The sequence below is a fragment of the Drosophila ficusphila genome, unplaced genomic scaffold (genome assembly GCF_018152265.1).
Source record: "Drosophila ficusphila isolate 14025-0441.05 unplaced genomic scaffold, ASM1815226v1 contig_791, whole genome shotgun sequence".
In the NCBI taxonomy this organism is placed as follows: domain Eukaryota; kingdom Metazoa; phylum Arthropoda; class Insecta; order Diptera; family Drosophilidae; genus Drosophila; species Drosophila ficusphila.
In genome coordinates, this window is record NW_025064737.1 from 363616 (window position 1) to 503607 (window position 139992).

Genomic DNA, 139992 nt, shown 5'->3' on the forward strand with positions numbered 1-139992 from the left:
ACACACAGACTGAGTCCACACTACTACATTTACAGTTGTTAACCAAATATTCGCAGAGCTGCTGCAGCAAGGATAAAGGAAAAATACAACCATGGGGGGGATAGTTGGGTTGCGGGCTGACTGAAGTATAATAATGGTTCTATTGATACCAAAATAGAAGGCGCAAAGGCAAGCTCGTCGAAGATAAGTTTCTTTAACGAAAAACCAGACAGATAAGAAGAGGAAAATCCATTGAAAATAGATTTATTATGCAAATTTGGCGAGCGTAAGTGAGTTCGCTATTACTCCATCTGTGTCTCTTGCAGCTTAATTTATAAAATGGAATAATAGCACTCTGCGTCTGCTCACGAAAAGCCATATATGCTTAGTGCTATAATTGAATCAAAACAATTTCAAACTAGCTCGCGTTCGCTTTGCTTCCTCCTTTGGCTTAAGATTCGACTGATTTTTATTACCAGTGACGAAATCCAATTGAAAGTCAGAAAACAATGGGGCAAAAAAGGAGAGTCTTGGCACCTAATCCGCTCCGAAAAAGTTTCGTTTTCGTAGTTTAGCTTGTGGAATAAATTTTGCATACGACGTACGTGTTGTGTCTCGTCCGTTTCACTTAAAATCAGGATGAAAGGGGTGGGACTTGGGTGGGCGTTAGTCAAGCTGTGTTTAATTTATTACCCCGAGCCGGGCGAAATTAAATAATAAAAGTCTTCGAAGTAGCTTCCCCTGCTTTGGATTCCCCTATGTGTGAGTGAAAATTATCACTCCTAATGCTGCCAAAAAGGTCACGAGTCAGGGGGCGGGACGGGCGGAGGTCGTTCGACCCTTTGATGGGCGTGAGGCCAAAAGCAAATGGCTGGCGAGCTGAACATCCGACCTCCCTGTTTGCCTAAGTCCCTACAAGTTGATAATTTATGTTGCGAAATCTGCTGGAAATTGCTTTATACGCTAATAAAAGTATTTTCAAAGGGGTACCAAACAATTTAATTTAAGGTGATCCAGATTTTCGGAGGAACTACGAAGAGGAACACTTAACGTTGATAACTTAAGTGCAACTCTAATAGAAGGAAATGGCTGTAATATTCAAAACGTATTTCATGCGCCACAAATGTTAATTAATGTTCATCGCAAAGTCAAGATTCAGGATTTTCTTTACCATAAATCCACAGCCCCATTTTTACTACTATATCTTTCTGTTTTTTTCTGCTTAACTTTGTGCATATAAAGAAAATTATTAATTCCCACAAATATTTTAAGAACTTTATTCTTAAAAATATTTTTTCGTTCTTATGCTTGGCCAAATCTATTATACGTTAAGACTTGGGAAGTAAAAAGTTTTACTTTTAGCACTTTTATAGCACATCAACGTTAATCCTAACCAAAATTGAGTTTGGAATTGCTGAATAAAAATTGGTTGACGGACCAAAAAACTCCCACCATTTGCGAAAAGTTCGTTACCGTTTTTTCCCAGAAGCTGTTAAAAAAGTTTAAGCGAAATCGAAGAAAAGCTGAGTAAAAAATGGTATACACATTATAGCAGTTTTTCGTTGGATAAACTTTATTTGGCTGGCAATTAGTTTGTATTATTTTCAGTTTGCTTTGCCATTTATATTTGTTCTTTCTGTTCGTTGAAACAAGTGCATTTTTCAACTTTTAAAATATTTATACAGCATGCGTTTTTTAGCTTTCACTGGCATTTTTTTTACTTTTTTAGCAGTCAGGTGAAAACAGGATTCCATGCTGTACGTTTTTTGAATGCCACAGAAAGTTTTATTAGTTGTTGACCAATATCTTTTTCTCTGCTTCCCGCCTTTGGATTTCGTTACATTTTTCGTGCCACAAAAACCAGAAATAACAAAGTTTGTCCATTGTCTTTCTGTCATTGTTGAGTAAAAACTTTTCGCTGTTCTGCACCCAACGGATAAACTCAAATCCAATCCGCAACAGCAATGAATAACGTTTCAGATAGACCTTAAAACCTTTTAAACCGCTAATTAGTCAGGCAGGGATTCCCTCGTCAAAGCACATTTGCTGGCTGAGCAGAAAGGGAAATGGAATATTATTGCTGCGATATTTTCGGTCCACTTTTCAAACCGCATCACACACTTAGTCGATACAATCTGCAACTAACCCAGATTCCACGCTGCACGTACATAGAGATGGGAGCATAATCTACCCATTCAGCCAAATCAAATCGAATCACAAATGCAGCAATGAGAGGCCGGAGGAGCGAGCTCCGAAGGAGCTTACATCCGATGCAGCGCCAGTGAAACACGGGGAGTGCAGAATGAAGACTAGGTCAGCACTCTATCTATCTATCTATCTATCTATATCAGTTTCCCGCCCGATCCACCTCTATATAGCCACCCCCTCGAGGACCACACTCGATGGCTGTCAATGATGGCTTCAGCTGCGAGGAGCGGATTCGGAGGGCACCAACTGCCCGACAAGTGTCGGATGTCGTCCTGTCTAATGTTAAGCTACTTTTCATGTATGCCCCAACATCCGATCCCCGTCCTTTAAGTTGTGGCCACTTCGAACTTGCGCACGAACGCTCGCAGGACAAAAACAAACAAATAGGACGACGAATCGACTAATAGATACCCGGTAGAGAGGCTATATCCCAAACATAAAATACCTAAAGAATAATTTTATTTTTTTTTTTTGGTATCAGTGAATACGTATTGTTTACGAAATAATAATTATTGAAATGTACGATAAAAAATATTATATTACTTAATCAAAACTACAAAAAGGGTTATTTTCAAAATTCAAACTAAGTATTTAATACTCTTTTTATGTATTTATAAAATTAAACTTTTTCGTTATTTAAGATGCATATCAGAGTACGAAAGTAAGACTTCTTTTTCATGAATGGGTGTAACAACAAAGAAGTGGAAATGGAAACCTTCCTTCATCTGAGGTCTCCCGAGCTTTCAACGCCCGTTAAGCAACGCAATTATTCATGTTTATGATGCGATGACACTGCCAACTGCTCACCTTTCCCCCACCAACGGGCTTCCGTCTTGCCTTATACTTTGTAATAAGCCATGACTGACTGAAAGTAGGCGGGAAAGAATGGGAGCGTTCAGAAATCTTTGCAAGTTGGGTCACGACCACGGCATCAAATTGGTTAAGATTGAAAAATTATAAATTATTGAATGGAAATATCTGCTCGGCATACTGACTAATCCGGAATAGAAGAGGAAACGGGTTGAGTTGGGAGTTTAACTAAGGCAAGGGATGGGATAAAGCTAAGCCTGCTCTGTTGTGAAGGTCCACAAAGCTCCTAATTAATAACAAGCCACCGTGTTGGCCAGGAACATTGTGTGCCTACAGTGACTACCAAACCAAAGAGCAAAGGCTGTTCAAGCGTCTACAGTAAGTTCAATAACTTCAAGTCCATTTATCGAAATCTGTAATTTTAATCCTTGTTTAATATTAAGTCCCATGTGGAGTTCACTTCAGTGCCTAACTATTTACATATATAACTTGAATGCATTGGAACATTTATGGTTCAAGAATTTAAATAATAACTCAGTTTTTTATCGATTGGTGATTTATGGCAGCTTATGTTTAAGCAAATGCATTTATTGGCAAGGATTGCAAAGTCATTTATCAAATATGCTCCTTATCACAAGTTGACCTAAAATTTCCAACGTTAGTGTATTAGTAAAACAAGTCTACAGATAAGTGGGCTCTACAGGGACGTGAACATCCCACATTTCGGCCCCTCCATCGCCGCCCACTTCATTTACCACCCCGAGCAATCTGCTCTTAACTTAATCGTGTGTTCTGCATAAGATTATGAACACGAAATTAAACCGGTAACAAGAAACTTCAATTAGAGGTAAACATTTTGATTAGAATGGGCAAAGGGCGGCAAAGAGCGGTGGCACAGGATAAGTTTATCTGACCGAGTGCAGTTCAAGTTTGAAATCGCTCTAAGCTTCCCGACAATAAAACATAAAAATTGCTTTTAGCCAAACGCAGCGTAACTTTGCCCAATCAATTTATTGAAGCAAGTTTAAAAAATAAAGTAAAAGAAGAAAAAAATTTACGTTTAATGGAAAAAGTTTTTGGCGCCAAGGAAAATGCTGCTAATTTGATTGTCATTAGACGGCGAAGGCGAGAAACAAATTCATCCAACCTTCTCCATGCCCATAATGCCTACACTTGGGAAAAATTCTATTTTTTTGTTTTAACACAGAAGCAATAACTATATCGATTGATCTTAAAATGGTTTTGATTCTCTTACGCTTCTTTGTGGACTTTGGATGGATTTTTTATATCGATTTTTTAAACGAATATCGCGGTACAAAATCACTGTCTTTATTTCAATAATTAAGTTTAGCCTCCTCTAAGAAAATTTCCTTAAGTAATGACGCTTTTTTGAGTGTTCTTTTGTATGTGTGGATGGGCTATATGAAAGGTAATGCATATAATTGAATTTTTACACAACTAAAGAGAGGCCTATTCGCCGAATGCCTTTGTTGCTAGAAAAGCGCCTGCAAAAAGATGGCGATGCGATGGTGATGAAGACAGCGGAGAATGCCGGCGAAATTAAAGTGAAATTGAAAAAGTTTTATGAGCTTTTCCTCCATGCAGCGGGCCCACAAAAAGAGCAGTCGGATGGCGGCAAAAGAAAGCAAAATATTACACAGCCACCGACGACGCGTAAAGAAGACAAAAGGCCAAAACGAGAGGGAGTGAGAGGCAGAAACGCTTTGCCACCACTAAATTGCCTTCCTGTTCGGAGGCTGAGGGCATAACTTTGTGCAGCAGGTTGCTTAGGTAACAGTTTTATGTAGTTATCCCTCCGAGAGCCAATAGAAAAACGATGTCGGCCTACATCCCTCCATCCATTCTCCAGCATCCCCCTTGTAATTGCATAATAATTGCAGTGGCAGCGGCACCAACAGCAATCCACACTCTGACAGCTCTGAATCATCCGAAGGCGGCTGCCACGCCCGCTTAAACTAATTTTCCCATAGAATTACTTTGGATGAGTTTGGTAATTAATGGCAGTGGCAACGGTGAGCAAGTCATCCCACACAGTGAAAAATCAGATATCCAACAATAAGTTTAAGAGCGACAAGAATCATAAATTTGAGAGAAAAACAAGAAGTTTTCAAAATTTTACGGAAAAATATAAGTTGTTAAAATTTTTCACCAGTAAAAACTTTTTATTTTAACAAATAACATAATAAGTTATGCGTCTCATACTAAATATATACATCTTAAAACCTTTCTGAAAACAAGACCATAATGCGATCCTGAATAGCTGTGGGGTAAAGAAACATTACAGACAAATATTCCAAACGGAAATAATATTTAATGATGAGAAAAACTTCGAAATGGATATACCATACCTTAAATAGTTAGCTTAGTGAAAAATATATGTTTCACCTAATATTAGCAGTATTTTTTTGCTTCAGGAAAAATTGTCAGCTTGAAAATTTTTCGTGGAAGTAAAATTATGAAATGAATTAGTAATTAGGCTACAGCGACGGTCAGACTATAGAATATTGTTTAAGCAGTTTTTGAACATAAATTACAAGTATAACAAAATTGATTTAATTTTGAAAAATTTAAAAACACTTTGCAAAATTAAAGCAGTTGTAACCGTTTGCTAAACAGCATCTTTAGAGAGAACTCTTTTTGAGCCAAGTCGACACCTTCATTCCTTCCTGAAGGAGTTGTTTGCCTCCTTTTACCACGCGAGTCACCATTTTCTACGCCTTACGTGTAAACTTTTTGTGGCAAAAGCGTCTCTAACAGATAAAACAGCCAATAAAAAGTATCAACTCAAGGTGGAACGTGGAACCCTTTTGGGTAATTTCTCTAACAAACATTGGCTTTAGCTCCGAAAAAGAAATAATCCTGAGTCTGTTCGACTGTGAGCTGAGAGGACCACATGGTGAACGGGGCACCACGCAGATGCAATCCGCATTCAAAGTTGCAGAGCTAAGAGCCTTAAGAAAACAGCATCCAAGGACACTACACTGTCCATTCAGTTGAGCTGTAGGAGGTCCTCGACAGCAGCTGCTGCTATTAGCACGTGGCCAAGAGTTGCCACAAAGGATTTGACACTTTCCGATGGACATTGAATTCACATTTAAATCCGCAGCTACTAAATGGATTTCAGTCGGTTGACAAATAAATTCCACACAAAGAAAGTGTTTCACACTTTTATTTGGCTTTTCTGCCAACAACTTTCGGTCCAGTTTAAAGCCCTTCCTATATTCCAAGCGAATTTCTCTGCATCGATGGCTTAGCTGCAATTAAGGGGTTACATGGGTTTCCTGGGGTAAAAAACGGCCTTTTTTCAAACATTTTTTTTGCATATAAAAAATGAAATATTTCAATGAAACTTTTTATTATTTAAGAGTTACATATTTAATAAAGATTTTGTGAAATTTTCAAAAAAAAATATCAAAATGTCGGCCATTACGACGCCATTTCCGGCAGTCCCTCGGAAAAAAGGTGCCTCCGCGTTGTCAGCAGAACTTCTTTCAGGATCATCCAAAGTAAAAATAAAAAAAACGTGTTTCAGTATAGACAATAAACTAGGTATTGGACGAAGGAAAAAAAAAAAAAATGAAAATTGGATTTTTGGCAGACGTTTTTACAAAAAAATGCAAATTTCGATGAAAATTTCTCGACATTTTTTTTTTTTTAAATAGTTGTAATTGAAAAAAAAAAAAATCCTTCGTTCAATACCTTGTAAATGATATCTCGAATACTTGTGTAAAATTTCATTAAGATCGGTTGAGTAGTTTGCGAGAAATTTTGACAACCGACTTTGAAAACATAGTTTTGAGAAAAACGCGTTTAAAGTTTTAAGAGACAATAAAAGTGGTCTCAAGCGTCCACCTTCTCAAGGCTGTATCTCCGAGACTATTACTCGGATCAACTTGAAAATTTAGGACAATATTCTAGAAATGTTATAGAATTTAATAAGCCAAAAAAAAAAAAATCGATTTTTTGAAACCGTGAAACCCATGTAACCCCTTAAATAAACTGCATTCCTAAACCTTTAGCCAAAGTCCCACTTCTCTGGTGATGCAGAATTTTTCCACTAAATGGTTTAGTTATATAAAATGGTTTAATTATATTAATAATTATTGGTTACAGTTTTTCCATTAAATGGTAAGTGCTTCATCGAACTTTGGACTATTTAAAAATCTTTTTAATTACAATAAACAGCTTAGCTTAGAAAACTGAAAGATAAGTCTGCTGATGCAATAAAAAGTGGCTAAAGTACCTAGACCTAACTTTAATTTCAGAATATTGGTATAAAAGCCAAATTTCTAAGGCATTCATTCCTTATTCAGGGAATAAACCTAAAATTCACAAACTATAATCGCTATGTCAATATATATTTTTCTTTCACACGTTTTTTTTAGACGCCATTGTTTGCCATTTAATTATGTATTTTATCTTAGTTTTTCATTAGGTTTACAGTTGATTGCACAATTCGAATTAGATTTCTGTTGCCGCTCCTGGATATATGTACTCTGCAGTGTTTGTTTAATGTTAATTTAATATAATCAATTATGTGGGCTTACAAATAGTTTTTTCAACAACTTTATTAGAATTCTCTCTGTTGGTTGGCAATGCAAACAATGGAATTATTTTGCTGATGCAACTGATAAAGGGTATTATGTATTTAATATCAGCGCATTGAAATTGAGGATAATCCCGCATTCCATTTTCAGAAATATTTTAATAAATTGTTAATTACAGGTTGGTCTGACCTATATAAAACAAAGTGATTTATAGTTTTCGATGGCAAGATTAATGCACAAACTCTTTAAAGAGTGCTTCAAGCCCAGACTCAAAATGCATACATTTGGCCTTAACAAAATGCATACATTTGGCCTTAAGAACGCTAAGCTTAATGCATTTTTCAATTAACAGAAAAAAACGAGAAATGAATCATTAAAACAACAATTAATTTCCATTGCCTCTGGTATCCATTATTGCGGTTCTAGCAGCACTCCCAGTTGAGCCATAATCAAAAGCACCTCCCACCCGGTAAAACTTGAACCATAATGGCAATGAGCCCGATGTGGGTGCAATTTGTGCATTGTTATGTTTCTGGGAATATCTGTTGGGCATATACTCGTACACTCGTCTGCCAATTGTTATTATTTTTCTGTCAATTTTCGCATTTTACAGAAATGTTATAATCCCAGCCCCCAGCGAACAAACATATCGATCGATAGCAGTTTTAATTAATGCAGGAGCAGAAGCAACCATTTTTAATGTGACATTTGAACATGTTTGCGGTAGAAATGGAAATGAAGAGAGATTCCATTTAATGGCCATGGGTGGGTGGATTCCGCACATGCAGCCATTATTGTTTAGCCGTCTTTAAGTATTGCCAACGCGAATTTCAGTAAATTTTACGGTACCAATTTGTTTTGCTCTTTTTTTGCATTAATTTTAATGCATCGCCTGACTAAATATTTATGCAATACACAACGCCCCATTGCACATTTTGGTTGTGGACTATCCAGGATAACGGGTTGGTTGGGGGTATGGGGGTTTTATTTCATTGGCTGCGCTTGCCTGGATCGTTGGCGCTGATGGCCTTTTGGTTATATTTATGAAACTGCCGGCCCGGACCTTTCAGGCTTCGCGAAAAGCGGAAATCGTTTTATAGCAACTCAAAGCGACTTTCAAATGAGCTTTTGGCGATTTTTGTATATTATATGTATATCGGTTGCTTAAAAAAGTTTGTTTCTATTTAATTTAATTTAATCTAATGTAATTATAAGTAGTTTTTATATTCACACTATTTCCTAGGTATGCTTTATGTTATTGCAAAATTTTCGGCATGAGTCAAAGCTCGGCATTGTTTTCTATTTTTAAATACCAAGCAAAGCCTCTCTGAAAAGATTAAGAATACACGCATACGTAACAAATAAAAACAAAGTGAAGAAATATAAATGGAAATTCTGAAAAACTTTGGCGACATTTTTATTTCGTAAATCAACAAATTAAGAAACTAAAATTCTACAGAACCAAAAAAAACTGAACTTGAACCACCGAGTCAATTATATATATTGATTTAGTTAAAATAAAAGTATGTAATTGCAATTTATATTAAAATGACTGTCTTTAGTTGTTGTTCTCCAATATATTTTCATTAAGCCACAATTAATGACGAAAATTGTATACCCATCCTCACGACCATAACATTTTCACCCGAACTGTTCCTCCATTGCTCAGTTGGGTTTGTTTTTACATATTTCAAGTTAATGCTATTAAATGGTAATACTCACACGTTCCTCGCATTCGAGCCAAATGGGTCGTTGACCCAGGCTCAGGTGAAATGGTTGGGAGTGGCGAAAATCTGGCAGAACAGGTGCATTTCCCCTATTTGTGCGCACCCAGTTGTGCGGAACTGTGCCGTTAAAAATTTGTTTTGGCTTGCATTATTTATGCCCTTTGTAAATGAGTCCAACCTCCAGTTGGGGTGACCATTCAAAAGGTTGCAAATTGGAGTTGCTTAGCTGTTAATGGAACCAAACCAAATCATGATTCGCTCCCGCACACGAATTTATAATTGCAAATTATAATTTAACAGCAGGACCTATTTCTGTTCATTAAGTTCTTAGAGCTCAGTCTATCTCGGTATCTGGACTGTAAATTTCGACTATGATTTTAGATCAAAGAACACCTTTCTTCACAAATTGCATTAGGAATTGCAAACACACGCTTTACTCAACCACAAATATTTGCCATTTCCCATTTTTTTTTTCTAAAATGAAATAAAATTAGCACGGAATCATTTCGAACGCTATAGTTGCTCATCCCCTGTTTTAATAATGTAGTTAAGTTACCCTTCTGCAAATCGTCAAACAAATACAATTACCGCGCTGAAATTGGAAATTACAAAACGATAGAAAGCACAACAGCAACAACAAATAACTGTTCAATAATAAAGTGTATAAAATGAAAAATTCCCTGCGAAACAATGAAATTGCTCTAGCAACAAAACAAACATTCGGCAAACACAGCAGGAGTAAAAAATGTTATTAACACAAATAGGAAATAAACAAAAACCCAGGGAATGAGAAGAGTTAGGGGCGACTGAGAAAGCGACATTTTGGATTTCATGTGCTTGTTTTGTGTTTATTTTTGTGTGTGGGAGCACCGGGTGAAAAATAAGCAACAAAAAACAAAATTTGCATAATGAGGCTATTATAATTTCAATTAAAATTTCTCTATGCCAGGATTTTTTCGGCTACACTCCCCTGTGAGCCAACCCTGGCCATGACTAACGACCACAGAACTACAACAAAAACTGAAAATGTGTGCAGGCATCCCCTTTTACCCACGGCCAAAACAACAAAATCAACAGCAAACACCAATCGCTTAAATTACAATATAAATTATGCAAACAAAGTATGTACTGCAAAAAAGCTAGAAGTTTGTGTTAGATATGGAATTATAACAAATTGGGTCAAAAGCAATATGGCTCTTCTGTTTTGTTTTAAGAAAATTAAATTAAATCAGATAACTTCTTCTTCTTGCAACACTTGGGTGAATGTTAGTTCTTCTCTGACGTAAAAGTTAATCTTTTCTTAACAAAATGATAAAGTTATAATATTGTTTCAGGCTTTAAATCTTTTTTGGGAACGAATCCTACACAAATAACCTTCTTATGGTAAATTCAAATATTTAAATTGGCAAAACAAGCCGCAACATTTGCATACTCCAATGGCCTCGCTTACTCCCCTTTTTGGCCATTCCCTGTCGCTGGCAAGCCAAAAATAAAAATGGCCGTTGTACATTTGGCTGCCATATTTCGATGCCTGCCATTGTCAATGCAGGCGAATGTCATAAATTTCGCATGCAGCCGAAGAAGATGCAGGCCCCGCCTCTTTACCCCCCTTTTCACCCCTTTTCCCCTTCCCAACACCCCCTTTCCAGCAACCGCCTCCCATGAAACTGCGCCGCATAAATTTTGTTCCAATAAATTTAAATTAGCAGAATGTCAGGGAGGAACGGCACCGGAACAGAGCAGTTTCACGAGACAGGGCCGCCAAGTCTGCTGCACACAGTATTTATGGCACCGTTCCGGGGAGATCGGGGGATATAGCAGTCGGGGTCTGGGGAATAGGGGCCTTAGGTGTGACAATGTAACGAGTTTGGTTTTGCGGCCAGTGGCGCTCCACCTAAGCACATAATGTTGTTGCTAATTAGCAATGTCTTCAAACAGGAACTTACACTGGGGAAGTTTTGTGCAACAAATTGCATTGCAAATTTCGTTGGTTATTAAATATTTAAACAAATGCTTTGCTGTTATAGATTATTTTTAAAGCTGTTAAAACATACAAGATTGTTTTTGTAACATCTTTTTTAAAGATCATTGCATAGAGGGTAATACACATAACAAATTCTATTGCCTTTCAGAAGTGAAACAAATCAAGCTTGACAACAAAAAATGAAATGAATAAAGTCATGCACGCTGTTTTAGCTAATGGAATTTTTGACTTATCATATGCTAACAGAAACCAGAAAGAAATAATAAATATAAATACAAATTAAATCTTTTTCAAGAACGCAAGGAGGAAAATACTCCGGTTTAATTTCATTAAATATGAAGACGATGTCAGGTCAGTAATTTCTCAAATTGCAAATGACGCTGCAATTGCTCGAGGGTGTAAATCGTAATGCGAAAGTCCTGAGAGAAGGAGTTGTGTCCCTTAATGCAGCTTGTAACTTGTCCCCCAAAAGCAAATGGTTTGAACACCACCAGAGTCATCAATATAAACCAACCTCAACCGCAGACAACTAATGACTAACTGCATAAGTAAAACGAGATAGAAGGTCTTGTCTAATTCCGTAGCTTTTAGTGCCCTAACTTTATTTGTGAGCATAGCTTTTAATTTCCGATACGGCTTAAACAACTTGTAAGTTGTATATACTAAAATATGTTATTAGGATCTTAAAATAGACCTATAAGTTCTAACCGCTTTTGATAAGTATAGTAAACTGTTTATTTCGGTTAGTATCTGATATTAAACAACTTAACTACGTTCTGGTCAAATGTGATTTAAACATTTCGATAAGTTCACAATACCCTGTGGTAGGGTATAATGAACTGAACATTTTGGAGAGTTACTCGTCTTGTGGGCTAGCAAAATAGTCCCAAATGTCCATGAGCCAAGCCACCAGCGCAGCAGTTTATCATTGTGAGAAAGAGCCTCCAGCCCAGTCTCCGTCTCCCTCCCACAAAGCAGCCGTCTCTTTCGGAGCTGCCGAATCAGCAGTGAAGGACAACGACGTCAGCAACAGGAACAAAGGATGACCTCCGCCGCCAGCAGTCCATAGAACACCATGGCATTCCATTTATAAACCACCAAAACGAGACGATGACGACAAAAACGAGCATTGAACAGAGTGCGAGCGAGATAGACAGCGGATGATGGAAAGAGACGGCTGGAGGAAGTGGGAAAAGGATGGTCAACTGCAAGAAAATGCCACAAAACTGTTTGGTTTTCTTGCATTTTCAGCTCCTCCCTCCAAACAGAACCAAGGACAACAACGCACCGAGTCCTGACAGCTGACATCGTGAGGAAGCAGCAGCCCAAAAATATTCAGGGCCCATTGTTGGTCCTGAGTTCGCAGGACTCTGCACGGGACAGCTGAAAAGTAAAAGTTCGTCATTCAATCTATGCGTGTGCTTGAACTCAGCCACGCCAATGACAACTTTCTCTCGAAATATGTCCCTTAAAACTTAAGAGCTTTAATTTACGGCTCTTATCTTGAGATGTTTTCATTTATATTTCAAGCTCAAATGTTAGATAAAATTTGCAATTACATTTTGATAGCCTTAACTGTCTTTTGAATATATTTCATTTTTTTTTTCTGCGTGGTAACGATTTTAGAAACCATAAAAATCAATGAAAAGTCATCAAAACCAAAGTAACTCCATTATATCCTCATTTTTACTTTTTTTAGCAACGTTTGCTACGTGACATTATTTTGGCCCTTTCAATAAATATGTAAGCAAGAAAGTCTTCCTTTAGTTTGTCATTCTGTTTGATTCGATTATCTTTTCAAAATAATCTCTCGGTTGGGTAAACCTGACCCGCATTGCTATTAATATGCATTCGTTCAAGGATATCAAGGCTAGCCTCGAGCACCGCAACCAATGCCGACCTGACCTACTCCAAGCCCTGACAACGGGATCCAAAGTCAGCAGAGCGTGAAATTTCAATTTAACCCATTAATAAACCCAGCTGAAAATTTCCAGAGAATGCAATCAGAAGCAGAGAGATAGACACAAAAATAGACAATAGTCAAAGGCGGGGAGCTGCCCCGCCAACTATTCATATGCCACCCCCAGTTCCTAGATCCCAGCTCCTAGTTCCCAACTCCCAGTTCCCGGTTTCCCAATTCTTTGGTAAGTCATCTCTTGAAGCGGCAGCGGCCACAAAACAACTTTGGACTACATTTCACAGCAGACGCGCACACACACACACTCGCACAGAGACAACGGCTGCCACGCCCACAATTTAGACGATTTCACACAACAGAATGGAAAAGAGGGCGGGGCGAGCGGGGGGAAGGCAGCACTTCCGTTTCCGCTAGCTTGCACTGATTGTTTTATATCCTGTCAGAGGACACGCCGTTGCCGAAATTCACAAACTTGTTTTGCGCTTTCTTGGCGACTTGAATAAGAAGCGGCGCGATGCACTCAGCCAATTTAAATACAAGATGGCTAAATAACGTGGAAACATGTTTGAGGTAAAAATTCTTTGAATTGTTTATAGCATCTAATACAACAAGGAATATATATTCGAGGCAATGTCTTGCTGGGGATTTGAATAAAGTGTATACAAAATAATAAACATTTTGAATTGACTTATAATTTAAAGTTCAATATTTATATTATAGTTTTGCGTACAAAAGTAAAACAGTTTTTATTTCAGCACTTGACTCCAATTTTATTTTTGTAAAAATCATTAGTACTTAAAAAAGAACATATATATTTAATCAATATATCAAATCCTTATTCAAACTCATAGCAAAGACATTATTCTTACTGAAAATAAAAGTATTTGAATCCAATTTAAGACCTGTAGATGTTTTAGCCGCCTACCTCCAAAAGTCACCATTAATTATCTGAGTGTAGTACGAACTGTTGGATTTCGGGTCCCTCGATTGTCGTTGCACTTCTGCGGCATTTGAATGCGGTCCTCGTCCAGTGGTGTCCTTCGAGAGAGCCCAGCATCCCTGCATATTTAATCAAAGTGAATTACAAATGCCACCAGACAATGACAGTGGAAACTTGGCAAATGACGATGGAGTCGACGCCTTCCACGCCCCGTCCTTATCCTTATCAATTTGAAAGTGTTATATATAACACCAGGACCAGCGCCAGGATAATGTTTCATTGTTGGCTGAGCAGCGGGAAACGGACTCCTTCGTTCGACTTCTTGTAGCTTGTAATTTGCGTTGGAAAGATCAAAAAGCATTCAGTTAATAATAAGACGAGCAGTCCATTATTAAGCCATTGATGGGGACCGAGCACTTGCCGAGTCCTTCCACCTAAGAAAGTTAATTTATTTCTTTTTCTCAGTTCCTTTCAGGGTACCCAAATAAAGAATGTATTCAGAAGGGAAAGTAAACTTTATGGCTTGCACCTTTTTCCCTTAGAAAAAAAAACGTTTAAACTTCCTATACCTTTGCTGTTCAGGGGCTTCCCCCTTACTTAACCCAATCTTAGCCCTGGGCGACAGTTTAATAATTACTCGTTTTGCTTTTTTAACCAAATTACTTTTTAAAAACGGCAAACTTCAATTCCAACCCTTCTGATTCTGATTTTAGTCGCTTGTACTTCATTTACCCTTTTTCGAAAGGCTTGATATGGGCTTGATAAACATCATACTTAATTAAAAAAAGAATCGACCTTTCTTAACAGTTCCAAGGAATCATTTAAATAAAAATAGAGTTCCAACAATTTTAGATTAATTTTTTTTCCTGTATAACATTTAGGAGTAGAAGAAATTTATTGAAATCATTTTGGCCTTCGATGGCTAGATAACAAGCTTCAAGGAAATTCAAAATCAGGCACGTGGCAAATTGAACTTAACTTGTTCACAAAAATATCGCAAAGCAAAAGGGAAAACAATATTTCCCCTGATACAGCCCACTCCAATTTTTATATCCCCAACGAGGCACACATAATTTGTGACGCATAGAAATTTGTCTGAATTTAAAATTCAAAATAGTTTGGTTACACAAGTGAGTAAAAAGTCCCTTCGGGTGCAATAAGCAGAATAAAAAAACTGAGAAGACCCAAGACATGAAACTTTCTAGCCGAACCCAAAGAAAAAGATTTTATGCACTGCGGCGGGAAACATCGTTTTATGGACTTTGATTTTATGACTACTGCATATTTGCCATATGAACCTGGGAAAGGGAAGCCCGGGAAAAGCCTTCCCGGCAGTATTTCCCACTTTCCTTTTTTGGGCCGACAGCTGCTGCGGCACTTTCAATTAACCCTTTTGACATTGAATTCACTTGATACCGTCAGGGCTGCCTTCTCTGGCTTAAATCGAGATTAGAATGCTGGAAATTTAAGACCACACCCCTGCCAACCGAAGTCCTCCGCATAATTTAATAAGCTCCTCCATGTAACCAACTCGATGAGCTTGACTTCTCTTCCTTTTCCACATCTCGGTTTAAGCCTATAATTTACATTGTTTCGGCCCGTCTTGACTTGGCATCCCTCCTTCGTTTCCAGGGGAGGCCAAAAATTAACATTTCTTTGCCGTCGCTTACGATTTTCGGTAAGCATTTTTTAACTGGAAATTAAAGTGCGCGCAAGTGTAATTAAGTAGCTGCTCAAGTTATACGAGCAATCCCTTTCTTGCCCATTTCTCAGCAGGCCAGTCGACTGTAAATGGGTTAAACTCGTGGGATTTATGACAATTTTTTAATTAGTTGACGCAGCCGTCCGTCCTCATTGCCTTTTGGGCTGGCTTATTAATCAAAATCGTTTACGCGTAAATACAATTTTTCCTTTGCTTTGCTTACAACATTTCTTTTCTCAAATATGTAATGCTTAGAAATGCACATGCAAATTTATAACTTTTAAGTATTTGTTTTCAATTATCAGGAAAAAGTTGGAGCATTTTATTTTAATTTCAGTTGTTTATTTGCATTTTTTAGTGGACATAAGAAAATAAACAACTACGTTTAAGCTCAAAGGAACTTAGTTGAAAAAGTAAAGTTACCTTGTGTAATTAAAAATCACACACATGATGGTTGACTTTAGAAATGTCAAACTGTTCGACTGCCTGTTTATTTTATAGGAAAGAAACTTTTTGAGAAATTATTGCCTTAGGAATTAAATTAAAATTCATAAAAATGTTTATAATTTTGTTGTTGATAAACATACATTCGTATTATACTAAATAATATTGCAGAAACAAACTGTTTTTTCAAAATATTTTAATTAAAGACACCGACTTACAGAATACTTATAAATTAATATTTTAAATATCTAACCAAGAAAGGTGTTGAAAGAAGTATTTAATTAATTTAGTTTCTTTATTTGTAGATTTATAATTTAGTTTATTCATTTGTATATTTATAATTTTTTTTTTTCTATTGAGAGGGGCAGCTGCCCTTACGATACATAAAAAACATATTACCAACATACATTACCCTATAGTAAAAAGTTATTTATTTGTTCTGTTAATAATAAGAAAAAAGGAAAACTTTTAGGTTTCCCATTACAAATTTTTTTGACGCTTTAAAACTGCAAATAAAGAACTCTAGAGAGTCACTTTTAAAAAATGTGCGTTAACAGAGTGAAGAAAGCAGTGAAAGCAGTTCATGTTAGCTGCGCACGCTGCTTTAATTTAAATGTTAAAGTGATTGCTCATAAATTAATGCACATTCGTTGCAAAGTTTACAGTGAAGTCCATTACTGAGTAAATTGCATGATCTATAACCGCGATCGTTGATGACTTTTGGCAGGTTTTAACCGATGCTCCATAGATATAAACACCGACTTTATATCACTTTTGAGAGCACACAGATAATCATTAAAAAGCAATTACCCACAAGACACGAAACAGCTGTATGTAGTGAGTAGTCGGTTCTCTCCGCTTATCAGTCGTAATAGTCTACCTCCATATTCCCGCCATATGTTTCGGTGCAGCAACTCATATTGCGATAAGCGTCGGTCGTGATTAAACCCGCAACTGAATTGAGGCTGCTGTGGGCAAAGTACTGGCAGTTGAACTGATAGATCGGATTGTACGGTTCTCACTGCTCGGTTCAGTTGCTCCCCAGCGATCGCGGCCTGCGGAAGTGTTGCCATCACAATCGTTAACCGGATCGGAATATAGGCTAATTTCGACCCTTGGATTAACTATATAATAGTAGTAAAAATAATTGGAGTCGCGAGCCATGGAGGTCCGAGTGGGAGTGGGCGATCTGCTGAAAATGGGCACTAAGTAGGTCATTCGTGTGCAATTACAGTAAATGCTCTCTTTAGAGGGACATTGTACCACAAAGTTGTTGGTGTTTACAATCCATTCTTCGTTCTTCACTTTTCTTCAATAAACTTGTTGTATGCGAGTGACCAACAAGTTTAATCGAACACCCCGATAAGGAATATTGGGCCTAAAAATAACCCAAAGTTTGTAGTTTGAATGCAGATTATTGTGTCATTCAAGTGGAGCAAAGTATTTTTTTTAAGTGTTGCCTGCTTCTGAACTTAATTTATGATTTTTTCGTACGGAATCCTTAACCCCCTACTTAAGATTAAAAAAGATTAAATCGCAATCCATTGATTTTTTTCTTTTGTTGTAAGCTTTTATAATTCACATTGAGTGCGTGATGAAGAAATAACAAGTCTCATTAAATCTAAGTTTAAAATATTCTTATAAAGTAAGAATTAATAGACAAAATTTGCTGATTAAAAATATTGTTTTTTAACAATACTGTATAATGCTTCCTACAAAGGAGTATTTTACTGTACTCAATTGATCGCTTGTATTCGCTCTCACAGCGATAAGATAAGAAAAGCTCGTCATTAAACTCAATATCTTTCTCTCAAAAACCTTAACCCCCAGCCTACAAAACAAAAAATGAAGATCGAATAGTGAATGAAAAGTAAACACAACAATATCAATATTAAAGTTATCAAACAGAATAAGATCATATTTTGTATGTTTATTATCAACTTGAAACTATAAATGTATTTTATTTTTGCCCAGGCTCATTGGCCACAAGATCGTCCAGTACCGGCTGGCCACGAAGCAGACGAAGGTGGTCTGCACGAGGGACGGACAGGTGAGGGGACTCCGCCGCAGGGCGCTCTACGACGAGGAGTCCTACTTCGCCTTCGAGGGAATCCCCTTCGCTCAGCCACCCGTGGGGGAGTTGCGGTTTAGAGCCCCCCAGCCACCACGCCCCTGGACGGGAGTGAGGGACTGCACTTATCCGAGGGCCAAGCCCGTGCAGCGGCACTTCGTCCTCAGCATCGTCGAGGGCAGCGAGGACTGCCTGTACTTAAACGTGTATTCCAAGCGACTCAAGACGGACAAGCCGCTGCCCGTGATCGTGTGGATATATGGCGGTGGATTCCAGATCGGCGAGGGCAGTCGCGATTTCTATAGTCCGGACTACTTTATGCAGCACGATGTGGTGGTTGTCACATTTAATTACCGAGTGGGCGCATTGGGTTAGTAGTTTGAACTACAAAATATTGCTATAATAACTGTTACTTTTTTTCATTTTTCAGTTGTGTATTAGTATAATGCATATTTGTTACTAAGTGTCAATTATTTTCTAATTTGTTTTAAAATGCGGCAACAAAACAGTTCATTAGCTTGAATACTTTTTAAACCACCAAACCTTCAGAGAAGATATATATTATCATCGTTCAAATTTCACTTTGCGTGTTTTATGTGCTAAAGTCAATTTCAATCGGAAATATTTCTCAGACAGTGAAGTTTAATTGCCGGCTACTACCACTTCCACAGTTATTAAATCACTTCATATAACTGTCGTTTTAGCTGTTATTAAATTGGCGGGAGAGAAAAACACTCACCTGCAATTATTAAACCCCTACCGATTAGTTAATGCAGTATCTATGCAAGATCATGCAATGTCACAGTAACGATCCAATTTTGTCTGTCCGTAATGTACGTTCATTGATTTTTGAAAATTGGTGATAAGTTCTTAAATAAGTTTTGTTCATTCACAAGCGATGCTCTTCTTGTCCAATTTTAATTCCAAATCAGTTCAGTTCAATATTATGACCTTAGTATAAATCTCTATGGCAAAGGACACATGAGGAATTCTATTAGTTAATGTTGATTAATATAATGAAAAACTTTTGCTTAATTTAACTATATTCAACAACTATTAATCAAAATCCCTTTGCTATTCCCAGGCTTTCTCAGCCTCTCCGATCGCGATTTGGACGTGCCTGGGAACGCTGGCCTAAAGGATCAGGTGATGGCCCTTCGCTGGATCCGCGAGAACATCGCCCAGTTCAATGGAGACCCCCAGAACATAACTCTGGTGGGGGAGAGTGCGGGAGCAGCCTCCGTCCACGCGATGATGACAACTGAGCAGACGCGGGGACTCTTCCACAAGGCCATCATGCAATCGGGGTCGCTGTACTGCGAGTGGGCCAACGAGCCGAGTGGCAGGTGGGCGTACAGGCTGGCCTGTCAGTTGGGCTACTCGGGGAGTGAGAACGAGAAGGAGGTGCTCCGGTTCCTGCAGAAGGCTCCCGCCTCGGAAATGGCAGCCCAGGCAATCCATCTGATTTCCCAGGAAGAACGACGGAACTACGCTCTCTTTCCTTTCACTCCAGTGGTGGAACCATATATCACCATGGATTGCGTTCTGCCTCGTTGCCATAAAGAGATGCAACCTGCGGCTTGGGGAAATGACATACCGTTGATCCTGGGAGGAAACTCATTCGAGGGTCTCTTCTCCTACCAGTCCACCCTTCACGACGAGGAGCACATGCTGAGTGCCTTCGAGGCCCTGATTCCCCGAGAGATCAGACAGAGGAGCTCCCAATCTCAACTGAAGGATCTGCTGCGTCAGTTCAAGGTGGATAACTTCGAGGACGCAACTCGTGGAAGGATGGAGTTCAACGAGTGCCTGCAGATTCTGTCCATAAAGCACTTTTGGCATGGCATCCACCGCACAGTGCTAGCCAGATTCCGTCACGCCCCCACAACGCCCACCTATTTGTACCGCTTCGATGTGGATTCGCCCACCTGCAATCACTTCCGGCAGGTGATGTGCGGAAGACACGTCCGTGGAGTCAGTCATGCCGATGACCTTTCCTACCTCTTTTACCACATTTTATCCAGCAAACTGGAGAAGTCCTCGCTGGAGTACCAAACCATACAGAGGATGGTGGGAATGTGGGTGGCGTTCGCCCGAAACGATAACCCCAATTGTCCGCAGATCAATCCGACCTCTTGGGAAGCACTGGAGGAAGAAGGTCCTCAGATGTGTCTCAACATCGGAAAACAACTGGAGTTTATTGTGTTGCCGGAGTCCAAACAGAACCGAATTTGGGATAAACTGTACTCTAAACACGACTTATGTTAGGTGGAGGTTTGTAAATATTGTAAATAAACATGGCTTATGCCATACGAAAATGTAAAGGTAATTTAATTTTTTAATGATGCGGTTTTTACACATTTTTAAGTGAACTCATCATTCAATTAAATAATTTTGTGTATATGGCCAAGCTACTAATACATATCATTGATTCAATTAAACTCGCATGTTTTCCCTATAACAAAAATTAAACAACTTTAGGAAGTATTACGGGTTGTATCACAACATATACAAAGTAGATATGCATAAATCTAGAACTGGTTTGGGTGATTGCATTAATCACATTGCGAAAAGCAGTTCGCCTTTGCCAGATAAATTTTCACTTGCTGACCTTAAACTTGACATTCGCAGTGACTAGGCGATGTTTTTTCTCTTAATGAGAGCGTCAGCAATAACAAAGCGATTTCGTGTATTTTAACACAAAACAATTCATTTTGCTTAAATTCCAGTTCTTAAATAATTTTAAATGATTTTCATATTTTTTTATTTATTTCAATTAATTATCTTCAGTTTAAGCTAATTAGTTTACACAATATTTTTGGATTTGATACTAAGTTCCTCTTGAGATAAGCACTGATCTATATGATCTTATTAATAGAATTTTTAAAATAGCCAAAAAAGCATGCGTATCTCTATTTTCTATTTATACCTAATACAATCTAACTTGTAAACAAAAACTTTATGAATAATTAACGTATTCAACTTATATGTCTCTTATCAATTCGTCACTTATCAAATCGTCACTGTATAAGAACATTTTCATTGATGTATTTAAAGGATGCGCAGCTATTTTGAAATGAACACTACACAATTTGAATAGACTAAGTATTTTTTTTTAGGTTTTAAGAACTAGAAAAGATCGTCGCGGGGGTAGAACGAATCCCAAACGGCCAAAACTTTGGCTTCGGGCAACTTAATCATTTCCAGATCTTGACTGATGTTGAAGCACTCCTCTACTTCGTTTTCAACCAGTCGGACTGGTTTCCACTTGGCAGTTCCCAATTCAGGACAATTCGGATTTCCACTAGAGGCAAATGAGGTCCACATACCCACCATTCTCTCAATGGTTCGGTACTCCATCGATGATTTATCCAGTTTTGAGGCTATGACGTTGTAAAAGAGGTACGATAGCTCATCGGCATGGGACACACCGCGAATGTGATCACCGCAAACCAATCGCCGGAACTGATTAAAATGTGGTGAGTCGAAATCGAAGCGGTATAAATAAGTAGATGAGTTCGGGGCGTATTTCCGGCGGGCGAGAACCAAACGATGCAGATCGTGCCAAACTTGGCGATGTGAAAATATGGTTAGGGCCTCAAACATTCCCATCGATTCCTGCATTTCGTTTTTGAGGTAGGCTTTTTTCAGCCGTCGAACCAATTGATCCTGCGCCTCCAAGCTGATGGCTTGCGCCACTTCCCTCGGAAGGATGTTGTGGAAATTGTTCACGGTCCAGGGATCATTTTTAACAATTTGGTATGAGAACAAGCCCTCGAAGGAGTTTCCACCCACAATGATGGGTATGTCGTTGCCCCAGGCTTTGGGTAACATATCCTTGTGTCTTTTGGGCACCACACAGTGATCGGTTTCATAGGGTTCCACCACCGGTCCAAAGGCAAAGAGAAGGAAGCTCCGTATTTCGTCCCTGGTAATCACATCCTGGTCAACATCAGCAATTCGACGAGGAGAAGCCTTGTTTAAAAAATTAAGGACATCGGCATCCTTGTTGCTGCCTTTGTAGCCCAGTTTCTCCGCCAACCGGAAGGCAAAGTCGTTCTCAGGACTTTCAGCCCACTCGCTCAGAGCACATCCCGATTGCATTATGGCCTTGTGGAAGAGTCCTCGCGTCTGCTCCGTGGTCATCATCACGTGGACAGAAGCCGATCCTGCACTCTCCCCCATCAAGGTGATGTTGTTGGGGTCCCCGTTGAAGTGGCCGATGTTCTGACTGATCCAACGGAGGGCCATCACTTGGTCCTTCAGACCCGCGTTTCCAGGAACATCTAACTTCGGGTCCTTGAGACTGAGAAAACCTAAATATAAAAAAAAATAATATGAATTTAAAATAAAACTGAGAATTGAATCTATATATGCACAAACAAAATCAAAATCTTAATTTAATTTAATCTATTTTTTTTAGGTTCAAAAAATTGTATTTATGGATTAAGCATCCATTGAATTTTTATTTTAGCGTTTAATGGGATTTAAATTCAAATTAGTCAAAATTACAAATATAAAATATTTAATTCTTTTCAAAATAATTTGTTAACTCTGATGTAAGTATATTCGGTGCAAAAATTGGTTTCTTATTGTTGGGATAGGCCAGAGTAATTTGTTCAACTAGCAAGGTAATGCTTATTTTGCTCTTTTGTTAATCGCTTATCTGGAAACAATTCAATACATATATTTCTTGGTAAAAGCTTTGCTAGCAGGGAGGCATAATTTATATTTTAGCATGGATAGTTACTTCACATTAGGCCTTTACTGTTAGAACCGGAAGAAAAAACACATTGAATACTGTTTCTATTAGTGTTCACTAAACCGTATACTAAGCAAACGTATAGTGAGTTGAATAATAAATAAAATGATTGTAGTTGACAAAGATTATAAGTATAAGCTTTAATCTTTGGTGAACCCCACTAGCATCTGCGAAATACAGTTCAAATCTATTCTACTTAAATTTAAAGGGACAAGTAAACTTAAACTTGAAAACTCACCCAATGCTGCCAACCTGTAATTGATGGTAACGAACACCACCGGTTGCTTCATGAAGTAATCAGGACTGTATATGTCCCTGGAGGCCTCGCCCTTTTGGAAACCGCCTCCGTAGATCCACACAATCACGGGCAGAGGTTTTTCCGACTCCAGGTTTTTTGCATACACATTGAGGTGCAGGCAGTCCTCGCTGCCTTCGACGTTCCCCAAAAGCATGTTCCTCTGCAGCGGCTTCGACCGGTTGGTGGTGCAGTCGAGAACCCCGTTCCAGGGTTCCGGTGGCTGGGGAGCCCTGAACCGGAGCTCCCCACAGGGGGCTTGGCATACGGGATGCCCTCGAAGGCGAAGTACAGCTCCTCATCGTAAACCGTCTTCCTCTGGAGACCGCGAACCTTTCCGTACTTTGTATCCACGACTGCGGTGTGACCTGTGGACAGGCGGAACTGCTGGATCTTGTGGCCCACCAACCTGTGGGAGAGATCGGGTGTTAATGGGGGGCTAGGTGTCTGTCTGTCTGGCGCGATAAGCGATACGAGGTGATAACCGAAAGGTGGCACCAGGTCCGAAGGCTAAGAATCTTGAAATTCAACTTTGGAACTGAAGATTTGACCTTTACACTGATTACTTACTGGGTGGCCATCTTTAGCAACTTGGGCCAGCCCACTTGAACTTCCATATTTCTGTTAGTTTTTTTCCTGGGTTACTGAGTAATGACTTTAACCGAATTATGTTGGTCTTATGTTGCCTTTTGTTAAGAAGTTCACTGGATTATTGGACCGATCAAAGTTTGCAGCGCGACTGAGCGCAGGTTTTTGGCTCCAGCCCCTTAAATCGGCTGAGACGCAGGCATTACACTTGTGTATACATCGCAAATCATTTATATACACCGCCACTAATCAGCAATCGGCGAAAAGCTACAGATAACGAAATAAAACACTTCCAGTAATTCAGGTCCTGGAAAAATGATTTGGCTACTATTTAATGGGCATAGTTTAAACATAGTTTCTTAAAACTTATTTTAGTGATGAAATGTTTGAATCTTTTGTAAGCATGCAAGAAACACAAACATTTCTTAACCTTTAAAGCGATCAGTTAGGTTTTACTTAGGTATCTTGAGGTTCTACTGGTTAAAATCCAATGAACATTTTAGTTCCCGAGATGAACCCCTATCTGCGTACTGGTAGATTGGCAGATCTAGATCTATGATGTTAATCAATCATTAATCTTCCATAACCTCTAGCTTCTCTTACGAATAACAAGTGCTAAAATATTAATACAAATTACTTTTATTGGTGTCCGTGAACTGTTAAGAAAAAATTTTTTTAACCGTTTTGTAGATCACTTAAACCAACAAGAAAAAATGAACTTATGTTTTCTCGGTAGTTTAATATTATACATCTACGTCTTAAAGATATGTCTACATTTTGGTTGGTGTACCATTTATTTGAATTTTTGTGGCTGCGACTGTTACTGTTAACAGATAACTGTTAAAGCTTCAAAAGCTTTTTTCTAGTGATCGCTTGCTCAGCTGATTATAACACCAACAGTTCATAAACAACTACAATGGCATTAACCTTAAACTTTAACGCACACAGAGAATCGAAAAAGCTACAAAAGCAAACTGAAAATCAGCTGTCTCTGAAAATCAGTTGTTTTCGTTTTTTATTTTGCTTGCGGGCGATAAAAAGAGTCATAAATGCTTTTCCGGTGCAAGATAAAAAGAGCAAAGTGAGCAACTCGCATTGAAGCGCTGAACATGAAGAGGTGAGGTCGAAAATCCGTGGATATTCCGCCGTGAATTTACATTTCCCGGACCTTCCAGTCTGCAGGTGAACACGACCAGTGGTCCAGTGCGCGGAAAACTGTGTACAGGTGTCTATGGCCACGAGTACGTCAGCTTCGAGCGGATTCCGTATGCACAACCGCCGGTGGGTCCGCTCCGCTTCATGGCACCACTGCCCGTGGAGCCCTGGACTCAACCACTGGACTGCACCAAAAAAGGGGAGAAGCCCCTCCAGTTCAACCACTACACCAAGCAGCTGGAGGGCGTCGAGGACTGCCTGTACCTGAATGTCTTCGCCAAAGAGGTACTACCTTAGTTTTTTATTATCGTTGGATTCGAGTACAATAGTTCAGGCACGACTAGAATAATTCGAATTCTAAGAAAAAAGATTTCCAATCATATATTTTATATACACCTGGCACTTACTTTTAATAACCCGAATTAAGATTAAGACGGTACTAACAAAATGTTTCCTATATTCTCACCTACTGAGGGACTTACCTACGGAAAGTTTGTTTATTTAGATAAGTTTACCTGTATGTGATTATTTTATAAGCTGAGTCACGTTAACCTGTTTATCAACGTGCAAAGTTGTGGCCGCGTTATTGCTTCAGATATAGAACCTTTTTCTTTAGATAAGAATGTATTACAGAGCTTAGTTCTGGGTTACTAACGCCTAGCTAGAGACATTGTAAGGCAACAAAACGTTAAAACCCCATTAGAGCGCGAAGTGCATTTTGAAAATGGTTTTAAGAGTATTTGCCAATAGTTGATCTCGTTTAATACCTAAAAACTGATGCTTCGATCTAAGCAGTGAATGATATAGAGGATACATCATATATTATAAACTTATATAATTAATTTGTTAAGGTTTACCCTTATATCAAAGGCTATACAAATTTAAAAACATTACCCTCATACCTTTGTTTGTTTTTAGCTCAACTCTGCGAGTCCCCTGCCGCTGATTGTGTACTTTTTTGGAGGCGGCTTCGAGAAAGGCGATCCCACCAAGGAACTGCATAGTCCCGACTACTTTATGATGCGGGATGTGGTCGTGGTAACGGTGTCCTACCGCGTGGGTCCCCTGGGCTTCCTGAGCTTGAGTGATCCCGCTGTCGGAGTTCCCGGGAACGCTGGCTTGAAGGATCAGCTTCTGGCGATGCAGTGGATCAAGGAGAACGCGGCGAGCTTCAATGCAGATCCAAATAACATCACCGCCTTTGGGGAGAGTGCCGGAGCTGCCTCCGTTCACTACTTGATGCTGAACCCCAAGGCGGAGGGTCTCTTCCAGAAGGCCATCCTGCAGTCGGGCAACGTGCTCTGCTCCTGGGCCCTCTGCCCCATCAGGAACCTGCCCCACCGACTGGCCGCCACTCTGGGATTGGAGAGCGCCGCGCACGCGACCGACGCCATGGTGTTGGACTATTTGCAGAGTTTGCCGGGGGAGAGGCTCGTTCGGCCGTACCTCCTCAGCGAGGCGGAGCACCTGGACGACTGCGTCTTCCAGTTCGGACCCATGGTGGAGCCGTACAAGACGGAGCACTGTGTGCTGCCCAAGCACCCGCAGGAGCTGCTGGACAAGGCCTGGGGCAACCGGATCCCGGTGCTGATGAGCGGCACCTCCTTCGAGGGACTCCTGATGTACGCCCGCGTGCAGATGGCTCCGTATCTGCTGACCAGCCTCAAGAACGAGCCGGAGCACATGCTGCCCTTGGATGTGAAGCGAAGTCTTCCGCAGGCACTGGCTCGCCATCTCGGCCAGCGACTCCAGGAGACCCACTTCGGCGGAAGCGACCCCTCGTCCATGTCGCCGGATTCCTTAAAGGCCTATTGCGAGGTGAGGTTTTGGTACTAAAATTGTTAACAAAACTGTTCCACAAAAATTCCATATTCTTTTACCAAATCACTGGTCTAAAATTAATTTACGCCCCTTTGTGTTAGATGGTTCGACCTATAAATTATTAGAATGTCTACTTTAAATAATTTTGCTGGTCTCAATACAAAATAATAATATTAGAAAAATGAATTAATTTCCTGATTCTTATGTCTTAACTTATGACAAAATACTTATATCAGCTTATAGCCTATCTTATAACATTCAAATGATTATTTTCTTTTCTTAGTACGCCAGCTACAAGGTGTTCTGGCATCCCATCTTGAAAACGCTGAAGTCTCGTATTAGTCACTCCAAGGCGCCCACCTACTTGTACCGCTTCGATTTCGATTCGCCGACCTTCAATCACCAGCGATTGAAGTACTGCGGCGACAAGTTGCGTGGCGTGGCCCACGTCGACGATCACTCGTATTTGTGGTACGGGGACTTCTCCTGGAAGCTGGACAAGCACACGCCCGAGTTCCTGACCATCGAGCGAATGATCGACATGGTGACGAGCTTTGTCAGAACCTCCAATCCGAACTGCAAGCTTATCACGGACCAGCTTCCTCGGGCCAAGGAATGGAAGCCCCTAAACAGCAAATCCGCCTTGGAGTGTCTCAACATCTCGGAAAACATCAGGCTGATAGAACTGCCGGAGCTCCAGAAACTGAGGGTCTGGGAAAGTGTCTGCCAATCTAGCGACTAGTCAAGATTATTCAAAATCAATTATGCAAATTCGTAGTGTATTATAATTTTATAGTTAGAAAATAAGGATTTTTATGGATTTTACCGTCCAAAGAAACAAATTTACAAAAACCATTTTATTCTTAAAAAAAACTTATACCACAATGTAAAGAAAAGTATTTGGTTAAATAAAAATATTTCGTCCGCAATAACATTGTTTTTAATAAGAGTTCTGTTTTTTAAGCTTTCCACAATCTCGTTCAATGTATAATGTTTATTCCCGATATTCTTATAAAAGCCCTTCAAGATAGCCTTCTTAATACTTTTATTTTTGACGCGTTGTTGGAGCAAATTTACCATTGCTCGAGAGATACGAAAACGATCAGAGTATATTTAGGCTGATAAGCCATGGCTATCGATGGTGGTCTTTACGGCTAATTTCGGAAAAAGCCAAGTAGTACTCGCCGAAAACTGCTGCTGTTCGGAGATGACGGGCGAACAGTAAGAGGGTTATTCCCAAAAGGCACGAATTTTTTTATATTTATTATGTAAATATTTTAGCAACGAAACGTCGCCGATCGTGCAGACGACGCATGGAAAAGTGCAAGGAACTTTGCTTAAATCGCTGTACGACGAACAATTCTACGCTTTTGATGGCATTCCATATGCTGTTCCACCGCTGGGAACTTTGCGCTTTAAGGAGCCACACGATCTGAAGCCCTGGCGTGGAATTAGAGACTGCTCAAAGCCGTTAAGCAGGTGCCTGCAAGTGAGCTCCCTAACCAAGTTGGTTGAGGGATCGGAGGATTGCCTTTACTTGAATATATCAGTTAAAAATGTGAGTTATGCAATCCATCTATTAAGCAATATTATATTTCACAAGCTTGACTTTATTTTTACTAGCTAACTGGTGAGGCTAAGCCTGTAATGGTCTATATCCATGGAGGGGGTTTCAAGGGCGGTGATTCCTCAAGACGAGCATGGGGTCCTGACTATTTCATGAAGGAAAACGTTGTGTACATAAGTATAGGCCACCGGTTAGGTCCCTTGGGTAAGTGGAAATAAACGAAAATTAAAACAGTCTTCATGTGAAGCAAATACAAAACTTATATAATGTTCCAGGCTTTCTCAGTTTTAAGGATCCGACGCTTGATTCCTGGGAATGCTGGTCTAAAGGACATCATCCTGGCCCTCAAATGGATCAAGGCGAATGCAGCCAACTTCAATGGAGACCCGAACAGAATTACTATCTTCGGTCACAGTTCTGGCAGCATGACTGTTCAACTGCTGTTAGCCACTCCTCAAACAGAAGGCCTTTTCCACAAGGCCATCCTCATGGCAGGATACTCAATGGAGCTCAATAGTCTGCCCCAAATAGAATTCCGCCTGGCCAAACACTTGGGATACGAAGGGGAAAATGTGGATAGAGAGGTTTTCGAGTTTCTCTCAAGGGTAGATCCACATTTGCTGGTCTCCGCGGACTTCTTCACTCCAGCGGAGAAGAAACTAGGTCATTTTATGGCCTTCAGACCAATCATAGAGAGGTATGCCACGCCCAATGCTGTTCTCCAAGCGGAACCCATTGACCTCCAGCAAACTTCTTGGAGCAACCGCATCCCCATCATCTTGGGAGCCAATAGTGGCGAGGGAATAAGTCCTATCAACGCCATGAAGATGAACCCAAAATGGCTAAAGGGGTTCCAGCAAAACCCGGAGATCGCGTTGCCTTGGACTTTGAGGAATCGCTGTGATCCCGGCCAGCGACGTCTTTTGGGTCAGTCACTGATCCACCACTTCTGCCAGGCTCGTGGCCTTGAGTTGACTGAAGGTCACCAACCCGCATTAGAGGACCTTTTCACCCACAGCATGGTGCACTCGATGGACCGGATCATTCAATCCAGATTGAAGTACGCCCAGGCACCCACTTATCTCTACCGCTTCGATTTCGACTCGCCGGACTTCAACTTTTACCGGATTCGATTTATGGGGAAAGAACTTCGAGGAGTCGGCCATGTGGACGAGTTGGGATACATTTTCGTGCTTCCAGCGACCTTTAAGTTGGAGCAATCTCGACCAGAGTTCGCCGCCATCTGCAGAATGGTGGCCATGTTCGTGCAGTTTGCCGCCTCCTCGGATCCCAATGCTCCTCTCACTAAACCTCTGGTGGAGTGGAAGCCGGTCACTCGGTTTGGAAAAAGAATGGTTCTCAACATCAGCGAGGAACTAAAGTTTATTCCCCAGCCAGAGATGCCGAAGCTTAAGTTCTTCGACCGGCTTTACGAAACGGCTGGAGTGCCTTTATTTTAAAAGGTTTTATATAATAAATAAAAAAAAGCATATGTATTGTGTAAAATAAATTTTTAATCTAATCCCATTCACTAATCATTAATCTTAAAAAATAAGAAATGCTCTTATTTGCAAAGCAAATCTTTTTTTTTAAATCTGGGAATAATCAACTGTAAGCATAATTTTTCATAAAAGATTTAAGTTTATCGCCTAACGCCTATTTATTGATTTTATTTAACATTTGTATTTGCGGCAAATACAAATATTTTTTGTCTTTGCAAACAAACCTTTGACAATTCAAACGATTAATTGATAAGGTGTCGCCACCAATAACACCTGATAGTTGAAAAAGCTCGACCACCACACATGTTTTTTCAGCCACTTCTGTGAGGTTTGAACTTTTTGTGTTGCTTTGGCTTTGGCTTTTCAAATTCATTATATTTAATTCATTCCGCAGACGACACGGGCCGCAACCGGACGACTAAAACGATGTCAGAGATGTGAGTTTGATTAATTAGAAGCCGAAAGTGTATTTAACTGATCTTGGTTATCGTAGTTTGGAAACCAGTGAACTTACCTTGCCTCTGGGTAAAATTAAGGGCGTTAAGCGACTGAGTCTCTACGAAGACAACTATTTTAGCTTTGAGAAGATTCCCTTCGCAAAGCCACCAGTGGGAGAATTGAGATTCAAGGCCCCAGTGCCAGCAGATACATGGAGCGGAGTATTGGACTGCAGTCACTTTGCGGAGAAACCAATCCAGCGGAATTTATTGACCCGAATCATAGAGGGCACCGAGGATTGTTTGTATCTTAACGTGTACTCCAAGCAGGTAAGTGATAATATCTTAAAGCTAGGAAACGTATTCAAGAAAATAAACACAGCAAACTTTAAATGTTTAATACAGTTGTTTCGAGATTGCATTCTGCTTTAAAAACATCTTCATTATCTACTCACATCGCATAAACGATATAAGGCAAAGAAATCATCGTAAATGAATTAATCCATGTACACGTAAAGTTGCTTAACTTGTGAACTTAGCCCTTTATATTTTTGTACAAATCACAAAACAAATTATTGTTTGCCTTATCGCTTTTAGTAGCTGATTGCTAATTTGTTTTTGCAGCTAAAGAGTGACAAGCCTTTGCCCGTGTTGGTCTATATCTATGGAGGGGCCTTCACCATCGGCGAGGCCACCCGGGAAATCTACGGACCAGACTATTTCATGACCAAGGATGTGGTCCTGGTGACGCTGAACTATCGGGTGGACTGTTTAGGTGAGTCGTTAGGAATTGTCTGTGCTTATCTTATCCGCATTGTCAAGCGATTTTTTTGATCTTATCTGATTTGGGTTCACATTTATATTTTGAAGAATCATGTTGTTGTCAGAAGCTAATTCGATAAAATGTGCAAAGTGCACTGCATTCAGTGAGGTGCTCAAAGATCAATTTGATTATTTTATACAACTTTTTTTGATTATTCATTTTAAAAAATACCTATGTTTAAAGAAGAATTAAAAACAATAAAGTCGAAAAACTGAATAATGTTTAATAATTACGAAAAGTATGATATTAATATAATATAAAAGTTTGAAAATACTTTTATTGATCTGTTGATGGTCTTCAAATTAAAATTAATTTAAGGAGGATATAGTTCATTCCTTGAAATGCGAAGAAGTAGCTTTTTAATGTTTCCTTGTTACTGTTAACTTCCAGGATTTCTTTCGCTCAAGGATCCCAGCCTGAAGGTTCCCGGAAATGCCGGCCTCAAGGATCAAGTTTTGGCTCTTAAGTGGGTCAAGAAGTACATTTCCAATTTCAACGGGGATGAGAACAACATTACCATTTTCGGGGAGAGTGCAGGCGGTTCTTCCACCCACTTCATGATGAGCACGGAGCAGACCAAAGGACTGTTCCACAAGGCTATTCCCATGTCAGGAACACTGCATAATTACTGGTCCAATAACCCGGCCGAAGACTTTGCTTTCCGTCTGGCTCAGCAGCTTGGCTTCACTGGCGAGAACAATGACGCCAAGGTGCTGGAGCACCTTCGAGGAGTACCCGCAAGAGATCTAGTGGCCCACGACTTGATAACTCCCGAGCACCGAAGGAACGGGTTGCTCTTTGCCTTCGGACCCACCGTGGAATCGTACGTGGGTGAGGATTGTGTGGTGCCGAAGTCTCCGGTGGAAATGGCCCGCGATGCGTGGTCTAATAATTTGCCCATGATGCTGGGTGGCACTTCGTTCGAGGGTCTCTTCATGTACCCGGCTGTGTCTGCCAATCTGAAGGCATTGGACACCCTAAGTCAGGATCCCTCAAGGCTTTTGCCCCGTGATGTAAGGGACATTAGCACCAAGGAGGAAAATGCGGAGTACAGCCAGCGTCTTCTCAAAGCCTACTTCGGAGATTCGCCACCCAGTTCGGAGCGCTTCATGAATATTCTTGATGTGAGTATATTTTAGAAGTCCCTGTCCAACTGAAATGAAATCCTTAAATTATTCTTGCTTGATAACAGCTTAGACCTTTTTTATATTTTTTTTTAAATTAAATTTTATAAGATTTATTTATTAAGGTCAGCAAATTAACTGAAAATCATTTCTTCATCCGAAAAGGAGTGCTTTTATACTTTGCCTACACACTTTGTACCCAAATTTTTAATATAGTTTTGCAAAAGTTGATTAGTTATTGCCCGGATCGGACGACAATATCATTGAAAGATAGAGAAAATAACGGAATTTTTTTTTATATTTTGTTTTTTATCGTACAAGCATGATTTATGGCATATGGTTTTATATATGATATATATGATATACAGCTATAGGAAAGAACGATACATCCTTATAAAATTAATGGAAACAAGATTATAACTACGTTTTATTTTATCTTGATATATCAGATAGATGCCATAAAAAAATAGGAGACTAATGAAAAATTGCAGAGTAATCTTATTGCTGTTCTTCAGGGTCCGAATAACAGTAAAATTATTCTTTTAACAAGACTTTTTAATGAATCTAGGCGTTTTATAGGCTTCAGTTCTAACTGCAAGGTTATATGACCTACGGCTAAATATAACATTATCTAATTAGAGGTTCTCCTTTCCCAGTTTTATTCATACAAGGTTTTCTGGCACGGCTTCAATCGCACTTTGAACGCAAGACTTGCCTACGCGAAGGCACCGACCTACTTCTACCGCTTCGACTTTGACTCTCCGAACTTCAACTTCTATCGGACCAAATTCTGTGGGGATAATATAAAGACTGGGGTGGCCCATGCCGATGACCTTAGCTACTTGTTCCGGAATGCGCAATCCTGGAAATTGGAAAAGTCATCTGCGGAATATCGGACTATCGAGAGAATGGTTGGCATCTGGACGGCATTCGCAGCTACCTCCAATCCCAACTGCCCGGAAATCGGACATTTAAACTGGAAATCATCAACGAAGGAAGATCCCAAACCAGTACTTAATATTAGTAACGATGTCAAGATTGTGGATTTACCCGAGTACGAAAAACTTCAAATTTGGGATAGCATCTACAAACCAGAACAATTGATCTAAGTGCTCTAGCTTTTTGGCAAAAGCGGGAAAAACGGCATCAATATTTATTTATCCAGTTAGAAGTCATTTTGTAAAATTTTAAACATAGATAACTTCACTGCAAAATGTAAATGTTGACCCAAAAATACAAAGGCTACTAGTTAAGAAAAGTCATAAATATTACAAGATGTTCCTAAAAACTAATAAAATAAAATATTTTAACCACAACTAGTAGTTTTTCAAAGTTAAGTATGAACAATTTGCACAATGAACCCAATAAAGTACTGCGGTTGATGTGAGCGTGGAGGGCAAAATCCCTGGTGTCGTATAGAAGGAAACTTTTTAACTGGACAAGGCCATTTTATCTTTATATGAACATCGATATTCCGGGAGGAGACTATGCGTCTGAGCGAACGTGCGTTTCTAAAGTGATAGAAATGGCTGGCGTGCCTTTATTTTAAAAGGTTTTGCCTAGATGTCATAATAATTCAAAATGTATTAGAGATGAAGAGAAGGAAACGAAGTTTAATATATTGAATTCATATTTTTTTTTATCAAAATCAATTACTCATTTATAGCAGTTATTTTTTTAAGATCATAAATTACATATATTAAATACAGATGCAGATTGAAAATACAGATACAGATAAAAATTACAGATGCTTGTTTCTGTAAGACTAAGGTCAATTTTATATGTTGGGAATAATAACATTCATGCTGACAAGCATAAACCCATTTGTTATTCTTATTGAACATTTGTGTTTTCGGGCAAATACATCATATATCATTGACTTCAAGAAGGCGTTCGATTCGATAAATAGAGCAGCAATATGGGGAGCGCTTGCTAGGAAAGGAGTACCGCACAAAGTCATCGCCCTAATAACACACAAACTAAGCGATACTCAATCCAAAGTTGATGACCTCGTGAACCTAGCCAGCCGTGTGGGTCTACAAATTAACACGGCGAAGACAAAAGCGATGCGCCTCAATAACGCCAGCCAAGGAAATATCATCATAGATGGAAACCCAATAGAATACGTCGAGAGTTTCCCATACCTTGGCACCGTAATTTCCAGCAACGGTGGCGTGACAGAAGATGTGACGAGCAGGCTAGCCAAAGCCAGGTCTGCCTTCGGGAGACTCTACCGCATATGGAGAAGCCGCCAAATAAGAAGAAAAACAAAGATACGGATCTTCAACTCATGCGTAAAATCCGTCCTACTATACGGAAGCGAGACGTGGCTCACAACAAAGACAATTATCCAACAATTGCAGGCTTTCACCAACAAATGTCTCAGAATAATATGCGGGATTTTCTGGCCAAACAGAATCTCCAACATAGACCTCTGGAATATGACGGGTGAAACAGCAATAAGACTCCAAATCAAGAAGAAAAAATGGAGATGGATAGGCCACGCACTGCGAAAGGACCAGGATAGCATAGTTAGAATGGCGCTAGAGTGGAACCCACAGGGAAGCAGGCGTGTAGGCAGGCCTAAAGCAACATGGAGACGAACCGCCCTTCAAGAGTTGTCCCAATACAACATCACATGGGCCACAGCGAAACAGACAGCCCGAAATAGAGTAAGATGGAGGAATCTAGTCGAGGCCCTATGCTCCCAGGAGGAGTTATAAAGGAATAAAAAAAAAAAAAAAAAAAAAAAACATACATATATCTTGTTGATTTATAGATAGGTGACTTTCAAATAAGTGCATTTTACCAGATAGGCGGAAAAAGCTCAGTCACAATACATGTTTTTTCAGACACTGCTGTAGGTGCTTGAACTTTTTGCATTGCTTTGGCTTAGCAAGTTCACTATTCTAATTCATTCCGCAGAAGACACGGGCTGTGAACGGACCACTAAAACGATGTCTGAGATGTGAGGTAAATTAATTATGAATCCCGAGATATTTTAATTGTACTTGTTTATTTCAGTCTGGAGACTTGCGAGCTTTCCTTGCCCCTGGGTAAAATTAAGGGCGTTAAGCGACTGAGTCTCTACGAAGACAGCTATTTTAGCTTTGAGAAGATTCCCTTCGCAAAGCCACCAGTGGGAGAATTAAGATTCAAGGCCCCAGTGCCTGCAGATCCATGGAGCGGAGTATTGGACTGCAGTCACTTTGCGGAGAAACCAATCCAGCGGGATATATTTTCTCGAGTCACAGAGGGCTCCGAAGACTGTCTTTATCTTAATGTGTACTCCAAACAGGTTAGTAGTTATATCATACGGCTTTTCAGCTTAAATGAAAACAAGAGAAAATGCTTTTGTCGATTGCCTCGATTATCAGATACTTGTTTCTCAAATAAAGCATTTGAAATAGACGCCACAACTTTTTAAAGATCTAGACGTAGGTGCGCCAAACTTTCGTTATTTAAATCTACACGTTCAATTTCAATATTTTAGTTATTATAGTTTGCCGAATTTCGAAGTTTAAACGTAAAGAGTGGTGCAGTATACCCTTTTACTATCCGAGTAGCGGGTATAATTAGCCTTCATTTTTAAATGAACGAATACAGAACGTATTTTTTACAATTGTGGATGAATTTCGACCATTTCTTTACATTTGACAAAAGTATTGATTGCTTGTGTTTTCTTTTCTAATAACTGATTGTTTTTTTTTGCAGCTAAAAAGTGACAAACCCTTGCCCGTATTGGTCTACATTTATGGCGGGGCCTTCACCGTTGGCGAGGCCACCCGAGAAGTCTACGGGCCAGACTATTTCATGTCCAAAGAAGTGATTTTGGTGACGCTGAACTACCGAGTGGACTGTTTAGGTGAGTCGTCAGGAATTTGATTTCCTAATCTAATCTGCGGGCCGCTGGGGTCTCACATGATTGAGTTCACTGTTAAATGATTAAATATCATTTAATAGTCGAGAATTTTATCTCGGCTTGACAAAATTTGTTGACTTATAGCCCCTTTTCTTGTCGCTTTGTATTTTAAATGATTAAAAAAAGCCAAGAAGGGTAGACTCGGAAAACATTTAATGACTAAAGATGTTCTAACAACATTTTCTTTTTGCAAATAAGTGCAAAAATAAGGTTTCAATTTTATTACAAAATCTTCAAATTTAAATAAATTCTAAGAACATGTAGTGATTTCATACTTAGTATTTGGTGGCTATTAAGTTTAGCTTCAGAAACTACTTATTTAATTATTCCTTGTTGCTGTTTACTTCCAGGATTTCTTTCGCTCAAGGATCCCAGCCTGAATGTTCCCGGAAATGCAGGCCTCAAGGATCAGGTTCTGGCACTTAAGTGGGTCAAGAAGTACATTTCCAATTTCAACGGGGATGCTAACAATATTACGGTTTTCGGAGAGAGTGCCGGCAGTCGGTCCACCCACTTTATGATGTGCACAGATCAGACCAAAGGACTGTTCCACAAGGCTATTCTCATGTCTGGAACTGCGCACAAAGACTTCCCGAATGATTTATGTGAGGACTTTGCTTTCCGTCTAGCCCAGCAGAATGGTTTTACGGGCGAGAACAATGACGCCAAGGTGCTGCATCACCTTCAAGGAGTTCCCGCTAGAGATTTAGTGAGCCACGACTTGATAACTCCCGAGCACCGACGGAATGGTCTGATGTTTGCCTTTGGACCTACAGTGGAGCCCTATGTGGGTGAGGACTGTGTAGTGCCCAAGTCTCCCGTGGAAATGGCCCGTGATGCGTGGTCCAATGACTTGCCCATCATGTTGGGGGGCACTTCGTTCGAAGGTCTCTTTATGTTCCCAGCAGTAGCTGCCAATCTTAAGGCCTTGGACACCCTAAGTCAGGATCCCTCAAGAATTCTGCCCCGGGAAGTGCGGGACATCAGCACCGAGGAGGAAAATGCGGAGTACAGCCAGCGTCTGATCGAAGCCTACTTCGGAGATTCGCCACCCAGTTCGAAGCGCTTAATGAATATGCTAGATGTAAGTAAATACATGAAGGAGATCCTTTTCCAAATATAATTAAGCCCTTGACTTCATTCTACACCTCTCAATTAACCATAACAATTAATTAGTAATAATTATAAATTTATTAATTGAATCTATACCTTTTCCTCTCCAGTTTTATTCCTACAAGTCTTTCTGGCACTGCTTCCATCGAACTTTGAACGCAAGGCTTGCCTACGCGAAGGCACCGACCTACTTCTACCGCTTCGACTTTGACTCTCCGAACTTCAACTTCTATAGGGCCAAATTCTGTAGGGGCCACATAAAGACCGGCGTGGCCCACGCCGATGACTTGTGCTACTTGTTCCGGAGCGCTGAAGCTTGGAAACTGGAAAAGTCATCTGCGGAATATCGGACCATCGAGAGGATGGTTGGCATCTGGACGGCATTCGCAGCAACATCCAATCCCAATTGCCCGGAAATTGGCCATGTGGACTGGAAACCATCAAGGAAGGAAAATCCCAAACCAGTTCTAAATATTAGTAACGATGTCACGATTGTAGATTTGCCCGAGTACGAAAAACTCAAAATTTGGGATAGCATCTACAAGACAGAGCAATTGATTTAAGTTTGCTAATGTTCCCAAAAGGTGATGGTGATACTTTTCCCATATCGGTATTTGGCATGTATTGATATTCTTTAAAAGTCCGTGACTCCAATAAAGAATTTTTGTTATAGACCAGTGTGTATTATATGTGTGGAGAAATTGCATAGCCGTTTGGTCTTTAGACTACAAAGGCTATTCATTTATATATTAATAAACAAGTGTAAAGGTGTTCTTAAAAACCAAAATTAAACATTATTATTATTGGTAATTTCATTGTGTGTACACTATGGACCGACGTGGAATCTGCAGTTAATTGCGACACGATATAGACCCTTGTATGGAATGGAAATCAAATGCTCTATAAATCATTTAAAGAAGAAGAAAACTATATTTTTACATCCCACTGTTTTGAGCACTTTTAAGTTTCAGTTTACAACATGTTTGCGACTACTACTGTGTCTGCTTATCGATTCAGTTGTGATTCGTTCCTAAAAATGTAGATTTTTTATATTTATTCTAAAAATTTAAAAGTGAGGGTAAATCTGTTATAAAGCAGCCTTAGAAGGACTTGCCATTTAAGCATTTGCTATTTATAAATTGTCAAAGCGTAAAAATGTTTTTAGAATCCTGCATTATATTATGGACGGTCCTTACCTTTGTACAACGTTCTAAAGATTCGTAAGTTAGACAAATTAAAAACCGAGTAGGAACTACATAAATGTAAAGAAAATATCCCTGCCTTCATGTGTAATTCCTTAAAGTATTTTCTAAAATAATGGAAAAATAAATGTATTGTATTTGTAGAAGAAAGCGAAAATATTATTGGTTCTTACACTTACATTTATCCTAACCAACTCGAATTTCGAGCTTAAACATTTTTTAAGTTACGTTTATCCGATTTGCCTTTGAAACATAACTCACAATTTAAAACATAATTCACTCTCAGCAAAGAACCTGAATCCGTACGTGAAGATCCGAATTTTGAAAATATGAATTCTGAGAACTCAAAGAACGATGAAGAATCCAGCCAGTTGTTCAAGGACCTAAAGGACCTTTTATTGTGGCGCAACTGGCGATCGACTTTAATTGTATTTACGAGTGTTTTGATCCTCTTGCTCGATGTTATTGCCCACTCGGTGATCAGTGTCGTCAGCATGGCAGGGATCACTGTAGTTTTGGCGGCCATTGGTCACCGCCTTATTATGCAGTTCTTGTGGTCCTGGAAGAGGGATGTCAGCAAGGATCATATCTCACGTCTGTATCCTCAGGTAAATATCGATATTCCTCGGGAGGAGGCTATGCGACTGGCAGGAATGGCAGTTATTCATCTTAACTGGATTTTAAACCGTTTACTGAGACTGTGTCTTGTGGAGAAGTGGGAAGATACCTTAAAGTTTTTAGCTATGCTTTGTGGAATCAATTTACTGGGCGATTGTTTCAACGGATTGACGTTGCTGCTTTTTGGTAAGTGTTGAGTATGAATAAACTGCTATATTTTTATTTTATCTGTTCTCAACAATTCTTTGATAATACACCGAATAAATTCTTATTTTATGCATAATATCATATAGTTTCCGAAAAGAATCCCATAGCTGAACCAGACCCCTTGAAAATCTTTTACCAAAATTTTATTAGAACAATTCGGCAAAAATTAATTAAATTAAGAATTGTAATCGAATTTTGAGATAGTTAAAGCTTAAGATATTTTCTGGTTAAATAAGCAAACGTTTTTCACAAACTTCCATCTAATGCACTATTCCTGTTCGAAAATGTTTTTTCCAGCGTTTGTGTTAATGTTTACTCTACCAAAGCTATATGAAATGTACAAGCCGATAGTTGATGCCCAGATTGGGAAATTCTATAAGTGCAAGCAGCAGATGGAGAAAGTACCCGAATCTCAGGACGAAAACAAGATGAGTACCGAAAAGGAATATCCCACTGAGATGCCAAATAAAGCTCGGGAGTCCAAGGAGGGAACTGTGCTATATGAGGTCTGCAATAATGAGCAGCTCCTTGATCTCCTGGAGGAGGAGCACCGCAAAGGATGTCGTTGCCGCGACTGCGAGCAGGACGATCTGCCCATCGAAGCCCACTAAGTTGAAATCAGTTTAAAATTAATATGGTGTTGATGTTCAAAATTTGTGTTGTGGAATTATATATTGTTGTTCCACTGAGTTGGCAATCCACTATGTTTCATTTGCCCCACTACTTTCGATAATTTAGGGGGACCCGGGCACTCCTTAAAGCCCGGATCGAGTCTGCCGTTCATCCTAGCTCAAAACTCTGAATTGGAGTATGACATGTGGAAACTCCACCAGCCAAGTTGTAGATGTGGAATCAAAGCTCTTCGACTTCTGAACAGCATAAGGCGTTCTACCTCCGCACGAGGAGGTGAAACTGACTCCAAGGTAGTTGAGCTGTCGGTGGGAAAGGTCAAAGGTCGTCAGCAGTGCGGGATCTATGGTGACGCGTTCTACAGTTTCGAGGGGATTCCCTTCGCCAAACCTCCGCTGGGGAAACTCCGATTCGTGGCCTCTTGTCCAGCGGATCCCTGGAAATCAGAGCTGGATGCCCGGCAAGAGAAGCCGATTCCACTCCAGGTGGACAGGCAGACGGGAAGAGTCATCGGCAGCGAGGATTGCCTGTACCTGAACGTGTACACCAAACACGTAAGTAATCTAGTTACGTAAAAAAAAAACATGGGTGCAAATGGGTAGATATCAGCAGATACTTACAGAAGAAGGTTTAAAAAAATTACATGCAGAAAACTTTTATTTTACAATTTTGTCAGTAATGTTCACGCTTTTTGAATATTTATAAGGGATTTTTAGTGCACGGTGTTATTAAACTACCATAGCGTCTTTAACTTTGATCTGATAAAAAGCATTCAACATTTTTATTCTATTTATTTTTTTATACCATGAGTTGTGATTTATTTCTGTCTAAATAAGGCTAATGGTGTCAGTGAAGATGACTAAAAGATTGTCACACCAGCCAGTTTAAACAACCGATCGTAGAATTTAAGCTTAGCCATCTCTGGCAGTGGAATAAACTTTAGTTCTTCGCTAATGTTGAGAACCATGCGAGTTTCGGATTGATTGACAGGCTTCCAATTCACAAGGGGCTTAGTAAGCGGAGAATTTGGATCCGATGTGGCGGCAAAGTGTACAAACATTGACACAAACCGCAAAATCGTAGTGAACTCCGGTCGTGACTTGTCCAGTTTAAACGTAGCAGGGAGAACATAAATATAGCCAAGTTCATCCACATGTGTTACTCCACGCTGCTCCAATCCAAAATATCGAATCCTGTAGAAGTTGAAGTCGGGCGAGTCAAAGTTGAACCGGTAAAAATATGTCGGTGCCTGGGCATAAGCCAATCTGGCTTGGATAAATCGGTCTAGCTCAAGGAAAGTATTGTGGGTGAAGACTTCTGCTAGTGCATTAAAGTGCTCCAAGCTTAGTTCTTCCCCATGAGCTCCACAAAAGTATTTCAGAAGATGCAAACCCAACTCACGCTTTTGTTCCGAATCGCAACAGTGCTTAAGGAAATTGGGCAGCACACGCTCCGGATAATCCCGAAACTCCTGCATTACCCTGGGATTGGTTTTAAGATCGGTAATGCTACCTAATCCCTCTTCACTGTTCGCACCTACAATGATGGGAATGCGATTGCTCCAAGTGTTGCGCTGCAGTTGCTTCGGTTCTGCCAGGAGAACAGCATTCGGAGTTACATAGCTCTCTATACTGGGTCTGAACGACAGGCTATGACCTTGACCCTTCTCTTCAGGGGTGAGAACATCCGCAGCGACGAGCAAGTTTGGATCTGCCTTCGATAGGAACTCAAAAACCTGAAGATCCACATTTTCACCCTCGTAACCCAACTGTTTGGCCAGACGGAATTCTAAGTGAGGCAGGCGATTTATCTCCATCGAAAATCCTGCCATGAGGATGGCCTTGTGGAAAAGCCCTTCTGTTTGAGGACTGGCCAACAGCGAGTGAACCAACATGCTCCCGGAACTGTGACCAAAGATAGTTATTCTGTTCGGGTCTCCATTGAAGTTGGCTGCATTCGCCTTGATCCATTTGAGGGCCAAGATTATGTCCTTCAGACCAGCATTTCCAGGAATTTCTAAAGACGGATCAGCAAAGCTCAGGAATCCTAGAAATAACGTATTACAAAACTTAAAAACCTTAAGCATATTAATTTTCACATCTTCAAGAAACACTCTGCCCAATGTTCAAACATGTGGCCTACATGCTTACGCTTTTAATAATAACTCAAAACATTATTATTGTTTACAAATTCGGAATTCCTGTTATAGTCAGAGTCGCTTTCTTTTCAATTAAGGCACTCACCCAAAGCACCCAAACGGTGGCCAATGCTCACGTGGATGACATCCTCGTGCATCAGATAATCAGGAGCCCAGGCTCTTCTCGAGGGATCACCGCGATTAAACAGACCTCCATGGATAAAGACCATCATGGGCAAGGGCTGCTTGCTGTGCAGCTATTTTACGATGTTTTGTTTTGAAGAATGTACAGGAACGTAGATTTCGCTTTGTCAAAGATTCAAACTCACCTTTTTTACAGACATATTAAGGAACAAGCAGTCCTCAGAACCCTCAACCTTGTTCGTTAGGGAGGCCAGTTGTAGACACTTGTTGAGGGGTTTGGAACAATCCCGAGTTCCATTCCAAGGCTTCAGATCCTGCGGTTCCTTGAAGCGCAAACTTCCAAGCGGAGAAGCTGCATATGGAATGCCATCGAATGCGTAGAACTGTTCATCATAAAGACCCTTTAGGAGTGTTCCCTGAACCTTTCCATGTGTAGTCTGCACCACCGGGGAAATTTCACTACTACAAAAAATATATTATTTCGTATACGTATGGGTTTTTGCCCAGAAAACTTCTCTTACTAGTTGAGCGACATCTCTGATCGCGAGTAGAGCAATACGTTGACTGCGGGAAAATAGACACCAAACCTCAGCGAGATAAGCAGCTTCAATGTAGTATCAAACTCAAAACAAAGTCAACTGGATAGGGGGTCTTAGGCTTATCAAAAACGTTTATTGTTGGTATCATTATTTAAATAAATAGAATGGAATAATAAAGATAGTTAACACAGTTGTGGCTCACAAAAAAAGTTTTAAGTTTTAACGCTTCTGGAAGAAGCGTTCTTGTTTAAAAATTGTCAATCAAAATTAGTTCATGTTTTTAAATAGTAATTCTTACATTTTTATTATAAGAATATTTATAAAAAAGTAATAGAACTCGATCGATAGTTTTGAAATATATTTTCCCGTTCTACATAACTGTTTCTTATTTTTTTAGATCTTTACGTCTATTACATCTTTACAACTGTATTAAATGACTTCCCTAGTTTGACGAATCGAAGCCACCCTTGCCAGTTATGGTTTATATCTACGGCGGGGGATTCCGCACGGGTGGAGCTACGAGATCGAAGTACGGCCCGGATTACTTGATGACCAAGGATGTGGTGTATGTGCTGTTCAACTATCGCCTCTGCTCACTTGGATTCCTTAGCATGCCGAGTGATGAGTCAAAAGTACCGGGTAATGCTGGACTCGAAGATCAATTATTGGCTCTTCAGTGGGTTTCGCAGCACATCCGGAACTTCAACGGAGATCCGCAGAACATAACGATTTTTGGCGAGAGTGCTGGTGCTGCTTCGGTTCACTTCATGATGTGCCTGCCGCAGGCCAAGGATCTCTTCCACAAGGCGATCATGATGTCTGGGTCAATGCTAAGTCCCTGGGTGGATTCCCCCGAAAGGAATTGCTTGTTCTGCCGCCTCGCTTTTGCTGCAGGATATCAAGGACCCGCGGAAGAGCCTTTAATCCTGGAGTTCCTGCGCAACGTGACGGCGGAAAAACTGCTAGGTCACGATTTCATCTCAGCTCGAGATCGTTGCTTCGGGTTCCTCAACCCCTTTGTTCCCGTGGTCGGAGGCCTCATTCAAGCCCCCTTTCAGCAGTTGATGAAGCAGGCGTGGTCCGGAAAGGTGCCCCTTCTCTTGGGCGGCACTTCCTTCGAGGGTCTGGTGTTCTACCCCTTCTGCCAGGTCGACAACGGTTACATGCTGGAGCTGCTCAAGCAGGAACCAGCGATGGTCCTGCCCCACGATCTGTACCACTCGATGGCTGCCGAGGAGCGGGACATCGCCGCCGAATCCCTGGTGAAGCATCACTATGGACCACGCGGCATCACCAAGAGCAATATCACACAGATTCTAGACGTGAGTTATTCCAAAGAAAATGTAAGACCTAAATTCTTATTTACACATAATTTTAAATGAGGTTTTCAGATAAATTTAGTTTAAGATAATTTTAATATAGTGCAAGAGACAATAGTAAAACAACTTTAGCAAGCTGAGACTGAGGGTTACATACCTTAGAAGTTTTAATAAAAATCTATTCGATATATGGTAACAATATGTTTTGTTGGTTGTTCGATTTTTTAAAACAATTATTAGTAAATGCTTTTTAAATTTTTTTTGATTTTTTTTTAACTTAAACTATCGCATACTCGTATAACTGCAATATCTATAAGCCTTTTGATAATGTTTCAGAGAAATATTTTGAAAACCCACAGACTAGTTTGCGTAGGAATAGCCAGACTGACTGATGGTTAGGCCAATTTTTAAATTATATACTTAAATGAATCGGTGGTGTCTGCTTTACTATACTAATAGAAGTAGGGCTAACTGTGTTGTCTTCTAGAATGAAAGATTTATACTTTTTTAAACAAACCAAACTGTTTTGCTTTCTTGTATGTTGTATACCATATATGATGACCAATTAATTTCACAATATTTTTTCAACCTTCAGCTCTTCAGCTACAAGCTATTCTGGCACGGAATCCATAAGGTGGTGCTCTCCCGATTATCCCACGCCCAGGCGCCCACCTATCAATACCGGTTCGACTTCGATTCGCCCAAGTCAAACCTGATGCGGAACCAGCTATGCGGCGATGACATCAAACGCGGCGTCTGTCATGCAGACGACTTGGGCTACATTTTCCACAAACAGGCGCAGGAGAAGCAGCCTTTGGATTCCCCGGAGTATCTGACTATTCAGCGCATGGTAGGCATACTGACGACCTTTGCCAGAACCGGCGATCCCAATTGTCCGGAGACGGGTCCGGATCAGTGGCTACCCGTCTCTCCAAAGACCCCTTTTAAGGTATTGAATATTGGACAGGAGGTGGAGTGCGTAACGCAAATCGAAAAGGACGGTCTGGAGGTTTGGAATCGGCTATATACTAACTCGAAGTAGTTAATAAATTTTGGAAGATTCAAAAGTTTATTTTACTACAATATTTATAGTATATAGTAAATGGTATTTCTTATAAGTTTATTAATTTTGGTTCTTTTATTGTATATTTTGGTAGTAAAATATAAGAATCCTTTTTGATTCAAGCAAGACCCCATACTTACTAATGAAAGGGGAAATGATCAGTTTAAGTAATATGGTTTTATTTATTTGTTTTGGTTTTGACGTCGAAAACCTTTTCTATTTCGGATAACTTCAAATGGAGCAAACTAAAAAACAATATAAAATTTCGCTATCAAAACGAGTATTGTGCCCACTGTTCAGCTTTTGTTTATTAAAGCTAGTCGAAAGCTTTGCGGCAACGCCCCACTCCAGTTGAAAGCTCGTCTACCATGTAAACAAAAACAAATCGCATCAATTTGTTTGTTTATACTAGTAGTTTTACCGGCACGATCAAAATGTTGTTGACCCACTCAGTGGGCGGCTGCCCCCCTTTTTCCCCTTGATTTGGTGCTTGGAACCTTGATGATTGTGGAGCAGAAAGATACAAGAGTGAGATAGTTTGTTTAAATTCATCTTTGGTATCTCTAAGATACTAACCCTGGATTTTGGTTACATGATTATATATTATTTGTTTTCATAAGACTGTAGAATTAAATTTTTGACAGTGTTGTTTAATTATGCATTCGCCAAGTTTTCTCCCGACGACCCACGCTCGATGATCGGTTTTGCTATATCAGTTACTGTGGCTGTTTATCTCGACTCCGCACTTGAAATACAAATTCGTATTCTTTTTGTATATTTTATTCTCTCCCTAACGCTGCTCTCTACGCTCTTCTTTTTGAGTAATTTGTATTCTGATATTTGTGTTATTGTAGTATATTTTTTTTCTATAATTTTTCACTTTTTTTCGCCTATTTGTTGGCTTGTTTGCGCCGGACGCTCCGCAGCTGGAATTCGATGTGAAAAAGTGTGTTTTTAATTTCAGTTTCGGTTCGGCACTGGCGCGATACAGTACGCAGCTCGTGGGCATATCAGTATATAGTAAATCGATCGGTTTGAGTCTGGCTAACCAGTCTATTCGATATGAACAAGAACCTCGGCTTTGTGGAGCGCCTGCGCTGGCGCCTCAAGTAAGTTTCGACGTCGACCTTAATGCCGCGAATTTTTATTTAATTATTGCTTATTAATGCTGGATATATTCCTTTTGTACTTTCGATTATTGTTGTGGCGGGTGCTTTTGTTGTGGCAAGCTTTGTCAAGTGTAGCGGTTCGTGTTTCGGCCTTTTTGTTTGTTCAGCTCTTTTTTGCCTTTTTTTATTAGTAATTTATGTACCTCACTGTTCGGCATGAGTAATTCTGTGGATGACAGTTATTATTAAATTTTACTTTTTAATTGAGTCAGTTTTGCAGGCGAGAGATTAGATTGATCGAATTACGCAATCGTGATGAATATCGGCAAATAAATTTCTATTTATCAATATTGCGAAATCACCAACTGAATTTTATGTTCATTATTTGTTCCATTAAATTTTTTTGAATTACGCGTTTTATGACCAAAACATTATGTTAATGTCGCAAATTATTTAAGATCATCAAAAACGCTGCCTGCAAAACTTTTCACATATTCTTCTCTTATTTGAAAAAGTTTTTGTTGAGGTAATAAAACTGTCACTTGTAACCATTAATGGATTTAATTCATAAATTTGTATTTATGGCTTAATCAGTACAACGTTACCGATATCGTTTATTTATTGCCTCACGCACCCTTAATTTGGAGGCTTATAATTTATTAGATACAGAAGTTCGGTAGTTGTAAGCAAATTGATTTGAACGTTGTTGAACATGGAGATTTATGTAAACAGAAACTGAATGCACATTTCCCTCAGAAGTGAACAGCAATAAAATCTATAATGAGTGCTGCACCCTCAATTTATAAATACGAGTAGCTTGTCAATAGATGATAACATTAATTAAATATTGACATCGGCTCGTTTCAGTGATTATTATTTAACTTTTAAGTAATTTATACAACCCTCCGGTTCTTATCACGCCTTAACCTTGATAATGAGCCAATCGTTAAAAAAAAGATTCAGTTTCTACTCGTATTACGGCATTTGACTTCAAATGTATTGGGTATAATTGGGAAATTAAAATGTTATCACGTTGACAGCTAAATAGGTGTGATTTTATTTTGCTGCCTTAATGTAATGTAATTAAAAGTTTGTATAGCGCTCAGAATAATTATCAGTAATTTTGCTCATTATCTTCCGTGTTAATATTTTGTATAGCATACACAAACAAATAAATTGATGCCCAGCTATTTATTTGAAATAAAACTGTGCTGTTAAACGTCAACAAACCTGAAGATGGACATTGCTTGGGACTTTGCTGATTAAAAACATCTATTTTTAATGTGAAATAAAATAATAAAGACCACATTAAAGCTTAGCCTGTGATAACAAACTGACAGATGCTGATAAGACAGAATAATTGCCCATACCTATTGTGTGTTCACAAGATTATGACCACATTATGATGTTCATTAACGGCAAGGGGCTATCTGGCTATCTGAGCCTTAAATGATTTAGGGGCAGCCCTGTGCTTTAAATTTCGAGTGCTGCTCCACTGGTCATCAGAAACCCTGGCAGCAACGGACTGTGTTAATTTATCACTGACAGACGTGCCTGGTTAGCAGGTGGACCACACAGTCGACTGAGCCACCTAAACCTGGTGTCCAGGCTGAATTTCCAACTAAAGCTGCACTTGAAAAAAAATATATGCTAATTGTATAGTGGTACCTTATATATACATTGGTAAACTGACTTATAGAGTTTTTTACTCTGATTTCCCGAAACTACCTCTTTGTCTCATATTATAAATGGACTCTTAAAAGGTTCGAAGTGTGAACCCCATTCGTGTTATACCTTTCCTGAAGCATTTCAGCTGGCTGAGATCACTTATATATATTTAAATTTACTTTCAGGGTGCAGCTTACATCTGAACCCATCAATCTTATTTCATTCCCTATTAAGTTAGACAAAGTGGTTAAGATTAAGGGAAACATTTTTAGTAAATTTGATTTTTGAACATCTTTATTTGAGAGAACATTATTTAAAGTGTTCTCAGAAATGGATTGCGATGAGTTGGGATGGGCTGTATGATAGGTTGGGATGTGATGAGCAGCAGCAAAACAATTTAAATTTAATGCAATGCAATGCATGCAGTCTGCCCACTGGCATGTGGCTTTGAGAATGAATTAAAATAATTGACTTTGTGACAAAAATATCAAATTATCCGCGTGCTAGTCGATCCCAATATTGTTATGCTAATTGTGCGTTCCGTCGTGCGATTGCAGAACCATCGAGCATAAGGTCCAGCAGTACCGCCAGTCGACCAACGATACCGTGGTCGCCGAGACCGAGTACGGAAAAGTGCGGGGAGTCAAGCGGCTCTCGCTCTACGATGTGCCCTACTTCAGCTTCGAGGGTATCCCCTACGCCCAGCCTCCCATTGGGGAGCTCAGGTTCAGGGCCCCGCAGAGGCCCACCCCCTGGGAGGGAATCAGGGACTGCAGCCAGCCGAAGGACAAGGCCGTCCAGGTGCAGTTCGTCTTCGATAAGGTCGAGGGCTCCGAGGACTGCCTCTACCTGAACGTCTACACCAACAATGTGAGTAAGAACTAAAATAAGTCAAAGCTATCAGAGCTAGCAACAGTCATCGGGATAAACATAGATTGTGTTCAACTCTCTTAAATTTAATAAGATTCTGATTATTACAAAAAAGTAAAGAAAGTTTTTCGAATGTCTGTGTTATTATTTGTTAGCTATATTAAAATGTGTTCCTACCCCGATGATCACATCACCTTTCTTAAATTACATCAATAGTGATCGCATGCTTATTAATTCCCTTCTGTCGGTCAAAGGGTAGATGACTAACAATTAATTTAAAAAAGCTTAAATTTGTTATACTAATGATGAATTATTTGTTGAAAATGACTTTCAATTTCTTTGGTTAAGATTAGGCAATTGCGAAAACACCTTATAATCTTATAAGATAAGAATTAGAGTCTAATCTAAAAGAAGATTCCCACTTCTGATAATGGGTTGACAAGCAAAAAAGTAAAGTATAATAATTCTTTTATTAGCCGAAATATTTATTCTTCAGCACAATGTTTTTGTGAAGAATATGGCAGCCAAAAGCTGTGGAGAATAAGATACAAAATATAATAAATATTCTGTTTTTTAACAAGTAAAAATTAGCAGACAAATTTGAGTGAGGATCGTTGGTTAAATTTTATTTTATTTCTTTATTTAAGGTGAAACCTGATAAGCCTCGTCCCGTTTTGGTTTGGATCCATGGAGGTGGCTTCATAATTGGAGAGGCCAACCGGGAGTGGTATGGTCCTGATTATTTCATGAACGAAGATGTGGTCCTCGTCACCATACAATATCGTCTTGGTGCTTTGGGTAGGCTTTATATATTTATTTAAAAAGAATTTGTGCTAATTGTTACCATTTGAATACAGGATTCATGAGCCTGAAGTCCCCAGAGCTGAATGTTCCTGGCAATGCTGGCCTCAAGGATCAGGTGTTGGCCCTCAAGTGGATCAAGAATAACTGCGGCAGCTTCGGTGGAGATCCCAACTGCATTACTGTTTTCGGAGAAAGTGCAGGAGGTGCCTCCACCCACTACATGATGATAACCGAACAGACCCAAGGACTTTTCCACCGCGGTATTCTTCAGTCGGGCAGCTCCATTTGTCCTTGGGCCTTCAACGGCGACATCACCCACAATCCCTATAGAATCGCCAAACTGGTTGGCTACAAGGGTGAGAATAACGACAAGGATGTTCTGGAATTCCTGCAGACCGTGAAGGCCAAAGATCTCATTCGGGTGGAGGAACATGTCCTGACGCTGGAGGATCGCATGAACAAGATTATGTTTGCCTTTGGGCCATCTCTGGAGCCATTCTCCACTCCCGAGTGCGTAATACCAAAGGCGCCAAAGGAAATGATGAAGACGGCTTGGAGCAACTCCATTCCCATGATGATTGGAAACACTTCGTACGAGGGACTTCTCTGGGTGCCAGGTAATTTGTTTTTAAAAACAATTATTGTATAATGTACAATATATATTCTTTCTTAATAGAAATCAAAATGCTGCCACAGGTAGTACAACAAGTGGACGCCGGCACCCCGTTCATTCCAAAGGAATTGTTGGCCACGCAGCCCAGCAAAGAAAAACTGGATGCGTGGAGTGTCAAGATTCGCGATGCACACCGCACTGGAGCAGAAAGCACTCCAGATAACTACATGGATGTAAGTGAATTAAAATAGTTTGCTTTTCACATCATAAATATTTATTTCCAGCTCTGTTCGATCTACTATTTCGTGTTTCCGGCTTTAAGGGTGGTTTATTCCCGCCATAATCACGCCGCTGGAGCTCCGGTGTATTTCTACCGATTCGATTTCGACTCCGAAGAGATCATCTTCCCGTACCGCATTATGCGGATGGGTCGTGGAGTCAAGGGAGTCAGCCACGCCGACGATCTGACTTACCTCTTCCCAAGTTTGCTGGCTCGCCGGTTGCCCAAGGAAAGTCGCGAGTACAGAACCATCGAACGAACTGTCGGGATCTGGACTCAGTTCGCAGCCACGGGAAGTCCTTATAGCGAGAAGATCAACGGCATGGACACTCTGACCATAGATCCAGTTCGGAAGTCCGACGAGGTCATCAAGTGTCTCAACATCAGTGATGACCTGAAGGTCATTGACCTGCCCGAGTGGTCCAAGCTGAAAATCTGGGAGAGTCTGTATGATGACAACAAGGATTTGTTGTAGAGGAATTTGAATTTCCAGCTAATTAAATACTTATATAGAAATTGTACATAGGAAAAACTGCTTTATAAAATATATTCCACTAATTGCTTGTTCAAGAGGATTAGTTTTAGTGCTTTGGGTAAAGATTTGTAGGGTTGAATTTAATGTTTTTAGGTAAAAAAGAAACAATTAAAACTTCATAGGAAAAGCACAACCAAAAAAGATGCAATTTAAACTAGCATATTATTTTTCACCAATATATTTAAAAACAAACATATTAGTTGTAAAAGTTTAAAAGATTTCAATAATGCCAAATTAAATCAATTAACCAATTTTAATATTTGAGAGTTAATTCGAAAACTTTTGTTAAAAAATATATTGTAAAAGCATTTTAAAACTTCAAACTTGAGTTTTTTTGGTGACAGAAACCACACCCTAAAAATATACAACAAATTTAAGATTCATTTAAAGTCACATTATCGAACAGAGAAAATTTAGTCTATCGAACTTTTGATTCTTCTCCTTCGTGTGAATAAGGATCGACATTTCGACTTAGCTGTCAGCTATAGGGAAAATACATTTTAAAACATTTACAAATTAAAAGGTTTTTTTCGACGCGCACGGAAAACAAAGGAAAGGAACTCCGACCGAGAATGGCTGCCACTCGTCGACTGACCCGGGAGCTCTCCGACTTGGTTGAGGCCAAGATGAGCACTCTGCGGAACATCGAGAGCAGCGACGAGTCCCTGCTGATGTGGACGGGTCTTCTGGTTCCGGAGAAGCCGCCGTACAACAAGGGCGCCTTCCGCATCGAAATCAACTTCCCGCCACAGTACCCCTTCATGCCGCCCAAGATCCTTTTCAAGACGAAGATCTACCACCCGAACGTGGACGAGAAGGGCGAGGTCTGCCTGCCGATCATCAGCACCGACAACTGGAAGCCGACGACGCGCACCTCGCAGGTCCTCCAGGCCCTCATCGCCATCGTCCACGACCCCGAGCCGGAGCATCCGCTCCGCTCTGACCTGGCCGAGGAGTTCGTGAAGGAGCACAAGAAGTTCATGAAGACCGCTGAGCAGTTCACCAAGAAGAACGCGGAGAAGCGACCGGAGTGAGGTCAGCTGACCGTTCCCATTGTTTGTACTTCAAAATTAAATAAAGTTTAGGCCATTAATCGCAACCTGCCACGCAGAGTTTGTTCTTGTTTTAAGTGATATAACTGATGCCATTGGGTCATAACAGAAACCCTCCTATTTTGTCAATACGTAATTAATAAACCTGTTTTTAATCGCACGTATAAAACAAAATTGTAAGTATTGTAATTGAAATGGAAAATCAAGGAAAATCCGGAATCAAGTATCTGCGTAGTTTACTCTAATAGTGTATGTTATTTATAGATTTAAAATCGTAAAGTGCAAAAAAATGTTTTTAACGAAAAAAATTTCACTAATGAAAAATATCTATCTTATGTGTTTTTAATTTATTGGTACTGGTATATACAATTCATTTGTAAAAATAAAAAATAATTGATTTTAAAAAAATGATTACTAAGGCCTCCAGACAGTGGATTGCAACTTTAGTAAGTCTTATTTTTATAAGCTATTTTAAATGCAGTAAAATAAAATAAATAAATAAATAAAAAATTACTAGGGCCCTTTTTATTATAATTTAGTTTGTTTTATTTTGCGAGCAGGATGAAATTAATGGCATACAAAACCCATGTACACATGATTAACCTAAATATTCAAACTAATATAATTTCCATAAGTTGTCTTAAACAAATCGTGACAGACCCATTTACTCTATGATTATCGTGTATAAATCTTAATACCGTTTCTTACCGTAGCAAAAGCAGAAGTTTATTGCGTCTGGACACTCGATTAGAAGTGCTTGAGGGCTAACTTGTTGTTTATAGGCTTGAGTGCATTGCATTGCACCACCCAATGTACTTATTGCACAATTTATTGGTAAGCCTTCCAATGTCTACCTCTCAATAAAATATTAAATTTGGAAACACCACAACGAATTTTGAATTTATAAAACATAGTTCTGGTCAAAACAAGATGATCTTAATAACCATCAGCTAATAAAGTTCAAAGCGGCGTCAGCTGTAGAGAATTACTCTCGCTCACTTTAATTGACCAATTTAGTTGTGATAAAACTTGACATATAAAAATGTAAAAAAGTTTCTGCTCAGCACAGTAAAAAAGCCATCATATTATTATTATATAGAAATCAACCTGTTTCTAGCATGTCAGTTTGCATGGCTCAATGGGAAAATGGCGCAGTAAGTAGATATAATATTCTATAATTACGCGAACTGTATGTTACTAGTGTTTCCTCTCAGGGGAAGATAACTCAATTACAGCGAGTATATTCTGATGGTCGGCAATGTTCCTATATCGATTTCGTGTAATGCCTTTGCTCTACAATTTAAGCCAATGACGATATTCACAGTTACTTTGTTAATTGCGTAATATAGATTTATCATGGTCATGTCTAAGGGCAGTATAATTGAGCTCAACAGCACTTAATGAAATTACCGGAGTTATTAGCAATTCGGAAAACTGGTTTATTATTCACTGTGGAAAGGTATAAGTGCAATTAAAAGTGGTTCCTATAATATGATGAGCAAGCCTATAAAAATAAAAACAATAAGCTTTTTTTACTCAAAGTGTAAATATGAATAAGACCCTTTCTTAAATAAACTTTAAAGCCCTATTTATTTTATTTGAAACAGTTAATTTATAATTCAAAATTTAAGTGCAATTTAGCGACCAAAGTAGGCAGGAATCGAAAAGCGACATTAACGTTTAGTATACAAAATCAATAGTTTAAATAAATTTTCCAATGTTTTGAAAAATAGTGATTAATACCCCAAAGGATATAACATGAAGATAAAACTGTCAATTTGATAAAATACATTTATTGATTTATATATACACTCAAGAATAGAAATCAACCTGCAAGGAATTCCCGAACTCCGCCAATAAACAGCAATAACACCTATAACATCTGCGGGGGGCTGATAGCCAAGTGCCGGCGAACGCTATAAACAATAAACAATGCGGCAGCAACAAAAACGATAACGCCCAAACAAAACAACGGCGCCCAGAACGACCAGCAAGCGGACCCACTCGAGCAAACCGAACGGCCCAAGGCATTTGAGTGCACAGCGCACACAGAGACGCTAGAATATCACTCATACGACCCCGTGGCCAGTGCGGAATGGGCAAACGAGTGGAAAAATCATCATCGACAAGCGGCCAGCGCGTGTGTGTGCGAGTCGAGCGTCGGCGGGCACTAAACTTAGCCGGCGCTTACTTTAAATGCTCAGTTGCCGAGCGGACCCTGAGTAAAGCGCAACGCCAGCCTTAGATTCTCTGGCCGGAGTCCGGAATTCGCTACCCGCAGTCCGGTGCCTTTTTCAATTACTCCGCAATTGTGAAATCAGAGCAGTTACGCTGCCAGCAACAAGTGATGTGACATTGAATATCGTGAAGGGAACTCAAATTCTAAAGTTGTTCCGTACAGGAAAAGTGCAAACAAATGTTTTAAGGGCCGGCAGCTAATTCAGCTCTCGTCAATCGCACCGTTGCCCACCTGCGATTTTATAGATTTTCCGTGTGTGCCGTCCGCGTTTGTTTTCATTGGGAGTTCGAACAGCTTGCCAATTGTGTATTGTGTATTTAATAGTCCCGCATATATACGAATATATCCGGAAGGGATTCGATTGTGGCCGCCGGCGTGAGACCACAGCAAGATGTCATTCGATATAGCCGTGGCCGATCAGATGCGCATTGCACTGAAGTAAGTCAAATCGTATTTATTTAAAAAGATATCGGTATCATTCTACAGCTATATTTTCCAATTTAAAGACTAGTAAATAAAACAACTCTGAAAATATATATGTAACATGAGTCTATGCAGCCTTAAACATTTATTATAATATTTACTGAATTTGAGCATCTAAGTCAATGGCTATAAAAAACCAGTTTAAAAACTGTTACACAGTGTTAAAAATTTGGAACCAAGATAAGTAAATATGTACAAAGAAGAAACAATATTTTGCTAGGTTAAGGCTAAACAAATTGTATCAAGATTATTCATATATTCATATTTATTAAGCAACATAGAATGTATAATACAATATTGTGCCGGCTTGGGCTCTAGTGAATTCATCAATCAATAAGGTCAATTGGCGGGTTCCACACTCTCTAAATAAAAACAGCTCAGTTGCCATGACCATACGTGTCTCAAGTTGAGTCGAGCTGATAAGAGAAGTCCGGCCCGCCGAGCCTCATTTCTTATCAAGAGATTTCATGCTGCTGTAGCAAAGACCCGAATCCGGTTCACCATTCGGGTCCTATTAATAATAATAGACTCGAAGTCGCCGATAAGCTCTCGATTCTGCATCCGCATTATCGAAAATTGTGATTAAAGCGTCATCAAAACGAAGTTCCGTCCAAGACATCGCTATAAATTTTGTCAAACGATCAGCAGACATCTGGTGTGTACCTTGTACCCACTCAGGATTACACATCAGTTTTTTAAATCAGAACCTTAGGTCTTAGGTGCGAAAAAGTTCAAGCGAATTATGTCGAGCAAGCCAAATTGATAACATAGAACTTGTTGTCATTGCGCTCTTGCTTGAGCCAATTATCAATTATCGGTATCGACATATAGCAGACTGATAAGATTTTAAACTACCCTGGCTTACTAACTGGTGCGTCAGTATGAGATTACTCAACTGCCACCTTCTGATATAAATCATTTGGCTGGCTGTTTAACATGCTAAATTATTCGTTTATTTGCCAACATTTATTTGTATAATTTTGCGCGACAACTAACAAATTATTTAGAAATAATCACGTTTGGCAAATGTCAAGGCAATTATAATTAGCTGCAACTTCAGCACAAAAAGTTTTAAGTTAAGCGTAAAAACTTATCTTAAAGCAAAAAAAAACAGAGAGAAATAGCAGTAAAAAGGTAAAAAAAAACGAAGAAGTTCAACGCACAAATGCAAATTATTTAACTTTAAAGGAACAAACTTAAACTTTTACCTATACCGTACGTTTTAATATTAAATTTCCAACGTTTTCTTATTTTTAAAGTTTTTATTTTTATGCTCGAACTTTATCTTTATGCGAATTTGGTTCAAATACAGATCAATACATTGCTTTCGGGATGTAAATAAAATATTCATTCCTTATATTTTTAATTTGGCTGCAATCCAGTCGATAGAGTAGTCAACTAGAAACTGTTGTGAATATTTTTCTGCGCTTATTGTCAATAGTTTAAATTGTTTTCGGCTAGGAACACAAAAAAGTGGCAAAAATTCGATCAAATATCAACGGCCATTTATAACATTCTGCATGGCTTTACACACGACTGCATGAATTTGATAGATTGAAAATATGAAATAATATATTTTCTTTATTTTCCTTTAGGGAGAAAATAATATTGAATACTGAATGCACTCAAGCAAAATGCCATTGACCTGCATGCAGAGCTTTGATGCATGGAAACATTGATTGATTTTGCGAAATTTTCCATTTTCATTTCCATCTCACATCTTCTCACACGTATTTTAATTTGTAAATATTTTGAGTTACCCGTTCAGTTTATTTTTCTAAAAAAATAAAAACGCACACATGCAATTATGTTTGAAATAAAATTGATAGACTTCCTAAATCTGTTAATTTTGTATCGGTGAGAATTTCTCGTCTATTTTCTGTCTGACAATTGAAAACCAGAGTATAAAATTAGCCTTGCAGATATGGAATACCTTATGTAAAAACTATAAAATTCTGTCACAACAGAGGACAAATGGAAAACCAGTTCTGAACTAAAGTTATGTGATATTCAACGACTTAATCTTAGGGCGCGACCTCGACTGGGAACCTGCAATTAGCACTTCGTCTCTAATAGATCACACCGATTGCATCTCAAAAAAGATTTCTACTGGAATTTTCTCAAGGCTGGCACTGCAAAATAGCCAGAAGTAGACGGTGGGCAGCTGTTAATTAATCGCGGCCCCTGTTTACTACTCGTAGACCCGTTTGCTCTCATGATTTGTGATCATCGCACTTGACTCGCGCGTCTAGGCATTCCGTCTTCTTTATTTTATTACACTTCACGTTTACCAATACGAGCATAGACATTTATGAGTTCTTCTATATTGTGGCTGCGAATGGCGGTCTGTTGTGGATCGACTCACGCGTCGTTTAGAGCGCACGTTCCAAAATGGAAACGCACTTGAAATTTAAATGGGCCGTGCCTCCAGCGAAATAGGGTATTTCCTATATTATAGCAAGCAGGCATTAAGAATTAACAAGGTAGCTTTGGTTTTCTAGAAACATGCTGATTGTTTTTGTTTAAAAGTACTTTTTAAAGTTAAGGAACAAGTGTTTTCGTTCGATTTCAATCATTAGAATTAATTGACTTGAAAATTATTGTGAGTCAACAATGCAAGTCAACTTTAGAGTTTTCTTTAAATTTTGTCATCACTTAAAAGCTCTTAAATTGTTTAGTCAAGAATAAAATAAAACAATAAGAAAGCCTATTCATCAGTACACAAAGAAATTAAGATCACATTATTTCTTTATAGGGCATCAAACAATACATGACATTCCACACATATTCTATTTTCACTATTGCCTATTTATATTCAATTTTGTTTACGCGCTAATTGAAAAATCGCAAAAAAAAATAAAGTGGAAACGCGCCGTCGAGCGTTTGTTTACAAACAAAACCGAAAGCGATTTGCCGAACCCTCCGTGAGGTGTCATTTTCAGCAAAATGTTTCTGACCTGCCGTCTCAAATTTAAAATATTTTCCAACTCTTATTGCAGCTACGTGAAGTTCAAGACAAACCAGCAGCGCCTGCGCAGCAATGACAAGGTCATCGCAGATACAGTTTACGGGAAGGTGAAGGGGGTGAAGTGGCAGTCGATCTACGGCAACAACTACTACAGCTTCGAGGGAATCCCTTTCGCCAAGCCCCCCGTTGGGGATCTGCGCTTCAAGGCGCCCGTGGAGCCCGACCACTGGTCAGAGGTCAAGCGGTGCACGCGGGTGCGGTCCAAGCCCTGCCAGGTCAACATCGTCCTGAAGCAGGTGCAAGGCAGCGAGGACTGCCTGTACCTCAATGTCTACACAAGGGAGGTGAGTCGAAGTGGTAACCCTTTTAAACACTTGTATTATATTTCTTTAAACTTTGGCAAAGCTATTAGCATTTTTTAAGCAGCTCGAAAAATGTTGTTATACCTTATTTTCTAAAGAATCAATAATAATAGCAATAAATAATTAGAAGCACTTTAATATTACTCACTGATATTAACAATCATAGTCTGAAAAAAATGGATTTTTTAGCTAAATAAAATAAGCACATTCAAAACTATTTTTTTGTATTTCTTGAACTACTCCGCTTGATTTTATTGTACAACTGTATAACCATATGATTGCAAATTAAATTAATTAAATTTATCTTTTTCATCAGTTGCATCCCCACAGACCCTTGCCGGTTTTAGTTTGGATCTATGGCGGTGGTTTCCAAATGGGAGAAGCTTCGCGGGATCTCTACAGTCCTGATTACATAATGATGGAACACGTAGTTCTGGTGGTTATATCCTATCGCCTCGGAGCCCTGGGCTTTCTCAGCCTTGAAGACGAGGAGCTGGATGTCCCCGGAAACGCAGGACTGAAGGATCAGGTGATGGCTCTGCGATGGGTTAAGAAAAACTGCCAGTTCTTTGGCGGCGATCCGGAGAACATAACCGTTTTCGGTGAGAGTGCCGGAGGGGCCTCCACCCACTACATGATGCTGACGGATCAGACAAGAGGACTCTTCCACAAGACTGTCGTAATGTCGGGAGCTGCCCTTGCACCCTGGGCCCAGACCCCAACTCACATAAATTGGCCATATCGCTTGGCTCAGGCAACGGGTTATACTGGTGAGCCGAACGACAAGGAAATCTTCGCCCATCTCAAGAAATGCAAGGCCAGCAGCATGCTGAAGGTGGCCGAGGACATAATCACCATGGAGGAGCGCCACCAGCGGTTGACCATGTTCAGTTTTGGACCCACCATCGAACCCTATGAAACCCCGCACTGCGTTATCCCCAAATCCCCACTAGAGATGATGCGCAACTGCTGGGGCAACAGCATTCCCATGGTCATCGGGGGAAACTCCTTCGAAGGTCTCCTGATGTTCCCAGAGGTGAACAAGTGGCCTGAACTACTTTGCCAGTTGGGAGATTGCGAGAACCTGGCTCCTGTGGATGCCAACCTCAATGAGGAGCAGAAGAAGGCATTTGGGAAGCAAGTTAGGGAGCTGTACTTTGGCGACAGGACTCCCAGCAGGAAGACCATTTTGGAGTACAGTGATGTAAGAACTTGATGCACTGTAATAAACTTAATGAAATGATTAATATCCTCTCTCCTCCAGCTTTTCTCGTACAAATATTTTTGGCACGGCATCCAGAGGACTTTGCTCTCTCGAGCTCATCACGCTCCATCGGCTCCAACTTACCTGTACCGATTTGATTTTGACTCAAAGCACTTCAACACAATGCGAATTATCACCTGCGGACGCAAAGTGCGCGGAACTTGCCACGCGGATGATCTGTCCTATTTGTTCTACAACGCGGCGGCCAAGAAACTGAAGCGCCGCACAGCTGAGTTCAAGACGATTAAGCGACTGGTCTCCATGGTCGTTCAGTTTGCCATTTCCGGGGACCCCAACATTCCGATGGTCTCCCACGATGAGAAGGAACATCCTCCAGGGGCGTGGCTGCCGATTTCGCGGAAGGATGACGTCTTCAAGTGCCTGAATATTTCGCACGATGTGCAAGTAATTGATTTGCCAGAAGCTGAAAAGCTGAGACTTTGGGACAGCGTCTACGATAGAGAACTTCTTTACTGAAAGACCCACCCACATTTGTCAAACTCTCCTCATCGGAATACCATATATCAATAGCAATACAGCCTAGCCCTAGACTTAGCCCCTAAGTTGGCCCTGAAGTGGCCTTAAAAGCACATCAAATGAACACATGTAAATAGCGATTTTTTAAAGCATAGCCGTAAGGGTATATACAAAATATAGACATACATATATACACAAACACGAGTCGGTAAATATTTTATTTGCATGAAAATTGGCCATCAAAGGCGAAGGGGAAATATATTGTAGCAATTTCGGATGAAATGCGTTGGCCGGAATTTTAGAGAAAGAAATAATTTTATATTATTATTATTGTTATATTTGAGTGACATATATATTTAATTTAAGTTTATTAAACTCGCTTTTAAGAATGAAACACTACACAACCATATCGAATTGTTTGTGAAACACGTAATGCATATATAAAAAGGAAAAAGTTAATAATTTGAATAGGCTTAGGTTTTGTAATTTCAAAAACCAAATTGTTTACTTATTTATTGTTTAATAATTTCACATCAGCAACATTGATCGAATTATTTATGTTGTGTGAGTGACAGAATCACGCCAGCATGTGAGTTTGGGTTAAGTCCATTCAGAAACCCCCATAAAGTATGCAACATGTTATGATATTAAAAATACTTAAGCGCTCACACATGACAATATTAACACCTGCACAAAAACGAGGCACACTCACGCATACAGATGATGGCTGTCAAGTGACAAAACCGAAAGCCGCGCACACCTGGCCGCAAATATATATTTAAGCACACATGTACATTGTAGGCCCCCACCTATTTTAAAATTATATCAAGCACTGTTTCGCTTGTGTGTTAGTATCTATGGAAACTTCAAAGGCCGCTAAAAACACAATGCACATACATATACACACATACATACGTACAGCAAAGCCTGTCATCCTGCGTCCCGTCCGCCCGACCATTAATTGTAATTAAAAACTTACACGTGCTTAAAATTTACTGAGCTCGGTTGCGTTGACTTCCGTTGACCTCTGCCCAACAACGGGATTTTCGGCGTTTTGTTTATGCTGTAATATCGTAATTATTGTTTACAGGTGCTTAGCAAATGTTGTACTTTTTGCGAGTTTAGTTTAACTTGTTTCTCGGGCCAGCTTTTTGGGGCTGCTCAAACTTCGCAATCTAATTTTTGTGGCTGCCGCGAGGTATGATTCGTATTATTAGAAATGGAAACAAATGGCCTGTATTATAATTTCAGGCTTATTAAGCACACACGTCCATAAAGAATTTTATTGGACGTTTAGACTTTCGCCAGCTTTGAACGAATGCAAAATTTTATAAATCAAAAAAAGATAAATAACATTTATACTTTTATGAATTTTTATGACGACTGAAACAAGCGTTTTGGGGTTATATATTTAGAAATAGACATTATTTAAAGCTTTTAATTCTCCAATTGAAAACCAAATCTTTAATAGGTAAGCGATAAAAGAATGTTCTACTTGGTATCTAAAACTTAAGCGTATTGCCTAGATATCCTATTGTAGCTTGACGTATTAAATTACTATTTATTGTTGGGTACTTTTAGGCAAAATGTACTCTTTCGGCAAAGTTTACAAATTTGGGCTAGGGCATTGGCATTTCTTAATGAATGCTAGTGCCATTTTTTAATAAAAAGTGTTTCATGAACATGAATTTCTTTTTCAAATTATGTTATAAGAACCATAATAAAGTTTTTTTATAAAGCGCAGTGTTTAAGACTCTTAATTTTTCACTAATCCCTCTTTTAAGAAATTCCATTCTATGACTCTAGTCACATAGCAATTATTTCTCCACAACCTTAGCAGATTAAATTAAATTTCCCATTTTACTTCGCACTTAGTACATTCTTTCGAACCGCAAGTATCAATACCATTAAAAGGCATTCCTTTCAACGAGCTATCCCATTTCATTTAGTCCCCTCAATTCGAGCCAGACGTGGGTGCTGCCTTTGCCTTAAAGTGTGTCAGAAGTTTTTGTTTGAGTTTTTAAAATCACAGACAATAGTTTTGTGTCACGTGCAGAACCGAAGAAGGGGAATGGCGCTTTGATGGCTCGGGGAAATCTTCACCCCACGACCTCCCCCAATTATCCTTGTACAACCGAAAACAAAAACAAGGGCGCATGTTAACCGTGCGCTGTAATCAAGTCACGAAATGGCATGGAAAAGTCACGCGAACTGCCGGAAAATTATGACTTCGCCGAGTCGGAAAAAGGGGACACTGATGAGGGGCGTTGCAGAGGGTCCACTTTGATTTGATTTGCCTTTGAAAAATTCATGAGGCAATTGTTGCGCGGCGCGAAATGCTCATGATTATCATGTGCGACTTGAACCGCTGAGCTGTCACGTTGTTTCAACTCAGCTCCTGGACATTTGATATTCCGTTAACATTTTCTTAACCAATTTTTGGCCGGGAAACGGTGAGACGCAAGCAAAGAAATTTCCAGGAATTTATTGTGGGTCATCCATATTTTTGTTTTGGGGAAGAACATTTAATCGCTCTCCCGAATTCCAGTCCAAAACGGTAAGCTGTAAAATATTTTGACGCATAACAGCAGAAAAAATCGCTACATTTTTCCATGAAATTTAGTTTCCAATGAATAGAAAAATATTCTCGGTAATAGAATATTTAAAATTGCGTGATTTGTTTTTTTTTATCACATCTTTTGGCATTAAAAGAGATATTCAAAACACGATAACAAAAAAATTGTACTACCAGTTCACTATTTTGGGGAATTTGCTAAATTTTGTAAACATGATAAGCCGAATAACAGAGCAACATACATACAAACATAACCATACATACATGAATATGGCAAACTGGAACCTCCCAAAACAATACTTAGAATAGCAAACTTTTTCTATTAATAATACTTTTTCAGTTGGTGCTGATTGGACTCAGTTTGGCTTAATTAAAATCATTTGAAATCTAACAACAATGACGGTCCGACAATGCCAGAAATAGTCGTTGCTGAGTTGCACAAAAAAAACAACTTTATTTAAATTGATTTAAATGAATTAGAGAACCATCCGTACGTATAGCGAAAAAACGTGCTGACCCCAGAGCACGCGATCGCTCACAGAGAAGAATCCAGAGATAAATCGAGAGAAAACTTTAATCCGAATGGGAGTGAGCTATATAGAAGCAAGATCTGATTGAAAAGCTCAACGAGCGAAAAGCGCATGGCAACATAAGCGCCAAAAGTCACGAGAGTTTATATTACCCCCGGCCAAGGTTATTTATTTAGCATATCATAATATAAACAAATCTGTCGCCGCTCTTATAAGCATGCACATAAAAAAATTATTAAGTCTTATTTCTGTAAATTCAAAAATTGGGATCACATTTTAATTGGTAAGTCAGTATTTTCAAATGAACAATACAATTGATATTTAAAAAAGAAAATTTGGAAAACATTTCGTATTCTCTCATTTCGGTTAAATCTCTTTGTATATCGCCTGCTTTAGTACGTTAGACACAAATCTATTAAGAAATTATAAACAATTTTTTTTTTTGTGTATAAATAAATTCTTGTTTAAGCCCATAATTTGATTAGGTGTAATCTTGCGTGACAATCTAAACCGCAAACTAGAACTGACCATAACTAGAGTCAATTACTTGAGGCAGACCAAATCGAAAAACATAGTAATAAAAATCAAAATTAGTTTTTCAGTTGAAAGCTTTGCAGTAAAAGCTTGCCAGCAGAGCTTTCCTTGGATTGAGTTAAGCCAGGAAAACAGCTTTTAGCAGCAACAGGAGTCAGCTCCTTCAGTCAGCTGTGTTTATCCTGATTTGTTGTATTTTGTTTTTGCCCTTCTTGTTTTCTTGTTTACTTAGCTTCCAATGGGAAACCAAAAAGAGTAACACGCTTGTAATGAATGACTTTATTAGAGGAAATGGGGACTTCCTGGTGTACATTCTAATTTGACGCAAGGGATAACTAGGATGAAGCAATGGGAAGGCGTCCAAACATTATTGTACGACTAAGAATGTTACTTGGAAAACTGTTTGATAAGAATATAAAACCAAATAAGAATGCTAGTTTTGAAAAATAATTTTAAAAAAAAGGCAGAGAATCTGCACACTTATTTATTAACAATTCCCAAAACATTAATAGATATAGGTTAATAATATTACTTTAATATAACTATAATAAATAATTTTATGTTGCAAATGAACTAACTTAATGAATAACTCCTAAAAGTCCCCAGTGATTCTATCCTGATAACAGCTTCCAAGAAGTCACCTCCATAAAATATGACTCACTCGTGCAATCGATTCCACGCGCCCTTATCAAACCATGAGTGGGCCATAAAAGATTACTGGCGTATGACACCCCCATCAAAGAAAAAAGAACCAACCGAAAAAATGTTGTCGAATCAGCGAAATCACAACTTGTTCCCCAGTGCGAATCAATACGATTAGCGCTATCTTCGCGTTCTTGTGTAGACAGTGATAAAGTGGATATGTGCGGCAGGACAAAGTTGAATTTCGTGCCGAGTAATTGGCAGTGAGTCAGTTCAATAAGAGTGTTCCAGTTCACATAATTGCGGCACTACCGATTTGTAGATAAAGGTTCGCGGTATCTCCCGCGTCTACCGAGAAACGCTTTTATGTTTCGCGTGCGTCCGAAAAGCTTTTCGCCACGCTTAGAACTTTTTGTGCTTTGGCGGGCAGTTGACGAGCTGCCTTCACGCCAAGCGGACGCGTAACGGCAACAAATGCCAAACTACCCATAGCAATCAAATACTATCCACCGCCCACAAAACGCCACAAACTATATAAAAGACCACCGGGCAACAATAGCGAGCAAGCCGATTTACACAAGTTAATTCCGCGACACGAGCAAAAGTAATGTGATAGCAGATAGCAGCTAGTTCCGGAATTTCCACATCCTGCGTTTTCGTTTTCCAGCGTGTTTATCGACGCGTGTGCGTGTGTTTGTGCGCAGGACATAAAGCTCAGATTTTTGTTGATATACGCAGTCCTTGCAAGGCCATCCAACAGCTGGCAGTTCCTCAACTCGGTTAGGCGTAAAAACCAAAACAATTTTTATAAAAACATTTTTTTAATATTTATCAAAGCAACACAAAAGCCAACACATTTTTGAAATTTATTAAAACCAAACGAAATTGTTTTTGCTGCTTTTGAAAAGCAGCTCTTGATTGAAAACGTGCCGAAAAGACAAAGCTAAAAAGAAGCAACATGTCTTCCATGGCAGCATTTGATCAGTTCAAAATTGGCCTCAAGTAAGTTGACAAAATAAATATACTTATTGAAGAAAGTCAAGTATCTCATTAAACTGTTCAACAAAGTAGCCGGTTCCTTACTGGGTTAGGCAATAAAATTTGGTTTATACTGCACTTTAAATCATTTAATTTGCTTAGCTAAGAGTCGAGTGAAAAGAATTCCAATTATACAAGGCACATGACATCAGCGCATTGTGTCATCCTAAATGAAGCAAACTACAGAATTCAACTGCACACCTCCACAAGCCAAGGGTAAAAAATGACATATTTATGATTTACGAACAGCTCTGTAGTAGAACATTAAAGTGTGCTCTGAGTTCCGAATACCTGTACCTCCCGTAAAAATATTCCCATAACAACCCCTCTGGAAAATATTTATGCTCGGCAAATACAATTTTTTTGACTAAGCAGCTGGGGGCCCTTGAAATTGCTTCGATATTTCTGAGCAGCTGTTTACAATGTCCTACCCGAGGGATTGGCTATCCTTACGGAAAACACGCATACATATTTAATTATGTACGAGTAAACAACAAAAACAGAAGGCAGGTGGAAAATGAAGGGTGCTTACATACTATACTACCTAAAAAGGTACAAAATGCTTAACTGGATTCAGAAACCTTTAAATAGTGTACTTGCAACTAGTTATTAAGTGGTGCCATATTTGGAAAACCATGAAATCAAATTTGAATTTAAAATGTAGCTTTTCAATTAGCAACAGTCTATTATCTACTTCAAAACAATTAAGCAAAACCATAAAACAACAATGAAAAATTCAAATGATTTCAAGCAATGCATTGGTTTTTGTATCTAAATATATTCTCACCGTTTATCTGCACAGGTAAAAACGCTTTGAAACTTTTTGAAACACTACTTTTTGTGATTAGAAAATATATATATCTAGATATTCTCTATAAGGATAAATACTTATTTAGTTACGAATTCAAAGCTACTGCTCGCAGGTGATCTCTATTGGTTCTATAAAAATGTAGTTCGTCTTCATTATGAGCAAACATAGATACCTACTAACACAGTAGCCGTAGCTCACACAGATACAGCCATCGTTGTGTGAGTCGATTGTGTTTGGTTGGGGTCTTTAGCTCTCTCTTTTGTCTGTGGGCTTTTTGCCGACACTTAAACTGCGCAAATAATTAGGTAGCAAACTAGAATGCCTCCGCAAACCCGCTCCCAGATGTCTGCGGGATGTATGTAAATTATTGTATTGTGTAAACCTAGTAAACCCATCAGAGGCTGACTCACATTTTGGGCTAGTGTGCAAAAAAAGTGTTTGACGTTTCGCAAAGAATGGGAATGGTGTTGAATGAGATCAGCTTGGTTTGGTGGCCAACTGGTTTCGTTTCTGGCCCCTTCATTTGATGATTTCATTGGACTTCAATCTCCACCAAAACGAATTGTAGCGAGTAGAATGTCAGTTCCAAAATGTTTTATTAGTTATTTCCAATATTTGTAGCCAAATATTCCAAAAAGCTAGCACGATTTTGCTTTCTATTGTTTAAGTTGAAATGTCATTTATCTCACAGTATTTACTGAAGAAAAAAACTTCCATTGATATCTCTCGTATATTTTGCAATATTATGACGCCATATCACAAACAATTTTGTATATATTTCAATTCTGCATTCATTTGCATATTTAAATCGTTTTTTTTTTGTCGGTTGAAAATGTTTAAAATGAATTCACACAGCCCACATTCAATCAATTTTGCACACATAAATTGTGAACTCACAAACAAAGTATTTGTGACTTTCGTTCAATAAATGGCCTGCCTTTAAGTATTTGAAATTAAAATTTGGTCATTTCCAATTTGTTATTTATTGGTTGAAATCAATTTTAGTCATTGGTTTGATCAATTGACACAGCAAATTCATCGCTTGGCTGCCAATTAACCTTCAATTACAGACAATCTTGGCTGGGAATTCTCGTTTCTTTAGGGGCACGTGCAAAAATTCGTTATGAGGTATAAAAATATCTCTTGAAGATTCTCGCATCTCGTTTTCGCTAGATTGATCTCGTTTAAAGCGGAAAAAGTATTTTTTCTTTCAGTAGCGAATGCTCATTTCCTATGTTAAATAATTATTCGCAAGAGGTAGAAAGGTGATAACGAAAGATAATAAAACAATATAGATAACTAATAAAAAAGTTATATATTTCCGACCATAAATAAGTTTAATTATAGCTCTCATAAAACAATTACTACAACCAAGTTGCCCTGACAAAATAAATCTACTTAGTCAGTCTTGTCTCAAAATTTGTTTTGCTAAATTGTACATATTCAGAATCTTTGGCTCTGCAACACACAACTTGTGGGGTTTCCTCTGCGCCATTTTGCTGATGTTACACTAGACATTTCATTAAAAACTCTGACAAAGCCAAAGAAAACATTTTAGTATAGAAATAGTATCGAGTACACTTTCGAGATGCTTTTGGCCCGTTTGACCCATGTGCTGCCAGGACGATCGCTGCGCCTTTTGAACCAATCAGGAGGTCCTCGTCTGTGGAGCTCCAGCCAGCCTTCGATGAGAAGTGGTGTTCCAAAGAATCCCATCAAATCAGCGGCACTCAAGAAGGATTTACAACTGCTGTCAATGAGGAAGTACTCCAGGGAGTCGAGGGATCGCGACCGCACTCAACTGGAGAGTCGAACCAGAGGACCTTCGCTTAAGGATCGCATGATGGGACCTCCCAGCGAGAATGCCTACTCCATGGGAAAGGGAGCTGCTGCAGGGGCAGCCCTGATGGGTCTCATAGGTCTGTGCTACTACGGATTGGGACTCTCCAACCAACCGAGCATCTACGATCACTCGACCGTTTGGCCGCAGTACGTGAGGGATAGAATCCGAGCCACCTACGCCTACTTCGGAGCATCCTGCGGGGTGACAGCTGCCTCGGCCTTCGGCTGCTTCCAATCGGAGGCCATAATGTCCCTGATGACGCGTTCCGGGTGGATTGCCTCCTTGGTGACCCTGGGACTGGTGATGCTCAGTGGCGCTGTTGCCCAGGGTATGGAATACGAGCCGGGATTCGGGGCCAAGCAGATGGCCTGGCTGGTCCACTGTGCCGTTTTAGGTGCTGTCCTGGCGCCCATCTGCCTTCTGGGGGGACCCATTCTGACCAAGGCCTTGCTCTACACCGGTGGAGTCGTGGGAGCTCTCTCAACTGTGGCTGCCTGTGCTCCCAGCGAGAAGTTCCTGCACATGGGCGGCATTTTGGCCATCGGACTGGGAGTGGTCTTCGCCTCTTCGCTGGCCTCCATGTGGCTGCCGCCCACCACTGCGGTGGGGGCGGGGCTGGCCAGCATGTCCCTGTACGGCGGACTGATCCTGTTCAGCGGATTCCTTCTGTACGACACGCAGAGAATCGTCAAGTCCGCGGAGATGCATCCCCAGTACAGCAAGACGCTGTATGATCCAATCAATCACGCCCTGGCCATTTACATGGATGCACTGAACATCTTCATTCGGATAGCCATTATTTTGGCTGGAGACCAAAAGCGAAAGTAGTTTCTAAGGCAAAAGCATAGAATTTCAAAAGGGAATCTAGCATTGAAACTAAACTTAGATGGGTCGTATTAGGAAATAATTTCACTAGGTTACAAATAGTTAACATATTTCAAAGTATCTTCTTCTAATCAGTATATTGTGGAACCTCAATAAGAATAAACGTATATCCTCTTGGATTTCAAGACTGAGAATCTCCTCTATTATTTTAATTTTAACTCATTTACAATACAATCAACTTACAAAACATTCTCTTAAGCGACATTCTCTGCATCGGTCAGCTGCTTAGTCTTAAGAAATTTATTGTTTTAAGACTAATGTGCTTCTTAGTTTTCTTTGTTCGGTGCGTTTCATTTTTGACGTTGCGCATACGTCGCGTACAACGCGGCACAAAAATTCGTTTGTAAAAATGTGAACTTGTGTCGCTCGTCGTCCGTGCTCGCCTTCTATCTACCGCCCACACACACACACACACAAACAAACACTCCTCTCGACTTGTCAATTTCATTTAATTTTGCCGCATTTTCTCTTCTCTATTATTTTTTTAGCGAAGCTTTTGTGCGAGGAAAACAATTTTTTTAATGAATAAAGAATGAAAGAATTGCCGCGACAAAAGCAAGCAATATGATAAATTTGTATGTGTACATAAAATGTATTATGAGGGTGTTTCAATGAATGAGTTCAAAATTTAGCGCATTTTTCATTAAATTAAAAGACGCAAATGAGTTTGAGTTGTTCATTAAATGTATTAACCCCATTCAGTGTCGATTAAATTATAATTAACTTCTTATTTATTAATAATTCTTTCCAGTTCCATTATTTGTATCTTGATTTGGTAATTATATGCAATATTTGAGTAATGAGCTCATACTTTTTAAAATTACTCATTTAACATCCTGATAAGTACAATAACTTATGGAAAGGCAGTCTTAACTGCTTGTAAATATTTTAGCTTCGCCTTATTTCCAACCCAAAACATCCTCGAGATAGCTCCTTGACCTGCAGCTAGACCACAATGAAAGCTCAACCTTTTTGTAGGCTTTTGTCCTCGATTACAACTATTTCATTCATGTTGACGGAGCTTTCATTCTGCAGTCCACGCACAGAGCTTTTGCAGCCTTGCCAAGGTCATCAAAAGTTCCCTACTTGGCCATGTAAAGTGTCCAGAAATAGAAGCCAACTTTTATGGCTCTTCCGAGGCGGAAATTAAGTTCTCGCTGTTTAATGTATTTACTTTAATGTGAGCAGTAATCATAATTCTCGCGTGGTGTTGACTTTTTCAAGAAACTATCATGGCCATGAATGTCTGTCAGTCAGTCAGTCGGTCAGACAACATTTGATGTAGCCTTAGATTAAATGGTCTCACATTTCCCTCTATCGCGTGCCGGATTTGTTCTGCGTCTAGCTGATAACGCTCAGCCGGGAAGATTACGGGTGTGTTCTCGAACTAATTGAATCATATGTGACATAAGCCGGGCTTATCTCGCCCCTCAGTGCAATATGATAATCACAAACTTCAGGATTTTTTGAAAAATGTTCCAAGCATTATGTTGATAAGGTGAACTGTGCTATGAAATGTCATTTGCTCCATTTTCAAGACTTTTTTTTAGCTTGGGTACGTGCAAACTCAAAAAAAATAATAACAAACAGTTTTGTTTTTGGGAAACGTTTAGTGCTATTTATACTAATTACTTCATATGATCATAAATTATTCTGTTGGTTATTTTCATATTTAAAATCATACTCTTATCTTAACTAATATATTTATACAATATATTTATATTCGAAGCAACATTCTTTTATAAAACAATAATAATATCCGGGACAAAGTTTGTTTGTCTTTAAGTCTAAAAAAATGAGTTTCTTTTTTCGGAGCTGTCGTCACTTGTTGCTAATAAGCAGCTGAAAATTTCCCATTCCAGGGCAACAGAATTTTCTTGTTTACTTTGCTTTAAATTTATCGCTGCAGAGGCCAAGAATAACACATAAATCAGTTGTGACACCCGTGATCGTTTAGCAGAAAATTGCAATTTTGAGTACCAGAAAATGAGTTAACACAAAATTTGACTATCTGCACCCTTCGTAATTTGTTTATTTTCCGTCTAATGAAAATAAAATTAACCATGGGCAAAGGATACATGTAAGTCCCATGAGCTTTCAGCATTTTAAAAATGGCCCAATGGTCAGCTCGCCCCATTTGGGTGCGTTAAAGGACCCCAATTGAGAAACGACCTTGCCACACGCAAGCCCGGCATTAGGACACAATTTTAATGCCAGGGGCAGAGCTGTCATAAACATTATTTATATTGACTTTCCCTCTTTTTATAGGTGCCGACCATTAGCTTAAGCGCTTCTTTGCCATAACAATTTCCAGAGCTAAGTTCAAGGGCGCATTCTAAGATAGTAGCAGCCGAATTGCTCCGGATGTATTATTCACATCATGCGTTGGGGCTTTGCCTCCAACTCGACCGAAAAATGGGCAACAGCTCGTTCCGGCTATTAATAAACACAAATTTTGATATATTTTCGCTACCCTTGGGGTTGCTCTGCTGCTCATGACATTTGCAAACAACCGCAAAGCGAAGAACACAAAGAGTGTGACAGATCTCTCAGATATAGCTTGTGGTTTTATCTCCTCTGCCTATGACAGACTCGGACTCACCTAGGCATTAATTAAAAGTTGAAACACGTTTCTTTAGCCGGTGAGCTCACAAAACCGATCGAAACTTTTCTGCTTTGCATCATTCGTTTGAAAGGGGAAATAATGACAGAAACGGTTTTATTTTGAATACATGACTTTCCCAATATGGAAGGCGATAAACAAAAGCCCCCTCTTTGTGATCTAAAATTGGATGGGTCCCTCGGGTACAAATATTTGTATTCGCGCACCTATGAAATCATTATTAAGGAGGGTACTAAATCTATGAGTTCTTCGGACACCTTATCAATTAACCTTGGTGTCTTAAATTAGACAATCAAAATTGCACATCTGACTAAATAGGTTAATAGTTCCCCAAAAAAAAATTCCACAGTGTTCTATGCCATTTCAATACATTTTTTATTTTATGCGTTCTTGCCTTGAACTTCTAAAACAGTTTTATGATATGGCAGGTTTAATAAACAAACAGGTCAGTTTGTTAGTTCAGATTGCCAAGTATCTTTTCGATTTCAATGGCCTCTACCCTTGAATTCCTCCACTCAAGTTGAACGACTTACACAACTCAAAAAATTACCTGAAAATTTGTTTGGCTAGCGCTTTGTTTATCTCTTGATACCAGGGCGCGTCGAATTTTGTTTGAACGCTGCTCAAAATAAATAAGCCGAAAGCAAAAATCAAAGACAGAAGAGCAACAAAATATCGCATTCTGATTTAATATAACCCGGGGGAAAAAGCACAGAGGCCTGATAAATGGCGCACACCTGGCCCGTCAGCCGGTGGCTGATAAAAAATTAAACTTATCAGCAGAACACTAAACGGAAAAGACGCCTCCATCAATATCGGCAGAGCTGACGTCGTTTATTGTCTCTGATTAATGGCCGCGAATTCTTTTTCCGCTGATTAGGCTTAGATCCTTTGGGGGGATGTTTAAATCATGCTGTTAAATCCCTTAATTTCATGGCTTCCTTCTCCTCTTTTGCAGAATGGTTGACTTCAAGGTCCAACAGCGGCGCTACAGGACCAGCGAAAAGACTGTCGTCAGCACCACCTACGGACCCATCAAGGGCGTCAAGCGGAAGTCCATCTACGGCCAGTCGTACTTCAGCTTCGAGCGGATCCCCTTCGCCAAGCCTCCGGTGGGTGAGCTCCGCTACAAGGCCCCCCAGCCCCCAGAGGTCTGGACGGAGGTCAAGAGCTGCACCTCCCAGGGCCCGAAGCCCCTCCAGAAGCACTTCGTCTTCGAGATGACCGACGGCTCCGAAGACTGCCTCTACCTCAATGTCTACACAAAGAACGTGAGTATAGGACAAAATATTCAAAATAATTGTATATAAATATTGGTTTGAAATATCCTCTCAGTTACAACAATTTATATACTTATAGTTTAAAGAATTGGTTAAAGTCTCTTTCATAAACAACCTTTCATGAGTTTGAGATTGATAAAAAGATAGATAGATAAGAAGCTGTATAAGGAAATTATATTACATTATGCATTATGCAAACATAAACATTAAGTAAATATTCTTCTTTCTATCCTAGTTATATCCCACCAAACCCATGCCTGTGATGGTCTGGATCTACGGAGGTGGCTTCCAGTTTGGCGAGGCATCGCGAGAATGCTACAGTCCAGATTACTTGTTGCGCGAGGATGTGGTGGTTATTTCCATCAACTACAGATTGGGACCACTAGGTTAGATAGACTATACAGTTTTAATCAAGAAAAATGCCCAAAAATTTAATTACTTTATAGGATTCCTCTGCATGGACGATCCAGAGCTTGATGTTCCCGGCAATGCTGGCTTAAAAGATCAAGTGTTGGCTTTAAGATGGGTGAAGGCCAACTGCTCCCGTTTTGGAGGAGACTCGGCGAACATAACCATTTTCGGGGACAGTGCCGGAAGTGCCTCGGTCCACTACATGATGATCACGGAGCAGACACGCGGGCTTTTCCACAAGGCCATCTGCATGTCGGGAAACACGCTTTCCCCCTGGGCGGTGACTCCCCAGAGGAACTGGCCATATCGGTTGGCTGTCCAAGCTGGTTACACTGGGGAAAACAACACCCGGGATGTGTGGGAGTTCCTGAAAAGTGCCAAGGGATCAGATATAATCAAGGCAAATGGAGAGCTGTGCATCGATGAGGAGAAGAAGGAGCGGATCGGCTTCTCCTTTGGCCCAGTTATCGAGCCCTATGTAACCAGCCACTGCGTGGTTCCCACGAAACCCATCGAGATGATGCGCACCGCCTGGAGCAACAACATCCCACTGATCATCGGAGGTGTTTCCAACGAGGGCCTGCTGCTGTACTCCGAGACCAAGTCGAATCCCAAGTGTCTGAACGAGTTGGACGACTGCCGCTTCGTGGTTCCCATTGAGTTGAACATGGACAGGGAAAGTGCCCTTTGCCGGGAGTACGGCGACCAACTGAGGCAGTGCTACTACGGCGACAAAACGCCGAGTCTGGAAACTCTGCACGAATACCTCCAGGTGGGTTTTAAATGCTAACTAATAACATTTATGGAGAACGCTATCACAAAGATAGGCGGACAACAAAAAGCCTTAAGAATGAATACAGCGGAAATAGTTTGTTAGATTGATATTCTTGAAATGAAAAAATCTGCTAATTCTATGAATTCACTTTATACAAAATGTAGCGATAACAACTTATTGGGGACTCTAAATGTTTCTCAGAAATGTTTGCTTGAGCCTTGGGCTATACATACATGAAACTTGTTTTGAGAAATGATATTCTGACTTAATAAAAATATTTAAGTAAACTTAATGACTAAAAATTAAAATATACGAAATTTAATTTAATACATTTAAATTGTCCAGATTAGGGGTTTTCAAGAGTAAATTATTTTTGCAAGTAAATAATCTCTGTTTTTTCCGTTCTCTGCAGATGGTTTCGCACGAGTACTTCTGGTTCCCGATCTACCGCACAGTATTGTCCCGCCTGCAGTACGCCGGCGGTGCGCCGACGTACCTGTACCGCTTCGACTTCGACTCGAAGCACTTCAACCACCTGCGCATCCTGAGCTGCGGCAAGAAGGTGCGGGGCACGTGCCACGGCGACGACCTCTCCTACCTGTTCTACAACTCGCTGGCGCGGAAGCTGAAGAACCACACGCGGGAGTACAAGTGCATCGAGCGGCTGGTGGGGCTGTGGACCCACTTCGCCGCGTGCGGGAACCCCAACTTCGATCCCGAGCAGGAGGACCTCTGGCAGCCCGTCGATCTGGCGGCCGTCGAGAAACACCAGCTGAAGTGCCTTAACATATCCGACGAGCTGAAGGTGATCGACGTGCCCGATCTCAGGAAGCTGATGGTCTGGGAGAGTTTCTTCCGGCGCGACGAACTGCTGTAGGGATCTGCTGGATCTAGATCCCTAGCTTTACTTGTACAAGGGTGGGCCATAGTTTAGTTGGACTAAAATTTGTAGGAGCAAGCCAAAGCGATGCTTGTTCAAAATATCAAGTCTTCGAATTTCGAAAACTATAGGGGGTACCCCTGATTTTACACCACCGTTGGAACTGGTTAAAAATTGCAGAGAGATTTAATTACTGTTTTGGCATTCAAAGTAAGCCCACCCGAAATCTTACTGTCCTGAAAGCTTTACGTTGAAGAGCCTGTTTTAAACAATGCAAAGCATAGCTTTAGACCTGAAATCGAGAGCGTTTACAGTTGTTAAGTTTGTCAAGGAGGAGAGTCTAGGTGTGTTAAAGTTCATCCGCTTTTGTCTATATCTCGTCGGATGGAATCTGCAGCTTAAGCAGGCTGTTTTTTATGTAGCTACGACCCATAACTGATGGGTGTGAAACAAGTCGCAACTGAAGTACCTTCTATGTGAAACTACCAAACCAACTAAAACAAACTAAGCACGACATCCAAGGAATCTGATCTAAGAACTAATGTTTAACGTTCCTTTAAGTCTCGCTGATATTTTTTAAAGAGCCAACTAATATCAAACGTATTTATACTTATTCGAGATCGTTTTAAGTCGTCAGCACAAACTTATGTTAAGAGTTCCATTCTTTTTCTTCCATTAACTACGCACACATCTACACCAAGGAATTTTCCGTATGTGTTTTACAAAATATAAAGCTAACTGAGACAACTAGTTAACCGTAACCAATTTATTTATATTCTTAGCCTAAGTCTTTTTAGATATTTAGCCTTTTGTATGCATAGGTTGTTTTTGGTAAAATGTTATTTTGAACAAACAGAAAACCTGTCCAAGTTTTACATCATTTTTAGAATATGAAAAAGAAAATAAAACAAAAAGAAAACTATTTATATGAAGTCGTTTATAGATGTCCAAGATTAAAGTCAGCTGGTTCAAACTAGTTTGCCTAAGAATTCTCCATGTATCCGCTTCAGTTGGAAACACAAATTTATTGTCGAAAAGCTTCAAAGTCATGTGATGCAAATAAACAATGAAACTTGAAATTATATAAATCCATATTTTATTACAAAAACAAATTCTTTGTGTTTTGAAAAAAGGAAATACAAAACTTCGGAAGTGCTTTGAAATAGTTTTCACAGCAGTAAAATGAGAAAGTATTTGGTATCTCTGACAAAACTTAGGCACTTTAGCCTCATTTCAAAGCAAACTGCTCCGAAGGCATTCACCAACTGGGATTTTATACAACAGTAAGTAAGCCTAATGAATTCAGCAAACTCAACGTGCGGCTGCATTTTCATTATCACGTCCATAAAACTTTTCATCGGTCACCGAAGCCTGCGTCACAAAATTTCCGTCTGGCTTTCATGTGAGTTTATCAGACCATCCAAATAGCTCCAAATTATCGCGTATGCGTTGATGCGAAAATTGAATACCTAATTCCAATCGGGAGATCAAATACAGCGTGACTAATTCATCGCTAATTAGAGCCTTTGTTTTTGCAATGGGATCGTTTCAGTGATTAGCTGCAATAATTATATAATATTCAAAGTGAATGTCAAGGCATTGTAATCAAAATTTGTTTGATCTGTTTGACTTAATGCCGGCTATTGTGCCATTAGCTGTGAATCAGCTGCTAAGTGCTAATAGTAAGAGCAATCCAGCTGACTCTACTGACTGGTTTTGCTATTTTTGTTCATGCATCTGAATATCAGTTATAGTTGGAACTCCCAGCTCGACAAGTCAAAATGGATGCATTACTGAAAACTATCTTGCTGATCAGGTATTTTATTTGGAATGCCACAAAGACTTGGAACTAAACAAATTTTTAATTTTCTGTTTAGTTTTTATTTGATCGCCTTAACTCTTCACTTTGGATGGGGTGATGATGTTCCATCCGCTGAAGCAGGCATGGTTGTAACTGAAAGTGAGGAACACTACACCGCTCCAGATGATTTTGACTTTTAAATAATTTAAACAAAACCCAATTATCAATAAATGAGTAAAAAAAACTATACTTTGTCACCCCAGACAATTTTTTATTAACTTAAATTTCTCTACATATATATTTTTATCAATGCTCTGCAGTTGATTTAATATTTTCGACGAAAAATGATAACTTAATCACCTACTTAGTCTTGTAATGTTCCTGTCATTATTTCTGCTATCTGTATGAAAATATTTCAAAGTTATTGGCAAGGTTATTCTTTATCAATTGCCTTAATTCCTTATTTTTTAAGTGTCCCTCTATAAATTAAATGCACGCCTCAACAAGTTTTCTATAGTTTTTTTTTTCTAGAAATAATAATTTATTAACAACGAAGACAGTTTAAATTATTCTTCTATTCTAAGTTACGTCAATAACAACTAAGTGAGGGCCTTGATTTTATTTAAAGGGCTCGGAAGGGCCTAAGTAGTGGTTGGAAATTGTTTATTAGCTTAGAATGAATTCAAGGTTATCTTTGATATATTAGTTCAATATTGAGTATACGAGCTTGATCGCCATAACTTTGAGTATCATAACATCGAGCATTACGTATACGGTCAGGAAGCTTTTATTATAAAAGCTCTAATATAGAAATATACCAAACAAAATTCGACTTTAAGAGTGTTACGACAATTTGATACTTTGTAGTCAGAAAAAATGATTTAATTAAATTTCTTTTAAATATTTAACCGTGTTTTTACAGTGTTTTAATAATACATAAAATGTTCTTGTGTAATGTATAATTTTTTTAGTCAGTAAAAACTACAAAACTTCTTTTATAATACAAAATTGTGATTAAGATTACTACTTTGTATTTTATACAATCGATAGAAACATTCTCCCTGTATTTTACACTTTACACACTTTTAATGTGTTTCTTTTTTTATAACTCGTATAATACCAGTTAAGAATATACAGTTAAGCCGTTCCACCGGTATTTTGATGAGCAGAGAGTTGAGAGCCGAACAGCTGATTCAGGTGAGAAACCGCTTCCGCCGCTCTTAATCACTGAGAGAGAGAGAGAGAGTTTGGTGAGTGGCGTTATCGCCAACTTAAACCCCCGATCACCAGACAACGGTTAGTTGGTGCCACGCGCTCTTGAAGAACGCTCTATTTGCTCCGTCGGTGTTTGGCGATCGCCTCTTAGCCGGTCGTGTTACCTTTGGATAGCTGCGAGTTTATTGTGACACTTTCCCCAAATCGGAACTCTTTATCGAAGCGTGTTCAGCTGCACCATAAACTACCAGTGTGTTTCGGGTGTTCATGAAAAAGATACGAAATGGCCACGCGCTTTATGGATATGCTAAAGCTGACCTTTAAGTGAGTTTTTCCAGTCTGAGTTTCTCGTCAAGCGTTAAACGGTTTTCTGTGTTTTGAGGTCTCGCGTCTTGGTTTTGCAATAACTTCTGCTCCAGCATGCATAAGAATGCACACATGTACATTGGGGAAAATCTCTAGTTTTTGCTTTACAATCAAAGTTCTCTGATTAAACCCTTTTCAAGTGTATGAAATCATCGAAAACACTTTTATTTTAGTGAGCAGATATAACACTGCTTGTTGGCAACAGAAAAATTAATCGTGAATTGATGTTCAGCAACACAATCCATTTAAAGCTGATGACATGGTTACACAACTAAAAATGTTGCAGATCAAAGATATTATGGTTTGAACACCAAAAGATACTTTCATCACACTAAGAAATGTTATTAGAATAATTTTATAAGCAAAAATATTCCATACGAAGAGAATTTATTGAACGCATTTATTTTTTTTTTTATGATGATAAAACATGTGAACCTTTTTAGCTTAACATATCCTGTGTTATTTTTTTCCGTGCACCTCGTACACACATCAATTTATGTGCTTGCGTTGGGGAAATTGTTGCGCAAACTTAGGTTGTTTCTGTTTTTTTTATATGTTGCTTGTTTTCTGTTGTTTTGCATAAACCTAATGATGCTGCTTCTTCTCTTGCTCATTTCTGTCCTCTTTGTTTTCCTCGCCTTTTGTCTTACCCTCTGTTTTTCACCCATGATTCAGCAATTCCACTGTTGCGGCATTCCTTATTTGTTTTTTTTTTATTTATTTTGATTTCTGTTTACTATTTTTTGCACGTTTTCGCAGGTTTATTAGCAGTTTTGCGGGTAGTTAGTATTTTTAACATAAATTATTGCAAAGCCACACACAATTGTGTGAATTGCGTGTATCTATATTTACTTACCACTGTTTGTTTATGTGGGTTTTCAATTGAGGAAATCAAAGAAGTAGGTTAGGTCAGTTTTGAATTAGATTTTGATCACACTTAACATAATAGTTAAAGTGTATACGGAATAATAAAATTATAAATTCTTTGTAGTTACCGCACTTAAATTACTTTTTAGTTACTTTTTTTATGCTAACACCAGGGGTTCGTAATAACTCTCGTTAAAAATTAATGGCAGATAAAGGTAGTTATATCTTTTTAATTAGTGGTTTTCGTTTGCGTTAAAAGCTGGAATAATATTTGCTCGTTGACTCTATATTCTAATAGATCCACGTTTTATATACATATATTCATACCAATCAGACAAGTTAATTGTTTGTTGGACTGCACACTCATATGAAAGCGGAAATCTACTGATAAGTTCCTGGGGTACAGGGTTCATTTCACTTTCAGGTGGTATGTTTAATATAATTTCTGCCCTATGGTCATGACACGACAGATTTACCTCGACGCTTTGTTGTCATGCATTGGAAAACCAGATAAATAATATAATTAATGAATATATATTCGTAGATTTGTCATGTCGTAGTCATGGGTTTCGTTGCTAATCAAATGGCTTAGTTTGCCCTTCTTACCTGTATTGATTAAATTTCGAGTGTTTTAAGTACTTCCGATAAGATTGGCTAAGCATTGTGCTTAACTGCGATTTGAATAGGTTTCCCACACAAAAAGTGTGTTAAACTTTGGGTTAAGTGAGCGAATTAGTATAAATTTATTACCTTCATTTGTCACGCTTGGCTTCTTGAGCTATTCGCTATTTCAGTATTTCGTTGTGCCATCTTAACAAAATGCATGGAACGAAATATTTTAGTAACAAAATCGGTTTGTTTGCAATGATGAAACGTTATATGTAATTCGGGTGTCGGCTTTCACAGACTCACCGTAGTCACGTACTATCCAATCTGAGCCGCCCGATCTCGCCTTTCTCTCGATCCCAGCCATAATTACCGATTTGTATGCATTCGTGTGCAATGATGTCGAATCAAACTGTGTCAGTGCATTTGCAGAATGCCAGTTAAATGTACAACTTGCGCCTCAATCGAAGGTGCGCAGTGGGAACGAATAAAAATAGGCCATTAAGCGAATTAAACCGCCTCACGCCCACCCACAAATTGGCCATAAAAATGAGAAACAAAAATCTTAGGCGTAAACAAAGCAGAGTTATAGAAATAGAAAACTGGTCGTGCATGCAAAACGCAAGCCGTTGAGGTTGGTCAAAAGCTGTTGACAATACGCAAGACTTTCGAAGCAGCTAAGAGCTCTAACGACATTGAAAGTGGTTTGCCGGTAACCCGCTTTCGGTGCTCGCCACTGGGTGCTCACTGTGGTCATGTCGCCAGTGCGTGACTGCCGCTAACCCTATTAAAATAGCAGAAATTGCTAAAATATATAAATTTGTAAAAGGGAGCTAACGCTTTATCAACCTGAGGTATTATGACATTTCCAAGAAGTACGCGAGATTTTTAACGATACCAAATGAAACCAGTTTTTATAACATGCCCACGAACTTTTCAACCTATTTTCGCTGACTGTAACTAGATGTCGGTAGCCCAGCTTGTAATATAAAAACTCAGCTGTACACAAAACCAAATCTGCATTAATTACAATTTCAATACAAGCTTTTTACTTACGAGCAAATTAATATTTTATAGGGTGCTCAGCTTTAAGTACGAACAGCGCAAGTTGGCAACAGCCGTCTATTCTGTGATAAAAACCAAATTGGGACCGGTTCGCGGGGTGAAAAGAAACACAATTTGGGGAGGAAGCTACTTCAGCTTCGAGAAGATACCATTTGCAAAGCCCCCGGTGGGGGAGCTCCGATTCAAGGCCCCGGAACCAGTGGAGCCATGGGATCGGGAACTGGACTGCACTTCGGCGGCAGAGAAGCCATTGCAGACCCACATGTTTTTCCGCAAGTACGCGGGCTCAGAGGATTGCCTGTACTTGAATGTCTACGCCAAAGATGTGAGTCTTTAATTAGCAAAAAAAAGCTGCAAGCTAATACTAAATATGAACCCTTTATTGTAGTTGCACCCAAGTAAACTGCGTCCGGTGATGGTTTGGATCTACGGCGGGGGATTTCAAGTGGGAGAAGCCTCTCGTGACATGTACAGTCCGGACTTCTTTATGTCGAAGGATGTGGTTATAGTCACAGTGGCCTATCGATTGGGTGCCTTGGGTTTCCTTAGCCTGGATGATCCTCAACTGGATGTGCCTGGGAATGCAGGTCTCAAGGATCAAATCATGGGACTTCGATGGGTGCAACAGAATATAGAGGCTTTTGGTGGCGATCCCAAAAATGTCACTCTCTTTGGAGAAAGTGCAGGAGGAGCCTCCACCCACTTCCTCACACTGAGTCCCCAAACAGAGGGACTGATCCACAAAGCCATCGTGATGTCGGGGAGCGTTTTGTGTCCCTGGACTCGACCGCCAAGAAACAATTGGGCGTATCGGCTGGCCCAAAAATTGGGATACACTGGTGACAATAAGGATAAGCCCATTTTTGAGTTTCTGCGATCAGTGAGTGGCGGTGAAATCGTCAAGGCCTCCGCCACAGTTCTCAGCAATGATGAAAAGCATCATCGAGTTTTGTTCGCCTTCGGACCAGTTGTAGAGCCCTATACCACCGATCATACGGTTATAGATAAACCACCCCATGAACTAATGCAGGAAAGTTGGAGCCACAGGGTGCCCATGATGTTCGGAGGCACCAGTTTCGAGGGGCTGCTTTTCTATCCTGGTAAGTCGTACTCTTAAATACTTCATATCACATACCAACTAAGGGTATTATCCTTTTAACAGAGGTCTCAAGGCGACCAGCCACATTGAACGAAGTGGGAAACTGTAAGAACCTTCTACCGAACGATCTGGGTTCCAATACAGATCCCAAGCTGCGGGAAAACTACGGATTGCAGCTGAAGAAGGCTTATTTTGGAGACGAACCCTGCAACGAGGCCAACATGATGAAGTTTCTGGAACTTTGTTCATATCGGGAGTTCTGGCACCCAATCTACAGGGCAGCATTGACTCGAGTCCGCAAATCAAGTGCTCCCACGTATTTGTACCGCTTCGACCACGATTCCAAATTGTGCAATGCCATCAGGATTGTGCTATGTGGTCATCAGATGCGAGGTGTTTGCCACGGCGACGATCTGTGCTACATATTCCACAGCATGTTGTCACATCAATCAGCGCCAGATTCCCCGGAACATAAAGTAATCACGGGAATGATCGATGTTTGGACGAGTTTCGCTGCCAACAGCGATCCGAATTGCGAAAGCATTAAGTCTATTAAGTTCGCACCCATCGAAAACGAAACCGATTTTCAGTGCCTGAATATTGGGGAACAATTTGAAGTTAAGGCGCTTCCGGAGTTGCAGAAAATCGAAGCAGTTTGGAACAATTTCTATGCTCCAAATCAACTTTAGAAGTATTGCATTATTTAAAGGGATTATAGCTTTAGGTGTCTGGATTCCATGTGGATGATCTTATTTTGTGTAAAAACGTTGTACATATGTAATGGTTATTCTAAGTCTGAGATTTTTGTTGTTATACTTGTAAAATTCTGTTTTTAAGTTTGTCATCACGTAAGTTTTATATTACAGGGTCTACAAATAAAAGTTAGCAGAGGTCTAATAAAATCGATGTATTCAAGTGCGTTTAGTGTATTTCTATAACTATTTTCTGAAATTTAAAAATGTTGTATAAATTATGAATGAAAAATATTATTCGTTTGTTCAAAATTATCAAATGAAATTTAAGGGAATTTTTTACATAAAATACCATTTAAGACTATCAATATTAACAATATATTTTTGAATCATTTTGTTCAATATTCTTTTACATTGTTCTGTTGGGCTTTAATCTTCATCTTAGTTCTCACTTCATTTAGCACATTAAAACATTGAACACTTCTATAAGAATTTTTGTTTCGTGCTAAGTTTAATTCAGATTTTTTCTTAAAAGATCAAGTATGTATTTTTCAACCAGAAACCGTAACACAAAAACCAGATTTTTTATTCATCAGGATACTGCAGGTAAAAAATTGTACCAACATGATTTTTGCAAAAACCCACTCAACTGCACCGACAGGGTTTATTTTAAAAATATTTACACCTCCATGTCGAAGATCCGCTTAAAGCTTTATCTCAGTGGCAGTGGGGAAGGCGTTTCCTAAACCTGCCGGTTTTTATAAACGTTTATTTGTTCGCTCATCTATACGGCTAACACCGGAGGGAGCGGAGCCATCAGCCACCCACTTGGCTATATGCTGATGTGACATTTATGTGTGTAAGCCGACGCTTGACAATCAAAGGGGACAACAATTTCCGCAATGCCACCGCCAACAACGACAGGCAGGATGACACCAGGGAGCCTGGTTGTGGAAGTGGGAGTGTGAGTGTAGAAAGAATGAAAAAAAAGAATTCCATTAAAATTTTTGCAAGTTTTTAATTCCTTTTTTTAGGCGGTGAGGTTTTGCCGGAACACGGCCAAAATGTTTGTGTGGTAAATGCAGAAGGGGTTCGTTCGCCGTGTGTCCGGGATGCGTGTTCCCATCAGCATCAGCAACGTGAAAATTTCATTTCGTCGACAAGCGGGATAGTCACAGAGAGTTGGGCAATTTTTCGTTAAATTTTTCCTATATATAAAATTTTTTGTGCAGAATTAGACTGTGTTATGGTCATGGCTCTGGCATGCGCCCGGGCGTGACCAACGGATCAGGATGAGGATGAGGATTTCCCAAGGAGGGTTTTCCATGAGGGGTTAGCTAGCGCCCGTATCCCGTTCATGTGCACAGGGTGTAAAAATGGGCGTTAACTCAATAAATTAGAATTTTTTCCGTTGCACAAAATTGTTTGAGAATGCGATTTCTCGTTTTACACATTCCTCTTTCTAGTCCTGGCGCTGGCGTTTGATTAAATATTTTTTCAATTTCATTTTAATGACTTTGTGCATAAAGTCAGGTTTTTAATTTGAAGCTGAGGGATTGAATATTAGTTTATGTTACCGGTTGCAGTCGTACTATTTTATATTGAGTATTCGATTGAGTTTACCGAGAAAATACTGTGGATAGAACTATTTTAATTTTAAGCGGCTTAATGGTTGCATCATATTAAGTAACGAAGCGGTTTAGCAAAGTGATTTCGCTTCATTTTCTCTAAATGTACACTTAATTTAATATATTTATAATGCAACATATTGTTGCACTTATAGTTTTGCGTTAATTTTTTGTTGCCAGCTCAGACGATGAAGAATTTTTCTCGCCACCGCAGAAAAGTATGCAGCGCTTGTAAATGTTTTTTTTAGTTGCATATACTCGGGGCCGATATGTGGTGTGTGTGTGTGGAGGTGCGTGGCTGTGTGTGTGTTTGCCAGTATAATCCATATTCATCCGCCGTGTTGCCGCTTTCCAAACGGGGTTTTTTCATCCTACCGCTTGTTGCTTATCGCAGTCACTCTTCGGATGTCTGATCATATTTGTTTGCGGTCTGAACTGCGGCGGCCGCTTAACAAAAAGTGGTCAGCACACACACAGCGACCACAATTATAATGGCCGACGACCATGGCAACTTTGGCGCTTATTGAAGTTCAACTTTTATCAAATTAAATTTGCCGGATTACAGGTATTTAGAGCTGAACAGTCTGTGGCCGGCGCTTCAGGCAATACAAGTGGCATTAGCGGTTGTAATTGAATTTCAGCTATGTGCATGTATTTCAGTTTTTTTCACCAGTTGTTTTTAACTGCGGCCTAATTGAATTTACTGTACATTTAAATAATAGAATAAGAACAAAATAAAAGATTCTGGTTTGTGTGCTGACGCAGGATTTCATTGTTTGAATCTCTGGCCATAAGGATGGGATCCCCCAACTCGACGGTTTTATATATTTTTATAGCTGCTATTTTAAGCTCGTTGGAGTGACTATGACAGCTCGTGGCGCAAAAAGTTTATCCTAATTTCCAAATTGAATAACTCACGCTGATGAAAAATAAATTGAGTTGAATTCCAATGGAAATTGAGCCGAAAATTAAATAAATAAATAATATAAAGTGGTATGTGAAAAATTATTTATCCTGTTTGTTGCACGTTGATTTGCAGTTTTTTCTGGGTCTGGGATTTGAATTTTTGAGTGTATTCTCTTTGTTCGCATGGACCATTTGTTCTCTTCAAAACAAGGTTTCTTTTTAATTTTAAATCATTTTATCTATTAATAAAAAAATGCTCATGCATATAAATACAAATGTTATTCATCAATTGTCTAGGAATCAGAACGCTTAGAGGCAAGTAAAATGTATTACTGTATTCATAACTTTGGGTAAAGAAAATCAAAGTAAAAGCAACAGATAATTGTATAAAAATATTTATTTTATTATAAGTAGTAATGTTATTCATGGTTTGGAGTTTCTTAAAAAATCGGGATGGGCTTAAACTTAATTATAAAACTCTTGTTGTATTTGTTGTATTTCTACACAAAGTTCAGGCAAGTTAAATTCCGCTGTCATTTCCTTGGATAATCTTCGGTAAATTCTTTTGACCTTCAAGTGTTCCCCACTCAAGAAATGTTGTTTCTAGAGTTGAGACAGGGAACGGAGGCAGCTGCAACTCAATTATGTTGCAAGCATAAATTATTCACTTAAGTGTCACAAAATACGTGGAAAAGGTTGCCGAGGGGGCAGCCGTTGACTGCGTTTTACCTGCAAAACACTTCGACGCACACGGACGCAACTCAATTTGAGCATAAATTTCATTTGGTCCAAGTGAAAACAACAGCAGCAGATTCCGGTGGAGCAGCATTCTCACCGGCTTTAATAACAAACACAATTTAAGTGCACATAAAGCGACTTGCCAGGCAGCTGAAAGCCTGGCTCCTGCTCTCCTGCGAACGGAGTGCAGCAGGAGTTATGCACTCGAAGGATATGCTCCGCATTTTATGCACTCCCCAGTAAAGTTATTGAGTAATCAGCTTTAAAATTTTTCGAGCACTCCTCTCGCATCTCCCATCTGCCGCTGCCCGTGTGTTTGCTCCTTTTTGGCCAAAGTAGCAGGAGGCCAACCCCGCCCAGTCCCCATAAAGTGCCCGAAATGTATGCCGGGGCACGTGGCAGCTGAAAATGATTGCGCGACATGCTTGGTTTATGCATTTTGGGTGCCGCAATTTATGTGGCGTTGGTGCTCTGGCTCCAAGGCCTCAAGATGCTCCAAACTGCACTTAGCCGCAAGCAGCGTGGCGTATCAGTGTTAACAGCTTCGCTTTTCCACATGAAGATGGAGCTAATCAGCAGGCTAGTTGCCTTCGATGTCTTTATGTGGTCACTTGGAGGGGGAGTTATAATATAGACTTGTACTAAAACAAACCCCACTGGGCGGATTATAACCCATCTCGATACAAGTACAAAGTACTTTATAAGAATGGTAAAATTAATATTTATTATAGATTAGGTGATGCATTAGTTTTTTAGGAAATATTTGAAAAAATCTGAAGCTGAATTAATCTGAATTATTTAGAAAGTTTGAAAATAAGGATATGGTTTAAATAACCAAGTTAGATAAAGTTATAATTTTTTATAGATATGTTATGTCAATTAAATTCTTTCTAGTTATAAGTTTATGTCCATTTTCATTCTTTTTGTTTAAGACTTGGGCAATTCTTTTATTGTCTGCCTAAGTGGGCAATTAATTATTCTGTTAGTTTTTTAACAATGTCTGATAGGTTGATTTTATTTTGTTGTCCTAAATACCCATTGATACCTCATTATACAACCTGGCAGTGGAAATAACTATTATTTATAAGCGTGGCTGACCAACAGCAACATAAATTAGACGCAGACATTGAGCAATGTAGTTGTGCCCGTTTGCAGGCTACATATTTTTTTACTCTCCTCGCTCCTTGGAGTCCTTTCTCCTGTGGCTCTGCACAATTTTTTTGCATATTACTTCAGGGTTGTGTGTATCTATTCCTGACTGGTTTTTTTCTGCAGTTCGCCGACTCATTTAGCCCAGTAATGACACTTTAACGCTGTTAGCACGTTCTTAGCTACCCAGTAATAATTCATGCCACTAAATGATTTGTGGGGCACACTAAAGGCGAGAGATATTGTTGCCAAGTCTGAGTCGACACGGGCAGCCGTCGAAGTTCGGCCCTCGTTGAATTGTTAACATGATTTGTTGGCACACTTAAGGTAAACCTAAAGGCAAAGTTGCTACCAGCACAGATGTTAAATAGCTGGGACTCACTTTAATTTTTAATAGTGCAACATATCCGACGTTGAAAAGCTCACAACAAATTAAAAATACTTTAATACATTACTATTGGACTTTTCAACTATTTTTCTTAGAGCTTAAAATGTTTTGTTTAACAATTCAAAAAAAAATTTCACCAGTGGCTGTCCCATTTTAATTTCATTTTTAACAGGTGTGTCGGAAAAAAACTAACCAACAAAACAAAACATCAAAAGTGCAAACATAAAAAAATGTAATTTATTCAGCGAAATAAATGCTTATTTAAATATTAAATGGAGCAAATGAACTGCTGCTTTTTTATTTTTATAACGCAAATGGAGAAAAATGGAAACAGAACCCGCAGAAACGTGCCAATAATACAGGTCAGATATAATAAGCAGGACACGAAAAGTGTGCCAAAAATTCAGCGAGACAAAATTCAAGTGGGACTTTAAAAACTCTAGGACCCATAGCACTGCCACTGAACGAAGTGCTACGGACGATGGTGTAAATATTTACATGTTTACATGCATATATACACGATGTGGTCAGCAAGACAGAAAGCGGGCACATGCAAAAAAAAAAACCGCAGCAAACTAATAATAACCAGCTGTAACAGGCTGGGTATTAATTATGTATACTAACTTATGTTATTATTATATTACTTTGTAAACGCTGGTCACACTTCCGATCTCTCGAGAGAGGATGTGCTCTCTCGAGAGAAGGAGAAGCTGAACATAAACGAGGGTTGAAAGTTAGCTGCCTGCGAGCAGCGAATCAGTTCGTATCGAAAGTTAAAAGAGAACACAATAAAGAAGATCCTGATACAATCTCAGAAGTGGGATACGGAAGAAAAATTCAAATTTAAATTTATAAAAACAAAATAAAATGGATTTGCAAATGAATGATGTGTCGGTGGCTCAGTTAAAGAGGTGGTTAGTACTCCTAAATTTGCCAACAACCGGATCCAAGGCGGAACTTTTTCACGAGCGGTTGCTATTTCTCCGGAAAACCGAGACGAAGTTTCCCAAGCGATCCAGGAGGAAGAAAAAATACTGGACATGGAGTCAATCAATTCGGAAGACGAAAGCTTGGAGCAGCAAAATCTGGTGCAGCTAGCTAGTGATCTGGAAACTATGGAAGGAGTGCGCCTGGAAATTAAGAAGGCGCAGAATTTTCTAGAAGCTTTACGGCGGCAGATCGACGGCGCCAGAACCAACGGTTCGTCGAATTTGGGCAGCAAGATCGAGCGAAATACCAAGAAAAGCAGCGTTTCCAAGAATTTCAAGAACGGGCAAGAACGAAAGGCGCAGACGAACGGCGACAAGAGTGAACGAGATGGAGAGAGAAGCAATGGTGAGGCGAGAAGTGGCGTGAATGAACAACAACTTAGCGATGAAGAGGTCGGCGCCAGCAACGTTGTCTGCAGCAGAGTTGTGCAGGAAAATTCCGGTGAACTTGCGGCGAAATTCTCAAATGGTGATGGCAATTTTTCGTCGGCTGGTTTTAATCTGGCCAAAGAAATGCTGGTCGAGTTTGCTGACAACATGCCGGTTCGATCCTGGATCTCCCAATGGGACAACATATCATCGTTGTATAATTTGGCGGACGCACAGCGAAGAGTTTTGCTGATCAGCAAATTAAAAGGCAGCGCTTTACAGTGGATGCATGCTGATGCATCTCGCTTTGGAAAACCGACGAGTGAGTTGCTGCAGCAGTTACAGCTTGCTTTCGGCGGCAGCGAGTCGAAGGCTGTTATGAGGCGCAAATTCAAGGCGCGCTTGTGGCAACCAAATGAGAAGTTTGCTGTCTATTTTGAAGAGAAGAGCAGACTAGCCAGAGAGGTCAACATGGAGGAAGACGAGCTCGTGGATGGACTTGTCGTGGGCATTCCAACGGCTAATTTGCGTACTCAGGCGAAGCTGCAATGTTTCGAAAATTCTGGAAGAATGCTGAGAGCGTTTGCGGACATAATGCTGCCAAGGAAAATTACTGGAACCAACAGGATGCGGACAACGAAGACTGATCTGGTGAGCAAGGAGACGCGCTGCTACAACTGCAACGGAAAAGGGCATTGGGCCAGGGAGTGCGCTAAACCGAAACGGACGCCAGGAACTTGTTATGGATGTGGCTCTGCCGATCACCTGATCAACGGATGTCCGAAGAGCAAGAATCGAGATGTCAACAAATATGTAAGACTGTTTAAAATTTTTTGTTTTGAAAATCCTAATCAGCCAATTATTACGGAATGCTTAATAGATTCAGGTAGCCCAATATCTCTCATAAAAATTTCGTTTGTGCCGAAAAATATTAAATTAGAGCCTCAAAAAGAAACTTATGTTGGGATAAACAAAAGTGAATTAAAAAGTTTTGGAAAAATATTATGTTTCATATGGAAAAGAGAAATAAGAATTTTTTTTAACCTAATTGTTGTGGCTAATGAATCTATGGGCAGTAATATTGTGCTGGGCAGAGACTTTATGGAAGCCTGCGATTTAAAAATTAATTTAGAAACGCTAAAGATGATTACGGTTGAGAGTATTGATACCCAAGACGATAACAAAATTAATTCAATCGATGAGGTGCCTTACAATGGAAAAGATTTGAAACACCTACAGTTAGAAAATGAAATGTTAGAAAGTGAAATTTTAGGACAAGAAAGTTTAGGTAATGAAATTTTAGGAAAAGAAATGTTAGAAAGTGAAATTTTAGGACAAGAAAGTTTAGGTAATGAAATTTTAGGAAAAGAAATGTTAGAAAGTGAAATTTTAGGACAAGAAAAGTCAGATAGGAAATCTGCTGGAGAGGATATGTTAGAAACTTTAGGAGGAAAAATTTTAGGAAGTGAAAGGTTAGAAAAAGAGAAGTTAGGAAATTCAAGTTTAGAAGGACAACCCTTACAGGAAGAAACTGTAGGCAAAACGGTACAGACTTATGAAAATTTTGAAAGACAAATTATGGAAATAAATATTTTTGATGATTTTGATAAAGAAAGATCATATAATATTGGTGAAACAGTTAGCCATACTGATCAAAAGAAGTTAATTGAACTAGTGGAAACAAATTATGTTCAGGCGAAGCGACCTGAAGTTCCGAAAATAAGATGTGAAATGAATATAGTTTTAGAAAATTCTAAGCCATTTAGTTGCTCACCTAGAAGACTGTCTTATAGTGAAAAAGAGGCGTTAAGGAAAATGTTAGACGAATACATTAGGGATGGCATTATTCAAACTAGTAGATCGGAGTACGCATCTCCGATTGTATTAGTAAAAAAGAAATCAGGAGATCTTAGATTATGCATAGATTTCAGACGTTTAAATAAGATTATGGCCAAAGATAACTATCCTATACCTTTAATTGATGACCTTTTAGATAAGTTAGTGGGAAAATCAGTATTTACGAAATTAGATTTGAAGAATGGCTATTTCCATGTGTTTGTTAATCAAGAATCAGTAAAATACACATCGTTTACTACGCCATTGGGCCAATTTGAGTTTTTACGTATGCCAATGGGTCTTAAAACATCTCCACAAGTATTTCAGAGATTTGTAAATGACATATTTTCAGACATGATTAGACAGGATAAAGTCATTGTATATATGGACGACATTTTAGTTGCAAGTAGAAATGTAAAGGAACACTTAGAAATATTAGCAGAAGTATTTAAGAGATTAGTGGAAAACAAGTTAGAACTTAGGATGGATAAATGCAAATTTTTACAAGACAAGGTGAAATATTTAGGGTTTGTGATTTCATTTGATGGAATAAAAGCTGATGATAGAGGCTTAGAGGCAATACAAAATTTTCCGATTCCCAATAAAGTACAAGCAGTTCAAAGTTTTTTAGGGTTATGTTCTTATTTCCGTCGATTTATTAAGGACTTTTCGATCATAGCTAAGCCGTTATATGATTTATTGAAAAAGGATAGGGTATTTAAGTTTGAAGAGGAAGAGTTAAATTGTTTTGAGAGTTTGAAAATTAAATTAATGGAAGCGCCAGTTTTGGCTATTTACGACCACAGAGATGACATTGAGTTGCACTGCGATGCAAGTGCGTTAGGGTTTGGAGCAGTACTTCTGCAAAGGAAGGCAGATAGTAAGTTGCATCCGATTTTTTACTTTTCGAAGAGGTCAACGACAACAGAAGCAAAATATCACAGTTTTGAGTTGGAAACTTTAGCCATCATTTACGCTTTGAGAAGGTTTAGGATATATTTGCAGGGCAAGCGATTTCAAATTGTTACGGATTGTAACTCTCTCACTTTGACATTGAATAAGATTGATTTGAATCCTAGAATAGCGAGGTGGGCTCTTGAGCTTCAAGAATTTGATTACGTTTTAAAACATAGAGCAGGTAAGCAAATGCAACACGTAGATGCACTTAGTCGGTGTAACAACATAATGGTCATAGAAGCGAACACGTTTGAAACTAATTTAATAATTTGCCAGTCAAAAGATGTTAAGGTCGAAGAAATTAGGAAAATTTTAGAGAATAGTGAACATAAGTGGTTTGAAATGAGGAATGGGGTAATATATAGAAAAAGTAATGACAATAGACTTTTATTTTATGTACCGAATCGTATGGAAGAACATGTGCTTTACAAGTATCATGACGAGTTGGGTCACATTGGAAGAGACAAAATGTTAGAAGCTATTAGCAAAAGTTACTGGTTTCCGAACATGAAGGACAAAGTTTCAGAACATATTCAAAATTGTTTAAAGTGTATAGCTTATTCCCCGAAAGTGGGCAAAGGAGATGGACATTTGCACAGTATTCCGAAAGGGAACAAGCCTTTCGAAATTATTCACATCGATCATTATGGGCCCGTGGACAATAGTAGATCAAAGAAACATATATTAGCTCTTGTAGATGCGTTCACAAAATTTGTTAGGCTGTATACGACCAAAACAACGAATTCTAAGGAAGCAGTAAATGCATTAGCCGATTATTTTCGAGCGTACAGTAGACCTAAATGTGTGATTTCAGATCGTGGAAGTTGCTTTACGTCAGGAGAGTTTGAAAAGTTTATGGAGGAAAATAATATTAAACACATCAAAATTGCGACGGGGTCGCCTCAGGCAAACGGCCAAGTTGAGCGAATTAATAGAAACTTAGGTCCGATGATAGCAAAATTGACGGAACCAGAAAAGGGTTTACATTGGGATAAGATCATTGAAAGAGTAGAATATTCAATGAATAACACAATTCATAATAGCATAAAACAGAGGCCTAGTGAAACTTTATTTGGTATAACTCAAAGAGGAGAAGTTTGTGATGAATTAAGGGAAAGATTAGAAGATGATAATAATGAAGTAAATGTTAGGAAAACGTTAGAAGATATTAGGAAAGAAGCTGAAGAAACTCAGTTACAGTCGCAATCAAGAAATGAAGCATACTATAATGCAAAAAGGAAAACGGCAACGGAATTTCGAGAAGGTGATTATGTAGTAGTTAAAAACTTTGATAGTACGGCAGGAGTAGCGAGAAAACTTATTCCCAAAACTAAAGGCCCTTATTGCATTGAGAAGGTTCTGAAGAATGACAGATATTTACTCAAAGATATCGAAGGGTTTCAGTTATCTCGTAATCCATACAAAGGAGTGTGGAGTGCTAACAATATTCGGCATTGGATGAAATAGAAAATTAAAAACTGTGATAAAATGTAAATGAAAGAGAATTTAAAAAACCAATTGTATAAGTCCTAAGCTTAAATTGTTAATATTGTAAGATAATCATGTCAGAGATAGTGGGATATCTCAATGTCAGGACGGCCGAGTTGTAACAGGCTGGGTATTAATTATGTATACTAACTTATGTTATTATTATATTACTTTGTAAACGCTGGTCACACTTCCGATCTCTCGAGAGAGGATGTGCTCTCTCGAGAGAAGGAGAAGCTGAACATAAACGAGGGTTGAAAGTTAGCTGCCTGCGAGCAGCGAATCAGTTCGTATCGAAAGTTAAAAGAGAACACAATAAAGAAGATCCTGATACACAGCAAAGCCACAAGGCCAAAAAAAGTGGCGGGGAACCGGAAGTGGAGCCAGAGAGAGAGAGATGGCCAGAGATATGTGCTAAGTGCGCCCAATGTGGAAAAAGGGGGCGGTGGGGGAGGAGATGGGATGGCAATGGCAACACGACACAGCAAACATAATTGCAGCCGCGAAATTTACAAATAGCTTTTAGTGTCGCCGCAAAATACAGAGCACTCCCACACACAAAAACAGTTTGAGGGCGAAAACTTCAAAAGGCACTTGAAAAAATAAATGCAAAAAAATAATGGTATCTAAAATTAATCTTCAATTTAAAATCTGCATTGATTATTTATTTTCTACGATAGAATTCTGAGTAAATATCATGTAACCCCAAATAAAAATAGTGCAAACACCATCTTTGTTACTCTGAATTTACGATTCCACTTGAAATTAGCTTTTTTTGCAGTGCACATACATGCAACTAATGCACTCAATGCATATCAGCAGCGGGACTCAGCCGGGTGGCAATATCGCTAAACAAATGCACCGCGTGGCGGGCGAAAGGATAAGGAAGCGGGGTCTCCGAGGCTCGGAGTACGGCAATAACTTCGCCACTTTGGACACTCGGGAGAGCACGTCCAATTTGTCAAGAGCCAGCGGGATAGAGTCCGGCCAACGGAAAAAAATGTTAATGCAGAATGCGGAGCTGAGCGAACGAAGCCAGAACTCCTTCCATATCCACGTCCACGTCCACATCCACGTCCATGTCCATGTCGACGTCCATGTCCTTGGCCACTAATTAATGCGGCTTGTTTGGCTCGCTGGCCATGGCTGTTTTGGCAAGTCGCAGCCAGCACTTGTAACTGTCGGGAAAACCGGCATTTCCACCCGAAAGAGCCGCCCCCGAAAACCCAACGCCCTGCTTAACATTAGGCGTTTTCGGCTACTGTCGAAAATTTTTGGCTGCATGGCCGTTGGCTGGAAATTAATTCTTGCATTGCCGCAGTTAGCTTTTTGGGCGATCCCCATCCTCTCGCTCTCTCTCTCTCTCGACTTTTTCGCATTTGTTTAACTCGGCCCGGTTGCCGCCCACAGTGCGTATGCGTAATGACATATTTGGGTTTGTTCGAGAGTGGGCTTTTGGGATTGGTACAAGAGTTTTATGGCCGTGCCCAGCATGTTCATGTTGCAACAGCATTCAACATGTCAGAGAGTCTGTGAAAAGTAAAGCTCGATGGGAGCTGGGAGCTGAGGAAGCTGGATAAAAGTGAAGAGCTCCCCTTGTTTTTCCCAAGTGGTTCGGCTTTTGAGTTTATGTGAATTGTAATCTACTAATTCCGCTTTTCTTGAATTTATAGCTGGGGAATTAACATACAAAGAAATAAGTCAGTCCAAGATAAGAATATTTTTATTGATATAAGGTGCATGTTATCTACTTGCCAACAAATAAAGCATACCAATGCATAATAGGACTCCGTACTATTCACAAAAATAGGGATTGGGCAGACGGAAACATTTTCTCCGTTGCCAAAAACTTTTCTCATTACGAAATTGTACAACAACAAGTAAACAACAGAAAGCGCTCCCTCTTTTCCGAATGCAACAAGCAAACATTTTTTCGAACAAAAGTAAAACAATGCTCAATAGTTTGTCTACCCCATTCATTTGTACTTTGGCCAACTTTGGCAAACAATAAAAGTGCAAGCCAAATATTTGCCGTATGATAAAAGTTAAGGCGTCCTTGGATCTAGGGAAAGTGCCATGCTGAAATTGGGGCTCCGAAAAAAATCGCACACCGACAAATAACAAATAACATGTATCAAATTAGCTAAATTATAAATCGTTTTCCTTCTACTGCAGCAACTTTCGGGGTGAAAAAAGTTGCGCCGACAGCAATTTCCGGGGCTCATCTGCCTGAAATGGAAGGAAGACATATGCAAAATGCTGGCAGCACCTGTCAGCAGGTGCAGGAATCCAGGAATGTGGGAACCCACCTCCTTCAAAGGACGCAGCTACATTCGCAGTGGGAAAAGGCTGTCATTAGACAGTTGGCTGTAACTTTATTTCAGTGGCAACTTTTTGCTAATTATCAGCCGGCAAGTGTTGCACGTAGCTCTGTTTTGTTGCGGGCACAAATTGCCTGAAATATTTGCATTTCCGTTACGTAATTAATAGTTGAACTCCGCAAGTTTATCGCCTGACATCACATCAGCTGCTATGTGCGCGTGGAAAATGGTAAAGTTTTAGGGTTTTTGTCTTTCATCTGTGGGGGAACAAGCATTCAAATTAATTAAAGGCGACTCTGCACTTTGACGAGCTGAAGTTAACATTGACTTTAATTCCCACAACTTGCATAACAATGAAAAATATAGCACCCTTAAGAGTTAACTAGTTGTTCTTTTATTATAATTAAGCTTAAAGTTAGACAAACACTGAAGACGCTTGTGTGTCTTGCAACAAATAAAACCAACAAAATCAATGATTTCGATTATCTAGTAAACGCATTAAATGTTGAGGCAGACAATGGCAAAAGGACAGGAAGGACGAGGCCCAGAACTAAAACCTAAACAGAAACATCTCCAGGCAATGAAAATAAAAGTTAAACAAACTTAAATAACAACTATAAGGGGATTAGACCATATAATACTACGTATTATATTTATTGAACTCACTAGATGTTTTTTTTTTTGAGCCTAAAAATTGTTAAGGAAGCAATCAAATGATACTGTGAGTTATTGGATCGCTCGATAAATAAGTTTGCGAGTTAATTATTCCTGATAAAAAAAAACGTATTTGCTACGATCTGAATTATTAAAACACGAAATTTATAGCCTTAAAAATATATTCCTATTGTTATTAAAGTAATATTTAATTATTGTAAAATTGTTATATTTTTTATGTGTCTATGTGTATGTGTATGTGTAAAAGCACAAATAAAAAGGAAGAAAAACTCGCGTGCGAGAAAAAATATTTATTGGCCTCGAGCGCAGCCTTGGCAGCGTTAAAATAGAAATCGCGCCGCCCCAGCTGCAGATATGGCCACGGCTTTGTCCTCGACTCCTGCTCCTGAGAAAATTCGAAGGAATGCCGGAAATACAAAGTTGAGGTATCAGACGTAGGAAGTGCATATCGCGTCTGGAAAATGCGCGAACAACAGCAGCAACCAGGACAGCTAGAAATCGTAAATAAAATGCAATACAAATGCAGAAGTGCAAACAAACCAAAGCCGAATTGCAACCAAATCACTGACAGCCGCAACAGTAAAATTCGACTAAAAGAAATAGCCTATTTGTGAACATAAAAATTCATTTAATTTAATTTTGTAGGCAGGCAACATCCAAAACATTTAGTCATTAAAAAAATACATACTTGTTTAAATATTAATATTACACAATTATTTTTGGTCACGAATATTTTAGAATAATTCCTGTTAAGGAATGTTTAAAACAACTATTAATCAAAAGGGTTTTAACTTTAAAGAAAGAGTTTAAAGGGTACAATAACACTTTAAACGAAAGTTCAATTTAAATAAAATATGCGTTAATTTTTAATTTAAATCTACTCATATAAATATATGTGGTATTAATATGTTAAAAATTACACACTAAGAAATGTAATATCTTCTTTACGCTTTGAAGTAAGCTCAAGCTAATTCCCTCAGCGGTATTCCTATGTGAATATGCGCTGTAGTCATGTATAAAATACGCATCGCGACTGGCAAATAAAATCGTTGAGGAAAAATCAAATGGCAGCCGGCATTTTCCGTGTGGACAACCGAGTGTGTGTTTGCCCTGATATACCACAAACTGAAACAGAGTCGGCGAGATTGGGGCGAGGTGCAACTTTATTTTTGGCTCTTGGGAAATTGGAAAATTGCAAATCACGTAGTGCAAAGAAATAGAAATTCGCGTTTTGTGTTTCCTCCTTTTTTCGCAAGAATAAATCTCTAAGTCAAATAAAAAATGCATTTTTATTGCCCAACGCCTTTGTACGGCATATGAAAAGTTCCAATTGGCAAACTTAACACGGCGTTGTTTACCATATTCGCAGTTTCCTCCCCTTTTGCTCATTTGGTAAGCAATAAAAAACTTGTTGCCAAGCAAACAGTGTTTACCTTTTACCTTTCTCTCGCAGCTCCCCGTAAAACAACCTTTTTCATGGCTTCCTTACTTTGTTTCTGCACAAGTCAGTCACTTTTTGCCCGATGGCGAGGGAAAAATTTAAATTTTCCAAGTCAAAATACTTTTGGCACGGCCGCAACACGCCTTGTGGCTCGCATTATTGCACGCCTTGCATGTGACAACAGTGGGAGTCAAAAGTATGCACTGTTTGTTTAGGCGCCGAGGTAAACATTTTGTCCACCTTTCCCCAATTGTTTACCCTTTCAAAGGGTATCAGCAAACTGATTCTCCTTCAAAACCAGAATATTTTAACTTAGCCCAGCTTTTTTTCTTAATTTATTCTTCTGAACTTTTGGATTTTGAATAAGTTACTGGATTTTACTTAAAGGTAAACGAGTTTGAAACAGTTTCCCTAAAAGTGATAAAAATATAACTTAGGGCATTCACAATGTCGTTTCGATAGGTTTTCATTTGATCTGCTTTTGTCGCTCTTAAATCCTCTGGATAAAGTTTACGAGTATAGTAAACTATTTTTGGGATAGTCTATGTGGGCGGTTTTGGAGGTTTTTCCGCAGGCTTAGCTTGCCTAACCAAGTACAAGCAATAAAGGGTTGTGCTTTATGACATTTTTAGATAGGGTTAAATTATCGAATAAAAGTGCACAATGGCAGCTCCATTTAAGCCTGTTTTAATTATATGCGATTGTCGAAAATCAGTGAGTACGAAACTAATTCGAATTTTATTTCAGTTCAATAAACTGCACAAGTTTTCAGTTGGTTTTTAATAATGAATGTTTGCCATTTTACGCACTATATTTGCAATCAAATTAATTAATGTGTCGATGGAAAAAGTCACCAAAGCGTTTTGTACTATTTATTAAATTAGCACCAGCTCAATGTGCAATAAAATTAATTATCTGCATTCGGTTAAACGCCATTTGCCTTAGCAAAGTAAAATGGTTGTTGATGGCTCTAAAAAATACTTATCAACTAGGCAAATTGTGCCTGATTAGCTATGGCTTTTTCAAAATGAAAACTGACACTTTGTTTCTGTTAATTCGAATTAGTACCTACATTTAAAATCAAATTAGTTGTGAACTATTTTTTTTCTCTTGATTCGTAAGCTCCACCTGTACCCTTTATGGTTTTTAAAAACCACGATACTTGACAACAAACAAAATATATAAAAAAGGATGTCGGCAAATAGACAATGATGACAGGTGTGCAAATTAATTTAATTTAATGTGGCTGGCGACCACAAACGAATCTAAAATAAATTATGTGGGAAATAAAAACAATTTTTTAGAGATATAGAGATTCATGTGTTGTTGCAAAAATGATTTGATGAGCTTATGGAACTTAGTATTTAGTGGTTTGATTTCAGTTCATGTACAAAAGTTAAAAATATATAAGCTTACTTTTATTGCGCTCTGATATGAATCAATTAATGCTTTTTTAATGATGCTTAAATCGCTTTTTCAAATAAGTAAACTAAAATAACTACCAACAACAATGTTCAATATTATATTATTATTATTTTTTTTTTTGATAAAACAGTAAGATATAACATATAGTAGGGGAGGGTGGTCCCATACCGACCGGTCGTACCATACCGACCCCCCCATGTTTCTCAGAGATGGCGATGCTAGCCGAATTGTCGGTAACTTCAGTGAAAAGCTGTTATAACACAGACATTTTGGAGATAGATAGCCACTTTGACTTATTTTGTTTCACTGCAATTTTTCCGTTTGTTTTGTTTCAACGCCTGTGACATTTATTTTTGAGCTTTACTGAACTTGAGCTTAAATTTTTTTTCTCCGCATAAAAATCGGAGAGTAAATTTTTCTGATCGTTGATAGTCCTAGCTTTCACTCACATAATTAGAATTACATCGATATTTGCGTCTTTAGTTAATGCCGAGCAGTTAATCAGAAAAGGTCGTGGTGGTCCGAAACCGACCGCTAGGTGATGGTCCGAAACCGACCCCCATTTATTGGCAGCTTAATATGTCATAGCGTATTTTTGAGGGAAAATATGAAAAAGTAAACAAGATTCAGTAAAGAAAAGTAACAGAAACAGCAAAAACATCAGAAGACAGCGAAGAGACAGTCATCAGCGAGCGGCTTTCGAAAAACAACGCGAAAACAACGCGAAAACTTACTATGAGAAAGAGGACAACTCAGACTTCATCAATTGACTACAGTGCCCTTTATTTCATACATTAATTTTTATTTTCTGGAAAGAACCTTCAATATATTTCTTAATAAACGTCAAAATCATTAAATTCTATTTTATGTTATTAAATTTTTCTGTTAAGAAATAGGGGGTCGGTTTCGGACCACTACTTTTGAGTACGACCAAAAAGTAGAGTTTTATATTTGCCTGAATATCTAACGCTTCAAAGCACCTACGCACTTACTAATCATTTAGATGTATAGTAAACTGATCCCTCTACATAGTAAATTTTTGAACTGAACTGAAAAATTGATTTTTCTCACCTTTATCGCTTTTGCCTTTTAGGGGGTCGGTATGGGACCACCCTCCCCTAACAAATAACATTTTTCAAATCTTTTAAAGCTGCAACTAAGAAAGCACAAAGGTGTAGTCACGTTTTTTAAACGCATAGGTCGATCTATTTCATTGTCCTTGCGAATTCTCGCGTCTGTTTTTGCCGCTCAAAGGGTTCTTGTTTAAGAACTCCCATTTTGTCACTGAGCTCCGAACATTCCTCTTCGGTGTTTTGCATATTTTGGGCACGTTCTGCAATGCGTTTGTGTAATGCCAAGTCATAATTTCTTTATATTACTGTCCTTGGCCCCTTTTGCCATTTTTTTGTTGCCCTGGCAGTGCAACATTTGCTTTGTGCAACATTTTAATTACGCATTCAGTTGGCGCAGACTCGCAAGAATTATGGCACAGAGGGGGTTAAATGGGGGTCGTTGAGGGGGTCCGCGAAAGGGGGCGGGGAAGGAGAAGGGGAAGGGGCAGGATGCGTCCTGCTGCCGGCAGGAGTCAGCTGTTGTAGCCACGACCCGCCCCCACGTTGTTAAACATTTCGCGCTATTTATGCATAATTTAACCATTTTATTTTGTTATTTGCGACCCGCTTCTTGTTCTTGCTCTTGTTGCAAATAAATGGCAGCAAATATGCAGAAATAATATAGAGGGCAACGAAAGTGTTGCAATGCCACAAATTTTGAGTGGTGGGAAGCGGCAAGGAGGCTTTTCCAGCGACATCTTGAGTAAATGTTTGATCGGGCCTGGCCAAAAAGTTTTATGGCACCCGAACTGCGCATAAAATCTCACCAATTCCCAAATTTATCATAAAACGTAGTGAGGCCTGTGTTTGTTTTTGTAAAACATTTAAAGTTTAATGGCAATTAACCTCCGCGCTGCGAAATTAAAATCATGAGCCCGGCATAACCCGCGTATGTGGCTCTACATAAATCTTCCTCGCGAGTCGAAATCGGGTTGCCAGCGAGAGGAGTCCGTAGGAAGGCAGACATGACACGTATTTATAGCGCGCCAACGACCTCACTCGGGCCACATTGCTAATACGCCATGTTGGCTGCTGCTCAGTTTTCTGCCCCAGCATTGTTTTATGTGTGCGCATACCCACACTCACACTCGCGCAGGCCGCACACACTCGCACACTTAGAGTGCAAGTCAAGTTGAAGCTGGCCTTGCATCCTTCAGCATACAGAGAGAAAAATACATTTATAGACTGTCAACTAAGACTTCTTGTTTGAACTTTATTTTGTTTTAGTTAATGAGGTTTGCCAATGATGGCATTGTGCTGCATATTTTGGTTTCAGCTTTTTTAAAAATATCAAATTTATTTTATTATTTTAGATTAATGTTGGGCGAGAATCTTATGAGGTTTTTAGTAAGAATTAAACTACTTCATTATTTATTTCTTTGAACAATTATTATATTTTTTCTCTCTATACGGCCCTTCGACTCGGCATTTGTATTAGCTGATTGTGTGGGGCGATGCAGCTGAAACAAAGGCAATCGTGGCGTACAAGCTCGTAAATTGAATAAAAGTTCAAGTGTTGGCAATTAATAAACCAAAAAAGTTAATGCCAAGTTTGCACTTCCATCTGCAAGTTGCCACCCCAAAGATCTGCGGCTTGGCAGCAGCACCGAAATTACTTTATTAAGCCCATGCTGTAGGGAGACTTGAAATATTCTGGAAACTCTAAGCAATTTCGCTAAACTTGCAGAGGAAATTCATTGAACATTGTTAAAGTACACATAGATTTTTAATACTGCTTGAATATTTAAGAAACTCATATCATTTTTCCCAAACTTGTAGATGAAACACTTTAAGCTTGCTTAGTTGCTACAGTTCGTGTGTTTTTTTAATACTGCCCCCAATGTCGAACCCACAAATGTATAAATAGGAACTCTTCCTGTTGTATCTGTACAACCATTCCCTGGCTAAGAGGCAATTCGTTTGTTTAAATTGTCTGTATCTAGCTGGCTTTTACCTCGCCCTGTTTCCCCCTGCAGAGATTGTGGCACACGCTAATTGCTCGAAACGCTTGCAACCTCTTACCATTAAAGCTCCTCCCCCTACCCTTCCCCACCCGAAAACCCCTCTCTAAAACAGCCCCTGTGCCACCATCCATTTTGCCCTAATGCGTTGCCATTGTAATGAAGTCGAGCAGCATTTTGAAATCGCTGCACTGGGGTTCTAAAAACAATGCCGGAATCTCCTTTTCTTTTATTCTCGTTTTTTTTTTTTTTTTTGAAAAGTAGGTATTGCACATTTGCTGCAGTTAACACTTGTGTGTTCTCCAACCTATTTTCAGTTCTAACTGCTGTTTTGTAATTTAATGGCTGTTCAAGCTCCCACAGCCTGTGACCCGTTCGGTAATGTTTTAATTGTTGTTTCTCTGTTGAAATTCGAAATATTTTCCCGGGAATGTACACTAAGAGGATATATTACAATCGAAGGCACACGAATCTATAGAGGTATCATTAACTATGAATACATTTTTATTTCTCTGACGAAACAAATTGAAAAGTCAAACTCAAAAATTTTATAATATTTAATTAAAACTATAAAGTAAAATGAATATATCCCAATAAATATAACAAATTAATTAATTACTTATTAATATTAAATTATTTAGAAAAAAAATTTATTATTAAAGTTATTTAAAATTCATGAGAACGCACACATGCATTTTTCGCTTAACAAAATATTTGTTTAGGGGCAAGTTTATATAACTCGTTTACTTTTCGTAATTGCCGCTATTGTAAAAAGTATAAATTCACAATTCATCAAAATTTAACTGACTGTTATAAGCAAACAAATTTCTTTTGCACCTGTTTCGCCATAATCTTGATAGCTTCGCAAATTGTTTTGCAGCTAACTTTAAATTGTTTTCGTTGAACCGATGGTTTGTTTGTTCAGAACAAACACCCCTAAACGGCCAACACAGGCCACGATTTTAATGCTTTTTATAATGATTTTTGCTGTGCAGCCGGCTTTTAATAATTTAAAGCCTAAAATGGTGCGAGTGCGCGTTATTTAATAAATGACAGCTATTTGCAGAAAGTTCAGAAATTATTACGCCCACGGAGAGACAATCTCCATGCCTTCTTCCCTGCACGTTTTTAATTCCCTTGACAGTCGCCCGACTCCTCTTGATATTTGCTTGTCTCCCAGTGCCAGGCAAACAAGGCAGAGGCAAATCTAATTTCTAACACAGCACAGAGCTGAACAGAACAGAACAGAACAGATTACGCAAAAAACGGCCAGATCTGCAAGTAAAAAAGGGATTTCTACTTTATTTTGGCGAAGCAGAAGAAAAATCAAGAGACGTCTGACAGCCGAGCCCCCCAAAAAGCGTATGCAATGCATGTGTGTGGCATAAATCAAAGCTAGACAATTTTGGCTTGGGAAAACATGAGCAGCGAAAAATAGGAAAAACAACCAAAGGGGAGGAAATCAAAAGTAAGTGACAAGCAGACAGTCAGACGCACAGAAAACACATGTGCACCGCAAACAAACAGGATGTCGGGGGCATGGAGCATGGGGCACGAAGCATGGGGCATGGACATTGTGGAAGGAGTTTTGCCATGACAAGTTGCTCTTTGAATATTTAGCATGCTTCTTGCCACAGAACGTTTAGGTACCTTAATTGTTTATAGCCAACATCGTAACAATATGTATTGCCAAAAAAGGTGTTAATAACTTACTGTTCAAAAATGTGTTAATACTCTTCTTAAATTAAAATACGTTCATTCAAGTCTCTTAACTTGTTATAAATATTTTGACATTAATCACACCTTAAATAAATCGTTACCGTTTTGTTTTTTTCTCCCTTTATCTTATCAAATTCAGTTTATAGAAGAATAACGTGTGGGAAACGCAATTGCAACACGCTCCACTCTAAGCTCAAACGGTTTCCAATTATTTTAGCTTTATCCGGTTGCAACACACACAGCTCTTATCGGGACTCAATAAATTGCTGCCTTGACGCGAAATGCACACCTGGGTTTGGTCGAGAACGGAGGATCAGGTAGCTGTCAGCCAGCTGCGAGTTGCTTAACCTCTCCGCCGGCCGGGCCCCATTTTTATTATTTTCTGCGCCATAGCTTGGCTTTTTTAATCACTCCGCTGAAGCCCGACGCGGCCAGACAGTTGGGTATACAAAATATGTCAACAGAGGCGACAGCCAGCAAAAAGAAGGCGGAGCCCCGGCCGCTGTTTGCTTAGACCTTTAGACACTGGCCAGACAATGGCCGGTCATGTCAGCGCCACTTCTGCCTTTCTGTCTGCCTGTCAAGGGAATGCCGCTCCGTTCTGCAGCGATTTGCCGGGAAACTCCCATGAATAAACGGCTAACCCGCACCGACATCCCGCCAGGACATTCAATGGACCTCAATGAATCGAAGAGCAATTATGTACGAACTTGTGAGTGGTTAACAATTGCATTACGCAGCGGTTAACTTTAAAAGCAACAATTTTATGCAGATTGCTACCAGAATCATTGAAGACGAAGTGCAGATTATTTGATACTTCTACACTAAAAGAGATAACGGTTTGCATAATTCTACTACAATAATATAGTAATATTATTTTTTTTTAAATCTTTTATGACTTATTTATATTTATGCGTAAAAATGTCCAAGTTCTGATATTCTTCCTTTGCTTGTTTCTTTGTTCATAAAATAGTTGGTATAGAAATGCCTTAGAATCCGTAATATTTTAATAACAACTAAGATTTTCTTTGAGTGCTCGAAAACATTCATCGAACCTATTGACTCTTTTGGGGCCTTTGTGATGAAGTATGTGGATAGAAAACCGCAGAAACCGCAAGGGATTACTACATCAGAAGAAACCGCAAAAGGGTTAATGCACTCTTTGCACATGGGACACAACAAGCCAATTGGGCTTAGTGGGCATTCAAAGGTTGCCAAGGTCCTGTCATATGTTCGCCATTTAATATTTATTAATGGTCGGAGGGGGAGGGAAACCAAAAACAAAAATGGGGAAAACCAAACCGAAATTGAATGCATCAACGAGCCAGTTAATATTAAATTGCCGCATCAATAAGCACAACAACAAAGAGATAAATTTGATTGAGCATCGATATATAACCAGTGCGGAAAAACTACGAAGGGTTGGGTTTGGGGGCTTCCATCCGAACATCAAACGCTTCATAAACGCGCCGGCATAACCCAAAAAAGCAGAAAGAAAACTTATGGCTCCCCGGGGAGACACTTGAGTGACTACAACAAATAGCGGGAAAACCGTGGAAAGGGGAAAGTGGGCAAGGCGAGGAGTAAGAAACCGAAACTATTTCTTTGCGCAGCGTTGTGGAAAATTAAAAACGCCCAGGCCTAAGACTTAAGCAACCTCCTGCTGATGCCGCTGCATCTTCTGCTTATTAATAACTGCGCCGGCGGCAGAGCAGTTATTAGACTTAACATACTCGAGATCTGGGTTATACCACCCATATCCACCATCCATACCGGGGATTGGGGCCGTTGAACCCCTCGACGAGCGTTGCAATAATCAGTGGTTTTCCGCGGCCTCCCCTTTTCCTCTCTTCCCCACCACTCCACTTTCCTCTAATCAGCACTCACATTACGCATACGCCTGGTTGTCATAATTTCGTATTATTGATTTATTAGGTCGCAATGTTTGCACAGCCGAATGTGAGTGACAGGGCGATAAGCGTACTGTTTTCGGCCCGGTTTTTCTGCATTAGCATAAATTACAAGCCGATTGACTAAGCGTCGTATGCGTAATGCCAAAATGGGTTTTCCGAATTTAACAGCATTCGGCTTGTACGCCCTTTATCAATTTTTGGTTTATTAAAATACAAATATATCTGGGAATATGTTTTAAGTGCAAGAAAAATAAATAACATATATTTCTATCAATGTTGCAGTCACAGTTCGATAGTAAATGTACCCAATACCAACCCATAAATAATACTTACTTCGTCTAACCGAGCAGATATCGTACATCATTATTAATACTTCCCGGCCCTCAATTAGGCCACTCAGCGCTGGAAAAGTTATTCGCCAATTAGAGTCAAAATGGCCATTATGCCGAGCAGCCAAGGCCTCAGCCTTGCGAGCCTTGATTAAAGTCGAAACCAAGGTAAAGTGGCACAAGAATGCAATTGTACTTAAAAGCGCAGCCGGAGCGGTGAGTGAAAATGGAGGATAATAAAGAAGGGGCTGGAAAAAGCAGGGGCTCCCGCAGCGGGTGGGGAGGCGGTAGGAGGGAGGCAGGAGGCGGGAGGCGGGAGAGAGTCGGAAAAGCCGCTGCGAACATCATTTATAAAAATGGCCCGGCATTTTGTGGGAGCGGTTGGGTGGTGGGGACGCAGCGCGAAACCAAAACGCATTCAGGCAAACAATTGCAATTGTAATTGAGCCGAGACTCCTCGAATCACCGTCAGTGTGTGTATGGGTACAGTATTTGTGTGTGTGAGTGTGTCTCGGTGTGCGGATGAATGTCTGTGTGGGTGTGCGTGGGCCGAGTCTGTTTGCATTGTTATTTCTACGTGGGTGGGTCGGTCGTTCGTTTGTTCGGTCGCTTAGTGGCAATAAAAAGAATGCGCGTTCCGTGGGGAAATTATGAAAGCGGATTCCTTTTGTTTAGAATCGTTTCTAGATTGCATTCAGCCAAGCGGTACGCGCGTGTATGTGTACGTGTGTGGGTGTGTGTGTGTGAGTGGGAGCGGGATTCGCCAGATATTCGCCATTCCCGCTTATTGCTAATGCGACTGTTGCTGCGGCCCGACCGATTTTTCCGTCCAGCCCAACGCCTCGCACCATTTGAACCTGTTAAGTCTAATGCTGATTGCAGCATCAGATATTTATTAATTTCCAACTGGCAAGGGGTGAGCCTCTGCAGGGTTGAGCAGTAAGATAAATTAATTTTTATTGGATTTCTTTCATGCTCACAAAGTACATAATAGTCATATTACCAAAGATAGTGTTAATGATCAAATTGTTCAACACACTTGAGCCTCTGAAATGGAAAATAGGTGGTCTTAATATTAAAGTTTTGTTTTAAAACAATTTATTACATTTAGATTGAGTTTTAGGATGTTTTTCTAAAAAGTATAGGACAACTTTTATTTTAATGAAGAAAATAGTGTACTTATATTTATATAGGATTACAAATCTTTTACTTATTTTTTCATGTCTATGTGCAAAGTGCACATTACATTTTTGTTGTTATTTGGTTCTTATTGTGCCATAAAGTGCATATCATATGATACCCATTCAACTAATCGTATTCAGAGCTAGCATGTAAAGCAATAACTATAATTAAGGCGATGCCCTCAGCATAAAAATTCCTTTGAAACTATTGCCTTCAATCACTAGATAGTTGAACTCCAGGCTCCTCCGACTGCACTTTCCATGATATTTGAGAAGGAAAAAGGAGCGGATGCTCCCCCAAGTGCCGCACGAAAATCAAATTTTTTATGATTGAGCAGCCAAGAAGCATGAAAATGCCATTTCCATCCCCACCATTTGAATGGCTTGCTATTTTGTATCATCATGCAATATGACCGAGGAACGCACTCTGACTTTATGCCAATTTCAGCGAGCTGCTGCTGATTTCATTTCCTCTTTAAGCGCGAATCTTATTTGCATGCGAGTGCAGCTGCGGATGCGAATGCGGATGCCAAGTATCTTTCTTTGGGGTCATAGGGGAAATCGATGTTTTATCAAGTGTATCAATTTGCATAGTGCTTGCGATCCGGCGTACAATGAACTGTAATGACTGATTGATCAGGGCGCTTTGTAAGTTATAATGGAGGTGTCACCCTTTTGGCATCTTGTTAGAAAAGGCAACTGTGGGGGGAAATCTCCTTGCGGATTTCTCTTCAAGTCAATGTTTTGCCAGCTTCAATTAAGTTCCTATTTCAATTGACTTTCCTGCCAGGCAGCAAAAACAACATAACAGCGAATAGATAACAATGCAACTTCAGATGCTGCACAAAAACAAAGGACTTAAGATAAATATTTTCACACGCGACGTTTTCACTGCTAATGAAATTTTGCTTTCAACTAAATTAGTATCTGTCTGTAGAGAAACGCCGGCAACAATGACAGAAAATAAAATTAAATAATGCAAGCACTTTTAGGTTAATTAAACTTGAATAGCAGCAAACCGGCTAGCGAGCGGAGCGCCCAACAAAGCTGAAATAAAGTGAGAACGAGGATTCCAACCCCCGGGCTAATGCCAACCGCCTCGGCAATTCCAGGAGTCCAGGCTTGTCCTTGTAATTGTTATTACAATACTTGTCCTTTTCGGGGTATTGTCTGGCTGTCTCGCACTGCACTTTCAAATAATTGTGTGCCGCTCACACAGCCCTTTGTTGCCGAATGCATTTTCATAGCAGTGCATGCCGAAAACCCAGGAAAAGTGCTTGTAAAATGGTTCCGGGATTCGGCTGCTCCTTTGCCCCAAAACCCAACTACTTCTAGTCGATTGTTTGGGCTAAGGCCGGCAGAAATGGATTCGGAGAACGCCTGACAGCAGTTCCAGTTGTGTTGCTTTCTGCCTGTAAATCTGCAAAAGTAAACAAAAGTGTTGCCAACTTGCCAGCGACAAATACAAGCGGAAGAACAAGGAGCACAACAAGGACTCTTTGGCCGACTCGGTGTCTTTCTAGGCACTCAGAAAAATCCTCTAAAAAGTTAAAAAAAGTTTTGGAAATACATGGAAGTTGTGCCCACTGTAGTTCCAATTTGTATATCAATAATTTTGAAAATATTAATAGTAAAATTTTTTCCCCTTTTTATACTTTAGGTTACAAGTATGCAAATCCTTTTAAAGTGTTTATGTTGTGTTTTTGTCCGAGTTCCTGATATGGCTGCCTGCCGGATTGCTTTGCTTATTATAATTGCCTGCGATTTCCACCTTTCCCCCGAAAACTTTCCCAGCTGTTGTGGGTGTGTTAGGACTTTTGGTCGGCAGTGTCCTGCGACAAATGTAAGCAATGACACTGATGCTGCTTGGCCTTTTTTGAGTAAGAGAGAGAGTGTTTCTGCTCATGCTTTTGTTTTCCCCTGCACATATTTATTTTGTATTCCCAAGTTTGTCGGTTTGGGAATTGTTATTATTTGTGTTGTGATTGTTGGCAGCATGTCTCTGCCAAAAAGCAGCTAAAACGAAACCGAAACCCCAGTCAACATTGTGGTCAGTAAATTGGAATGGAATAGATTTTTCAGTGTTTTGCGGTAGATTGTCGATTCAATAAATATACTTAGATCAAGGGTAAACTGTTGAAAGGAAAGAGGATATTATATACATTTGTATGTATTGTGAATGTTTCATGCAACAGCTGTCTTAGCCATACCATAATAACAATTGAAGACAGTGACACAGTTTGCATTACTTTTTTAAAATAAAAAAGCCAATTAAAAAAATGTTCAGATTTCAACTATGATTAACATAGATCCAATGGATTCCATTGGTTAGGTAAGCGCTCTTGACTTTCTCAACGTGCATCCATGACAATAAAATTAATTACTTTCCCCTTTTAAAGTTTCCTTGTCCTGCCGGAAGTTTCTTGGGATGCAGTTTACAACTGGAAGATGCTCGTACACTCAGGGGCAGAAAGCTCGTATTTAACTGCCCGCAGTAGTTGCCAGTCGTCTTTGGAATCTTCCCCCAACTTGCAAGTCGTCATAATGCCATTTGTAGCGCACACAATTGCTAATTGCTTTAAATGCATTTTAGCCGGAAGTGGATTTGCCCAAGCCGTTGGCATATGCACAGAAAGCCGGAGCTGTGTGCCCTCTGCTATTTGTCCTGCGTATTATGTACTGCATATTGGCCGGCATTATCTGTGGCACTTCCTGCCCTCGACGGTCCTGCTTTTATTTAGCTCTATTTTATTGTATTGTGTTTTTTATTTATTTAAAGCTATTAGCTGGCTTAGTCTTTGTTTTGGCTTCTGCAGCCCTTGGAGTGCAGGATGAATGGGGCGTATGCGTAATGTGTATCAGCAATAAGCCAGTTACTCAGCATGAAAACACACAGCCCGGCAGAAAAGAAACAAGAGCTCATGCAAATATTTATTTTTGATATTTACATGCACTTCCCTTCGGACTTGTCACCACACTGGTTGGGGTATTTAATTGAAATCTACAAGTTTATGATTGTTTTGTATGCAATTTCAATAAGCAATTAAATATGCATGCCGTTGAATTCATTGTTTGCCTATATTGCCTGTGCCCTTGCCCTTCTTGCTTGCCCCTTTTCAGCCCACCCAACTCCTCACCAGTTGCTGTTTGTAATGGCTGGGCCCTTTTGTGCTGTGGCTTAATGAATTTTGTGGCCGGTATAAATAAGAAACAGACAGCAGCCATTATTTGTTCGGTACTTGCAATTGTCAATATTTATTATGGAGTGCAGCCATTCCAATCGAATTGCTGGGTCTCGAATATTTGCCAAGCTTAAATTGAATTAATATTTTAGCTTTTCTGCAGCTTTATAAATAGTTTTTGTTTAGCACAGATCCTTCTGATAGTTTAAAATATATTCAAATTAAAAATGTTTTAAGTTTACCAACAATTTTTTAGTTCTGTTAAAATATTTTCAGAAATCAAACGATAATTACTGTTTACGGTTTTAGTTAATTTTGTATTTAATAATATTTTATAAATACACCAAATGGCATATAGATATATCAATTAATAGAGTTTCCAAGGCTTCATATAAATTGAAATTTATTTTCGGCATTGCAGCTTCTCTGCGTTTTTTTTCTTATAAGCGCACCCTCTGTACGGAATTTATTTTGGCTAATAAAATTGATTGTGTTTTAAAACCTCCAGCCCCAAAAGTGCCAAGAGAAGGGGCCGCCCATAAAAGAATGTTACACTTTAAAAGTGCGGCTTAGTGAGAAGATCCGAGCTGTTTTGGTTTTCGGGTTTGAGATGCCTGCTTATGCGTTGACATTTTTATGGGTATTTTATGTGAATCAAGTGAATACGGCAAAGACAAAGCTAAGCTCCTTCCCGAATCGATAAAAATGCAAATTAAACAGCGCCAGAGTGAGTATGTAAGTGCCGTATAAACTTGCATATGTGCTTCGGCTCGGATATAGATATAAACACAGAGATATGCCTTGAAAACTTCGGGGGAGGGAGCCTGATAAAAGAAAAGCCGGGCGAAATTCAAGTGCCGGAAAATGGCTTTTGTTTAGAAGGAAAACTGAGGCAGTTATGCTCGCTATCCCTTTGCTTGCATACATACGAGAATACATCTGAAATATATTCAGAATATGTCAAACGGAAACAAGTTTTCCAGCCAGACTGTATGATGGAGCACTCATGACCCGACGGCCACAGGATTCCTGGCAGTCAGATACTCCTTCGTCCAGTCGGGCGACAAATGAAAATTGCAGAAATGATCGGAAATGACCAATTTGAAATAAAAATGTAACCAACTGTGGACCAAAGACAGGCGGACTTGCGTTTCTTATATGTGTAACATCGCTTTTGACAGTTGTGCTCATAAAAATATTTTCAAACCATTTAATAGTCTGATTGTTACCTTTTTTTTTAAAAATAATTTAAATTATAAAAAAAAGGATGCGTTATAAAAGATTTACTTCGCAGGGATTTCGATTCAGGTAAGGATTTTTTTACTAAGCAAAATCATTACAAGTACTTTATTTTCGGCAATGTCTGTATTTTCGTGCAAGGGTGTGCGGGCGGAAGTCGAGCGCTTGACATGCACCAACACCAGCGAGTGAGGAGCAGTGCAGGAAGCTCACAATTTTGTACGGAAAAGTGCAGTTAGCAGGCTCCTTCCATATGTGAATGTCAAGTGCAGGAGCACAGAGATCTGATCAGATATGACAAAACGACAAATTAGAAAATTTGTCAAGGAAACTATCGCGATCTAGACAGGCAGGATTTGGCCGGAACTCCACTTCCGATTCGGGAGGTTATTGACCCCAAGGCGAAAGGCAACGCACAGGCTCATAACTCACAGATGTCGTATTATGCATGAATTTAAAAACAATAACTTGAAAACGCACACGCATGTGAGCACTCCAGATCTCCTCTCGTTCCGCTCCTTTGGCGAAGTAATAAATCAAGACTAAAGGCGGCAGGAGGAAACCCTTTTCAACGATTTCTATGCGAGGAGCTGGCACAGGCAAAGTAATTCATCAAAAATAATATAACAAGACAGCAAATGAGAAAAAACGGAAAACAGAACAGAACACATAATGCTTAAAATTGCACAAGAAGGCAACGAATTTGAATTTTTGTATTACAAAATGTTTGTGCGTCTTGCAATCTGTTTGTGTTATATTATATATGTACGTGTTTAAGGGTGTGAACTAACCGGAAAAAATATCCTCGAGGGCATCGTGGTCTGCTGCGTTGTGAAATTAAAACATAAATAGTTGGTAGACTCCTTTATTTATTCAGTATCGCACAAAGTGTTGGCTTTTTGAAGTAAACAACATTAAACATAATACCAACAATGTAATGTTTGTATTACATTAACAAATACACGTATTCAAATTGTTTTTATGCAATCTTTGTAACGTGGATATAAAGAGTCAAAGTCTGTATCCAATTTAATTGGCTTTCAATGAAGAATTCCTCGAAATAATTGGCTTTGGCCGATAGTGAGCGTATGTTTTGACGACCCTTTGCATGAATTAAAAACTTTTCAAAGTTGGCAACATTTCGACATCCTCTCCAAATCCCATATCCCTTCGAGTTTGGCCATGTCACTGTTCTTGGCCCGAAAAAAACCGACTGTAAGCAAATTTCGTTTGGTATTCTTTTGCAGCTGGGTCAGCACTCTGAAGCGCAGTCCGTGCTGACATTCTCCTTGTTTACTCGCTGGTCAAATGTGTCAACAACATTGCTGTGCAATTAGGAAGGTCCTCGAAAGTGTGCTGCAATTTGTGCCCTTTTCCCCCTTTTCATCCCTTTTAGCCCGGCCGAAAGCGAGGGGCGAGGTTCGCTTTAAGCAGAAAACAAGAGCAGGAGAAACCGGAGAAGCAATTAATAGAGCTACACATGTTGAACATTCATCTACATAACATACCTACATCTGTTTTAGTTTTAGCTCCGCACGGGTTCCCTTATTTTTTTGTGCTGTGTGTTTTATTAAGTTTTTAATTAATGTATGAGCAGTTTAAACTTGTAAAAGTCCTGTCATGATAAACTAAAACAATATTTCTCACTTGGGGGCCACGACGACAGCTCCCCTGTCCGATGTCCGGTGTCCGTTTTTCGGTTGCCAGGAGAGCTCCCCGCAGTCAGCCAAATTGCCCAAAGGAAAGCTTTTCAAAATAAATGAAGTTACGACTAAAGGATGGTCGTGTCTGCGTTAGGAGTTAGTCCACGTGTGTTTGTGTGTGGATGTGCCATTAAAATATTTGCATCTCATTATTTAGTTTTAGGGAATTCGTGTTCATGCCCTCTTTAAGCATAAGCTCGTCGGATAGATAAAGAAACCCCGAATTTAATACTACTTCGCTTTTTTCGCTCTGTTATGGTAATTGACCTTTGCCAATTTCTTACGCATATGCTCCTTACCTTCATTTCGCTTGGTTTCCTTTGTGGCCCAACTTTTGTTTCATTTCATTTTTGTGTGCTCTGGCTCTTTACTATCTTATCAGGCAAATTGAATTTGTGGTCAGGACCCAATGAGTGTGCTAAACCATTTGGCAAACAGACATCAAGCGACTTACACTCAGGCGAATATAGTTTCATGGGAAATTTTCTGTTGGATCTTACACTTAAATATGTGTATTATTATTTATCATTATATAAGGTTTTGTTTACACGATATCAGTATTTAATCGAGTTCGGTGGTATTAGAAGTTATAGTAAACTATCAGCTAATGGTTAGACCAGGAAGTCTAATTTAAACATTTGACAAATTTATACAATTCGTTTTAGGTTACAAAATACAGAGCTAATAATATTGTTTTCCACTGTACTCAAGGTCCGGTAATTTTTCAAAAGTCTTGCAATCTGTTTCGGTTGAGCTTGCCGTTCGTGTGAAAGTGTGTGTCTAATCCTCCGTGCACTCGGCATCCCAGACGTAGACTGACCCCATTTGCGAAATTCTCTACGCCATCTATCAACACATACCCACAAAGACACGCACACAATGCACAGGACATTCACACGACATGGTCAAAAACTTTGCACAATTAAAGTTTAAGTGTTGCACAAACTTGTGTCATGTGTTCTAGAGTGAAGGGAAGGGTGAGCTCTGAAGGGAAAATCGCCACGATGGATGCATAAATTTCATTTTGTTATTATAGACTTGGCCAATGAATCCTAAGGCTGCACAGTGTGCAACAATATATATTTGTTTTAAATTTTTTATATATTTTATAACAAATTTGTTTAAGTGGATAATTTCAGTTTAAATTTTCCGGAAATTAATTACTTTGCAGCTAGTGAATTAATTCATTAGGTACTCGTTAAAATTACTGCAAATAAAGCAAGTTATATGGATTTAATTACCCAAAGATAAGTAATATTAAAAGAAAATTTCAGGCTTAGGATTTGTTATTAAATTTTTATTTAATGTATTTATATATATTATACAAGTTGTTTAATATTATAACACATATTCTTTATATTTAAATAACATTTGAAAACGTACTTGTAAAGTCAAAAATGTCAGCAGCATATATATGTATTTAATCTATTTAATTCCAAACTAAAAACTACTAGCACTAGCTTTTAAATTTTCCTTTTTCCGCAGGAAAAGTTACCTAAAAGGTTTTACCAATGTGCGGCTGCGTGGGAACGAGAAATAACACCTTTTGTAAAGTTGCAAATGCAGTAACAAAGTGTAATTAAAAAGTTTGACTACGCTTGCAAAAATAATGGAATCGATTATGAGCCGGCCCCCAACTGCAGCGCCCAGTTTGGCCTCCTTCAGCTACTCCACTCAAAGGAATTAAAAGGATATTTTTCGCCTTTGACTCCCTGCTGCCGACTGCCAATTGCAATTTCACGTCCTCCTCGAGCCATTGTTTTCGTCTGTCAAATGCAGACACTCTGCTTTTGGTATTCATTGCTCGAGTAGCTGCAACAACCGAGCGGAAAAACTCTCGCAGAAACTGTCAATAAGAGCATTTTTATGCATTCATTTCTTTCGCATTTCTCCAATCAGTTGAAAAATTACAAAAACAACAGCGAACGCTATAAGAATGAAAACTTTGAAAAAATGTTAATGCAATTGCTTTTTCCAAAAAGTTTGAGTCAAGTCAACCCCATTAAATTCTACCGGGAATCGTCAGCGCTGGCATAAAACTTATTTAATGACGTCCTGAATATAATTAGCTGAAAGTTTGTTGATTCAGAGGAGATTATCCGATTTTCCTTAACCACTTTATGCAAACGATTAATTGTAATGAATAGCGCGATGCGCCAGTCGTCGGTCGCTATTAATTAAGCACAACAAATGCGACATTTTTATTTTTAATGCTTAAAAGAATCCTGGCAGTTATTGATTTAAGGCTGAACATATATTTAAATTTGCATAAACTGTTATTAATAAGGCAGATTAAGCCAGCAATCGTTTGTGTTGAAAAAGAACCGAAGGATAATGCGATAAAATGGGTATATTTTCCCTGTTTTTGTTCTTCTTACGCTATGTATATTAACATTACTGGGCTATACACCTTGCTGGTGTTTTCATTTCCCTCGCATTTGTTATGATTTTTAATGTATTTTTAATCCGATATAATTAATACTGTCCCACTGCATGTCGCTTATTAATTACATTATTCCGTAAAAATATTAACAACTGCCCACAAAGTCATAAATAAAATTACGAAAAACTCGAACGAAGAACAAAACACATTAAAGACCATAAATAATATATAAGGTTATTTTCTTTAAAACGCAACATTAAAATGACAACTTTCCACCAGTCTACCAAAAAATTTCTTAATTTTTTTCTGCAGTAATCGAATTATGCGCGATAAATAAAATGGTTGACATCTATTTATATGAATTTATAAACGCATTTATGCATCGAAAACCAGAAAAATGTATATTTATTGTTTTATTGATTTTCAAAGAACTTGCAAAGATCTTGGAAATTTTATTTTCCGAAAAGAGGAAAAAAGAGGAAAAGGATTAATAAAATGTAAGGGAGCAGAAATCACGCATTTATTGCCTGTTTCCTCCATTGAGTTGTTCACACATGGCTTTGCCTTTCAGCACCCATTTAAAAACAATTTCCATGTGCCATAGTTTTGTCAACGCTTAAAATGAGCAGGAGGGTGTGAGTTCGGGCGATCCACAAACACACGCACCAACCACACACACTCCTGTCTGTCTGTCTGCATGTCCATGTGGGAGATTGTAGGCTGTTTGTTGTGGTCAGCTGTGCTGAAAAGCTGGAAAATGAATCCTGAGGTTTCCTCGGTCACCGGAATGTTGTTGTAACACTCACACTTCAGGGCCAGAGAAGTTGCTCGTACGCCAGGTAAGCCATCTCCTTCGCTCCTTTATTTTTTTCTACTACGCTTTTGCCTGATGTTCTAATCCAAAGCAAACACCTGCGTCATAAACTTTAAGCCATACAAAGTTTCGGGCCAACAACAGAATTGGAATCATTGGAGCGTACTTACGGTTTGCTGTGTGAGAGTTTGTCCAAAAAAGGAAAACTTTTCGATTTGTCAAATGGTATTTAGGGGAATCCTTGGATAGGTCTTAGAAAATGGCTGGTATGTTAACGAGTTTATTTAAATCTTTTTTGTAAATATTTTAATTGGACCTGGTAAACTTCCGTATTCATGGTGTTATACATATACAACCATATTAAATATGGTGATATCAACAACGAAGCGTAAGATAAATGTTTATTAAACATTTATAGCAGCTTGCTTGGAGTTTTATTTATCAAAAAGTAAAAATCCCAACTTATTTATTCATATTCACAAAAGTATTTGTCTGTCGTTTTTCGAAGGAAATCATGAGTTAAATAAAAAAAGTGGTTTTTATTTCTCATGGCTTAGGAAACGCAAACTTATTATATTTCTAAAAACCTAAACAATACAAATAATCGTAAAGAAAACAAGTGTATTACTATTTCGTTTATTCCTAGTCGTCTCATTATCATTAATTTATTAAATCCCGGCTAAAATTTTAAAGAATTTATATAAGCCGCACGGCAACAGTAAACGCGATATTTCTTCATCATCTTTATCAAGTCGTTACTAAAGTTATTATCATTAATTTATTAAATCCCCTCTGCACGGCTCGACATGACAGTCACAATTCAAATAGATATATTTTCGCAGGGGCCCAAACCCCGGCTAAACCGAATTTAATGTCCTTTCCGGGCAGAACGATGTTGTTCTGCTCCGGAAAATCTTTTAGTGCGCGGGGAGCAGGACATTGCTGTTGACACTCATTTTCGGAGGGACGTCTTCATCTTCGCAGCTTAGTGGCGAACAAATTCCGAGTCTTTGGTCGACAACATTTAGCTGGTTATTGTTTTAACATTTGCCTCCCGTCCGCAGCCCGAAAATGTGCGTCTGAGTTGCTCTTATCTTATCGTTATTAACGTTCATTTTATTGTCATGCTGCTCGGCTCAGTGGAAGTGGCAGCTTCTGTCTGCCGGCTGCCATCAAGTTGGCCGGGTATTTTAACAGTCCCCTTTATTGTGTCATTATTGTCATTTACTCCGGTTCTTCGCCCTGATCATTGCTATGTGGCTTGCATTATTTTGATTATTTGCGAGTCTTCCTCCAAATGGTTTGCTTTCTGTACATTATGCCGCGATTTTCTTTGATTTTCTGATGACACACTTTATTGACACACAGCAAAAAATCAGAAGACTATAAAATATTGTTTTTGTTAGCTTTTTTTAGTGTTTTAAAGAGATTGCTTGTTTTAATAACAAGAAGATTGACAATCGATTACCCGTTGCCGCGAACTTAAACTTTTCAGTGTATGTTACTAAATCAAAAAAGTACTTCAATTGCCAACTTGTGGAGATGGCCTTAAAGTAATAATACATATTTTTTTTTGTTCAGCTTTGAATCGTCTTAATGACTGTCTTCTATAAATTCTCCAGCATTATTAATGAGATTAACATTGACATAAAAGTCGCTTTGATTTGGGCATTGAAAGGCCGCACGATTCCTGCTTTTCCTGTATTTCAAAAAGAGCATTTTACACATTTCTCCGAACACTCTGTTTGCTGACCCATAAATTCTGATTGGCGCGTCTTGGGTGCCGAAGCTCCGTCAACAGGAAAACGGTAAATAAAACAGGCCGCTCATAAATTGATTACAGTATCAATTGCTGAACTTTTGACTTTTAATTAAAGGCTGTGCAGCAAGCTTATAAAAAGCCCAGTTTCCAGTAGATATATGCTCACATGGGCGTATATACATATGTATGTGCAGGCGAGTTACCAATTTGGCGTAAAAATTCATACAAACATGAAAGGCCGTCGAGAATGCATACATTTGTGCTATAAAGAATGTTTTTCCAAGGGGGAAAACTCGAGCGGTCGATGCGTTAAAAATGCGAATTAAAAAATGCCAAATGAACGGGAACTGGATGCAGCAGGAAAAGTTAAAACGCGACTCTGGGACGGGTGAAATTATAAATCAATTTAACGTTGCCAAACGGGAGGCCGGGCAAAAGTGCGAGCGCCGAGCCGCATAGTAAGTAAATGTGCGGTGGCGGTGGTGGCGGCAAAGTTTTCCATTTTCCATTTTACAAGCAGCGCCAGCGAAAATTGTATAAATTGCCAACTCAAACGGAAACGCAATGACACCGGACGCCATTGACCACCGCCGACCCCGTGGCCCGTAGCCCGTGATCCCGCTCCAGAATCTCTGTCCGGGTTACGGATTTCGGATTTCGGGTTACGGGTTACGGACTGTGGGATACGGGCTGGCCTCTCCGGGATTTCGGGGACGCATGCGCGGCTCATCATCCGGTCTTTCGGCGCTGCCACGGATGTACGCGCTTTAATCCGTAAACCGCAAACGATGGCATCAGATACAGATACTCGAACTCGCAGTGGAACTACGGGAACGGGGGATTTCGCATTCAAGCCACTGGCCCCGCTGCATTTTAAGTCAAGCAGTTGAACAACTGTTTGTAATTGCACCAGCGCCGGCATTGTGGTAATGGCTCTTTGGGGCTGACTTGGGGTTGCCGTCCGCCGGAATCTCTCACAGTTGAATGCTGCAAAAAGTCCTTGTTACCGGATGTTGTGCAATAAAAATGCAAAGTGCGCAAAGTTGCTGCCCAATAGCAACCAGCTGATACAGTAAATAAATGTGAATTAATGTTGTTTCGGGTGCACCACAAGAGCCTTTAAATTTCGAGGGGCCTTGAGGGGATGGTGATGCTGAAATGGGATTAAGGGGATTTTGTGCGAAAAGTCGACCAGGATAGTTAACCACAGTGATAAGGAGGAGATGAGATTAAGTAATTTGGATTAATGGAAATGCCCGAAAGTATAGTTTGGGTTTCTTCAACTGCATGCATTGTGCTGTGTTTCTTATTATTATGCAGTAATTGTAGTTATTGTCACATGGTTAAAAAGATTTATCTATAGGACTGACATTAACTTGCCTATGTTTGTCTGTAAATAAAATTTTTATTCAATTTCTGACAATACATGAAAGTTTATTTATACTGAAGTTATAAAACAAATACTAAATTTATCAAAGTCTTATGCCATTGAACATGTGTATAATATTGTTTAGCTCCCTAAAAAAAAAAAAATGAATAGGGGACATTTCTTAGCTGTCGAAACTTATGTTTGTATTTAAGGATGTTATCAGTTTTTTTTTCGGAATGGAATAATTGGTCTTATAAATAGACATACACTATAGTCTAACGAATGTTTACCAACGAGCTGGCGTTTTTTCAGATGTTTCCGTAGTGTAGCGGTTATCACGTGTGCTTCACACGCACAAGGTCCCCGGTTCGAACCCGGGCGGGAACAAATTGGAATATATTTTGCCGCATTTTCTTTTTTTCAATATTTATTTGTTTTCATCTAATCATTTCTATCAACATTAACTAAAGTTAGCAGGGGACAATTTATTAATACCTAGAATAGAACAACTATTGGATAAAAACAAAAACAAAAAGAAATTCATATTTACTTTCTTTAAAAAAAAAAACTAAAAACGTTTAAAAAGTTCTTAGAAAACTAACTTTTAAATTATCTGCAACCATATTGGTGTTTAATTTTAAGTATTAAATTGTTTACCCTTTAGTTGCGGTATTATAATAAACATTTCGTAGGTTAACATTTTTAAATTATGTATGGCAAATTTATAAACTCGATGGATTTTGTTAAAAACTGACACGATCTTGAGATGGATTAAAACCCTTCCGAATGGTAGAAGCGTACGAGCTAAAATTCCATAGTCCAAGCTATATTTACATATTTTGGATATTATATATTTTGTATTAAAATGGTATTATATTGCAGAAGTAAATGAAAATTCCCACCCCAATGTTGTAGCTCATGCTCTCTATTTGTTTGCCTGAATAGCGGGCTTCTTGCAATTCCCAAGTGCTTATTCCGCGCATTAGCCGTATAAAAACGCCAGTTGCTAGCACGACCCTCGGAAGTGTATTCTGTGATTGTTCTGTACATCGATCGATATTCAGGTAACTGCATCTGCTTATCAGATCTGTTCAGAGCCGACCCTCCGTCACACCTTTGTGTTTCCCAGTAATTCTGCCTGGCGTTGCCGTGGCTACCTGGTCGGCTTTCCGCTGCCTTCCGCCGGTAAACGACGGGTTTTCCGGCGGTCGACGCACGGTCGCGCACCCCCGATCCGTCGCCCCCTCCGCCCTCTTGGGTTCTGGTTTCGGCCAGAAACCGTAAGGGGCGGGGTCGGACGGCGGTCCGGTGCTGAAGCCGGCGACAGATTGCCCGAGTCAGCCACTTTCAAAATTTGTTGGTTAAGTAACTTAGTAGCTTAGCTTCGGATTTTCGTAACAATTTGCTGTTCAGAACACTTCCATGAGCGTGGCATTGCCGAGCAATTTGCCCATTCTTTTGCTATCTGAAAGATTGCCCATTCTTATGCTATCTGAAAGATTGCCCATTCTTTTGCTATCTGAAAGAATATATACCAGAACATAAGAAAGAAAAAATTATGAGGACATTAAAGATTTCTTCATATTATATATTTTATTCAACATTTAAAGAGTTAATCACTAAAATTACTTTAATGCTGATTTTTGTTTTACTTATGAGTTTTCAGCTAATTCATATCCACATGAAGAAACACTTGAAAGATCCAAGCGTATAGAGTTTCTGCATGTTTCAATAAGATTTTATTTAAATCTTCGTTGCTATCATAACCTCATTTGAAAACAATTAAAGGGATAAGTTTTTTTTCCAAAAATTGATTACTTTGGAATTTAATTGTTGTTTATTAGTATGAACGGATTTTTTGTTATCCAATCGTTAAAACCACTCTGGATATCAGTAAATCTTCTGATAATTTATAGTTTAATTTATGTTATAGCGTTACGAAACAAACTTTTGGAGTACCAGTCCAAACTGAAAAAATCAAAGGTCAACAGAAATGAATAGAGCGAAAGACAATCTAGCAAAAAAAAAAAAGGAAAATCCGCAAAATAAATTCCTATTTGTTCCCGCCCGGGTTCGAACCGGGGACCTTGTGCGTGTGAAGCACACGTGATAACCGCTACACTACGGAAACAACTGAAGATCTCGCGTACTGAAAATCCAACTTGGGCTTACCTGAAAAAAAACCGTCTAAAGTTGTGCCTCGGAGAGTACCAACACTTTTAGAAAGTAAACCTGATATGACAACAGCTATGCAGTAAATTAATCCGAGTTATTTATAACCCGTCTCTGTGTAGGTACTATTAATAGAAACTATTGGCGTTGCTATGGTCATTACGACAAACGTTTATAATATATCCGGTTCTCTGAATAGTTTCCATGATTATCCATAATTCTGGCAATTAATGTGAGTGGTAAACCCCCGTCCTGCTTTCCTCTTAAATATTGTATTTAATGACAGGCTATAAATGACGGGAGAGCGTATTGCTCCCTCCGTTTCGCTTTCATAATGGAGCTTAAGAACTTAACGATATGTGAAAATCACAAATTAAATTACTTATTTAAATGTGATTATGCGCATTATTTATGGGTAAAGTGTTGCCATTGCCATTGGGTTGGGTACGATAAATGCAGTGCCACAAAAACGTGTGTTGCATTTTAAGGGACAATGCTTTCCAGCGTTTTATGAAGGGGACTGGATGCCCGGGCCATTACGTATACGCAGCGTATGACATTGAGCTAACGCTCTCGCTTATCGCTTGCACGTCGCAGCTGCTCGGGCGCATGGAATGGAGCCATGCTCGGCATAATGAGCGCCACTCTCCTCCCAACCGCCCCCTCCCGTTATCCCGCCCACTTCAACCCAATAAGCCAATGCCCAAGCAGGGCATTAGTGTTAGCGGAAAAGCGGGTGGCTCTTAAAGGCCAGTGATGAGACAGGTGGCCGTTCTCTTATCTTGGGTACCAGGTACCAATTTTGCAATGTTATTTATTTTCTCTTACCTTCTTTTATTTCCAAGTAGTAGTTGTAATTTTTTAATCAGACATTAAATAGTATCTTAGCCCCGGTACAACTTATAAAGTTCTGCTCATCACTTTTGAAGGAGTTTGGGTTGATGCCGAACAGAAATCCGACGTACGATGGCGCGCAAAACGTCAAACGGCAAATAGCACCTTGCACCTGAAATGCATTAAATAAACATCATTATCGCTAAGACTAGAACAAGAACACCCACACAGAAGCACACACACACAGAGAACAATGCAGCACACATACACTGGCCCACATGCACATCCACCTGCACAGAAGCACAGAACGCTGAGCATATTTGGCAAACAAAAGGATTTTGCGGTTGAATTGTGTAAACACAGAGGCAAAACGTACGCATTTGGCTTTTCGCTTGTCGGATGTGGAGGTTTGGCTTGAGTACTGAACGGATCCCCTCTCGAAACGCGGAAAACCAGTCAAACTACTCGAACGATTCACTTAGTCTCGCGGGAAAGAAAATAATGTATGTAATTGGAACATTTTATTACACTCTAAAAGGTGTCACCATACTCCATCTACTTTTTAATTTAATTTATTTGGTCTGAAATCATTCAGTGCGTAATCTTTCTTAACTGGTTGCTTAATAAATATAATAAGTTAAACGAGTTCCAGTTGATGTAAGAAGATTCTTAAACTTAATTTTAATAATTAATAATTATTTTAAAATAATATAGTAAATAATTTAAAAATTGCGTTATAAAATTCTAACTCATTTCCATATAAAATCAAAGCCTGAATTACCATTAATAATGGTTTTCAGTTTGTATGTCTTAAGTAGGAAACTTGTTTTTTTAACACTTTAAATATTTTTTTGCAGACATTTTATTTAAACGTCTTGTATTTTGTATCCTTCACTCAAAACGCCAAATTATTTGATCATTTTTATTTTCTCACCAAACACCCCAGTCACACACTCCTACCCTCTTACCCCGTGGTATCCATCCGTTATCCCCGTTTTTCCGATGCCGAAAAATATCCCCAGCATGGCCATTTATCATTTTCGCCCTATTGAAGTTTTAGTCTCGCGACGGCGGCCACATAAAGCAGCGACAGGCAGCGGGAGGCTGGAGCTGCGATGGGGGGCGTGGCAGCCTTAAGCAGATGAAGACGCCTGGCCAAGCCGTCGCAGAAGCGGCCAAGACACAAAACAGCAGGGTTGCCAAGAGGAAGAGAAAAGCCGAAAAAAACAGGAACGAAATGACAAAAAATAGAAAAAGCGTCGCACAAAAAGAGACGTGCAAGTAGTTCAAAAACTTTGGCCTAAAAGCAAACCAAAGGCGAGCACCAAGAAATATATGGATGGGAGTCTAAAGGGGGCGAGGCCAACATTGGCTGGCATTTGGGCGAGCGTATGACATTATTTATGGTTTGTTATTTGTGCAAAAAGTATGCAAGAAAATATGCTGCGACTCTTTCATAATTTTCCTTTTTCCCTGCTCGGGGCCAGGCGAAAGAAACAAAAGTTTTCGTTTTCGGGTTTCCTTCGAGCACGCAAAAAAGTGCCGAAATTTAAGTGTGAAATTAAAGCCGATGGGGCAGAGATACGGCAGGACACTGCCCCTGGTGGGCATTAATTAAAATCATAAACGCAAATCGACAGGACGGATAATTTACTTTTTCTCGAATCACACGCTGCAAAAAAGGTGCATAAATTATAGGGACTCATTAAATATTTTCCACATTAAATAGAAAGGAGCCGATGCCTCAGCTTAATGACCATAAATCGAAATTAATGACAATGCCAAACGTTGGACAGGGGAGCCGGCGGATGATGATGAAGAGGGGATGCTACTGAGGGCTGGGCAGAGGATCCTGCGGCCTTCATATCGTTTATGCCCGACCACAAATGGAAGCACCTGCTGCTGTTGTTGCTACCACTCCTGCCACCACCGCTCTTACCATGGCCCGTTCTGGTGGCCGTAAAGTGCTGCCAACGTTAATGACACCTGCGAGACAATTTCAATAACCGATATGTGCCGTTTTGGGTTTTGCGGAGCGTTCGTTCGCCACCGCCGTTGACGGATGTCTTGTGGCGGCATTGAGCTATCGATTATGGTCCTGGTTTTACTCGCACTCCAGTCGGAGTGGCTTCCTTCACGTATTTATGGCAGGTTCGTGGCCAAAAATACAGCCCCATCTGAATTTCCGTTGACATTTTTGTAGATACAACAATTTACAACCTTTGTTCACCAAGAAAAAATCTATGGTGTTGAATTCTTTAATGACATTTTTTTTTAAACAATTTTAATTTGTTTATTTTAAACATTGTGTTTATTTTCTTTTCATTGATAAAAATACAAAAACCATTTTAATTGTATGACTTGTTTCGAACAATGCCCACTGATTTCATTGATTTTTTTTTCGATTTCCGATGAAATCAGCTCTGCCCCGACCCAGAGTTTAAATAAAATCCTGTGTCTCATTAACAATTACTTGTCAAGAAAAAATAATAGTGCTTCCCGATTTAAAATGAACGAAGGAATGCCTCTTTTTTCTTAAACTAAGCCACCTAAAACTTTCCCAAAAAATTTCACTATCAACAGGGCGGTAATTTCATGGTTGTTTATTTAAAAGTGCCTAAAATTATGCTAATATGCACACACAGTGTTCCGCCGCCGATTTTATCAGCGCGGTTTAAGAAGTTCCCCCAGAATGAGGTGTCAAAACAAAGAGAAATCTTTAATTTCCCCCGCCGCTTTCTGCACAATATAATGCTGACTCGACGGAATTGGACCCCTCTTCAAACTCCGCAGACTGGAGGCCCTTCCGCAGCTGTTTACTTTGTTAATGGTCTTTTTCAGCTAAGCTCGTCCGTCCCCGCGTCCAGTCCACTTTTTGGGCCCAAGAACAAGAGCAGAAATTCAGTTTTTGACCTCCAAGCACGTGGCATTGAAAAGCTTTGGTGTTTTGATTTAAGACTGCTCTAAGGCAGTTATTCTTTTTCGTTTTTGTGTTCTGTAGTAAGTATGTGTGTATGTCTGTTACGCGGAAAATAATTTATACAGAATGCTCAGCAGGATTTCATTTACTCCCATTTTGCTGAGTATTCAAGGTGCGGCGAAATTCGCTTTGTTGGTTCTGTTAAATACTTCTTATTTTTCTTTTCATTGTACTTCAGGTTGCTTTTGAAGTAAACAGCTTTAATAGACTCGATTGAAGGAAAATGTAATTAAAGTCGTCGAATATGAAAAAAGTCGAACTGTATTTATTTTAGCATACTATAAAAAGAAAATTGTTTGAAAATTGTGGAAGATTATAAAATAAGTCAAGGTTTGCTTAATATTTAAAAGATAAATAAACGCGATCTTTTTTCTATTTTTTAATCATTTTACATTTATAAACTTTGTTTATAGGTAATGGAAATTTACGACTTTGAGCATAGCGAATTTTAATAGCTAAAACCATTTAATTTAATTTGCTTTTGCCAACAGTTATAAAGTTATAAATGCAAGCTGAAACGAAATCAAAAGTAAAGGTCGTGGCATTAAGTAAATTGCCATTTCCCCGGAACTTAACCAGGCGCAAACTCCGTAGAGAAATTAATTTCCCGCCCTTTTAAGTGAAAACGGGCGAAGGTTGCGCTTGCAAATCTCGTCAAAGCATTCGCGTGTAATTTTTTGTCATTGATTTGGTCCCGGCAACAGTTTGTCAAGCACTCACATTTGACCCTGACCCACCCACAACACGCCGCCCACCACCCACCTTCCTTCGCCCTTTGGTACACAGATGTCGACCCTTGACAGAAACAGTCAGACAGGAACCGGCCAAAACTCGGCCCCAGCGTCTTTGGAAATTTATTACATTTTCAAGTATTTTTCCGGTTTTGTTACCCGGAAATTGCCGAAACGTGTGGCCGGCGTGCAGAATCCTTGAAATGTGCTAAAATAAATTATTAATAATTTCTATGAGGTCCCTTCCAGACTTTGGGATTTTACACGATTTGTCGTCGGATAAATGAATTATTTATTTTAATGTCAAATATTCCTGGTCCCCAAGCTCCTCCCCAGGTCAGTTTGGCTCCTCGTTTGAGTCTCTATCTTGGGGTCCACTCCCAACTCGTTCCTTCTGTCGGGACGTGATGGTGATGCTTTTTGCCATTTTCATTTTCCTGTTTTTGCAGTGATAATCTATTTTGTCATTCGCCTCAATTTGTTTGTGGACTGTGGTCTAACAAATTGTAATCAAAGTTTATGATTGACGGATATTCAGTATCCAAGCCCTGTTTTATCTGGGCAAAAAGTGATTTGGAAATGAAATATGGTTCCTTTTGAACCTAAGACTTTTCAAGAAACTGCATGCTGTAGAAACATTAGAAGCATTAGTTGCAAATATTTTGGGAAATTTCCCCTATTTTGTAATTTTATAATTTTTTAATAAGCGATGGGACTTTTAAAACATTAAGGTAATCAATAACCTTTCAATGAGGGCTACAAAATATAAATCTAACTAATTCCTGGCCTCCCGTTTTTTGGCATAATGAAAGTGATGGTTTTGCATTTCAACTTCAATTATTTAAGGAGGGGTAGACGATGAAGTTACCTACTTCAGAACCAGTATCTGCGAAAGAAGCTACTTAACTGCCTGTCATTCATCAGAGAGCAAATATGAAATGGAATTTAATGATATTATATCAATATTCTCGCATTGTCTGTTTGCTTATGTTCTGTCGCTGTTGTCAACGTCAATGACATGCAATTATTTTCACATTAAAACTCATTTCCGTTATTGTAACTGAAGCGAGACATTAACGGTTGGCTGAAGCATCTATGGCTTTTTCTACCAGCATCAGTGTTGCCTGCAATCTATTTATACCAACTAAACTATCAATGGAGAATGCAAAACTAAAAAAAAAATCTTGCGTAAAAGAGTATGCTTTAAAAACAAAATTCATTCAATAATGTTTTTCCAATTTAAAGCAGTTCTAACTAGTTCTAACCCTACAGTTTTTCACTTTTCACGAATCCATTTTTTTGACGTATAAAGTAAATGGTCAAACTGAATCTTTTATTATCGAAGGGAGTCAACAAAAAAGTGCAAATTCGCAACTCTATATATACGAAAATCTGATGGTTTCTAGAATAACTAACCGAAGGCCAGAAACAGATCAATTGCCAGCACTGCCGACCAAGTCGGCTAATGGCCAGCCAAGTCGTCAATCAATACTTCAATCGGTCAGTTGTTGCCACTCGCCATTCGCCACTCTTATGCAAATTCGAGATGCAGCCCTCCTCCCCTTTTGTGTCCCTCTGTTGGCACAGCATAATTAAAGGGATATATGTGGGTGGTGGCCTGAATGATAGCCTCATCAGCCGCCATATCCTTTCCTTTTGGTATGTGTGGCTACATGGTCATATTAAAATTATTGCTGTATGCACTGGGCAAATGAGAAAAGTTGGCGAAAAAATTCATTTAAAGTTGAGCGATTCGGAGAACTTTAATATTTACTACCAATTTAAAATGCGTGCAAACATTTACATCAGTATTGTGGCGGGAAGTTATTGTCCTTTCGACCATCCACTTAAGGTCATTAATTCATTCGGCGACAGCTGCGAAAAGTGAAAATCGTCTTTCGTTGGGCAAATGAAATTAACATACTGCGCAGCAAGTGGGAAAATTTAATTAAAGTGGCGTAAAAAATGATTGTTAAAACCGGGCTGCTCGGCTATCATTTGCATCGAGTGGAATATAAATGTTGCCATTCCATTTCGATCTTATTGACCATGAAAAGAGGTCGGTCAACATATTCATTCAGTGGCCGTTTGTTCATCTGTTCTTTTTTTATTATTTTTTTTGTGTGTATGTGTGCGTTGTTTATTGTGCTGCCTAATGTGGCAAAGTCTAGACACTTTTAATATATCTAAATTCTCGAACAGGGGGTTTCGGTAGGCCCGAGTTAAAGTTGAAAATACTTTGCAACGCTCATACGCCGCGTTGGCCACATAAATCTTTCGCCATCGTGCGATACCAACTATGTGCGTGTCTGGCTGTGTGCACATTAAAAGTTTGCCTAAGAGCTTATGGCACCATTTGTAAAAGCGATTTTTAATGCTGCTGCGAGATCCGCACGCGAAGGGTGCGAAAGAGTGGAAAGCTCTCTCCAATGCCATGGCCAGCATCTAATGGCTTTCCACGCATCACAGGGAAAACTTTTTTAATGAGAGCGCATCGTGCCAATACCCTTTGCCGGAATACGTGAAAATAGTATCAGACGGCAGGATCTGCCAATAGAAATTTCTTTTTCGAGAATTACTTAATTAGATAATTACAATATACTTCGAGTTGCCTCTATTTAAATGACAAATGCATATTTGAACAGTTAAAACATTAATGCTTCCGAATTCATTGATAAAAATAAGATTGTTTTGCCAATTTCGTGGCAAAGTCTACTTTTTGCACTTATTCGGGTTCAATATTTAAAACAGATTAACGGACTAAAATTAACGCCCAACAAGTGTATGATTTGTTCGTCTAAAATAAAAAACGCTATCACCCGCCTTTCGACATCGCTTAGTGTCATTTAAATTGTTGCTCGGCTTGACAGCTCATGGCATTTCCCGCGGGAAGAGCTGGGGGGTTGAGTAATTAGTTGAAGCGCATTAAATCGCTATGATTTTGTCACTGCCTGACATTGGGGGCTTCGGTCTTAGCTTGGCTTACAGTAGCTCCAACATGGCCAGTATCATGCGAATCGGCTTACAAAGTTTCCATGGCAATAGAAAAGCGTTTTATCAATTTTACAGGAAATCGAGTAGAAAATTTGTTGTTGGCGAGCTATTAGAGCCAACGTTCAGTTGTCCGTTTTAATTGGAAAGTTTTACATTTCAGTTGCAACATATCTGAAATGAAATCAAATACTGCCAATGATTATTCGTAGAGTTCCTCGTGTTTACTCATGTTTTCATTTTTGCATTTTATTCAAATTGCAAAAGTATTTTTAAATCAAAATGTATTTCATTACAGCTTATCAGATGACTGAAAAAATTCTTTGCCTGCAGTAAATTGATTTCCGGCAAATAACTTTAAGGTGCCTTACACGATAAATTTATTACTGAGTGTTCCGCTATCAAAACGTTTGTGGCCACATTTGCCTATCGCAATCATTTAATAGGAAAATCAAGTGAACAGACAAAAAATATTCATCAATTAGCGGCTGAGAACGATGGTAGGGTATTCCCCCAAATATGCATAAAACATTTATCAGAATCATTTTAATAGCACATTAAATTTATTTTAATGCTATTAATCAACGGCAATGTTTGCTTCATTTATGCCTGAGGCCTGATAGCCATTTAAATCTGTTGTTGCATCAAGATCGCCGTCGGACTTGCCGGCAATAACACAATCGGCCAGTAGCAACGCATATTAATGTCAATCAGCCGTGTAATTAACGCGGCCAAATGGACAACAGCGGAGCAGTAACAACAATACCAACAGTAAGTGACAAACGGGAGCCATAAATATGGCTAATCGGTATGGCAATGATTTGATTAGATCGACCGAGAGTGTGATTTCTACTGCACAACACTTGCAAACTTAAAATTGAAGATGTATTATTATTTGCCCAAGAGTGTAAAGTTTCCAAATTTATTTAACTATGAAAACTCTAAGCCATATTGAATGACTCCGAATAAATGTTCTGAATAATTTTGTAGGAATATTTGATCAATTTCCAGTTTTCAAACTTATGTCCGTTTTTGTTTTAGAGTGTGGGTTGTGTGCTGCACTCAAATGGCAATGCAAATGCGACAAATTTCTGACAGCCCGAATGTCGGCGACATCATCAACGCCAAGTAATTAGCATTTAGCAGGTTGAGCGAATGTCAAGCGATGGGTTCGGGTTCAAAGTTGGCTTTGAATTTGGATTCGGGTTCGGTTTCGGTGTCGGTCTGGGCTTGGGTGCCAAAATACGTTTGGATATTAGCCGGGGGGCAAAGCGTTTGTAGCTATTTGGCAGCTGACAGCGGCTTTCAGTGTCAGTTTCTGTTTTGGCGGCGCCAAGCAATTAATTAAATGCTGTTAATGAATCTGTATTCCGCTTTTGTGGCTGACTCCAAAATGTGTTTGTTTTGGAGGAAGGGAAAGGTGTTCCGGAAGTTTGACAAGTGAATTTGGCTGATTTTTCGGGGTGGAGACACCTGGAGTAACATTTCACTGTTTCCAACGGAACTGTCGAATTTTTGACAGCGCTATTTCACTTTACATCTTAACTTAAGGATTAATGCTATACATTTGGAATTAAAGCGGAAAAGTAAGGCGATAAAGAGTAACAATTAACACATGTAAAAAAATGCTGTTTATTTTTGAAACATTTTTTCTTGAGGTAAAATTGCAAGCTACCTCACAATAATATGTTTTTGATTAGAAATAATACAAGATTTTTCTTAACAATATATATGATTTTATTATATATTCAATATCATAGTAAAGGTGTTAGTTTAAAACAGATAACCTGACCTGGCAAAATGTCAATATATATTCTACTGTGATCCAAAATGTTGACTTTAATTCATTCATAAATTATTTAAGATCCATCAACATTCGGAACGTTTGAATATTTTGTTGTGAGTTCCATGCTCAAGAGTCGCTTTTAAATAATACCGCATAGTTTCCACTCATTATCTCAGTGTTTGTCGCTTCGTATCTTATTTATTTTATGTCTTGACTTGGCCTTTGAATGGATGCTTATCTAGTCTAATTAAAAAAGAATTCCTACAGTCTGACGTAGCGAGGAAAGGGCGTGATCGTGGGCAAAGGACCGCGTCTTGGCCGCACGGTGCTGGTAAGGAAGTAGTTGGAGAATCGGGACTGGAACCTGCTCCTGAAATCAGGACCTTGGTGGTTTTGAACAACGACTTGTGGTGCGGGATGAACGGAGTACTGCGGACGGGGAGCAGCGGCATGGATGACCTTGGGAACTGCTGATTGTGCGACTTTGGGAACAGCTGGCTGGATGACTTTGGGAGCTACCGGTGGAGTGACCTTGGGAATGATAGGTTGAGCAACCTTAACAACGGTCGGCTGAGTGACCTTGAGCACAGGCTTTGGCGTAGTTTCCACCACTGGCTGGGGCTTTTCCTCCGCTGGCTTGGGTTCATCTTCGAAAGGTGGCAGAAGATCCAGGGAAAGCTGAGGCTTTGGCGTCTCATCCTTGACCAACCCAGTTGGCTTTTGGTAATACGATTTCTTGGTGGGCTTCGTGGCCAACGTTATGGTTGGCTTCAAAGTTGTGGTCGTCGTGGTGGAGGTGGTGCTCGTTTCATCTTGCAGGGGTGGCAGTAAGTCATTGAATGGAAGTTCAATTTTGTCTGCTTTTATTTCCGAAACATCAGCTCCGCACAACGCGATCAGCACTGCCGCCGCAATCAAAATCTGCAAGACATACTGTTTATTAGTTAGTTATTTAAAAATATTAATACTTAGAGTTCTATAAAGAAAATACACAAAATTACTTATTTATTTACATATAAAGGTGTTAGATAAATATATTTGTATTTTTGTCTTACGTTAATCTTGTATTATTTCTTTACAGAATAGCAATTTCTTGATTTCTTTTTAAAACAATTTTCTTTGAATTTAGAAATTTCTAACAACCTGAGAACTACCTCAAACAAAACCAATTTAAATTCTTAAAAACCTAGCCAAGAAAAACGTCGTTCTTTGAAAACAATCCACCAATTTCAATGACGAATTTTAAGTAGGCCACCTTGCCCAAAAACTCTTCTTGGTTTTCACACCGATTTCGGTGGTATCTCTTAAGTTATGACTGTATTGTTTCATTTGAAAACAGCCCCTCCAAATGTGTTCCAATTTCGAAATTTGGTTCGTTTTTTGCTTTGGGAGTGTGGGCGCTCTAAAATATTCCCATCCGATTCGTTTCAACCTTCAAATCTGCAGAGGTCTTGCATAGTTGGCACATGCTAAACTGGATTTGTTTACGATTAGTTCTGTTCGCATTTATATTCTAACGGAAATGTTCCTTTCCCTTGTGGGAAAGGTCATTAGACCTTGCGTGGCCATGATTAACATATCCACTACAATGAAACTAATCGAGCTTAAAATATATGCAAATTGGTAGCTTGAATAGAAAGAAATTAAACGTCATCTTTTGGTCATGGTTCGCAGATTCACACCTCAGATAATAAAGCAATTTATTTCACTAAATAAATATTAAAATCAGCCAAAAGTCACTTCACCAGTCGGGTGTTTTTTTCTTTTTTTTTAACTTTGAGGATGGTTTATTAAAGTACTTAACTGGAAATGTGTTCGAAAAATTGGTTTCTTCAAACAAAAAATGATATTAACATGATAATTTTGCATCCTAACCAATTGCATATTGTAATTTATGCGGTGAACAGGAATTCCACTAATGAAGCTTACGTAAATAGCTAATTAGAACAAATTTGCTGCATTCCTATTCAGTCGATTTCAGGAAAGACCAGCTCTTAAACACGATTTCCATTCATTTGGAGCAATTAAAAATTCACGATTATGCAGAAGAGTCGTCCACTTACGTATTTTAGTGACATATTTGCTAGGGATGTTATTTTTTTTATGTTAAAACACTCGTGTCCCGAACCGAACACTTTGAAATTATCGAACGAACTAAAAGCGCCGCTGAGCATGCGCGGCATTTTTATAGTCGATCCATTTGCTAACCGAAACGAGGGAGAAGTTACACGAACTTGCTGCACAGTGTAAAGTTTAATAACCGGATTAAGACGGGTGTTTTAGTCTATTTTTGTTTAACTTGGCTTGAAAGATGAGCATACGGGCTTGTCTGCTCTCTGACCAATTAAGTGGATTCATTTCATTTATTTCGGTAGAATGCAGCAGCATAAGATACAGAAACAGCTGATCAACCGCTGAACTCTTGGGGTTCACGGTCGCATCTTGTATCTTGTATCTTGTATGATGTATTCTCATATCTGGTTCTTGGCAGTTGTCGCACACCTGCGATTAACTTAATTTTTGGTGAGAGCGAATGTAATTATTAACATTTTTGTTATCGGCTTGCATAAATTGTGATAAAAGGCGAAGCGAGTTTGTGTCACTTCCTCATAGAAGAGGGGTACGCCCGTGTTCGGAGATTGGTTTTATTTCCATTTCTTAATTGATTTTAATAGTATTTGCACAACGCCAAACCTGTTATTTTTCTAGCCAGTGGAACGCCCTCATTTGCATTTAAATCGTGGGGGATTCTTTAATGGAGTGAAAGCAAATTAGTGCCAATTACCAGTGGGCCGATAGCAGATCAGCATCTCCGTCATCAAAGCCCAGAATTTGATAGGGCCCTTCGTTGGCTGTTGGATGTTGGCTTTATTACCTCAATTTCAGTTGATACATCTCCAATTTATGCAAATTATGTGAGCGTTGATTCCTAACGCCAAGACTTTTTGTGTGCGTGCGAAGGCTCATAAATTATGAGCCGCATTAGAGGCAACCGGATTTCTCGGGTTTTGTTTTGTTCGGTTTGGTTCCACGAGATTAATTGCTCAGCAGCCCATTGTTAAGATTCGTGTGGTATTTGCTGATAAGCGTTAGCAAATAGTTTTAAACTTTGTGTTCTGCTAACTGAGGTATTTTGGATAAGTGGATTCATTTTTAAAAGATTTTATCGCTTCATCAGAGTAGTGTAGAGCTTTTTGGCAACGTTATTTGGATCGCAAGGTGTAAAAGATATAATTTATCCGATTTTGGGCTATAAATCTGATTGGTTTCACTTGACTTAAATTGATTAATCCGTTGCTTAAATTGATCTTATTTGATTGTTCTGCTTTGTTTATATAAGGCGACATTAAGGCGCTTCAGAGCGCGGAGAATAAACCACCCAACATAATGAACACATTTTTAAATAATATTCTCGTACTCCGGGCTTAATTTAAATAATAAGTTCTTTTGCTGTACTGTGTTCCCGTTTACCTTAATTATTGCATCGTTATTTCACTGAAAATTCTGGTGCCTCGAATTCATCAGGAGAAAATTATTTATGCAGCCTGAACTGAGACCGTCTGAATTGTTCAAGTGTTTTCACTTAACCAACCGATTGCCGCTGCGCCTCTTTTATTTGCGGCATTGTTATTGTTCTCGATTGCGTTCCATGACCGACTCCATTTCCCAGGTCCCATATCCTTTCTGTTATTTATTTGTATGTATTTATTTATATTTATGTGGGAGTGGGAGTGGGAGTGGGTTGGCGATAAGGGAAATTCCGAGTGCCGCATACCGAAAACCGACGCCGAATATCGAACTCCATCTGCAGTAGTCCTTTGGGTACTCGCGCGCATTCAATTGTCTTTGTATATACATATAAATCGAAAAATTCTGTTGTTCTTCCGAGAGGGACGACGCGTGTCAGTGCGTGACATAAACAATGTTTATGGACAGAAGGTAAGCCAACGGAACCGACCCCAAACTTACAAAAATATTCTCTTTAATCGAAATAACACATGTGTCAATACAAGGCTATCAAGAATTGATTTGAATATTCCGAAAAAAGGGCTGCTTGAAGTTGTTCTCAGAAAAGTAACTATCTCTGATGCAAGAATATAATGTGGGTTTTGAATCCATTCAAGCATTAATTTGCGGCTGGCATAATTAATGAACCGTTGAAGTTTTCAGTGCCTTTGGGTAATTAAAGTCAACATTTAATGGATATGTAATTTTAATAAAGCAATTTTAACATAATTTAAATAGATTCATTAACAATGTTTATTGTTGATATTAATAATTGTATGTTTAACAGTCTTCCTACAAATATATTAGATTTGAAGCTGCTAAAAATTTCACATTTAAAAAGCGAGTATTTATTATCTGGCGGGTGTGTGAAACTCTCGTAATGATCTACAAAGAAAAATGTTCTTTCTTATTTGGAGGTTACTACTAGTTGTTTTATTTGCCGGCACCTTCTGCTAAAAAGGTTCCGGGGAGCAGGGGAGTGTTGAGCATTCCGGACCTCCTACCTGTTTTTGGTAGAACATGTACTAGCACTTTTGTCCCGAGGTCGTTCTGCCTGCCAATCTGTTTGCTCTTGCCCACGAACCTGCTGCCTTTGTTTTGCCTTCCAGCCCTTTTGACTCTCTGGACCGGCTTGAGCCTGAGCTTCATCGGAACTTGAACCGAGTGGACGCCTGCCCCAATGCCGTTTACAACTTCCTGGTCAGGCTTTTGGCCTTGCCTTTTGGCCTGTCGCTGGTGTTTTGTTTGCCTTTTCGTTTTCGCTTTCGCTCCTTGTGTTTATACCCATTAGCTTAATACTAAGGGAATATAGTGAAAACATTTTATTTGGTTAAATTTTCTTCATAACTTTATTTGGAGACAACTTCAAAATTTGTTTCTGTACTTTACTCACATTTACTTAGTTAACATTTTACTTAACAGTTTACTTAAATTGTATTCAAATTTTAGTTTTTATTAATTAGTTAAAATTTCCTAATTAAATGAAATAAAATTATTTTTTAAATATTGTGTTATACAATAAGTTAGGTTTTTCTTGTGAAAATAAAATACTTTTGTTTCTTACAAGGTATTTTCTTGTCTTATAAGTCGACTACAACTTCCTTCTTCTGTTTCTTTTTTCATTTTGCTTTGGGGCTGGCCTTTACGGTTATCGTTGTTTTCTGGTTGCCTGTTTGTTGTTCTTGGCCGCAAGTTTGTTTTCGGCTGTTGCCAAGTGGAATGCACCGTCTGCAGCCGCGTCTTGCCCCTGTAATTAGCACAAAAATAAGGGGAGAGGGGTGGTGCTTCCCCCCGAAGAGCAGGATGCACCCAGAATGTTTGCAACTTGAAGTTCCCGCTGAGAGTTGCTGTTGTAGCTGCTGGCATAGTTGCTGGTGCAATTGCATGATTTGCGGGCCCGAAAGTCAAACTCAAGGCACTCGCACTGCGCGCACTCGAAAGTCATAAAGTGCAAAAATTGTTACACTCAGGCAGAAATGAATTATGAAAGTTGCCGGCAACCTCCTCAGATTCTTTGCCTTATTTTGCTTACTCTTTTCCGCTTTCCATCCCCACTTTTCCACCTCCCGGTGAGCTCAGCGAAAGTTAAGTTTTCGGGGAAAGTTCTGTTTGCGAGTCGAGTGCATATTATTTAATTCAATTTGAATGGCAAACTTAAAAATATTGCAAGCTCGAGAGCAAACCAGCGGGTAGTCGTTGTCTTCTATTTTTGATTTACCATTGCTCGCCCAGCTCGCAAGTTTTATTTTTATTCGATTCGAGCTGGGGCCAGTTGGAAACTCTTTGAAGATCCGACTTAATTTAAAGTTCAGTCGGCTCAAACGAAAGCACTTTATCTGTTGTACTTGAAACTGAATTAAGCTTTTAAAATTGTTTTGTTGTTTTGCTAATAATTTTATTCTAAATTGAATAGCCAAGCAAATACAAAACTGTTAATAGTCCAGTTATGCAAAAATTACAACTGAAATCATTTCAATTGAGAATCCAAAATTATTGTCATTATGTAGTCGTAACGAGACTTATGATTCTTTTGTAATTGGAAATGTGATTAATAATATGTTATTATTTATAAAACGATATGCTATGTGTGGTAAACTTTATTAGTATTTTAAAAAGAAATTTTTGTTGATTGACAACATTACTAGATCCAAAAAGTTAGTCTTGATAGTTTCCATAGCTTAAAGATCTTAAGTAATGTTTTATATATAATTTTTTTAAATAACCTTGTTTAAAGAAGCATTACTTCCTGTTATTTTGCGCGGTTTTATTGAGCGTCTGGTGCTTGTCTAATGGCCCGGATAGCTAATTAAAATCTGACTTAAATTCGCTGCATAATCGAGACCGCAGCGAAGGCAAAAAAAACAGCATCAGCCAAAGTAAAATATATTACGCAGTGCGCCTAAAAGCCGACACCAAAAACTTTGTCCTCGCCTTTGCAAATACAAACACACGTGAGAACTTGTCAACTTTTCAGTGCGGGGCTGCAGCAACTTTAATTAGAAAGTTTTGTCACACATGCAGGCAGTTGGTAAGTACGTCTGCGGTTAAAGTAATAGCGCCGAATATGACTACCGAAAATTTGTAAACTTAATTAATAACATTATTCATGGACATTCATATTAACATTCTATATATTCAGGCAACTTTACACTATTTTAAATTGATTTTTCGAGTATTTATTTTATGATTGTGAATTATCATTCAATTTTGTATTTTAATAGAGCACAAACTCAAATTATTTGCACTAGGTTTTAGGAAAAATAATTGTACTGCTATTTTTCTGCACGGAGTCGTATAAATAGGTTTCCAAAGAGATCCGCTGCCAAAATTTATCCTGTACGAGCGACCGGAGTCTGCGTAGGAATCAAAGTCGGTTTCCCTACTGTGAAACAGTGTACGTTTTGAAGAGAGTGTGCGACCACAGAGACAATCTAAACTTTTCAAATCAATTTTAATTACCATAAATATGTTTCAACCTTTTGCTCAGTGCAGATGGTGATGGTTTTAACCTGTTCGTTTGTGTGTCAGTCAAAAAAATGGGTGGATGTCGCGTTTTCGTCAGTTTGACTGCGCAGAGGGAACCGAAGTTTTGGGAACTTTGTACATCACTTTGTATCTGCATGTGGGGCTTTCATTTGCCTACATGGTTTCAGGTTATTCAGCCTTCAACGCGTTGGCAATTTATTTCCACTGTCATAGCAACATGCGGGCAATTGGGGCAAAAGTCTGATTTTGAGGCCGGGATAGGGCCCACACATTCGACAATCAAAATTGTGGCAATTCCAGGTGAGTGTCCCACGCAGAGAAATATGCAAGTTGTTTTATATACACTTACAGTTATTATATAATTAAATAAATATAATAATAAAGTGTTAAATTTATTTCCTTAAAAATATTTTTATCGCATAATGTAATAAATATGCAATATATATCAAAGAATTAAACCGATGTGTGCATCTCTTTATTGTTTACTAATAAATAATTTTTGGAAAATGGGATATAAAAAACACTCTCTTCATTTGAATTTGTATTATTTATTGCATACAATTATATAGGTATAAAATGAGTTTCGGCAATTAAATTCTTGTAGACAAAAATGAATATTGAATATTGAACGACTTTAAAAGCAGTCTATCGAATATGGACTATATTTTTTTGTACTGTTACTTTCCTAAGCTAAAAGAACATATTAATAATTGCTTTTCCGATGAATTTTTGAAGATCCCCGAAACACCCTTTTGGCATCTGAGAGCTTAAGACTTCCAGCTGCTGCCGTGTGAAATCACGTAGCCATTTCGATTCCCAATACTCCAATGAGTTTATAGTTTTCGTTTGCCTTATTTAAGCCAGCTCCGAGCAGAACCCAATTCCAGGGCAACTGGCCAGGCCGAAACTCACCGACTATGTTGCCAAATTTCATTAGGATGAGCGCTGTGGGTCTAGCTGAGAAAATCGACTGCAGCCGGCCGAAAAGGTGGAAAATTGTGGACTCCGAGCAGAAGACTGAAGACTGTAAGGGGACCGGTGGCTCGGCTCGCAATTAATAGGCAAAATGTGTTACAATATTTTTGATGGCTTCTGTGCGGTCGTGGGTTTGCCTGTTTTATGGCTTGGCTTATGGCTCTCAACTTAACTTGGCTCAACTGTGCGACAGTGAAAACGTGCTGAGTTTTAATTAGCAGTGCTTTAATGGTCTGCGGTTAGTTAGTCAAAACTCAGGAAGGAAAGCTCAAACATAATAGTTTCACAGGCACAGTAAACTTTAAAAACTCATAAAGATCAACGTTAACTGCATTTTGAAATGGATTTGTTTAAAAAAAAAGATGAAAGGAAATTAACAAATATTTCCTTATTCGTTGATGGTTTTGTTAATAACTTGAACAACTTTAAAATGCCATCCTAATGTTCAACTCACTTAAAGGCATTGCACTTCTTGAGAACTATCTTTAAAAGTACGCAAAATGCAATTAAAAAGCATGACCCATATGAGTTTCTTATAAATGCCACAGCTTTATGTCTTTGACTCGCCAGAAAGAGGAGAAAAGAAAGCAGACAACCTCTAGCTGAATTACACGCATGAATCATCAGAATTATCAATCATACTTGAGTGGCAAACAAGGATTGGATGGACTGGGATGGCTCGCAAAATCCGAGCTGTGAGATATAGAATCCGAGACGCAGGATACAGAATTCGTGTTCGCATTAAGTGCTCCATAAGTGGAAATCAACAAATATAATCTAAATAAGTGCTTGTTAAACAAATTCTTTTCCGCTGCGAGGGTTAGAAACAACGTCGAAAAAAGGGGACTTAACTTTGCTGTTTACATTGAGTGAATTTGTCTTAGCAAGGCTGTCAACTATAATGGATTCTCGGAGAGATGATACTGAAAACGGGAGCGAAGGCAAATATCATGCTTAAATTTAATCAGAAAT

At 39.1% G+C, this 139992-nt stretch overlaps 17 protein-coding genes and 2 non-coding genes across 22 annotated transcripts; 14 read left to right on the forward strand and 5 right to left on the reverse strand.

Moving 5' to 3' along the window:
* Nucleotides 1-13982: 13982 nt before the first annotated feature.
* On the reverse strand, nt 13983-14267 carry LOC108096131. Its single transcript, XM_017197508.1, has 2 exons — nt 14120-14267; nt 13983-14062 (listed from the first exon to the last, which is right to left on the reverse strand). Exons 1-2 carry the CDS (start codon nt 14257-14259, stop codon nt 14014-14016), a joined length of 189 nt encoding a protein of 62 aa, XP_017052997.1. The 5' UTR covers nt 14260-14267; the 3' UTR covers nt 13983-14013.
* Nucleotides 14268-17272: 3005 nt separating this feature from the next.
* On the forward strand, nt 17273-20675 carry LOC108096129 (esterase B1). The gene is made up of 3 exons (XM_017197506.2): nt 17273-17489; nt 18255-18721; nt 19436-20675. Exons 1-3 carry the CDS (start codon nt 17443-17445, stop codon nt 20617-20619), a joined length of 1698 nt encoding a protein of 565 aa, XP_017052995.1. The 5' UTR covers nt 17273-17442; the 3' UTR covers nt 20620-20675.
* Nucleotides 20676-21098: 423 nt separating this feature from the next.
* Nucleotides 21099-24133, reverse strand: LOC108096128 (esterase B1). Its single transcript, XM_017197505.2, is given in 4 exon segments — nt 21099-22667; nt 23352-23660; nt 23663-23817; nt 23979-24133. Coding segments are annotated over 4 exon segments (1698 nt in total). The 5' UTR covers nt 24026-24133; the 3' UTR covers nt 21099-21480.
* Nucleotides 24134-24939: 806 nt separating this feature from the next.
* On the forward strand, nt 24940-33741 carry LOC108096106. Its single transcript, XM_017197482.2, has 12 exons — nt 24940-25113; nt 25172-25436; nt 26070-26969; nt 27256-27713; nt 28254-28530; nt 28596-28743; nt 28825-29984; nt 30399-30478; nt 30535-30808; nt 31103-31253; nt 31692-32425; nt 33082-33741. The coding sequence occupies exons 1-12, from the start codon at nt 25106-25108 to the stop codon at nt 33532-33534; spliced, it is 4908 nt and encodes a 1635-aa protein (XP_017052971.1). The 5' UTR covers nt 24940-25105; the 3' UTR covers nt 33535-33741.
* Nucleotides 28171-29999, forward strand: LOC108096130 (esterase B1). Its single transcript, XM_017197507.1, is given in 5 exon segments — nt 28171-28193; nt 28254-28530; nt 28596-28743; nt 28815-28842; nt 28844-29999. Coding segments are annotated over 5 exon segments (1623 nt in total). The 5' UTR covers nt 28171-28179.
* A 1612-nt stretch (nt 33742-35353) lies between the features above and the next one.
* On the forward strand, nt 35354-38132 carry LOC108096122 (esterase B1-like). Of its 2 annotated transcripts, XM_017197498.1 has the most exons (5): nt 35354-35393; nt 35450-35723; nt 36140-36290; nt 36698-37431; nt 37571-38132. In XM_017197498.1, exons 1-5 carry the CDS (start codon nt 35383-35385, stop codon nt 38021-38023), a joined length of 1623 nt encoding a protein of 540 aa, XP_017052987.1. In that variant the 5' UTR covers nt 35354-35382; the 3' UTR covers nt 38024-38132. The 2 variants fall into 2 exon arrangements, with proteins under 2 accessions (XP_017052987.1, XP_017052988.1); XM_017197499.2 differs by lacking the exons at nt 35354-35393; nt 35450-35723 and adding an exon at nt 35931-36087.
* Nucleotides 38133-38548: 416 nt separating this feature from the next.
* Nucleotides 38549-40184, forward strand: LOC108096124 (reticulon-1-A). Its single transcript, XM_017197501.2, has 3 exons — nt 38549-38680; nt 38949-39466; nt 39785-40184. Exons 1-3 carry the CDS (start codon nt 38616-38618, stop codon nt 40096-40098), a joined length of 897 nt encoding a protein of 298 aa, XP_017052990.1. The 5' UTR covers nt 38549-38615; the 3' UTR covers nt 40099-40184.
* A 17-nt stretch (nt 40185-40201) lies between these two features.
* LOC108096120 (esterase B1) lies at nt 40202-45379 on the forward strand. Its single transcript, XM_017197496.1, has 3 exons — nt 40202-40671; nt 43384-44259; nt 44852-45379. The coding sequence occupies exons 1-3, from the start codon at nt 40303-40305 to the stop codon at nt 45296-45298; spliced, it is 1692 nt and encodes a 563-aa protein (XP_017052985.1). The 5' UTR covers nt 40202-40302; the 3' UTR covers nt 45299-45379.
* On the reverse strand, nt 40757-42989 carry LOC108096121 (esterase B1-like). The gene is made up of 4 exons (XM_017197497.1): nt 42920-42989; nt 42584-42860; nt 42361-42511; nt 40757-42163 (listed from the first exon to the last, which is right to left on the reverse strand). Exons 1-4 carry the CDS (start codon nt 42931-42933, stop codon nt 40977-40979), a joined length of 1629 nt encoding a protein of 542 aa, XP_017052986.1. The 5' UTR covers nt 42934-42989; the 3' UTR covers nt 40757-40976.
* Nucleotides 45380-46283: 904 nt separating the features above from the next.
* LOC108096118 (esterase B1) lies at nt 46284-51233 on the forward strand. The gene is made up of 6 exons (XM_017197493.2): nt 46284-46428; nt 48654-48966; nt 49614-49764; nt 49824-50387; nt 50447-50616; nt 50668-51233. The coding sequence occupies exons 1-6, from the start codon at nt 46382-46384 to the stop codon at nt 51136-51138; spliced, it is 1716 nt and encodes a 571-aa protein (XP_017052982.1). The 5' UTR covers nt 46284-46381; the 3' UTR covers nt 51139-51233.
* A 395-nt stretch (nt 51234-51628) lies between these two features.
* Nucleotides 51629-52297, forward strand: LOC108096125 (ubiquitin-conjugating enzyme E2-18 kDa). Its single transcript, XM_017197502.2, has one exon. It carries the CDS (start codon nt 51771-51773, stop codon nt 52230-52232), a length of 462 nt encoding a protein of 153 aa, XP_017052991.1. The 5' UTR covers nt 51629-51770; the 3' UTR covers nt 52233-52297.
* Nucleotides 52298-53939: 1642 nt separating this feature from the next.
* On the forward strand, nt 53940-60242 carry LOC108096117 (esterase B1). Its single transcript, XM_017197492.2, has 4 exons — nt 53940-54927; nt 57972-58284; nt 58619-59506; nt 59567-60242. The coding sequence occupies exons 1-4, from the start codon at nt 54881-54883 to the stop codon at nt 60041-60043; spliced, it is 1725 nt and encodes a 574-aa protein (XP_017052981.1). The 5' UTR covers nt 53940-54880; the 3' UTR covers nt 60044-60242.
* A 4525-nt stretch (nt 60243-64767) lies between these two features.
* LOC108096119 (esterase B1) lies at nt 64768-75796 on the forward strand. The gene is made up of 5 exons (XM_017197495.2): nt 64768-65326; nt 72483-72795; nt 73040-73190; nt 73251-73987; nt 74403-75796. Exons 1-5 carry the CDS (start codon nt 65283-65285, stop codon nt 74865-74867), a joined length of 1710 nt encoding a protein of 569 aa, XP_017052984.1. The 5' UTR covers nt 64768-65282; the 3' UTR covers nt 74868-75796.
* On the forward strand, nt 67554-69035 carry LOC108096123 (growth hormone-inducible transmembrane protein). The gene has a single exon (XM_017197500.1). The coding sequence runs from the start codon at nt 67762-67764 to the stop codon at nt 68842-68844; it is 1083 nt and encodes a 360-aa protein (XP_017052989.1). The 5' UTR covers nt 67554-67761; the 3' UTR covers nt 68845-69035.
* A 209-nt stretch (nt 75797-76005) lies between the features above and the next one.
* Nucleotides 76006-82795, forward strand: LOC108096114 (esterase B1). 2 transcript variants are annotated; one of them, XM_017197490.2, is made up of 4 exons: nt 76006-76153; nt 80803-81115; nt 81179-81890; nt 81953-82795. In XM_017197490.2, exons 1-4 carry the CDS (start codon nt 76053-76055, stop codon nt 82576-82578), a joined length of 1752 nt encoding a protein of 583 aa, XP_017052979.1. In that variant the 5' UTR covers nt 76006-76052; the 3' UTR covers nt 82579-82795. The 2 variants fall into 2 exon arrangements, with proteins under 2 accessions (XP_017052979.1, XP_017052980.1); XM_017197491.2 differs by lacking the exon at nt 76006-76153 and adding an exon at nt 77988-78210.
* Nucleotides 76575-76918, forward strand: LOC108096126. The gene is made up of 2 exons (XM_017197503.2): nt 76575-76686; nt 76748-76918. The coding sequence occupies exons 1-2, from the start codon at nt 76652-76654 to the stop codon at nt 76869-76871; spliced, it is 159 nt and encodes a 52-aa protein (XP_017052992.1). The 5' UTR covers nt 76575-76651; the 3' UTR covers nt 76872-76918.
* Nucleotides 82796-119872: 37077 nt separating the features above from the next.
* Nucleotides 119873-119945, forward strand: Trnav-cac. Its single transcript has one exon. It is a non-coding gene; the product is annotated as a tRNA-Val (tRNA).
* Nucleotides 119946-121616: 1671 nt separating this feature from the next.
* On the reverse strand, nt 121617-121689 carry Trnav-cac. The gene has a single exon. It is a non-coding gene; the product is annotated as a tRNA-Val (tRNA).
* Nucleotides 121690-130923: 9234 nt separating this feature from the next.
* Nucleotides 130924-133196, reverse strand: LOC108093536 (extensin). Of its 2 annotated transcripts, none has more exons than XM_017193628.2 (2): nt 133116-133193; nt 130924-131985 (listed from the first exon to the last, which is right to left on the reverse strand). In XM_017193628.2, the coding sequence occupies exons 1-2, from the start codon at nt 133128-133130 to the stop codon at nt 131314-131316; spliced, it is 687 nt and encodes a 228-aa protein (XP_017049117.1). In that variant the 5' UTR covers nt 133131-133193; the 3' UTR covers nt 130924-131313. The 2 variants fall into 2 exon arrangements, with proteins under 2 accessions (XP_017049117.1, XP_017049118.1); XM_017193629.2 differs by having other exon boundaries at nt 130927-131973; nt 133116-133196.
* Nucleotides 133197-139992: the final 6796 nt, after the last annotated feature.

Bases quoted from the DNA above. Each gene is read 5' to 3' on its own strand.
- LOC108096119 (XM_017197495.2), top strand. From the start codon at position 65,283: ATGTCTTCCATGGCAGCATTTGATCAGTTCAAAATTGGCCTCAA. The intron at 73,191-73,250 runs GTTAGATAGACT...ATTACTTTATAG, and splicing joins CTACAGATTGGGACCACTAG to GATTCCTCTGCATGGACGAT. The intron at 73,988-74,402 runs GTGGGTTTTAAA...CGTTCTCTGCAG, and splicing joins CTCTGCACGAATACCTCCAG to ATGGTTTCGCACGAGTACTT.
- LOC108096124 (XM_017197501.2), top strand. From the start codon at position 38,616: ATGTTTTTAGAATCCTGCATTATATTATGGACGGTCCTTACCTTTGTA. The intron at 38,681-38,948 runs GTAAGTTAGACA...ATTCACTCTCAG, and splicing joins GTACAACGTTCTAAAGATTC to CAAAGAACCTGAATCCGTAC. The intron at 39,467-39,784 runs GTAAGTGTTGAG...TGTTTTTTCCAG, and splicing joins ATTGACGTTGCTGCTTTTTG to CGTTTGTGTTAATGTTTACT.
- LOC108096118 (XM_017197493.2), top strand. From the start codon at position 46,382: ATGAACAAGAACCTCGGCTTTGTGGAGCGCCTGCGCTGGCGCCTCAA. The intron at 49,765-49,823 runs GTAGGCTTTATA...ATTTGAATACAG, and splicing joins ATATCGTCTTGGTGCTTTGG to GATTCATGAGCCTGAAGTCC. The intron at 50,388-50,446 runs GTAATTTGTTTT...CTTTCTTAATAG, and splicing joins GGGACTTCTCTGGGTGCCAG to AAATCAAAATGCTGCCACAG.
- LOC108096114 (XM_017197490.2), top strand. From the start codon at position 76,053: ATGAGAAAGTATTTGGTATCTCTGACAAAACTTAGGCACTTTAGCCTC. The intron at 76,154-80,802 runs GTAAGTAAGCCT...AATATTTTATAG, and splicing joins AACTGGGATTTTATACAACA to GGTGCTCAGCTTTAAGTACG. The intron at 81,891-81,952 runs GTAAGTCGTACT...TCCTTTTAACAG, and splicing joins GGGGCTGCTTTTCTATCCTG to AGGTCTCAAGGCGACCAGCC.
- LOC108096129 (XM_017197506.2), top strand. From the start codon at position 17,443: ATGGAGGTCCGAGTGGGAGTGGGCGATCTGCTGAAAATGGGCACTAA. The intron at 17,490-18,254 runs GTAGGTCATTCG...ATTTTTGCCCAG, and splicing joins CTGCTGAAAATGGGCACTAA to GCTCATTGGCCACAAGATCG. The intron at 18,722-19,435 runs GTTAGTAGTTTG...TGCTATTCCCAG, and splicing joins TTACCGAGTGGGCGCATTGG to GCTTTCTCAGCCTCTCCGAT.
- LOC108096126 (XM_017197503.2), top strand. From the start codon at position 76,652: ATGGATGCATTACTGAAAACTATCTTGCTGATCAG. The intron at 76,687-76,747 runs GTATTTTATTTG...TTTTCTGTTTAG, and splicing joins AAAACTATCTTGCTGATCAG to TTTTTATTTGATCGCCTTAA.
- LOC108096122 (XM_017197498.1), top strand. The intron at 35,724-36,139 runs GTTAGTAGTTAT...TTTTTTTTGCAG, and splicing joins TTAATGTGTACTCCAAACAG to CTAAAAAGTGACAAACCCTT. The intron at 36,291-36,697 runs GTGAGTCGTCAG...GTTTACTTCCAG, and splicing joins CTACCGAGTGGACTGTTTAG to GATTTCTTTCGCTCAAGGAT.
- LOC108096106 (XM_017197482.2), top strand. The intron at 27,714-28,253 runs GTCAAGATTATT...TAAATATTTTAG, and splicing joins GTCTGCCAATCTAGCGACTA to CAACGAAACGTCGCCGATCG. The intron at 32,426-33,081 runs GTGAGTATATTT...CTCCTTTCCCAG, and splicing joins GCTTCATGAATATTCTTGAT to TTTTATTCATACAAGGTTTT.
- LOC108096131 (XM_017197508.1), bottom strand. From the start codon at position 14,259: ATGCAGGGATGCTGGGCTCTCTCGAAGGACACCACTGGACGAGGACCG. The intron at 14,063-14,119 runs GTAGGCGGCTAA...TTTTATTTTCAG, and splicing joins ATTAATGGTGACTTTTGGAG to TAAGAATAATGTCTTTGCTA.
- LOC108096117 (XM_017197492.2), top strand. From the start codon at position 54,881: ATGTCATTCGATATAGCCGTGGCCGATCAGATGCGCATTGCACTGAA. The intron at 58,285-58,618 runs GTGAGTCGAAGT...CTTTTTCATCAG, and splicing joins TCAATGTCTACACAAGGGAG to TTGCATCCCCACAGACCCTT. The intron at 59,507-59,566 runs GTAAGAACTTGA...TCTCTCCTCCAG, and splicing joins CCATTTTGGAGTACAGTGAT to CTTTTCTCGTACAAATATTT.
- LOC108096120 (XM_017197496.1), top strand. From the start codon at position 40,303: ATGTGGAAACTCCACCAGCCAAGTTGTAGATGTGGAATCAAAGCTCTT. The intron at 40,672-43,383 runs GTAAGTAATCTA...TGACTTCCCTAG, and splicing joins TGAACGTGTACACCAAACAC to TTTGACGAATCGAAGCCACC. The intron at 44,260-44,851 runs GTGAGTTATTCC...TTCAACCTTCAG, and splicing joins ATATCACACAGATTCTAGAC to CTCTTCAGCTACAAGCTATT.
- LOC108096121 (XM_017197497.1), bottom strand. The intron at 42,512-42,583 runs GTGAGTTTGAAT...ATCGTAAAATAG, and splicing joins TTAATATGTCTGTAAAAAAG to CTGCACAGCAAGCAGCCCTT. The intron at 42,164-42,360 runs GTGAGTGCCTTA...CGTTATTTCTAG, and splicing joins CCACCGTTTGGGTGCTTTGG to GATTCCTGAGCTTTGCTGAT.
- LOC108096125 (XM_017197502.2), top strand. From the start codon at position 51,771: ATGGCTGCCACTCGTCGACTGACCCGGGAGCTCTCCGACTTGGTTGAG.
- LOC108096123 (XM_017197500.1), top strand. From the start codon at position 67,762: ATGCTTTTGGCCCGTTTGACCCATGTGCTGCCAGGACGATCGCTGCGC.